Here is a 125,281-nt window from a genome sequence, read left to right on the forward strand (position 1 = left end):
GATAGTAACAGGCATGGAGCAGTCATTTCCCAAGATAATGATGCCTTCTTCTGGATACCTCCTGAAGGACCTGCCTGAGGCTGTTTTACAGTAACTTTTAAATACATAAGTAGGAGTACAATCTAAAGTAATGATAAAAAGCATGGTATAGTAAATACATAAACCAGAAACATAATTGCTTATTATCATTTTCAAGTATTATGTATTGTAAATGATTGTATATACTAGACTTTTATATGACTTGACATCACAGCAGGTTTGGTTACACCAGCATCACTACAAACACATGCATAATGTGTTGTGCTACAACGTCAGGATAGCTATGATATCTCTAGGCATAAGAATTTTTCAGCTCCATTATAATCTTATGGGACCACTGTGGTATATGCAGTTCACCAAAACATTGCTATGTGACTATATATAAGATACCTGGAATAGGTAAAGCCATAGAGACAGAAAATAGATTAATGGCTGCCAGGGACTTGCAAACCTAGGCTATATGGGAGCCTATGCTATACCATGTAGAGGTAGAGGGATGCAAGAGACACTGCTTAATCAGTATGGGGACTTTCTTTGGGGGATGGTAAAATATTTCAATAGAGGTCATGGTTGCACAGCACTGTGAATGTACTAAATACCACTGAGTTGTACACATTTAAATAATTAACTCTATGTTATGTGAATTTTATCTCAATAAAGAAAAAATAAGGAAGGAGGAACAGGTCCCAAGAATCTCCAAGCCCCCCAATCACATACATACCCCATGCACATGCACACCATACACATGTGCCAACCACAGTAATGCAGCTGCCTAGGGCTTCCTTACAGTCAGTCCTCTGCCTTCCCAGATTTGGCTGCTCAGTGACTGTTTTCTGCACCAGTAGCCTGTTGATCTTGCAGATCCTAGGCAGCACTGTAACTATCACACAATCTTCTCTTCCTCCCTGCCCAAATTCAATTTCACTGTCCCGGAAGTCTGCATTAAAGAGACTGTCAGGATCGACCTTGATGGGCCATGTGGGACACAGTTTTGAGAAGATCCCAAGAGGTCTCATTGCAGTATTCACCGCTCCATGAAAGAGAACAGGAATGCAAGCTGCATATCCCCCTCCACTTCCTGCCCTACGGCCATTTTTTCCCTTCAGTAGCTCAGATGGGCCACGTCTGGAGAACATGTTGAACACACAGGTAGCTTTTTCCAAAACATAGATGTTGTAAGCTAAGCCCTGTTGGTCTTGCACATATCAGCCACATTGTTGTGCCTAAAATTTGTATCTCAGGATGGGATGGTCTCAGCAGTCTCTGATTGAGTCTCCCAGATGTTCCACAAAGAGGAAGAGAAAGAACTCCAATGGGACTGCTGAGCACTGAAGAGGAGATTCTACTATCCTTATCACTGGAAGCCCTACACACAGCAGATCAGGCCCTGAGAGCCCACGTGAGACGTGGCAAGCCCAGGAGAGGGGGATCAAAGCTAACAGAAATCAAATGTCTATTTTGGCAATGTCCACAGCTGACATCAGTTTATTTTCCTCTCCAGTGTTAATGGAAAAAAAAAGTTATAACAAGACAGCTCTGGGGAACATGCAGAATACAAAATGTTCTGTTGGACTTTGATCCTTTGTAGTTCCTATGATAAGCAACATATGGCAGCAAACCTTAGCGCGTGACTGTAGTAAATTATCAATTTCAACAAAAGCGTATCTTCTAGGGAAGAAAATGTCAAAGGACTAAAACAAAAAAGAATTACTCAAAATTAGCCGGGTGTGGTGGTGGGTGCCTATAGTCCCAGCTACTCGGGAGGCTGAGGCAGGACAATGGCATGAACCTGGCAGGTGGATCTTGCAGTGAGCCGAGATCGTGCTACTGGACTCCAGCCTGGGCGATAGAGCGAGACTCCATCTCAAAAAAAAAAAAAAAAAGAATTACTCCAGCAAACCCACAAAGATGTGTTTCAATTTACATATTATAATGAATTTGACACTGTTTGTAACCTTGGTGTCTCCAAATGCCATAGGTTTCTGGCCTCACCCCTTAACATGCAAATGAAATGACTGGAACACCCATTCCAGGTTTTGTGGAAAGCCTCCCTGTCCTCCCCACCAGGGGTTACTAGGGAGCGGGTGGGGCTTCTCATTGTCTTGACCAACCTCTGCCTGCAACTTTCTTTGTGATGCCACAGTTAGCACTACAGATGTCACCCTCTCTCACTGGTCCACTTTATGCCATGCTGAACACTTCCCTACCCCTAACCCAGGGTTCTTGTGCTATATGTTTTGATTCAAAGTTGGAGAAATAGGGAAATTACAACACACCACAGTGAAAGGCAACAACTGAAACTACATTTGAGATGGTTACCAGAGACTGGAAAGGGGAGTGGGGGTGTGGGTAAGAAGGGGAGTTGGTTAATGAGTACAAAAAAATAGTTAGAGGCCTGGCATGGGGGCTCAGCCCTGTAATCTCAGCACTTCGGGAGGATGAGGTGGGTGGATCACTTGAGGTCAGGAGTTCAAAACCAGCCTGACCAACATGGAGAAATCCCATCTCTACTAAAAACACAAAAATTAGCTGGGTGTGGTGGCAGGCACCTGTAATCCCAGCTGCTTGGGAGCCTGAAGCACGAGAATCACCTGAACACGGGAGGCAGAGGTTTCAGGGAGCTGAGATTGTGCCACTGCACTCCAGTCAGGGTGACAGAGCAAGAGCCTGTCTCAAAAAAAACCAAAACCTATTATGGGGAGGGGGGAGGGGGGTAGGGATGGCATTGGGAGTTATACCTGATGTAAATGACGAGTTGGTGGGTGCTGACGAGTTGATGGGTGCAGCACACCAACATGGCACATGTATACATATGTAACAAACCTACACATTGTGCACATGTACACTACAACTTAAAGTATAATAATAATAAAAAAAACCAAACAAACAAAAAACAACAAAAGAATTAGAAAGATTTTGAATAAGATGTAGTATTTACTAGCACAACAGAGTGACTATATTCAATAATAATTTAAGTGGACATTTAAAAATAACTAAAAGTATAATTGGATTGTTTGCAACACAAAAGATAAATGCTTGAGGTGATGGACACCCCATTACCCTGATGTGATTATTACACATTGAATGCCTGTATCAAAGTATCTGATGTATCTGTTAAATCAAATTTAGCCCAAAGCTGCCTCCTTACATATTTTAAGTTCAGCCTAAAGATTTCTCTTTCCACATGAACTATAAACTAAATGGAGTTGTAAACAGACAGTAGTCTACTCTTGTGCCAATCTCTGAGTTTTGGTCAATCAAAAGTGGCCAAGCATTCAAATCACGTTTAAATAAGGCAAATGCCAAGCTGTAACCAATCTGGCTGTTTCTGTACCTCACTTCCATTTTCTGTGAGTCATTTTCCTTTTTCTGTCCATAAATCTTCTTCCACTACGTGGCTGTGCTGGAGTCTCTGAGCCTACTCTGGCTCGGGAGGCTGCCCGGTTCACGAATCATTCATTGCTCAGTTAATTAAACTCTTCAAAATTTAATCTGGCTGAAATTTTTCTTTTAACATACCCCCCATAACTATATACACCTACTATGTGCCCACAAAAATTAAAAAAAATTTAAAAAACTACATATTAGATATCCCTTAGTCATTCCTACTGAAGCCCACACACATACACACACACACACACACACACACAACTATTCTTTGTGTAAGTTGCATTTTGGATATTTGCATATCCAAATACCTCCATTTATTATGCTCTACTAAACAAAGGCACATCTACTCCCATGCTCCACCTTTTGATAACAGAAAACCTTCACAGAAATTCCCAAGTTTCAGGATTTCTAATATCACAGTTCTGTCCTTTTTGTTTTTTTGTTTGTTTTGTTTTGGTGGTTAAATATATACAACATAACTTTTATCATTTTAACCACTTTTAAGTCTACAATTCAGTGATATTAAATAAATTTGCATTGCTGTGCAACCATCACCACCATCCATGTCCAGAACATTCTCATTGTCCCACACTGAAACTCTATTCATTAAACAGTAACTCCTCATTTCCTCCTACCCCCAGATCGTAATAACCACAATTTGACTTTCTGTCTCTGTGTATGGGACCTTTTTGGTACTTCATGGAAGTGGAATTCGCACAGCATTTGTCCTTTTGCGTCTGGCTTACTTCACTTAGCAAAATGTCTTCAAGTTCATCCGTGTTGTAGCATGTATCATAATTGCATTCCCTTTTATTTTTTTCTTTATTTTTTTGAGATGGGATCTTCCTATGTTGCCCAGGCTATTCTCAAACTCCTGGGCTCAAGTAGTCTTCTCACCTCAGCCTCTTGAGTAGCTGGGAACACAGGCATGTGCCACTGTGCCTTGCTTTCTTTCTTTTTAAGGCTGAGTAATATTTCATTGAATGTGTATACAACATATTGCTTATCCACTCCTCTGTCAGTGGACATTCAGATTGTTTCTGCCTTTTATATGCTTCAATGCATATTGCTGTACAACAATCTGTACAAGTCCCTGCTTCCAACTGTTTGGAGCAAAATTCCTGAATCATATGGTAATTCTGTTTAATTTTTTGATAGCTGTCATGTTGTTTTCTATAGCAGCTGCACCACTTTACATTTCTCCACAAGGGTTCCACTTTCTCCACATCCTAACCAACTCATGTTATTTTTTGGGGTTTTGGTTGGTTTTCTCATTTTTTTTTAAATGGCCATTTTTTTAACTTTTATTTTAAACCCTGAGGTACATGTGCAGGTTTGTTATATAGGTAAACTTGCGTCATGGGAGTTTGTTGTACATAGTATTTCACCACCCAGGTATTAAGTTTAGTACGTGTTAGCCATATTTCTCAATCCCTTCTCACCTCCCATTCTCCACCCTCTGGTGGGCCCCAATGTGTGCCATTCCCTGGTAGGTGTCCATGTGTTCCATCATTTAGCTCCCATTTGTAAGTGGGAACATGTGGTATTTGGCTTTTCTGTTCCTACATTAGTTTGCCAAGGTTAATGGCCTCCAGCTGCATCCATAGTATTTCAAAGGACATGATTGCATTTGTTTAAATGGTTGTATAGTAGTCCATGGTGTATATGTACCACATTTTCTTTATTCAGTCCACCATTGATGGACATTTATGTTGATTACATGACTTTGCTATTGTGAACATATGCATGCATGTGTCTTTATAATAGAACAATTTATATTCTTTTGGTATATACCCATTAATGAGATTGCTGGGTTGAATGGTAGTTCTGCTTTAAGTCTTTGAGGAATTGCCACACTGTCTTCCACAATGGTTGAACTAATTTACTCTCCCAAAAACAGTGTAAAATCTTTTCTTTTTCTCCACAACCTCACCAGCATCTGTTAATTTTTACTTTGTAATATTGCCATTCTGACTGGTGTGAGATATCTCATTGTGATTTTGATCTGCGTTTCTCTAATGATCGGTGATGTTGAGCATTTTTTCATATGCTTTTTGACTGCATGTAAGTCTTCTTTTGAAAAGTGTCTGTTCATGTGCTTTGCCCACTTTTTAATGGGATTGCTTTTTTTTTTTTCTTGTAAATTTAAGTTACTTATGGATGCTGGATATTAGACCCTTGTCAGATGCATAGTTTACTAACATTTGTTCCCATCCTATAGGTTATCTGTTCAGTCTGTTGATAGTTTCCTTTCCTGTGCAAAAGCTCTTTAGTTTAGTTAGATTCCGTTTGTCAATGTTTGCTTTCATTGCAATTGCTTTTGGTGTCTTTGTCATAAAATCTTTGCCCATTCTTATGTCCAGAATGGTATTGCCTAGATTGTCTTGCAGCATTTTTAAGGTTTTGAGTTATATATTTAAGTCTTTACTCCATTTTGAGTTAATTTTTGTATTGGTGTAAGGATGGGGTCCAGTTTCAATCTTCTGCATATAGCTAGCCAGTTCCCCAGCACCATTTATTGAACAGTGAATCCTTTCCTCATTGCTTGTTTTAGTCAGGTTTGTTGAAGATAGTTGCAGGTGTGTGGCCTTTATTCTGTTCCATTGGTCTACATGTCGCTTTTGTACCAGTATCTTGCTGTTTTGATTACTGTAGGCTGTAGTATAGTTTGAAGTAGGCTAGCGTCATTACTCCAGCTTTGTTCATTTTGCTTAGGATTCCCTTGGCTTCTCAGACTCTTTTTTTGGTTCCATATAAATTTTAAAATAGTTTTTTCTAGTTTTGTGAAGAATCTCAATGGTAGTTTAATAGGAATGGCACTGAATCTATAAGTTGCTTTGGGCAGTGTGGCTGTTTTTACAATATTGATTCTTCCTATCTATGAACATAGAATATTTTTCCATTTATTTGTATCATCACTGATTTTTTTAAGCAGTGTTTTGTAGTTCTCCTTGAAAAGATCTTTTACCTCACTAGTTAGCTGTATTCCTAGATATTTTATTCTTTTTGTGGCAAATTGAGTATGAAATTTCATATAACCACCATCTTAATGGGTGCGAAGTGGCATCTCATTATGGTTTTGACTTGCATTTCCCCAACGATTATTGATGTTTAACATCTTTTCATGTGCTTATTGGCCATTTGTATATCTTATTTGAAAAAAAAATCTGTACACGTCCTTTTCTCTCTCTCTCTCTCTCTCTTTTTTTTTTTTTTTTTTTTTTTTTTTTTGGAGACAGAGTCTCGTTTTGTCACCCAAGCTGGAGCACAGTGGCATAATCTCGGCTCACTGAAGGCTCTGCCTCCCAGGTTCATGCCATTCTCCTGCCTCAGCCTCCTGAGTAGCTGGGACTACAGGAACCCACCACCATGCCCAGCTAATTTTTTGTATTTTTAGTAGAGATGGGGTTTCACCCTGTTAGCCAGCATGGTCTCAATCTCCTAACCTTGTGATCCACCTGCCTCAGCCTCCCAAAGTGCTGGGATTACAGGCGTGAGCCACTGCGCCTGGCACCTTTTCTCATTTTTGAATTGGATTGTTTTGTTGTTGTTGAATTGTAGGAGTTCTTTCTATATTCTGGCTGTTAACACCTTATCAGACATATGATTTGCAAACATTTTTTTCCCACACTGTAGATTGTCTTTTCCCTCTCTTGGTAGTGTCATTCGATATACAAAAGTTTTTAATTTTGATAAAGTATAATTTATGTACGTTTCCTTTTGTTGCCTATACTTTTGTTGTCATATCCAGGAAATCATTGCCAAATCCAGTGACATGAAGATTTTCTGTTTTCTTCTGAGAGCTGCGTCATTTTTAGTTTAACTCTTTTAGTTTAGGTCTTTGATTTATTTTGAGTTATTTTTTGTATATGGTATAAGATAAGGTTCCAACTTCATTCTTTTGCATGTGGATAGGTTATTTTCCCAGCACCATTTGTTAAAAGATTGTTCTTTCCCCATCAACTGGTCTTAGCACCCTTGTTGAAAATCATTTGGCCATATATGTGAGGTTTTACTTCTGGGCTATTTAGCTTATTCCATTGGTCTATATGTCTGTATTCTTGCCAATTCCACACTGTTTTTATTACCGAAGTTTTGTAGTAAGTTTTGAAATCAAGAATTGTGAGCCCTCCAACTTTTTTCTTGTTTTTCAAGATTGTTTTGAGATTCCATTTGAATTTTAGGATGAGTTTTTCTATTTCTACAAAAAAATTATTGGCATTTTTATAGGGATTTCATTGAATCTATAGATCTCTGGATGCTCACATCCTATAAGTTAGAATGAGTACACAAGCTCCATCTTCAAATTGAGAGGTAGGGAGGATCCAGATATAGGACAATCAGGCTTTCATTTGCTCTAAAATTATCTTCGCTCTTTCCCTGTATCCATTTGTTCCTATGTTCACTTCCCTCACAGTCTCAAGCCAGTGGCCAACAGCAATAGGACAACAGGCTTTCTGCTTTGTATTCAGCAAGTTGTAAAGAAGAAAAAATCTTCTTCAACCACAGAAGAAGTTTTTCCTTATTGTCTAATTGCATCACTTTTGATGCAAATCCAACTGCCAATAAAGATAAAGACAGACATTTATTTTTTTTTTTAACTTTTGTTTTAAGTTCAGGGCTAGTTTTGTTATATAACACAGCTCTGATATATAGATTATATATTATGTCATGGGGATTTGTTGTACAGATTATTTCATCACCCAGGTGTTAGGTTTCATACCCATTTTTTATTTTTCCTGATCCTCTCCCTCCTCCCAACCTTCACCCTCCAGTAGGCCCCAGTGCCTGTTGTTCCCCTCTATGTGTCCATGTGTTCTCGTCATTTAGCTCCCACTTATAAGTGAGAATGCATGGTATTTGGTTTTTCTGTTCCTGCATTAATTTGCTAAGGATAATGGGCTCCTCCTCCATCCATGTTCCTGCAAGGAACATGATCTCATTCATTTTTATGGCTGCATAGTATTCCATGGTGTATATGTGTCACATTTTCTCTATCCAGTCTACCATTGAGGGCATTTAGGTTGATTCCATGAATTTGCTATTGTGAATAGTGCTGCAGTGAACACAAGCACACATGTGTCTTTATGATATAATGATTTATATTTCTCTGGGTATTTACCAAGTAATGGGATTGCTGGGTCAAATGGTAATTCTGTTTTTAGGTCTTTGAGGAATCACCGCACTGTTTTCCGCAATGGTTGAAGTAATTTACACTGCCACCAACAGTGTATAAGCATTCCTTTTTCTCCACAACCTCACCAGCATCTGTTATTTTTTGACTTTTTAATAGTAGCCATTCTGATTGGTGTCAGATGGTATCTCACTGTGGTTTTCATTTGCATTTCTGCAATGGTCTGTGATATTGAGCTTTTTTTCATATGCTTGTTGGTTGCATGTATGTCTTCTTTTGAAAAGTGTCTGTTCATGTGCTTTGCCCACTTTTTAATGGGGCTGTCAGTTTTTCTCTTGTAAATTTGTTAGAGTATCGTATAGATGCTGGATATGAGAACTTTGTCACATGCACAGTTTGTGAATATTTTCTCCCATTTTGTAGGTTGTCTGTTTTCTGTGTTGATGGTTTCTTTTGCTGTGCAGAAACTCTTTTGTTTAATTAGATCCCATTTGCCAATTTTTGCTTTTGTTGCAATTGCTTTTGGAAAGACAGAAAAGTTTTGCCTTAGTTCCTGAACCAATCATAGTTGTAGAATTACTACAACTGGCTTAAAATAATCAGATTACATCATTGGAGATAAAGATGGGAGTCACTTTCCAAGCAGTGCAGAGAAAAAGGAGTTGTCTAATTGGAATTATGGTTCTATCAGAGGGGAAAGTGATGGCAATAAATGCTGGGTATTCCAGCAGTAGTGTCCCCTAGATTTCCACTTCCTAGATCTCTATAAGTGGGTCAGGGGTACTAAATAATAAGAGATGTATTCTCCTTGTCTAGAACAAGTTCTGAAATATTGTGGGGGTATACTACAGTGGAATTATGGTGATTTTGCTTAACAATAGCAATGAAATATGTAAAAACACTAAGAAATCTTTAAACAGATTAAACAAGCTCAAAAATCCTAAATTCAAGCCAATAAGTGGAATAACGTTTATGTCTCAAATTTAAGAAACAATATTTTGTTTAAGTCAATATGTGGGTGTGTACAATGATAGTAACAATAATGAAAGTGTGAAACTGTAAAATTTTCACAACTCCATTCTAATCAATTTTCTGATGTGATTATGCTTTAAGCATAATAAGAGTGCCACAACTAAGGGAATCATTCTGCCTATTTGATTTTTAAAATATTTCATTTTCATTGGTTATGCAACCACTATGTTATGGAGACATTTGGCTTCCTCAAGTGCATTCTGGTTTCAACAAGCTGGTTGAGACAGCCCTGAGAGGAATGGAGGGAAAAGCAGTGACTGCTCATTTTAAGTTGAAAAAAGAAGAAAGATCAACTATTTCTATAGTTCTTTCTACAAAAATCAACTGAATTACGAGTTAGGGGGTGGAGCAAGATGGCCGAAAAGGAACAGCTCCAGTCTCCAACTCCCAGCGCGAGCAACACAGAAGACCGGTGATTTCTGCATTTTCAACTGAGGTACTGGGCTCATCTCACTGGGGAGTGCCAGACTATCGGTGCTGGTCAGCTGCTGCAGCCCGACCAGTGAGAGCTGAAGCAGGGCGAGGCATTGCCTCACCTGGGAAGCGCAAGGGGGAAGGGAATCCCTTTTCCTAGCCAGGGGAACTGAGACACACAACACCTGGAAAATCGGGTAACTCCCACCCCAAAACGGTGCTTCAAGCAAACAGGCACACCAGGAGATCATATCCCACACCTGGCCGGGAGGGTCCCACACCCACGGAGCCTCCCTCATTGCTAGCACAGCAGTCTGTGATCTACCGGCAAGGCAGCAGCTAGGCTGGGGGAGGGGCGCCTGCCATTGCTGAGGCTTAAGTAGGTAAACAAAGCTGCTGGGAAGCTCGAACTGGGTGGAGCTCACAGCAGCTCAAGGAAACCTGCCTGTCTCTGTAGACTCCACCTCTGGGGACAGGGCACAGTAAACAATAACAAACGCAGCAGAAGGCTCTGCAGACGCAAACGACTCTGTCTGACAACTTTGAAGAGAGCAGTGGATCTCCCAACACGGAGGTTGAGATCTGAGAAGGGACAGACTCCCTGCTCAAGTGGGTCCCTGACCCCTGAGTAGCCCAACTGGGAGACATCCCCCACTAGGGGCAGTCTGACACCCCACACCTCACAGGGTGGAGTACACCCCTGAGAGGAAGCTTCCAAAGCAAGAATCAGACAGGTACACTCGCTGTTCAGAAATATTCTATCTTCTGCAGCCTCTGCTGCTGATACCCAGGCAAACAGGGTCTGGAGTGGACCTCAAGCAATCTCCAACAGACCTACAGCTGAGGGTCCTGACTGTTAGAAGGAAAACTATCAAACAGGAAGGACACCTACACCAAAACCCCATCAGTACATCACCATCGTCAAAGACCAGAGGCAGATAAAACCACAAAGATGGGGGAAAAGCAGGGCAGAAAAGCTGGAAATTCAAAAAATGAGAGCGCATCTCCCCCGGCAAAGGAGCGCAGCTCATCGCCAGCAACGGATCAAAGCTGGACGGAGAATGACTTTGACGAGATGAGAGAAGAAGGCTTCAGTCCATCAAATTTCTCAGAGCTAAAGGAGGAATTATGTACCCAGCGCAAAGAAACTAAAAATCTTGAAAAAAAAGTGGAAGAATTGATGGCTAGAGTAATTAATGCAGAGAAGGTCATAAACGAAATGAAAGAGACGAAAACCATGACACGAGAAATACGTGACAAATGCACAAGCTTCAGTAACTGACTCGATCAACTAGAAGAAAGAATGTCAGCGACTGAGGATCAAATGAATGAAATGAAGCGAGAAGAGAAACCAAAAGAAAAAAGAAGAAAAAGAAATGAACAAAGCCTGCAAGAAGTATGGGATTATGTAAAAAGACCAAATCTACGTCTGATTGGGGAGCCTGAAAGTGAGGGGGAAAATGGAACCAAGTTGGAAAACACTCTTCAGGATATCATCCAGGAGAACTTCCCCAACCTAGTAGGGCAGGCCAACATTCAAATCCAGGAAATACAGAGAACGCCACAAAGATACTCCTCGAGAAGAGCAACTCCAAGACACAGAATTGCCAGATTCACCAAAGTTGAAATGAAGGAAAAAATCTTAAGGGCAGCCAGAGAGAAAGGTCGGGTTACCCACAAAGGGAAGCCCATCAGACTAACAGCAGATCTCTCGGCAGAAACTCTTCAAGCCAGAAGAGAGTGGGGGCCAATATTCAACATTCTTAAAGAAAATAATTTTAAACCCAGAATTTTATATCCAGCCAAACTAAGTTTCATAAGTGAAGGAGAAATAAAATCCTTTACAGATAAGCAAATGCTTAGAGATTTTGTCACCACTAGGCCTGCCTTACAAGAGACCCTGAAGGAAGCACTAAACATGGAAAGGAACAACCGGTACCAGCCATTGCAAAAACATGCCAAAATGTAAAGACCATCAAGGCTAGGAAGAAACTGCATCAACTAACGAGCAAAATAACCAGTTAATATCATCATGGCAGGATCAAGTTCACACATAACAATCTTAACCTTAAATGTAAATGGACTAAATGCTCCAATTAAAAGACACAGACTGGCAAATTGGATAAAGATTCAAGACCCATCAGTCTGCTGTATTCAGGAGACCCATCTCACACGCAGAGACATACATAGGCTCAAAATAAAGGGATGGAGGAAGATTTACCAAGCAAATGGAGAACCAAAAAAACCGGAGGTTGCAATACTAATCTCTGATAAAACAGACTTTAAACCATCAAAGATCAAAAGAGACAAAGAAGGCCATTACATAATGGTAAAGGGATCAATTCAACAGGAAGAGCTAACTATCCTAAATATATATGCACCCAATACAGGAGCACCCAGATTCATAAAGCAAGTCCTTAGAGACTTACAAAGAGACTTAGACTCCCATACAATAATCATGGGAGACTTCAACACTCCACTGTCAACATTAGACAGATCAACGAGACAGAAAGTTAACAAGGATATCCAGGAATTGAACTCATCTCTGCAGCAAGCAGACCTAATAGACATCTATAGAACTCTCCACCCCAAATCAACAGAATATACATTCTTCTCAGCACCACATCGTACTTACTCCAAAATTGACCACGTAATTGGAAGTAAAGCACTCCTCAGCAAATGTACAAGAACAGAAATTATAACAAACTGTCTCTCAGACCACAGTGCAATCAAACTAGAACTCAGGACTAAGAAACTCAATCAAAACCGCTCAACTACATGGAAACTGAACAACCTGCTCCTGAATGACTACTGGGTACATAACGAAATGAAGGCAGAAATAAACATGTTCTGTGAAACCAACGAGAACAAAGATACAACATACCAGAATCTCTGGGACACATTTAAAGCAGTGTGTAGAGGGAAATTTATAGCACTAAATGCACACAAGAGAAAGCAGGAAAGATCTAAAATTGACACTCTAACATCGCAATTAAAAGAACTAGAGAAGCAAGAGCAAACACATTCGAAAGCTAGCAGAAGGCAAGAAATAACTAAGATCAGAGCAGAACTGAAGGAGATAGTGACAGAAAAAACTCTCCAAAAAATCAATGAATCCAGGAGTTGGTTTTTTGAAAAGATCAACAAAATTGACAGACCACTAGCAAGACTAATAAAGAAGAAAAGAGAGAAGAATCAAATTGATGCAATTAAAAATGATAAAGGGGATATCACCACTGACCCCACAGAAATACAAACTACCATCAGAGAATACTATAAACACCTCTACGCAAATAAACTGGAAAATCTAGAAGAAATGGATAATTTCCTGGACACTTACACTTTTCCAAGACTAAACCAGGAAGAAGTTGAATCCCTGAATAGACCAATAGCAGGCTCTGAAATTGAGGCAATAATTAATAGCCTACCAACCAAAAAAAGTCCAGGACCAGATGGATTCACAGCTGAATTCTACCAGAGGTACAAGGAGGAGTTGGTACCATTCCTTCTGAAACTATTCCAATCAATAGAAAAAGAGGGAATCCTCCCTAACTCATTTTATGAGGCCAACATCATCCTGATACCAAAGCCTGGCAGAGACACAACAAAAAAAGAGAATTTTAGACCAATATCCCTGATGAACATCGATGCAAAAATCCTCAATAAAATACTGGCAAACTGGATTCAGCAACACATCAAAAAGCTTATCCACCATGATCAAGTGGGCTTCATCCCTGGGATGCAAGGCTGGTTCAACATTCGCAAATCAATAAACATAATCCAGCATATAAACAGAACCAAAGACAAGAACCACATCATTATCTCAATAGATGCAGAAAAGGCTTTTGACAAAATTCAACAGCCCTTCATGCTAAAAACGCTCAATAAATTCGGTATTGATGGAACATACCTCAAAATAATAAGAGCTATTTATGACAAACCCACAGCCAATATCATACTGAATGGGCAAAAACTGGAAAAATTCCCTTTGAAAACTAGCACATGACATAGATGCCCTCTCTCACCACTCCTATTCAACATAGTGTTGGAAGTTCTGGCTAGGGCAATCAGGCAAGAGAAAGAAATCAAGGGGATTCAGTTAGGAAAAGAAGAAGTCAAATTGTCCCTGTTTGCAGACGACATGATTGTATATTTAGAAAACCCCATTGTCTCAGCCCAAAATCTCCTTAAGCTGATAAGCAACTTTAGCAAAGTCTCAGGATGCAAAATTAATGTGCAAAAATCACAAGCATTCTTATACACCAGTAACAGACAAACAGAGAGCCAAATCAGGAATGAACTTCCATTCACAATTGCTTCAAAGAGAATAAAATACCTAGGAATCCAACTTACAAGGGATGTAAAGGACCTCTTCAAGGAGAACTACAAACCACTGCTCAGTGAAATAAAACGGGACACAAACAAATGGAAGAACATACCATGCTCATGGATAGGAAGAATCAATATCGTGAAAATGGCCATACTGCCCAAGGTAATTTATAGATTCAATGCCATCCCCATCAAGCTACCAATGAGTTTCTTCACAGAATTGGAAAAAACTGCTTTAAAGTTCATATGGAACCAAAAAAGAGCCCGCATCTCCAAGACAATCCTAAGTCAAAAGAACAAAGCTGGAGGCATCACGCTACCTGACTTCAAACTATACTACAAGGCTACAGTAACCAAAACAGCATGGTACTGGTACCAAAACAGAGATATAGACCAATGGAACAGAACAGAGTCCTCAGAAATAATACCACACATCTACAGCCATCTGATCTTTGACAAACCTGACAAAAACAAGAAATGGGGAAAGGATTCCCTATTTAATAAATGGTGCTGGGAAAATTGGCTAGCCATAAGTAGAAAGCTGAAACTGGATCCTTTCCTTACTCCTTATACGAAAATTAATTCAAGATGGATTAGAGACTTAAATGTTAGACCTAATACCATAAAAATCCTAGAGGAAAACCTAGGTAGTACCATTCAGGACATAGGCATGGGCAAAGACTTCATGTCTAAAACACCAAAAGCAACAGCAGCAAAAGCCAAAATTGACAAATGGGATCTCATCAAACTAAAGAGCTTCTGCACAGCAAAAGAAACTACCATCAGAGTGAACAGGCAACCTACAGAATGGGAGAACATTTTTGCAATCTACTCATCTGACAAAGGGCTAATATGTAGAACCTACAAAGAACTCAAACAAATTTACAAGAAAAAAACAAACAACCCCATCAAAAAGTGGGCAAAGGATATGAACAGACATTTCTCAAAAGAAGACATTCATACAGCCAACAGACACATGAAAAAATGCTCATCATCACTGGCCATCAGAGAAATGCAAATCAAAACCACAATGAGATACCATCTCACACCAGTTAGAATGGCGATCATTCAAAAGTCAGGAAACAACAGGTGCTGGAGAGGATGTGGAGAAATAGGAACACTTTTACACTGTTGGTGGGATTGTAAACTAGTTCAACCATTATGGAAAACAGTATGGCGATTCCTCAAGGATCTAGAACTAGATGTACCATATGACCCAGCCATCCCATTACTGGGTATATACCCAAAGGATTATAAATTATGCTGCTATAAAGACACATGCACACGTATGTTTATTGCAGCACTATTCACAATAGCAAAGACTTGGAATCAACCCAAATGTCCATCAGTGACAGATTGGATTAAGAAAATGTGGCACATATACACCATGGAATACTATGCAGCCATAAAAAAGGATGAGTTTGTGTCCTTTGTAGGGACATGGATGCAGCTGGAAACCATCATTCTTAGCAAACTATCGCAAGAACAGAAAACCAAACACCGCATGTTCTCACTCATAGGTGGGAACTGAACAATGAGATCACTTGGACTCGGGAAGGGGAACATCACACACCAGGGCCTATCATGGGGAGGGGGGAGGGGGGAGGGATTGCACTGGGAGTTATACCTGATGTAAATGACGAGTTGATGGGTGCAGCACACCAACATGGCACAAGTATACATATGTAACAAACCTGCACGTTATGCACATGTACCCTACAACTTAAAGTATAATAATAATAAATAAATTTTTAAAAAAATCAACTGAAATTAAATAATTTTATGTAAGTATTGACAACATTTTTTCCTCTTTGTGAAATAGTTGCTGCTTCTAAATTTGGGATAAAGTCAATATATTTTATTAACTTTATTATTAAAATGTGATTTCATCATTGTAAAATATTTTTAAATTAGTCCAAATAGAGCCAAGCCAGTGTTTTATTACTATCAAGAAAACCAGATTAAAATACATCAGAAGCATTCAACTGGACAGAAATTGGTTATGGATATGCTGACTCTGATGATAGTAATCTCAGAGTTTTCCTGTGGGAAGAGTCATGGTTCAATAGCCATATATAACTAGCAATACATCATTCAGTTTGCCAGAATGAAATTCTCGGAATTTCTCATTTAGTTCCTATGACTATAGTAAATCCCTTTTGAATGTTTATTACACCTGTTGAAGGATACTTACATTAAAGAAAGTCAAAAATACAAATTCAAAAAGTCAAACAATACCACGGATTTGCAATAGCCTAAGACAAGTTAATCTTCATAGAGTTTATGGGATGTGCTCTTAAAATTAACTTAGACCTGTGTATACTGTGAACAAATCAATATTCACATAAAATCTGGTAATTTTTACATCTCCAATGTATGCATCCTCCTGTAAATAGGAGATCTGTTTCTCTAATAGTTCCAAAGAGAGAGCCCACCAAGGAAAGGGCTGTCATAATATCAGGCAGAACATTTTACAGCTTATGTTTCGTTTCAATGATCTCTTTGCTTCCTGTGGATGTCTGATTTATTACTGCTGTCAAAAAAAAACAGTTTCCAGTAAGAAGCTGAAGAAAGTCTCAGCCACCCACATCGCAGCTGGCCAAGGTTCCCACCACATGGCATCTGTAAAAATAGGAGTGATAAAGTTCTGGTTTCCAGTCTTAGCTGAGGAAAATCAAGCTTTCAATTTTTCCTATCCATCTAGTGGTTGTATCCCCTTTGAGCCACAAGCTTTAAAATAATAACTCCAAGAATATTATAAACTAATGAGCTAAAAAGACTTCATGTGAAGAAATAAATTTTCAAAAAATACATTATTCCACCCTAAATAATCTCCCAAATCTCTACAAAGCAGATTTAGGAAAACAAACAAAATTTCAAATAACCAAAATCCTGAAGAAATCAACATCTGTGGGGAAAGACAGGTACACTGGAAAGGAAATATGTATTTTAAAATGTTCAATCTGACACATTCTGGCTAAATAAAGCCTCATAAGTTTATTCAGAAGACTTTATGTCTATTAATTACATGCATCATTTGCAGAAAGCCTAAAATTTTGCATTTCATCAGAAAGTTTTCAGGTTTATAAATATGCTTGGGAATGTTGAGGCTCAATCTTAGTTTTGGAGTCATTTTGGGAGGCTGTAGTTGGCAGACTGATAAATACAAACCCTGGGAAGTTTTACAAGTGGCGCGTGAATCTCTATGTGCCAGTAGAGGACACTGTTCATTTCCTACACAGAACTCTTTCCCCTTTCTTCCTCCTCCCAACTTTGGTTGAGCTCCCTCAGTAGCAGACCCTCCAACAAGGACTTGGGTACAAGTTGTTTGGTTGAGAGGTGATACCAGGAAATACTGGTAAGTGTGTGAGGAAGTGATCCAGGAAAGAAAAGAAGCCAACACAAACTATACTATGTTAATGAGCAAATCATCTCTGTGGGCAACTGGAGCTCCATACCACTGGGAAACTGTGTGAAATGGAGTAGAGCATAACTTAGAGTTTTCCCACTAAGGGACAAGGAAACTGGGGTACTGTCCTTCAGTTCTCATCTATCACTAACTGAGGGCTCCTTCCAGGAACACTAATTCCTCAGCACTTTTTAGCCTACTCCAAGCAGACCACGCAAGCTCCCATAGCCAGAGAAATTCCTCAGAAAGAGAGTCACAGATGCTTGCAGTAGGAAGCTACCAGTGTGCACCAGAAACAGTGCACAACAAGACAATAAAGGAGGGTCACTGATTGCCTCTGATACACTCAACAAACTCAAGGTTCGTCCAGGTATCCACTTCTCTCAAAAAACACCATTGCTTTGGGGGAATGAGGCATCTCCAGTTCTGAAGATGGGCCAGATTGACATATTTCATTCACATTCACAGTGATTTCGGGAATGCACATGCAACTTAGGTCTGCCCACTAAGGTGTGGTTTGAGTTCTTCAGGACAGATGAGGGGTTTTGGACAAAGCGTCTTGCTCCTAAGGCAGAGTGTTAACACATTTTCTCTGTTTCTCCTGAACATTGCCCTGACTGGAGTTGAGTGCTGGATCTGCTGCAGCCATCTTGCTACCTACCTAAGAAGGAAACCAGCATTGAAGGGAGGTCAAAGAACCTGGATCCTGAATCAACCAAGCCTGAATCCTGTCTTACCTCTGTACACACTATTTATGACATATTTTATTCACTCATGTTTATGCCAATATCTTTTGAGGTTTCTGTTACTTGCAACAAAAAAGGATCCTTCTTTTCTAGGGCATAACGTGGGTGACTTTTGCTCCAGTTCACAATAAGCTCCTCATTTCCATCTGAGACTTTGTCAGCCTAGCACTCACGATCCATATTTCTTTCAGCATATTGGTCAAAATCATTTAACCAGTCTCTAAGAAGTTCCAAACTTTCCCTATCTTCCTGTTTTCTTATGAGCCCTCCAAAGTCTTCCAAACTCTGCCCATTACCCAGTTCTAAAGTCACTTCCACATCTTCAAGTATCTTTACAGCAATATCTCACACCTCACTCTTCGGTACCAGTTTTCTGTGTTAGTCCATTCTTGCATTACTGTGAAGAAACACCTGAGGCTGGGCAATTTATAAAGAGAAGAGGTTTAATTGGCTTATGGCTCTGCAGGCTGAACGGGAAGCTTGGTGCCAGTATCTGCTTGACTTCTAGTGAGGCCTCAGGGAGCTTTCACTCATAGTGGAAGGCAAAGCAGAAGCAGGCATGTCACATGATGAGAGAGAGAGCAAGAGAGAGGGGGAGGCACCATGCTCCTTCAAAAAACCAGGTCTTGTATGGGCTTATTACCAAAGTGAGGCCACCAAACCATTTATTAGGGATCTGCCACCATGACCCCCCACTAGTCCCTACCTCCAACATTGGGAATCATATTTCAACATGAGATTTGGAGGATACAAATAGCCAACTTGTATCCCTCACACTTAAACAGATTTTTAAAATGTATAAAGCATTTTCACACCCATTATCTTTAACAACATTTACAACATTGTAAAGAAAAATTTGAGCAAGTATTTTTATCATTCCCAAGTTATACATGTGGCAACTGGAGTTTCAAGATGGTAAGATGGTAAGTGACCTGTCCACGGTCTTATATCTATTAGGAACTTACTCCCAGTGTCAAATCTAGCTCTTCTGGTTACAAATACCAAGCTGTGCTCTCAGCTGTGAAGCCTGATATTTCATGAAAGCTTTTGCATTTCATCTACTGCCTAAATGCTCCCCAAATTTATACACCACTCTTAGATAACAAGGATAAGATTCTATTAAGAAATAAAGCACCCAGATAGAAACATGAAGTACAAATGATTTTCTAAGTGTTTCTGGTAAGCAATTATGCTTTAAAAGTCTGCTTTAATGAACATTGGAGTGTTCAACAGTCAACTTGCTTTCTGTAAATCATATATGGAAGGAGAAATGTCATAAAATTTTCAAATAGACAAAAAGGTTAAACTTAAAGAAGGATTATTTTCCTTTATTTAGGCTTACCTTGGGCTTACATTTATGCATTGCCCTGTAGTGCTTTATTTGGTTTCATATTCATTTTAGAATTTTATAGAGTAGTATATGTACAATATGGAAAACAAAGAAAACAACAAAGTTTTATGTTTTCTTTAATGCTCATAGTAATATTTTAAAAGACATGAGTAAATGAAAGCACAGAACAGGTTCTTGGCTGGAAAGAATTGTTAGGAAGTCTATTCTCCCTAAATTAACATATAAATGTAATATAATTCCCATTGGAACCACAAAGAATTTGCTTTTGTCAAAAACAATTCTAAAGTTTATATCAGTCAGGATTAAGTTGAGTTCAGAGTAATAAAAAAGCCAAAACAACAGTGGCCAAAGTAAAATCAAAGCCTGTTTCTCTCTTGAGTAAGCATAACTCAGAGGTCAGGGGTATGGCCCTAGAAGGCCCGGATGGTACTAGAAAACCCATCTCCTTCATCTTGTTCCTCTGTCCACCTTGGGGACAAAATGGCTGCTAAGTTCCAACTATGTCTACATGAGGAAAAGGGAAGAGGTGGGAAATAGGATACACTCCTTTCCATAAAGGGCTTTTCCCAGAAATTGAGCACATCACTTCCACTTATGGTTCATTGGGGAAGTCATGATCATATGGCCACACTTAACTTCAATGGAGGCTGGAAAAAGCAGTCTTGGTTGTTGGCACTTAGATGCCCACCTAAAAATTGAGGGTTCTATTAGTATAAAAAAAAGTGGCCGGGCGCGGTGGCTTACACCTGTAATCTCAGCACATTGGAAGGCAGAGATGGGTGGATCACTTGAGGTCAGGAGTTTGAGATCAGCCTGGTCAACATGGTGAAACCCTGTCTCTACTAAAAATATAAAAATTAGCTGGATGTGGTGGCGGGCACCTGTAGTCCCAGCTACTGGGGAGGCTGAGGCAGGATAATCACTTGAACCCGGGAGGCAGAGATCACTCCACTGCACTCCAGCCTGGCAACAGAGTGAGACTGCCTCTCAAAAAAAAAAAAAGAAAGAAAAAAAGAAGGTGATCATGGATTTTGAAAGACTACTAACAAAGTCTATCATATGATCGGCCTTCTCTATATTAAATGATATTAAGTAGCTACAATTATCCAAGTATACTCATACCCACTCCAGAAAAAAATAACTGATTGATAGAATGGGAGGTGGATGGAGATGGCATAAGCAGTTAAAGAAACAGCAAAAGACAGTACTCTCGGCTCACTAGGTTAAAACTTTTTGTCCAATATTCAATTCACCAAGACCAGTGGTGAGCATAGAATTTAGTGCAAGAGGTGAATGTGACCCAAAGAAGGGGAGTGCTAAGGAGAGCCAGATCTGCCCAATTCCCGCAGCAAGTCAGGCCCCTTTTACAGAGACCTGTGCTGGGCTCTCCATGCTCCATGCCACTGAAAAGTTGAAACACACACTGTAAACTAATCATCAGTATTCAAAGAAAGGATGCAAGGGAGCCTGAGGCAAAGGCTGGAACCACCCAGACGGGTCAGTGAGCACCACTGGGGCAGCACCCCGCAGGAGAGTCTGCTGGTGATTCTGCTGGTGCCCCAGAGGTGCTAGAACAGGAGAGCATAAATAATCTTAGTCAATCCCCAAAAGACCTTTCCATCAACTAAACACTCAGAACAGAGCATTTTGTGCAGTTCATTCTGAATAAACACTGATACATGCTCAGTGAACAGCAAGTCTCTGGTGTGGATGGATCTTGAGTTTATATTTCATCATAATGCTAGATCCAGGATCGTACTTACTGAAATGAATGTGTTGGTTGCTGTTTAGATCCACAGTATGATGTGTCTGCTCATCCCTTTGTCATAAGTTTGCTCAAAGCACAAATGAGTGTCCCTTCTTTCTCCCCTACTAAGGATAATTGAGTTTGGCAGTGTCTAACAGCAAGGAAGAGTTTTCTTTTCTTTTGATGATACCAAAATAAATAGACAGCTAATGCCCTCAAAGTCTCCAGCACTGCCATGAAAACTTCTATTGATGCCAAGGCAGCTGCTGAATTGACTTTGGCCTTGGCTTAGGTCCAGAATCCAGGAGAGGGGCCAGATCTTCTGGTCTGCAGCCAACCCCACAGGGCCTAGAAGAGGTAACCTAAGGGCCTCATTGCCTTTCTACTCCCCTGTCACTGCTCTATCTGTCCAAACCTCAGCCAAGGCAAAGAAAAAGAAGAATTCACAGAAGGGTCTCCCCAAGAGTGAGAGCCACACACACTCTAGTCCATATAAATTGGGAAGAATGCTTGGCTTTCTCTCCTGATTAACTCTGGTGTCCAATAACAGCCTCCAAACACATTTATGAATATTCTCCCTTGGCCTTCAGCTTCTGACAGGCTTCGTTAACTTCTGGTTGAGAACAGAGCCCCAAATCAAAGCACTAACTACTGCACCTTGATTTTTTATTCATTCGTTCAACAAATTAAGCACTTACTACATGTCAAGAACTCTATCGGGAATTCAACATGAGCAAAATCCGACATTCTCCCTCCCCTCATGGAGCTTAAAGTCCAGTGCAAGAGAAGCACATTAATTAATCTATTGCTTAATTAACACCATAAAATTGCTTAAAATTACTTAAAAACACCATTTGCGGCCGGGCACGGTGGCTCATGCCTGTAATCTCAGCACTTTGGGAGGCCAAGGCGGGCGAATCACAAGGTCAGGAGATCAAGACCATCCTGGCTAACACGGTGAAACCCCGTCTCCACTAAAAATACAAAAAATTAACCAGGTGTGGTGGCAGGCGCCTGTAGCCCCAGCTACTTGGGAGGCTGAGGCAGGAGAATGGCCTGATCCCAGGAGGCAGAGCTGGCAGTGAGCAGAGATCACGCCACTGCACTCAAGCCTGGGTGACAGAGCGAGACTACGTCTCAAAAACAAACAAACAAAAAAACCCAAAACCACCATTTACACCATAAAATGGTGTAAAATAGTAACGATGGTGGATGCAATGAAAATGTGCATTGGTGATGTGAGAGGCATTGACCAAGTCAGAGTGGGGAGTAGTGCTAATATTATGTCATGTACTCATTGCAATTCGAGAATTTTATAATACATGGTTATTATATCTATGTGGAAATTATGACACAAGTGGTTCATCCAAAACCTTGTAATTTTTATTAGTAAGTTAGCAGGATAGCATAATAAGATCTGTAGTCAAAAGACCTGAGTTTGTGTTATAGCTCTACTAGGTCTGTTAGATACATATTCACAGACAGACGAACTTTGAGCTGTTTTCCCTATGCATAAAATATGAATAATAGTACTGTCTGTTCCTCCTATCTTACTGATATGTTGAAGAGACAAATAAAGATGTAAAAGCACCTATAAACTCAGCATAGTTACACAAAGATTCATTTTTATCTGTGTCAATGATTCTCATGTCCTTTAGCTTTCTTATTTGGGTACATGAAGGACAACAAGTTGAATTGATAAATTAGGCTTTTCTCATTCAGATTTGAGAACACCACTGTCAGCCCAGTGTCCTTTAAAATGAATCTGCTTCTTCTGTATTTGGCTCCTAAAATCTGTGCCTTTGGGGAAGGCCTGACTTCTCCTGTGGAAGGAAACCAAAGGAGAGGGAGAATCAGCTTAAATTCAGTCAGGGGCTTAGAGACGTAGCGTCACTTTGTAGCTTCACTCCCTGGCAGGAGGGCTGGGGGTGGGGGGAGCCCAGAACGCAGGAGAGCAATCTGAGACTCCAGTAGAAGAGGTACAGGTGCAGAGGGGAGCATAAACCCCAGGCAGGTCCCAGCTGGGAAATAAATTGGGTCAAACTAAGAGTGCTGCTCACTCACAAGTCAAAGGAAAACCCTCAGTGGGGAAGTTTCGGGAGCAACCTGGGTACTGGCCAAAGGAAAAACAGCAAGGATTACAGACTTCCATTAAAACAAAGCAGCAGACATAAGCAGATCCATTTTCCCCAATAAGAAGATGTGGGTAGCAGTACTGCCTTTGTTCATTCGGGATTATCTCAGTTGTTCTAGCACATTCTACAGGGCAATGGTGTCTCATCACACATATGCCTCACAGCACCAAGTATAATAACTTGTATTTGTTGTGTGAATTGAATCAATCAAACATTGCAATGAATTGAATTGAATCAAACAACAAAAAGAAATCAATTAATAACTATTTTCTGAGCACATGTCATGCACAATGAACTCTGCTAAACATGTACAAGGTGCAACTAGAAAACAAAGAGGCAGACTTCCTTGGTTGGTGGGAGCAGATCAGTTGCTTTACGGTTTTATTTTATATGTAATCTACTCCAAGTCCATTTTTTTGTTGCAAGATAAAATTCCCAGGAGCATCAAAACCCCTCCTCACCACCTAGGACTTCATTTTCCTTCCCAGGCTGAAGATCATCCCCTTTTACAGAAGAGGAAATTGAGACATGCAGCTAAATAATAGAACTAGGATTCAAACTCAAGTGTGTTGCATCCCAGAGTTGTGCTGACCACAAGGAAGTCTCTTTCACTGGAGAACAAAGGACCTAGAAAAGTAGGCGACTGGGTAGTGTCCATTATCTGAGAACTCCACTCAAAAAGAACCAAGCACACAGAAGTAACAACATTCTTGCCATCAGCAGGAAGAATTACCGCACTTGGCTCTGGCTTAATGTTGAGACTGAGGGGGTCGGCCCAGGCAAGTCCTGGACTCTAAGAAAGAGCTTCTAATTATTTACCTCTCATGAACTCCATCCCAGAATTCCTCTTTCTTAAATATCTCCACCTTAAATATTTACAGGTTAGGAATGCCTTATGCTCTCGAAAGTATTCAAACATCCACAAACCAATTACTATGACCATAAGTGTGTGATCTTCCGAATGGGTGAGACTAATGGACTGAATGCCTACTTCTAGATCAGGGTTTAGTCAACCACACTCAAACCAACTGAAAGCTGTTTCCAGAAGAACAGAAGAGCAGAAAGAGACGGATGTTGGATGGGCAGAAGCAGCAAATGTCTACTACACTGACTTATGGCTAAGATGTAGAAAAATCTCACTCCTCCTAGCCTGTGAGAAGATGGCCCAGGCCTAAAGATAGAAATAAAATGAATAAGAACAACAAACTTCTTCATTTGCTTCCAGTAGAAGATAATTGATAATTCATGTTTCCTTTCTTTTTTGACCACTTTGAACAAAAATGATCCCATTTATATTTTTTCTCAAACAATTGTGTAGATTCTGGGCTAACAGCTTGGGAGTAAAACTTATTTAGAAATGCGTCATTTATTCCACGATTTGGAATGTGTTGTTAAAAAAACAAAAAACAAAATAGAAGTGGTGCCTTCAGTCTGGGGATAGTAGACATTTGCCATTTTTTTACCATATTCTGTTTTCCACAGCTCTCCACCTGCATCTCACCTACTATGGGCTAAAGCTGGGTGCAAAGTCTTGGTTCAGCCATTAACACACTCCAGCTGGGGTGCTGGAGCGGGCTCAGGGGAAAAGTCGTGCTGTGGTCGATGGGCAGCCACATCCAGTCCACAGAGCAGGACCAGCAGATCTGGCAATGGCAGTACTGTCCTTAGATTCAGGCAAGAGGGAGGCCCCAAGTTAGGGAGGGCTGCCTGGCCCTCTTATCTGAATTCCTCCCCATGGAGCCAGGAGTCTACAAGTCCAACAGGACGTGCCTACTCAGAGCCTGAACTCCATGACTGCTTCTTGACTACACTTTTGGTAGCCAAGTACTCTGAACTCCCTGCGCAAACGAGCCTTGGGATCATTTCCAGGACTTATGTAATCCTCTTCCCTGTGTTTATCCCCCTGGGAGCAGACCATTCACACCTCTAGACCCAAAGGGAGGTCAAGAGGTGACCTCTGCAGGAGATATGGATGATGCTTCTACATTCAAGTTGCAGTAGCAAGAAAGAGGGTGTGTTCGGGACTGGGGAGCAGGGGAAGGGGCTAGATTTATCCTTAGCATTCGCTAAGGAGTCAAAAATTCTCTGTTTGAACTTGATCTTTCAGCTGATTATGAAAGTATATTTAGCAAAGAGGATATGACATCTGATTTAACACATTATTCATCTGATGTACAATTTATTTGTAACTTTTAAATATTTAGACATATGATATTGTGCCTCCATTGTACTCTTGCCACAGGCCCTGTAATTGATGGGGAGGGAGGCTTGGCCTTTGGTGCAGGGACAGGACAAGGAGCTGGGTTCTCATTATATCATTTCTGGGGCATAGTTTTGCTAATATTCTCTACCTGCCTAGTAACACTGCTACCTGCTTTCTAAGCTTCATTCTTTCACCTTGCCAGAATTGCCTTTTGACAATGTTCTATTTTGCTTAAATCAATCAGAGTTTATTTCTTTTTGCATGCTGCTAAGTATATACCATATGGAAAAACAAAAACAGAAAACACTTCAGTGGTCTGTGAATTAGCTGGATGGCATTAAACTGTGTAATGTAAACCCTTCTCTTCTGCTAACCGCCTCTAGCTAGGCTCCTTTAAAAGACTATTCTCAATAAATGAAAAATCTAGCTTTTCTAGTACTCACGTGATTCATTGAGAGTGAACTATTCTCTATAATCACCGTGGTCAGAAGCCTCTAAGGATTGTAACCTGCACAGCTGTGGGTCTGGGAAATATTACTGTTTCCAGCCTAGACCTGAAGCCTGAGTCACCATTGGGACTGTTATGCAAAGGATCACTTGCTCCAATCACAGGTCCAGGCATCTCATCTCTGGGGATGTCTCAAATGTCAAAATTTGGGGAGATTTAGAGAGAGAAGAAAAGCCAGTTTATAAGAGTATATCATGCTTTGGCAGGGACCCCTGCAACCCAGATTTCAACTAAGGTACTAGGCCTTTCCCCACCTTGTGCCATGATCTCAAATACATTACAGATCTCAGCCTCATGGCATTATAAATTATTCTAGAATTATAAATTATACACACACCTCATATCATATAAACACAAAGACACATACTTTTATTTTATCTAGGGGGAAGGCAAAGACCATCAAGATAGTCACCCATGTGTTCATTTTGATTATTAATTAGTAGTAAAATTGTAGATGATATTTTTCTTTCTACTTATTAATATTTCCCACTTTTAAACAATAAACAGATTTTAATTGTGTGATTAGAACTGATATGAAAAAGAGAAAAAGGAGACTGGGAAACAAGTTTAAATCCTAAAACTGAGAGTTTAAGATTTATTTATAAGTACTAGATTAAAGCTCATGAGTCTCCACCACTGATAGAACACAGCCAAAATCTTACTCGTTTCATTTGTTAGGAACTTCAGAATTATAACACACTCAAAGTTGCCCAGGAATCACCCACCTACCCCGGCCAAATTATGTGTTAATATTCCCCTCAAGAGATATGTAATAAGCTTGTGTCTATTTTTGTGTCAGTTTTGTTGGCTTGAGTATCTTTCCAATTGTTGCATGAGTGTCTTTTCATTCTGTGGATTTTAATGAAGATTATTGGAACCACTGTAAACAGCTTCATCAGTAGATCTCTCAATAGAGAAACCTTCATGCCAGTTCTTACATAAAAGTTGCAAGCTAACTTAAAATTTGGGCTTCATTTTTTCCTTCCATTCAAACTTTAGGGACATCTTCATATAGCTCTCAAAGAAAGCTCTTATTTATCTTTTTCCCTGCTTATTTCAAAGAAGTTGTAATCATTTGACCAAAGCTAGTATATTTCGGATGCAAATTTATTATTTTATAAACACTTAACCTAAATTTGCCTAATTGTGTGCAGTGATAAAAAGTCAGGATCTTGGCCGGGCTCACACCTGTAATCCCAGCACTTTGGGAGGCTGAGGCAAGTGGATCACTTGAGGTGAGGAGTTCAAAACCAGCCTGGCCAAAATGGCAAAATCCTGTCTCTACTGAAAATTAAAAAAAAAAAAAAATTAGCCAGACATGGTGGCAGGCACCTGTTACCCCAGCTACTAGGGTGGCTGAGACACGAGAATTGCTTGAACCTGGTGAGGGGGTAAGGCAGGAGGAGGGGTGTGGAGGTTGCAGTGAACCGAGATGGCTCCTCCACTGTACTCCAGCCTGGGCAACAGAATGAGAATCCATCTCAAAAAAAGAAAAAAGAAAAAAAGTAAAAAGACAGGACCCTAAATAAACTGATATTCTATAAGAAAGGAAAATCTGAAATCAGTCGCTAATATCTTGAAACCTGTAGAGTTCACCATCTGGCACTCCTTGGAGGGAAGATGAAAAGTCAAGAATGAATTTTTTTTTTTTTTTTGTAGAGGGTAAATCCTACAATAATGGGCATAAAACAAAGTAAATGATTGTTCACAATTTCCTTTAAGCAGCAAGAAATAGATGTAGCAGATGTGGGAATATACTGGTTAAGAACATGCCTTTGGCAGCAAACACACCTGGATGCAAATCCCAATTCCACCATATATTAGCCTCATTAGACCTTGAAGAAACTTCTTAATCTCTCTATATCCTGATTTTCTCATTTATAAGATGGGAATTGTAATAGCACCTTTTCGTAGCTCTATTTTTTGTGGTTGTTTGCTCTTCCATTTTTGGTTGTCTGTTTTGTTTTAGATGATTAAGATATTGTATTGTACCTTTCACCATGTCTGGAACATAGTTCTCAATAAATGTTGGCCTTTAAATATCTATCTGGCAGACATCTACTTCCAGCCAATATAGAATATGTAACATGAACCAGATTTACCCTCTTTCCTGGAATAACTTAAAACCAGACAAAATATGTGAAGCAAAGATTTTCAAGACATCAGACATCAAGCAAGGAATGACAGTGATCCCTATTAGATGGGAAATAAATGAAGTGAGCCCTGTGATTACCTCAACTTACTACCTGGAAAGTTTCCAGACCACAGACCAGGGAGAAGGACCTCAAGTGCACCCTGGCTCTCTCTCTGAGTTGAGGAGGCAGATTTGAGCGTCTAGGGAGGGGACAGAGGCTAGAGTTTCAGGACAAAGTACTGGAGAAGCGAAACCCAGATAGTGAGATACCTGGAGGCCTGAAGAGGATTCTAAAGGAGTCTCAGGTGAGTTCCAAACAGTACATCCATGTGAGGAAGCTACCCAAAGCAGGAAAAGAACTACTGGGAAAGATTAGGGGGAACAATCCCGAAGATCACCCCAAGTCAGGGATAGCTCTTGTTCCCATGAGCCAGAATGGAAAATCTCATAATTCTTGGGCATTAGTAAAGTATTTAGAAGGGTTTTGCCTCAATAATGAGATAAAATTAACCCTAAACTAAATACTGCTTTGGTATCACATAAGAAAACTGAAAAGCAAGTCCCAGGAGGATCAAACTGTTTACCAAGTAACTTAATTAACATATTAGCTAATGATATGATAAATTTATAGGCAGATTTTGGAGGAATAAAAAAGAGAACTTGCAGATTACCAACAGGAGAAATGAGAAAGATGACATCATTAAAGATCTTACAGCAATTAAAAGAATAATAAGGAAATATGAACACCTTTATACTGTAAATTTAACTTTGATATAATGGACAAGTTCCTTCAAAGAAACAAACTACCAATGCTACCCAAGAAGAAATAGATAGCCTGATTATCCTCTATATCCATAATCAAAATTGAATTTGTAGTTCAAAAACTTTCTCATAAAGAAAATCCTAGGGATAGATGGCTTCACTGGAAAATTCTGCCAAACATTTAAGGAAGAAATAATATTCTGTTCAAACTCTTCCTGAAATTCTCAGAGGAAAGAATATTTCCTAACTTATTATATGAGGCTGACATTACTCTATCACCCAAACCAAACCTATGATAAGAAAAAAATAACTACAGATGAATATCCTTTATAAAGACATGCAAAAATCCTAAGCAAAACTTTAGAAAACGTAAACTAAAAATCATGACCAAGTGGGATTTATCCCAGGAATGAAGATTGGTTTGACATTCAAAATCAATCAATGTAATTCACCATTTTTACAAACAACAGCAACAAAAAATGTGTACAATTGGCCGGGTGCGGTGGCTCATCCCTGTAATCCCAGCACTTTGGGAGGCCGAGGCAGGCAGATCACTTGAGGTCAGGAGTTCAAGACCAGTCTGTACAACACATTGAAACTCCTGTCTCTACTAAAAATACAAATGTTAGCCCGGTGTGATGGCACATGCCTGGAGTCCCAGCTATTTGTGAGGCTAAGGCATGAGAATTACTTGATTCTCATGCCTTAGTCAGAGGTTGCAGTGAGCCGAGATTGTGCCACTGCATTCCAGCCTGGGCGACAGAGTGAAACTCTGTCACAAACACACACACAAAAGTATACAATTATCTCAATAGATCAAGAAAAAGCATTTGACAAAATTCCAACATCCAATATTAATTTCTAATAAAAACTCTCATTAACTAGAAATACAGGAGAACTTCTTCAACCCAATAAAAAATTATTTACAAAACCCTATAGCTAATGCCGTACTTAATGGTGAACAACTGAATGCTTTCCCTTCAAGATCAGGAACAAAAGATATCCACTTTCATTATTTTACTCAGTCATTATACTGGAGGGTCTAGCCAAGGCAATTAGCCAAGGACAGGAAAAAAAGGCATCGAAAGTCAACATGAGTAAATAAAACTGCCTTTATTCACAGATGGCATGATCATGATGGTGTATTAAAAAAAAATTATGAAATATACAAAAAAGGTACTACCTACTAGAATGGCTAGAATGAGAAAGACAGATCATAGCAAGTGTTGGCAAGAATATGGAGCAACTGGAATGCTCATACACTGCTCAAGGGGATGTAAAATGGTGTAAGACTTTGGGAAACAGTTTGGTAGTTTCTTAAGATTTTAATCATCCAGCTACCATATAATGCAGACACTTCACTTTTAAGTATTTATCCAAGAGAAATGAAAGTATATGTTCCTATGAAAGCTTATATATGAATGTTCATAACAGCTTTAATGTGTAACAGCTCCAGACTGAAAACAACCCAAATGTTTTTCATAAAGTGAATAAATTGTGTTATATCCATACAATGAAAGTCTACTCAGCAATCAGAAGGGTTGCAGTATTGGTAAACATAATGAATGAATCCCAAAATAATTATACTGAGTAAGTGAATCCAGGCCAAAAAATAAGAGCATGCACTATATTACATTTATATAAAATTCAAGAAAATGCAAATGAATTCATAATAACAGAAAGCAGATAAGGAATTGCCTAGGAGTGTGGGAAGTGTATGAAGGACAGATTATAAAGGAACAGAAGGAAACTTTGGGGGGTTTATGGATGTGTTTGTTACCTTGATTGTGATTATAGTTTCGTGGAAGCATACATGTATCAAAACTCATCAAATTGTTCACTTTAATTAAGTGCAGTTTACTGTTAATTGTATCTTAACAAAGCTGTTTTTAATAACTCAAGCCTAACTTTAAAAAATAGTGTGTATAGTAAATGATGCCCCAAATTTGAAAAAAACAACACTATTAATTAATAAGTATCTATGGCATTTACATGCAATAGAATATGTGCAGTTGCAGAAAGAGGAGGGGGAGGAGGAAAAGGAAGAGAAGAAGGAGGAGAAGGAGGAGGAGGAAGGATGTTTAAGTGTACTGAAGTGGTAAGATCTCCAAGATGCTCTCATAAGGGAAAAATATAATAAGGTGCAGAATACTCTCCTGGAGCCCTGCCCTTGAGGAGATATTCACCCTCACTTGCATGAGTACAAAATGAGAAGTCTGGAGGATCCAGAAAATTGTAGAACTGTATTCAAGTGTTTATTTAAAGATACCAGTTGTTTTGGATCCTGAGTTTTGTCCCCTGCAGTTCAAATTAAAATTTAATTTTTGCATTTGTGTGTTCAAATGTGAGGTGGTGAGATAAGAATCTATAATCACATTTGTTCATATGCACAAACATTCTGGAAGGACACAGAAAAAAGAAAAACAGAGGAAGAGAAATGGGCAGATGGGGGAAGAAGAGCAAGCTTTTTAGAATCAACTAAAAATATACATCAAAATCTATCTTCATCTTTAATAAAAGTTGAAAAATCTGCCTGAGGACTGAGAGAAAAGAGAATTTCTGCTGATAACTAAGAAAGTATATTTATTCAGAAATATGGATCTAAGAGTATATGTCAAACCTCATAGCTTTCTCAACCAAGAACAAAAAAGTAAGTAAAAAAACTAAACTTCTTTCTTGGTTCTCTTGCTGGATTTCACAATGTTTATTTCAGTTCTAGTTTTCCAATGCATCCTGCTGAGTTTTTTGTCTTCTAATACCTTAATGATCTATCTTAAACCTAACAATAATGTTATAATGTAAATCAAAATTCTTTTTATTGCTATATTCCCAACAGTTAATGATCAACTTTTAAGATATTCATGAAACATTTCTTTGTTCTTCTCTTTCTCTGCTTTTCTCCCTTTTCCCAGCCTCTGTTCTCTCTTTTTCTAAAAGAACCATTAAACAGTAAACGTCAAAAGTCACTAGCAGGCAAATAAAGAAAGAAAATCATTGTTAGTTTTTTCAAACAAGAATTATTTCACCCATGTGAAAATGAGAGGTTAACTCTGCTTCATCTTATTATGTGAAAGAAGAAAAGATATTGAAAGCATCACACACAAAGAAATAAAGGAAACATTAAATCTCACTTACAGTACAATGAAATCTATACAATCAAGCTGAAAAACATTTGCCCCTAGATGGCTGCCCCTCTGTCAGCAGATGTTGCCTTCAAAGAATTTTAGACAAAAGTGGATGAAAAACTTTCTAAATATAATTTTTCAAAATATTTTGCAAGTTTTTACATATATACACATCTTTATATACATTTGTATTCACATGTTACCCAATGCTCCAGTGGCATAGATCCATTTTTTATGGGGGATTCAATTTTCTTCTCAGATACTTTGATCTGTCTAACAAGTTTCAAATAATTGTGGCCTTTATTATATCCTAAAACTGAATGAATTTGGCAAGAAATAAATAGAACTTTGATTTCCTCTTTAGCTCTTCATTAAAGCTATTGTTTTTTTGTTTGTTTGTTTGTTTGTTTGTTTTTTAATTCCTTTGGCTCAAAAATCTATTTTATTGAAAAGCCATGCAATGATATAGAGAAAGTCAAGCCAGGATTATCTCCCAACAATCAGGAAGCAAAAGTAAAAACCAAATTCGTCCATTGTTTTTGCCTTAATGAGATTTTTGGGAAAAGAGCGTTACTTTATCTCAATTCGTTTGCAGTGGAAAAATCAAAACTTGAACCTGGAAGAATCATCTCTTTATTAATACTTACGTTGTTATTTTCTCTATAAGTTTAGTGGAGATTGCCACATTTCAGCTAGATGCCCAAAAACAATTCTGAGTTTATTTTCTTAGATGAGTTTATTTTTCATAAATGTTCCTAACCCCCAGTGTTTTTTTGTTTTTTTGTGTGTTTTTTTTTTTTTTTTTTTTTTTGACAGGCCGCAGTGCAGCTCAAGCAATCCTCCGCCTTAGCTCCCTAGTAGTTGGGACTACAGGCCCATACCACCACATCTCACTAATTTTTGTACTTTTTGAAAAGATGCCGTTTCACCACATTGCCAGGGTTGGTCTCAAACTCCTGGGCTCAGCAATCTGTCCACCTCAACCTCCAAAAATGCTAGGATTACAGGCATGAGCCACTGCGCTCGGCCTCCTCTCCCTTTTTAAGCAAACAAATTTCATTGGCTTCTTCCGATGTGAGAAATTGTAACAAATACTTTTGTATATGAATTCTTTCTAAAACCTTCTAGTTTCTATAACTCAGTTCCAGGGCCAGCTTCCTGGTGCATGACCTGTTAGTTGCACAGGGACCCCACTCCCACTCCAACATTAAGATACTCTGTTGTTGCCATATTAAATTTCTTAATGATTATTGAACACGGGACACTGCATTTTCATTTTGTACTGAGTCCCTCAAATTATGTAGCAGGTCCTGTGCAATTCATGTAGTCAATTATCAGAGCTTAAATGAAAGAGTATCATGAGCCTTATAATAATAGTAATAGGGAAGAACGTTATGGGTATTAACTCGTTTGAGCCACGAAAAACATCACTACATGATAAGTATTATCATTAACTCCATTTTATAGATGGAGAAATTAAAACACAAAGAGGATAACGAAATTGCCCCAAATCACTGGTAATTGTGGGACCAGAGTTAGATCCCAGACAGTTTGACTCCAGAGACCGTTATGCAAAAAACAGTTAATATAGTTTAAAGGGAACTTCAGAATCACCTGGCTTCCATAACACAGCTCCCCAGAACTTATAAAGCCAAACCTCTTTTGCATCTTTGTCTCCTGTTTGCTCCTAAGTTTTGGGCTTGATTGAATAACAGGTACACTATGGATGTTTTAGTTAGCAGAATTTATAGGACGACTCCATTTCTTTGATCCACAAAATATCTCACCTGCAGTATATCTGCAGACCAAAGGGTCACATTTTAATTCTTCTAGGAGCATCCACATTACCATCAGTGCATCTAGGAGGTTTAATGTTGATTTTCTAGTTCATGTATTTGCTAACCCAGGAGACACTGTTACTTTTTACTTCTTATTCAAGATGGGTTCAGTTCCTTGGCTAAACTAAAAAAGCTTTCTCCCCATAAAACTTACTCCACCAGACTTCTAATTAGTTTGCCTTCTGTCAGGAATGGAGAAACCAGCTTCCAGACACTAGTATTTTTCAGGCAGGAAAAGTAGTAAAATCTGGCAGTCAGAGTCTATGAATAAAAACAAAGAAAGCAGAAAGGAATTTCCATTTTGTAAGACATGGTAATAACTCAAGGACAAAATGTCTAGGTGTTAAGTGATTTACTTAATGTGTTTTTAAAGCAAAGAAGGTGTAGCATAAATACTCAGTGGAGAGAATATAACTGAAGGGGCTGGAAGGGATTGCCAATATGTCCCCAGTAAAGGCTGTGGAGTTTAGCCTGGTGGCTACGAACTCTGTATCCTGCAGACCTGGCTTTAAATCCTGGCTCTACTACTTACTAGAAAGTAAAATATTAGACAAAGTTTTCTCATATGTAAAACAAACACCTGCTACAGCCAAGTGCTGTGCTAGATTCTGGATACATAGAAGTGCCTGCTGAGGGGAGAAAAAACTATGGTGCCTACGTTTAAGGTGCTTACAGTCTAGTGGGATACTACTATTCCACTTATAGACAACAAGTGTAGAAGAGATACAGTGGATTCTAGCATCATTCTATAGTTCCACTTTTCTGCGGAATTGTTATATCCCTTAACCAAGGGCTAACAAAATGATCTGGTTCAATCTGGACTATCTCCTGTGGGTCCCAAGATGACTGTACTGAAACATCCCTTTCTGGCTTCCTAATCCTTTTTTCCAATGACAGACAGATCTGACTCTGTACTTAGGTGCTCATCAAGAAGAAAGTCTTTGCTTCCTTCCAAAATCCTCCAGAGAGAGGTTCAGACAAAAAAAAAAAAAAAAAAAAAAAAAAAAGAAAGAAAGAAAGAAAAAAAACTGTTAGGTACTATGCTTAGTACTGGGGTGACAAAAGAATCTGTACACCAAACTCCCAAGTCATAAGTTTACCTATATAACAAATCTGCACATGTACCCCTGAACCTATAATAGAAGTTAAAAAATTTACTAAATTTAATTTAATTAACTAAAAAAATGTATTTAAAGAGTATGTGAGCAGTGGTTTGTAGTTCTCCTGGAAGAGGTCCTTTACATCCCTTGTAAGTTGGATTCCTAGGTATTTTATTCTCTTTGAAGCAATTGTGAATGGAAGTTCATTCATAATTTGGCTCTCTGTTTGTCTGTTACTGGTGTATAAGAATGCTTGTGATTTTTGCACATTGATTTTGCATCCTGAGACTTTGCTGAAGTTGCTTATCAGCTAAAGGAGATTTTGGGCTGAGACAATGGGATTTTCTAAATATACAATTATGTTATCTGCAAACAGGGACAATTTGACTTCTTTTCCTAATTGAATACCTTTGATTTCTTTCTCTTGCCTGATTGCCCTAGCCAGAACTTCCAACACTATGTTGAATAGGAGTGGTGAGAGAGGGCATCCCTGTCTTGTGCCAGTTTTCAAAGGGAATTTTTCCAGTTTTTGCCCATTCAGTATGATATTGGCTGTGGGTCTGTCATAAATAGCTCTTATTATTTTGAGATATGTTGCATCAATACCAAATTTATTGAGCGTTTTTAGCATGAAGGGCTGTTGAATTTTGTCAAAGGCCTTTTCTTCATCTATTGAGATAATCACGTGGTTTTTGTCTTTGGTTCTGTTTATATGCTGTATTACGTTTATTGATTTGCGTATGTTGAACCAACTTTGCATCCCAGGGATGAAGCCCACTTGATCATGGTGGATAAGCTTTTTGATGTGCTGCTGGATTCGGTTTGCCAGTATTTTATTGAGGATTTTTGCATCGATGTTCATTAGGGATATTGGTCTAAATTTCTCTTTTTTTGTTGTGTCTCTGCCAGGCTTTGGTATCAGGATGATGTTGGCCTCATAAAATGAGTTAGGGAGGATTCTCTCTTTTTCTATTGATTGGAATAGTTTCAGAAGGAATGGTACCAGCTCCTCCTTGTACCTCTGGTAGAATTCAGCTGTGAATCCATCTGGTCCTGGACTTTTTTTGGTTGGTAGACTATTAATTATTGCCTCAATTTCAGAGTCTGCTATTGGTCTATTCAGGGATTCAACTTCTTCCTGGTTTAGTCTTGGAAGAGTGTAAGTGTCCAGGAAATTATCCATTTCTTCTAGATTTTCTAGTTTATTTGCATAGAGGCGTTTATAGTATTCTCTGATGGTAGTTTGTATTTCTGTGGGGTCAGTGGTGATATCCCCTTTATCATTTTTTATTATCTATTTGATTCCTCTCTCTTTTCCTCTATATAAGTCTTGCTAGAGGTCTATCAATTTTGTTGATCTTTTCAAAAAACCAACTCCTGGATTCATTGATTTTTTGGAGGGTTTTTTGTGTCACTATCTCCTTCAGTTCTGCTCTGATCTTAGTTATTTCTTGCCTTCTGCTAGCTTTTGAATGTGTTTGCTCTTGCTTCTCTAGTTCTTTTAATTGTGATGTTAGAGTGTCAATTTTAGAACTTTCCAGCTTTCTCTTACGGGCATTTAGTGCTATAAATTTCCCTCTACACACTGCTTTAAATGTGTCCCAGAGATTCTGGTACATTGTATCTTTGTTCTCATTGGTTTCAAAGAACATCTTTATTTCTGCCTTCATTTCGTTATGTACCTAGTAGTCATTCAGGAGCAGGTTATTCAGTTTCCATGTAGTTGAGCAGTTTTGATTGAGTTTCTTAGTGCTGAGTTCTAGTTTGATTGCACTGTGGTCTGAGAGACAGTTTATTGTAATTTCTGTTCTTGTACATTTGCTGAGGAGTGCTTTACTTCCAATTATGTGGTCAATTTTGGAATAAATGTGATGTGGTGCTGAGAAGAATGTATATTCTGTTGATTTGGGGTGGAGAGTTCTGTAGATGTCTATTAGGTCTGCTTGGTGCAGAGCTGAGTTCAATTCCTGGATATCCCTGTTAACTTTCTGTCTTGTTGATCTGTCTAATGTTGACAGTGGAGTGTTGAAGTCTCCCATTATTATTGTATGGGAGTCTAAGTTTCTTTGTAAGTCTCTAAGGGCTTGCTTTATGAATCTGGGTGCTCCTGTATTGAGTGCATATATATTTAGGATAGTTAGCTCTTCCTGTTGAATTGATCCGTTTACTATTAAACAAATGGAAGAACATACCATGCTCATGGATAGGAAGAATCAATATTGTGAAAATGGCCATACTGCCCAAGGTAATTTATAGATTCAATGCCATCCCCATCAAGCTACCAATGAGTTTCTTCACAGAATTGGAAAAAACTGCTTTAAAGTTCATATGGAACTAAAAAAGAGCCTGCATTGCCAAGACAATCCTAAGTCAAAAGAACAAAGCTGGAGGCATCATGCTACCTGACTTCAAACTATACTAGAAGGCTACGGTAACCAAAACAGCGTGGTACTGGTACCAAAACAGAGATATAGACCAATGGAACAGAACAGAGTCCTCAGAAATAATATCACACATCTACAGCCATCTGATCTTTGACAAACCTGACAAAAACAAGAAATGGGGAAAGGATTCCCTATTTAATAAATGGTGCTGGGAAAAAAAAGGCTAGCCATAAGTAGAAAGCTGAAACTGGATCCTTTCCTTACTCCCTATACAAAAATTAATTCAAGATGGATTAGAGACTAAAATGTTAGACCTAATACCATAAAAACCCTAGAAGAAAACCTAGGTAATACCATTCAGGACATAGGCATGGGCAAGGACTTCATGTCTAAAACACCAAAAGCAATGGCAACAAAAACCAAAATTGACAAATGGGATCTAATTAAACTAAAGAGCTTCTGCACAGCAAAAGAAACTACCATCAGAGTGAACAGGCAACCTACAGGATGGGAGAAAATTTTTGCAATCTACTCATCTGACAAAGGGCTAATATCCAGAACCTACAAAGAACTCAAACAAATTTACAAGAAAAAATCAAACAACCCCATCAAAAAGTGGGCAAAGGATATGAACAGATATTTCTCAAAAGAAGACATTCATACAGCCAACAGACACATGAAAAAATGCTCATCATCACTGGCCATCAGAGAAATGCAAATCAAAACCACAATGAGATACCATCTCACACCAGTTAGAATGGCAATCATTAAAAAGTCAGGAAACAACAGGTGCTGGAGAGGATGTGGAGAAATAGGAACACTTTTACACTGTTGGTGGGATTGTAAACTAGTTCAACCATTATAGAAAACAGTATGGCGATTCCTCAAGGATCTAGAACTAGAAGTACCATATGACCCAGCCATCCCATTACGGGGTATATACCCAAAGGATTATAAATCATGCTGCTATAAAGACACATGCACATATATGTTTATTGCGGCACTATTCACAATAGCAAAGACTTGGAATCAACCCAAATGTCCATCAGTGACAGACTGGATTATGAAAATGTGGCACATATACACCATGGAATACTATACAGCCATAAAAATGGATGAGTTTGTGTCCTTTGTAGGGACATGGATGCAGCTGGAAACCATCATTCTCAGCAAACTATTGCAAGAACAGAAAACCAAATACCGCATGTTCTCACTTATAGGTGGGAACTGAACAATGAGATCACTTGGACTCGGGAAGGGTAACATCACACACCAAGGCCTATCACTGGGAGGGGGAAGGAGGGAGGGATTGCATTGGAAGTTATACCTGATGTAAATGATGAGTTGATGGGTGCTGACGAGTTGATGGGTGCAGCACACCAACATGGTACAAATATACATATGTAACAAACCTGCACATTATGCACATGTACCCTAGAATTTAAAGTATAATAATAATAATAATAATAATAATAATAATAATAAAGGTATGTGGAGGCCAGGCGTGGTGGTTCATGCCTATAATCCCAGCACTTTGAGAGACCAAGGTGGGTGGATCATTTGAGTTCAGGATTTTGACACCAGACTGGGCAACACCGCGGAACCCCATCTCTACAAAAAAAAATAAAATAGCCAGGTATGGTGGCACATTCCTGTAGTCCCAGCTACTTGGGAGGCTGAAGTGGGAGGATGACTTGAGCCCAGGAGGCAGAGGCTGCAGTGAGCTAAGATCAAGGCACTGTACTCTAGCCTGGGTGACAGAGTGAGACCCTGTCTCAAAAAAAAAGTATGTGGTACTTGATAGAAAAATAATAAATATAATCCCAGTTCCTTGAGATTCCACATTTCAGATTTTATAACTCATGCTGTTTTCAATGTATGATTTTGCCTAAAGTTACTATCCTTTATATACGTGTATATTAATTGAAGCTCTATACTACACTCAAAGTAGATACTTAATCCTTGTAAAGCACACAAATACTTAGAATATATGCATGATAGAGTTTTTCTTTATTTTGACAAGTGTTACAAATCTTTTTAGAGAAACATTGTATTTTCCAAATATTTTTAATAAGATGCAATAATATACACCGTCTAAAATGCAATTCTTCAGTTTTATAAAATACCAGTGTTTTAATTCATTCTGTGCTATGTATACACTGAATATTTTTGACAGCCTCTTTTTGTAAATGTGTCAATCTGTCCATCAGACAATATATGAATATGGTAAAGTAGAATCTCTTTTATATTTAATAATAAAATTCAGCCCAGATTGGTTTAAATAAAAATGTCCTATTGACAGCAGTGTCATGATGCTGCAACTCGCTGTGCCTCTACCCTGAGCATTATTGTGTCTGGGTTCCCTCTGGCTGCTTTCCCTCTTGGGGACAGCATTTCCAGAGTCCTATACAAATGTGAAAGTACATTTAAATACCTTTATCGACAGGAGTCAGTCTCTACTAAGAATCCAAGCTAAAAATGATGCTGTCTGTAAAAACATGCAGCACTTCTGGTCAATGCCATGAAACACCCGCTTCCTATAACCACAATACTCCTTAGCAGTTGTGTGTTTCATATAGTATTGAATCACTTTATGCCTGATATCAGGTAGATGCATAGTCCCTAGGAATTGAAGGTATACTATGAGTACATGAAGCCTCAGGAAGACATCTCCTGAAAGCACTGATTCATTCAGAGATGTGGGAGGAAAACACAGATTGGGCATATTTATCTTCTCATGTATATGAATCTGGATTATCTAAACCTGACATCAAGACAGGAGAAAAACAAGAATGACTGGGCCCACTGCCTTGCACCTGTAATCCCAGCATGTTGGAAGGTGAAGGCAGGCAGATCTCCTGAGCCTAGGATTTCAAGACCAGTCTGGACAACATGGCAAAACTCCATCTCTACAAAATATACAAAAATTATCTGGGCATGATGGTGTGTACCTGTAGCTCCAGCTGTTTGAGAGGCTGAGGTGGGAGGATTGCTTGAACCCAGAGAGTGGAGGCTGCAATGAGTCAAGATGGCATCACTACACTGTAGCCTGGGTGCCAGAGGCAGACTCTGTCTCAAAAAAAAAAAAAAAAAAAAAAAGACAGAAGAAAGTAGAAAAACCACCTGATGCTGACTTGCTAGGCAGTGTCAGTTCTCTTCAATTTAATCCAGTTCCCAACATTTATACACTTAATATAACATCTCCTCCACTGACCAACAGGGCAAGTAGGAATTGTTTTTTGGTTTTTAAGATAAAGCAGGAGCTGTGAAAGTTTCATGCTTTAAAACTATGCTTTCAACTACCCTCCCAGACTATGAAATCATAATGTAGCAGGATTGCATGTTAATTCTTTCCTATGTTATTAGATATTTCCATGAAAATATGAGAAAAACACTGATCAAGTTATTCTTGCACACTTTAGATGTTATTTAGTCTCACAACACCCAAGGGATTAGAAACTAAAATGTTCACTCTACAAGAAACCCTAGAAATCATCTCATCTGGGATTCTTCAAACTGTACTTTGAGAAGCCTCCTCAGGGGTCACTGCAAAGGTCAGGTAAGGGCAAGAGGGAACTCGGCCTCCCCCATCTCAACCCCTCTGCCAACCCCATTGCCTCTTTCCTGTGTCAACCAAATAGGATCTGCTTTGATCTTATTTTTTATTTGTCTAGAATTTTCAAGTAAGATTTATCTAAGGAAAAGATTCTAAGGGAGGAAAAAAAGAGTTTGAAAATATCTGATCTAGTCCCTCTTATTTTTTATATGTTACCAAAGCCACATTATGCCCCAACTCAGTCCCACCCAAAGTCCCACCCACTTCAACCCAAAGCCAGTAACTTCCTAGCTACAGGGACCCAGACGAAGCCCCGCTTTAGAGTGGCTGGACAACAACGTCTACTTTCATTTGTGTAGCTGTCACCAGGATTCTTTGACAAAGTAGTATGGCTAATGGGCAAATTAGGTGGATTTAAGAAACCAATGGCATGTTGTTTGTTGTGTGGATGTGTTTGTATGTGTGTTTGGTTTTGTTGTTTTGTGTTTTAATCATAACATGTTACCATCATTCATAGCAAAGGGTCATTGGCATTAGAGACTCCTGCCTGAAGTGAGAAGGTGTTACGCCCTCTGGAAGCACCTTTTTGAGGAAAGGGGATGCCCACACCTTCATGAGACAGGAATATAAGTGGCCAAAATGCCTCTCACGAGCCCCATTTTGATGTATAACAGTATTTCTCAAACTGTTCAGAGTCATTTTTATTATTCTTAAAAAGATTTCCTGGGAAAACAAGTGGGAAACCCTGGATTATAAAAGAAACATTTAAATGTATCTTTACTGAAAAACTTCTCACAGCTTTTATTTACTAATACTCATTGCAGCTTTCCAAGAAAGAAATATGGCTTGCATTGTTTCTCAAAGCTATCCCATGGAACCTTTTTTTAAGAAGCATATCATGGAACTTGTGTCTCATGGAATACACTTTGGAAAACATTCTGGAAGCATCCTGCAATGTAATATCAGCCAAAATGGAAAGCCCCCAGAGGAGAGAGACAGCACCTTTGGTACGTCTTCCTTTGCCCTAGACCCTGGCTGGCAGAAAATCTGCCTACAATTGGCTACTGAGTATTGGAGAAATGAGACTTTGTGGAAAATTAGCAATTCTCTGGCAGAAGTTAAGAAGTAAGAGACGATAAGGAGAGAAATGATGGAGTATATAGCATTTACCCTATATGACTTACACTACACTCAGAGCCTTCCAGGAAGTAGAAAGAGCTTCAACTCACTCAGAGTCCTAGAGACTGGGGACGAGAACAGACAGACAGCATGTGGAATGTTGGCTGCACACTGGGGCAGAGGTGGGCTCGACACTTGCATTCGACAACTAATGATGTTTGGAGTTCTTCCCTTGGGACATTTCAAGTCTCACACTGAGCCAATGAAGATGGTTTGGAATGTTTTCTTAGGGCTAAGAACAAAAATTTTACTATAAAACTGGAAATTTTTCAACACTATTTCCCCATAATGTGGGTATTTGGGTTTTTCTTTTTAAATATTTTTTCCAGTAAAATTGCACACTGCTCATCCACAGACATAAACAGCAGCCTAAGGGCAGATGGTGAAAACTATGGCTCTCTGAGAGTGAGTTGTAAGAACATTTCTTCTTCAAATGTCACTGAATTTCTGAAACCAAGTTAAGCACAATGTGTGTGCCATATTGAATCCCAGGGAAGCTTTTATTCTTATTCCCACCAGCAAAGGTCATGAGTCATGTTTGGGTGTCTTGAGACTTTATAAACTGTGGTAAATGGAGTCAAATTTTCTTTTTGCACTGTTGTTGAGCAACAAACCCACTGCATTTAATACAACAAAATTAGAGTTGTTGACATATGCCTAAGGGGCCCGTGACACCCCATATTTTAAGGCCCAAGTTTTTCCAGGACAGATTTGTATGTCAACCCTTTAAATCATATTTTTTAATGCTCTTGGTCTTGCTGTATTAAAATCCTATGCTCTGGCCAAATTCAATTCTCTAATACAAACCTCTAACTAGATAAAAGAAAAGGTTCCAGTGATTATGCTCTGGAAAAAGAGCCCACAGGCCCATCACAGGGATGGGTAAGAAGAAAACTTTCATTACTATCAGTTTGGTAGATTGTCTGAGGGAAAATGGCAGCAATTATTCCCCTCCTTGCATCCAAGCCCTTTGTAGTGCAGTGTTACAGCTCCTATCATCAAGAGGCATGGTCTGTCTTCTCAGTCCTTGGACCTGCGCTGGGCTTGTAACTTGTTTGGCCAACAGAATATGGAAGACACAACAGTGTAGTAGGCCTTGCACACTTGCCCTTTCTTTGACCCTTGTGAACAACCCAGGCTAGCTGCTGGAGAATGACAGAACAAGGGTTCCAGGGTCAGTCAGCCCCATTGTACCACTAAGGCCTGAGCTGGTACATGCAGTCCATATGGTACATGGCACAAGAACCCCACGTGACAAAGTCTATCAAGATGGGCTTGTTGATCTGCACCTGACTGCCAACACATGTGCAGTCCAGCTGAGATCAGCCAAACCTAGCTAAAATTATCAGAATACCCAGTTGACTGGCCCCATTGACTTGTGAGTGATAATATTTATTGTCTTAAACCACTAAAGTTTAGGGTGCCTTGATATGCAGCAATAACTAACTAGTACAAACATAATAATCATAACCATCTTCATCATCAATAACTATCATTCATTTTCACATTTCCCCATATACTCCCTCTCTCTTAAGTTTCTCCTTTTATTTTTTATTTTTTATTTTTTTTTTGAGATGGAGTCTCCCTCTGTTGCCCAGGCAGAAGTGCAGTGGCGCGATCTCGGGTCACTGCAAACTCCACCTCTCGGGTTCACACCATTCTCCTGCCTCAGCCTCCTGAGTAGCTGGGACTACAGGTGCCCGCCACCACGCCCGGCTAATTTTTTTTGTATTTTTTAGTAGAGATGGGGTTTCACCGTGTTAGCCAGGATGGTCTCGATCTCCTGACCTCATGATCCGCCCGTCTCAGCCTCCCAAAGTGCTGGGATTACAGGCATGAGCCACTGCGCCCGGCCAGTTTCTCCTTTTATTAATATGTCACGTTAGTGTGGTACATTTATTACAAGTGATGAGCTAATATTGAAACATTATTATTAAATGAAGTCCATAGTTACAATAGGATTCACCATGTTGTATATTCTATTGGTTTTGACAAATGTTTAATGACGTGTATTCACTGTTATAGAATCATAAGAATAGTATCACTACCCTAAAAAAATCCCTGGTGCTCTATCTATTCATCCTTCTCTCCTCTCCCCATGACCCATGACAACCACTGACCTTTTCAGTACCTCCACAGCTTTGCCTTTTCCAGAACTTTATATAGTTGGAATCACGTGGTACATAGCTTTTGCAGATTGGCTCATTTTATCACGTTCTATGTGTCTAGCACTGTGCTACGTTTCCTAAATTATCTCCTTTAACCCAGTAGGATGCTGCTATTATGCTCATTATGTAGATGAGAGAACTGAGCTCAGAGACGATAAGTTAATTGGCCGAAGGACACACAGTTAGTAAATGCTGGGGTTTGCAAAACTCAGGCCTATCTTATTTTAGAGCCTAAACTCTTAACTACCATGGGAAAATTGCAAAGTGGTGATGCAGAGGCCACATTCAGCCTACAACTTTGTTACATTTGGCTCACCTAATGTAAATATCAGAACATTTCAGACTTCCTTTAAAGATTGTAGAGTGTGGCAATTGTAGGCCTGCATTCCCACAGGGCAATTGTCTTAGTCGGCTTGGGCTGATATCACGAAATATTAGAGATGCATTAAACAACAGACATTTATTTCTCACAGTTCTGGAGGCTGGGAAGTCCAAGATCCAGGTGCTGGCAGATTCAGTTTCTGGTAAGGACTCTCTTCCTGGCTGGCAACAGCTGTTGCCGTCTCTCTGTGTCCTCATGTGGCAGAGAGAGGGAGCTCTGGTCTCTCCTCCTCTTCTAATTATGATACCAGTCCCATCATGGGGTCCCACCCTCATGAACTCATCTAAACCTAATTAACTTCCAAAGGCCCTACTTCCAAATACCATCATATTGGGGGTATGGTTTTAACCTAGGAATTTTGCGGGGGACACAAACATTCAATCCATAACAGCAATGATTGGCTAAAGTGAGGTAGTAGTTGTTCCATTAGGGCATGAAATTTCACTTATCCAGAGTCCACACTACTCCTTGTTGTATAGAACCTGGTCCTGTTTCCTTATTTACATTATCTCCCTGGCCCCAGAAGTATTTGAGACTTTACTGTAGTCCCTCCCAGAGATGCCCCTAGCCCTGGCTAGCAGTCTTGCAGGGAAAATGTGGAGTTCAGCAGTAAATATGAAACAACTCAGTTAGGTCTTAAAATACAATGGTGACTAAAATATCTTGCTGCCTCAGAACTGTGCTGAGCATATATATGTGAAGTCCTGACCTGGAGTGTGGAGAACCTTAAACTAGGCAGTTCCCTGGGTTGATGCTTTTCAGCTTGAAAATTCCTCCCAAAGTGCTTTGGGTTCATAAAGGCCTCTCTACTTTGAGCATCATCAAGACAACCAGTACACCTTGACTCTGATCTAATGATGAGGCCAAGGGGCCAGCATTGCCAGTCCCTGTTCTCTGAGAAGTTCTCTTCAGAGTGACCCATCTATCTGTCCCTAACTCATTCCCTGCAGACAAAAGTCTATACTTTTTGGTCAGGCATGGTGGCTCATGCCTGTAATCCCAGCACTTTGGGAGGCCGAGGCAGGTGGATCACCTGAGGTCAGGAGTTCCAGACCAACCTGACCAATATGGTGAAACTCTGTCTCTACTAAAAATACAAAAATTAGCTGGACATGGTGGTGGACACCTGTAATCTTGGCTACTCGAGAGGCTGAGACAGGAGAATTGCTTGAACCCAGGAGGCGGAGGTTGCAGTGAGCTGAGATTGCACCCCTGCACTCCAGCCTGGGCAAAACAGCGAGACTCCATCTTGGGGGAAAAAAAAAAAGTTTGTTCATTTTAAAACCTTCTGGGGAGCAATTTTCTTAGCTTTGTTTGAGAACATACTACAACATTCAAGAACTCCATCACTTTATCACTTCTTCTGCCATTGCTGGTATTCAGTGATCAGGTCCCTTGTACCTTTGTTGGCTTCCTAAGAAAGTGACCCATCAGCTTCTAGTTGCTGTTGATTTTGAACCTGAAAACGCTAATTGACTTCATTCCCGTTGTTTTGAGGAATGGCTTTCAACTGTGACCTCTTAGGTACACCTGAAGGAAGAAATGCTTTGAAAAATACCTCCCCTACCGTGTCAGGACGATGGTCCAGTGAAAGGAATGACACTTTTATTCAACCAAACAAACACCATATGAAATCTGGACATGAAAAGGTGGCCCTGGATCTAAGTTGGGAATAAGGATTGGAGAGAACTGAGTTAGAGAAATATAGAACCCTGGAAGCAATCTGGGAGATAAGTGGAAATTAAGGAACAATGAAATGAAGAAGACAAATTAAAATTGGAAGAAGAACTAGCAAAGTGGCAGAAAGCATGGGCATTATGCAGAGCCCATGGTGGCAGAGCTGGTGAGACATCATGGTGGTGCTGGATGTCTTAAAACAACATTTAAGAATGAGACTACAGTTAACTCGAACAACAAGAGAATTAGGGATGTTCACCTCCTGCACAGTTGAAAATCCATGTATAACTTTTAACTCCCCAAAAACTTAACTGCTAAAAGCCTACCGTTGATTGGAAGCCTTACCAATGACATGAACAGACAATTAACACATAATTTGTATGTTGTATGTACTACATGCTTGTTTTTACAATAAAGTAAGCTAGAGAAAATAAAATATTATTAAGAAAATATTAAGGAAGAGAAAGTACATTTACTATTCATTAAGTGGAAGTGGATCATCTAAATATCTTCTTTATCCTCCTCATCTTCACGTTGAGTAGGCTAAGGAGGAGGAAGAGGAGGTTGGTCTTGCTGTCTAAGGAGTGGCAAAAGTGGAAGAATATCCATATATAAGTGAACTCATGCAGTTCAAATCCACAAGGGTCAGTTGTATTTAATATGTAATTTTATGCTGATTCCCATGCAGTATGGTGATATGAAGCCCCCTCCTAGTAACATGAACAACTTTGGTAAAAGTCCTGCTACAGTCTACAGCTGTGTACTTAACAATTGTTTGGAGGAGAAAAATCAAGAAGAAGACCTCAAGTTTGGGGTAATATGGGGAAGAAAAATTGAAACAACTTTAAGATGCAAAGTATAAAACAAAACTTCAGAGGACACAGGAACTCAGAGCCAGAGGTGACAGTGAATTTCAGAATTTTGACTGGGCATTGAAATTTCCTGGTCCTTATCTGGGGGCTTGGGCCATAAAGGTCCAGGGAACTCCAGATGAGATCTGAGTTCCACAACCATTGTGTTTAATCCAGAATTTCCTACAAAAACCTCCCAGCTGGTTCCATTCACCCTACCCCCAGATGAATGCAAACCACAGGTATTTGACGCTATTGGAGGGAACTTGTGTCCAGACAGAATGAATGTGCAGGCCACAGTGTATGTATTTTCCCAGCAGCCTCTGCAATTTAGAGAAGTTTGCAATTCAAGATTTGTAACGTAGTGGTATTAAAAAAAAATAGAATCCATCTGAGGTTTCTAGATGAGGTATGAATAACACAAATTCTTAACTTGCACTGAGCTATTTACTTTTAAAAGCATGTCTTCCAAATACGAGACATTTTGTCATCTTGACCTGGTGGAAATTTCAATCCCAAGCTCTTGACACTAAAGACTATTTCACTACATATTTTAATCAGAATAATATCTACATTGATGAGTCTCCATAAACCATTTTCCAGAGCAAACCTATTTACTGGAAAAGCATGCATAAACCCCATTGCAACCTATTGATTGCAAACCCAAACTTATGATCCTCCAAAACGTCTTCTGACTTCCTGAAATGGTTATGTAGCCAGGTTCCAGTTCACAAGAAGCCTGAAGATCTTATGCATCTTTTTAGGGTCTAAAAATTTGAGCTGTGTTCCCTTTAAGATGGCCTGGAAATCTAGAATTGAAATGTTTCTAAATCAGCTTCTCCTGGGCTGTATGCTCCAGCAGCTCCAGTTTCATTAGGATGACTTCTGGGGGCCTTCGGATCTTATTTCACATCAGGCTATTAAAGTCACTGTGAGGAAAGCATATGGCAAGCAGAGAGACGGAGGCTGGGTAACAAGCCCCTACAGGTTCATGCTGAAAAAAAGGCAGAGCCCATAAACTGTCTGCTGTTCCTTCAGTTTGGGCTCCAAATGAAATCTGAGCTTGCACACTGCCTGTGCTTATATATTTGAGTTAATTGAGATTTTAATTATTAAAAGTGAGTCCATTCAGGCAAGGGATTTGGCAAACTAAGTAATAAAATAGCACATGACTGAGACAATTTTTTTCTCAAGTCTCCCCAAACATAATTAGTATGGGACTCTTTGCTGTAATATGTTTTAATAGCAAAAGAAGGGTGAAGCTGTGACCATTCTAATTTTGTTAAGCTTTTGCATCTGCAGAGTGGGAAGGATAATGCCTTTAAGCTTTTGAATTCCGTTAGGACCAGACAAAACACTTCTCCTAGGAAACACTTTCATTTGCTGCAAGAACTAGCCATACAAAGAGGAAATGGAGCTTCTCTTCCTGTCATCAGAACTCCAGGCCAGACCAGACCAGAAATTATTCTGGTTACTTCTACAGATACAGGAAGGAGAGAGCCTTTGCAGAGAGGTCTCATTACAGAAGGAATTGGTGCATGGATTTTTGTCCTAAATGGTCACGAATTCTTTATGTTGTAGGAGAAAAAAAGCTTTAGAGGTACTTACTTCATATACTTTTGCTTGTCTCTTCTAATCATGTGAAATATTTCAAAGTAGAAAGAGTATTACAGCACTGTACTCTGTCTTTTAGAGCTATCTGCTCCCCTTCCTGTTAAAATAATTTTAGTTCTTTCTCTTATGCATAGCTCTTAACTAGCCCTTTTAAAAAATGTTAACACTTTCAAAAGAGACAGCAACGATGTGATTTCACCACAGCTGGTATGAGAACCAGGTCTGCCCTGGTAACCTGTACACTTTTCATGTTTTCCCTTGGCTAACATAGTGTCCTGCCTTAACTGGCAGCTTCTCCCAGGTGAAGTCTCAGGATTCTTGGAAATGCCCATGATGGCCCATGCCCAGGAACTGAAGGCTGGAGGCCCAGGGAACTCGAAGAAATGAGAGTGGCTGCAAGGGAGAAAGGGATTGGGTTTGTGAAGGGTAGGTACACAGAGCAGTGAAATGCTCAACAAAAAACAACTTGTCACTTTATAGCTGCTTCTTTGATGTTCTATAGAGAACTGGGTTCTCAGCCTGCTTATTTAACACGTCTTCTGCATTGTTTCAAATTCGGTTCCCACATATGTTCCATTTTGTCCATCAAGAAAGTGAGCCTCCGGGAAGTTAAGTGACTGGCATAAGTTCACAAAGGAAGCCATGGGCAGAGCAGAAGTTCTCACCCCAATGTCCTGAATCCAAGGCTTGGGCACTAGCTCCACAGAACAAACAGCCTGACCATGCAGCTCAGCAGGTCAGGAGTTGGTTCTCCCTGAGTAACAGAGCTATGCAGGGCTCAGCAATTCTGGAGAACAAGGATGGGATAACCCAGTTATCTGCCACCCTTCTAAACGACCTGTATTTACTCCAGTCTCTTTCTCTCTCCCCTCTCTCTCTCCACTTCAAATATGCCCCTCACACTGACTCATCTACAGCCTTCTTTCTTGCCCAGTCAAATCACTCTCTGCTTCCTTCCAGTTCCCAAAGAGAATGCCCACCTGTGGTAGGAAAGTCTGGTTGCAGTGAGAGATTTTTCCCTGTTAGGGAAAAATCCAATTAGAGAGGAAAGGAGAAGGGAGAGAAGGTAAGGAACACAGATCGACACCCTATATCTGCAAGATGACACCTTAACAGGGGTCAACCTCAGGGAGTCATTTCTAGTCTTCTTTCTATACCCTTTTATTCCTGACACAAGTCTCCCTACTGGCCCTACATCCCTCTACAGCAATAAGATCTCCAGGGTCCTCCTTCTGAAGTTTCTGACCTGAGGGTTATTTTAGAGTTGGCATCAACTCAACTCAGACACTACTCTAAGAAGGGGAAGATATTTTACTTCACAAGGCATAAGTGATTTTTTTCTTTTAAGACTCATGGTGTGAGTAGCTTCTCTCTTTGAACCCTCCCTCTCAAAAAAAAATCAGGCTTTCTAACTGGAATATTTTACATATTTAAAGTAAAACTGCCAACAGCCACATCTTGGGCCTTTATCAGCTTGTCAGTATCTATGGTAATGTGTGTGTGTGTCTGTGTGTGTGTGTGTGTGTGTGTGTGTGTGCACACGCACTTCTGTGTGTTTGTGTAGAATGGACTGAATCCCACACTCCTTAAGCCAGTCCTGGAAGGTCTGTTGGTCTAAGCCTGAAGGAAACCAGCCCAGTGAAAACGCAGTGCCTTTGACTCAGTCATACCTTGCAGACTTCATTAGCTGAAGCCCTGAACTTTGCATAGAGTATCCACAATCTGCTGCCCTCAAAGCATAGCTAGAGAAATAATAATGTAGATACCCAGCTCACTACTTTCTTTTTCTTTTTTTTTAATTTATTTATTATTATTAAACTTCAAGTTGTAGGGTACATGTGCACAACGTGCAGGTTTGCTACATATATATACTTGTGCCATGTTGGTGTGCTGCACCCATCAACTCGTCATTTACATCAGGTATAACTCCCAATGCAATCCCTCCCCCCTCCCCCCTCCCCATGATAGGCCCCGGTGTGTGATGTTCCCCTTCCCGAGTCCACGTGATCTCATTGTTCAGTTCCCACCTACGAGTGAGAACATGCGGTGTTTGGTTTTCTGTTCTTGTGATAGTTTGCTACGAATGATGGTTTCCAGCTGCATCCATGTCCCTACAAAGGACACAAACTCATCCTTTTTTATGGCTGCATAGTATTCCATGGTGTATATGTGCCACATTTTCTTAATCCAATCTGTCACTGATGGACATTTGGGTTGATTCCAAGTCTTTGCTATTGTGAATAGTGCTGCAATAAACATACGTGTGCATGTGTCCTTATAGCAGCATAATTTATAATCCTTTGGGTATATACCCAGTAATGGGATGGCTGGGTCATATGGTACATCTAGTTCTAGATCCTTGAGGAATCGCCATACTGTTTTCCATAATGGTTGAACTAGTTTACACTCCCACCAACAGTGTAAAAGTGTTCCTATTTCTCCACATCCTCTCCAGCACCTGTTGTTTCCTGACTTTTTAATGATCGCCATTCTAACTGGTGTGAGATGGTATCTCATTGTGGTTTTGATTTGCATTTCTCTGATGTCCAGTGATGATGAGCATTTTTTCATGTGTCTGTTGGCTGTATGAATGTCTTCTTTTGAGAAATGTCTGTTCATATCCTTTGCCCACTTTTGGATGGGGTTGTTTGTTTTTTTCTTGTAAATTTGTTTGAGTTCTTTGTAGGTTCTGGATATTAGCCCTTTGTCAGATGAGTAGATTGCAAAAATTTTCTCCCATTCTGTAGGTTGCCTGCTCACTCTGATGGTAGTTTCTTTTGCTGTGCAGAAGCTCTTTAGTTTGATGAGATCCCATTTGTCAATTTTGGCTTTTGCTGCTGTTGCTTTTGGTGTTTTAGACATGAAGTCTTTGCCCATGCCTATGTCCTGAATGGTACTACCTAGGTTTTCCTCTAGGATTTTTATGGTATTAGGTCTAACATTTAAGTCTCTAATCCATCTTGAATTAATTTTCGTATAAGGAGTAAGGAAAGGATCCAGTTTCAGCTTTCTACTTATGGCTAGCCAGTTTTCCCAGCACCATTTATTAAATAGGGAATCCTTTCCCCATTTCTTGTTTCTCTCAGGTTTGTCAAAGATCAGATGGCTGTAGATGTGTGGTATTATTTCTGAGGACTCTGTTCTGTTCCATTGGTCTATATCTCTGTTTTGGTACCAGTACCATGCTGTTTTGGTTACTGTAGCCTTGTAGTATAGTTTGAAGTCAGGTAGCGTGATGCCTCCAGCTTTGTTCTTTTGACTTAGGATTGTCTTGGAGATGCGGGCTCTTTTTTGGTTCCATATGAACTTGAAAGCAGTTTTTTCCAATTCTGTGAAGAAGCTCATTGGTAGCTTGATGGGGATGGCATTGAATCTATAAATTACCTTGGGCAGTATGGCCATTTTCACGATATTGATTCTTCCTATCCATGAGCATGGTATGTTCTTCCATTTGTTTGTGTCCTCTTTGATTTCACTGAGCAGTGGTTTGTAGTTCTCCTTGAAGAGGTCCTTTACATCCCTTGTAAGTTGGATTCCTAGGTATTTTATTCTCTTTGAAGCAATTGTGAATGGAAGTTCATTCCTGATTTGGCTCTCTGTTTGACTGTCACTGGTATATAAGAATGCTTGTGATTTTTGCACATTAATTTTGTATCCTGAGACTTTGCTGAAGTTGCTGATCAGCTTAAGGAGATTTTGGGCTGAGACAATGGGGTTTTCTAAATATACAATCATGTCGTCTGCAAACAGGGACAATTTGACTTCTTCTTTTCCTAACTGAATCCCCTTGATTTCTTTCTCTTGCCTGATTGCCCTAGCCAGAACTTCCAACACTATGTTGAATAGGCCAGCTCACTACTTTCAATAAAACCCACATAGAGTTGAAATATTTCTTTCTGCAGAGATTTTTAAAAAATCATTATTGTTAACGCTATAATTTTTTTGCCTTCATACAGAATTGTGCCTCTTTCAAGTACCCTAGGAATTTCACTCTGGGGGGTTCCTACAATTTCTTTGAGAGTTGCTTAGCAATATTGTTTAATCTTTTAGGGGCAAACTAAAATACTTACTTGAAATAACCCTAAGAGTTTCTGAAACTGAGTTTGGGCCAGGCAAAATATTAATCATTTGAAAATCTTGGAAATCATAGAGGCTAATGAAAGAAACCATTATTTTCTCCTTTTTTCCATGTTTTAGAGCAAAGACCTACATCCAAAACATTCGTTAACAAACTGCAATAAGAACTCTAAGTTGACAAGATGATGGCATTGGGTTGCATAAGGGGATTTTTTTTAAGTAGCAAAAAAAAAATTGTTCTAGCAGAAAAGTTGCTTCCTGAGCCTTAATGGGATCAAATGCATAAATCCTTTATTACATATATAGTTATTTAACACTCCACATTTTCTATCACACTTTTTATTTTATCCCGGGCCACCTTCCATCAATTTATTATCCAAATTCATGGAGAGCAGTAAGACCAGTAATTAAGTTATAAATTTTATCTGAGGACTTGCTGTTTATTTCCCAATTTGAATCTTATTACTAACTGCTGGTATCCTCTCATTTCCTAAGCAACATTGCCATCTCGTGGCTAACTCCATACATTTCCCAGGGAAATGCCAGGCCTAGGTGAACTAGAGAGACCCTAATAGGATCAATGATGGGAACTGATTTATGTCCCTAGATTTTCCTCCAATTGTGGATCAAGTTTGGTTACAGAGGGAGAGCTCATCCCAAGAAATCGTACAACTTTTGTTTCCAGTAATCAGTGTCATTTTTGTCTTACATTATCACTTTTGGCTATTTGATGAGGAAAAGTTTAATTCAGACAAGGAAAACACAAAGAGGAAAATCTGTCATTGCCACCAAGGCATCTCTTAGATCTATTAGCCCATGTATTTGAAATGCTGGCACACTCCAAGTGGAGTTACATTTGGCCCTTTCCTGGAGATTTTCAGAACCTACTTGTCAACACTAAGATACTGTAATGATAAGAAATTATACCCAGACTTGAAAAGAAGAAAAATACTTCAATTTTCATGAATGGAAATTACAACAAGTTCAATTCCAGTATTATCTTTGGAACATTTGGTACTTTGCCAAGTAAACAGAAAGAGCCAAATTTTTCTATTCAGTGTTTGGGAAAATTTTAGTTGAACCACCTTGTGAGATCTAATATTTGAATGCCAGTGTCACTCCATTTTAGATTTTTCTCTAGAGACTCACATGAATAATTATAAAGATGTTCCCAAATCTGAATCATCCAGGTGACATCTAGCTCTATTTGGCAGATGACCATGACTAATCAAACAATGACCAATATGGACTCATTATTCTAAGTCTGTGACTACAAATCTCAATTACACACAGTGAACACAGACCTGTAAGATGGAAGGAAATGACTTATAAGTTTAATAAGAAAACATATTTTGTCAGTTCAACAAACAAGCTGTCCAAATATAAACCACAAGATAAGCAAATTTTAACCTCTAGGGAAGAAAGAACTACTATACTTTCTCATCCTTCTCCTTTTATTGAAAATTTAATTGCAAAGCCCATAATTAGCCATTTTTAATTTGCATATATGCAGATAAAAATACACATGAATTTTCAGTAAATTATCTATTTCTGGATTGTAACAAATAACTTAATATTCTCAGAGTCTTTTAAATGGAGACATCGTTTTCCATTTGGAAATTTCCATCTATTGCATATATGATGCTGCCCCATCATATATGCAATAATTTATTTTTGCAATATTCTCCTTGTTGGGTATTAAGGATGGTCCAGACCAGTGTTTTTCAAACTTGATTACTGATATTGAAAATACAGATGTCCCTGGAGATTTTGATCCAGGAAGCTTGAGGTGGGATCCAAGAGTTTACCTCTAATAAGCAAGTCAAGTGATTTTCGTCATCAAACAAACTTTGAAAATACTAGTCAACATTTTCATTGAAGTTGCTCAAGATCTAAGTATAGTCAAAGCTCAGACTTATTGGAACTGTAATTCATCTTAAAACTTGTCACTTTTTAATAATCCATATATTTTTAAATGTGAAAGATAATTTGAAATGTTCATAAAATACTTTCATGAATTGTAATATAAATGAATATTCATATGAAATGCTATTTAGTGTGTCCTAATTTTGAATAATATGTATTTGTTACCTTCATTGGTTCATAATTCCATTTAAGATTAGGTGCCTGTATTTTTTCGTAAATTTTTTGATGCCTAATATTTCTGCATATTTATGGGGTACATATCATATTTTGTTACATGCATAGAATGTGTAATAATCAAGTCACAGTATTTAGGATATCCATCACCTTCAGCATTTATCATTTTGTTGGGTTGGGAACATCGCAAGCCCTCTCTTCTAGATATTTTGAAATATATGTTGTTATTAACTATAGTCACCCTAATGTGCTATTGAACATTAGAACTTATTCTTTCTATCTGCATGTATGTTTGTACCCATTAACACACCTCTCTTTATCTCCCCACAATCCCCACAAAAGACATGCACCCATCCCAGCCACTAGTAACTATCATTCTACTTTCTACCTCCATGAGATCAACTTTTTCTAACTCCCCCATGAGTGAGAACATGTGATATTTTTGTCTTTCTGTGCCTGGCTTATGGGTACCTGTATTTAAGAAGTATAAATGGATTTGCATCAAGGAGGTTAACTAGGAAAACTGAAACCATGAGAAGGAAAGAATTGATAAGAGAGGCAGGGAGGAAAACTAGAAGTGAAGATGAAAAGGTGTAACACGGTAAGAGACTTAAGGAAAAATAGAAACACAGGAAAAACAACACTGACATAAATATTAGGGCTCAAGTGAATTTTATTTTATGATACAGTTGATAGAAGAGTGTAGAAAATAGATGAAAGGGAAAGATAGAATAGACGAAAGGAAAACATAGATATAAAGAGATTTCTGTAAAAGGTTTTGACCTTTTACTTAGTAGATAATTTTTTGGGTGAAAACTCTGTTTATCTGGTGATAAAAGCATAACTCCAAATGGTCAACAACATCTTTAATTTGAAGGAAACAGGTCCCAAGGAAGCGTTTTCTAAAACAGATATTCTGGCACAGTACAGTGACAAGAGCTTCATGAAGAAAGGGGTTCCTTGGTGAAATCAGTTTGGAGAATGCTGCATATTACATTCTTCTTCTTAAAAGATTCCCATGCACAGTAGAGGATTAGGAGAAGACCTGTTAAACTCACTCTTACCTCAGTGTTTTCCAGGCCTGTCTGACCATAGGACTCATTTTCACTCTAAATCATACTGACATCCTATAGAGTTATTGACAAGAGGGTAGGTTCAATATCAGAAAACCTGGGTTTGAACCTTCACTCCAACATTTACTAGCTATGTGACCTGGGGCAGATTACTTAATAATAACCTTAAGCCTCAACTTCTCCCTGTGTGAAATGAGTTTAATAATGTAAAGTTTTGGCACAATGTCAGGTACATGGTAAATGCTGGATTAAGTACCAGTTATTAGTACCTTTCAGAAGATATTTTGGGAAACCTATGAACATCCTAAGCTTTCTGCCAAATTATCAATAAAAAGTATTAAGTTATGCCATCATTCTTAGAACATCTAGAAGAAATATATTTTTCCAATCAAAGAAAATTAGGGAGTTTTTCTTTTATTTTTCTTTCCCTGCCTCCTCCCCAAACTTTTTTTTTCCAGTTAGGAAATTTCAAATCAAACTAAGAAAAAACAGAAGTTAGTCACATCAGAGCAAGTCAATGATTTGCAACAAAGAGGTGTCATAAGCAACAGTCTATAGTATAGACAAATAGATCTTGGATCAAAGATAACCATTTCTAAGGTGAAGCTACCTTAGAAAACCACAACTCTCTCACAGGCCAGTAAGACTGCATTCATGCCAAACACAACAGTGGAATAGACAAAACGTGGTTTCGTGCCCTTGACTATTCAACTCAGAGAAAAAAAGTTTTCCTTACACAACCTGCCAACCCTGATCATGTACTAAGGGCCCTGTGAGTCTGCATTGCTCCCTCTACCCATATGACTTTCAGGAAGAATCTAAAACCTCATTCATGCTATGGGGTTACTGCTCTGAATTATGTGCATTTGCATTCTAACATCCTTCAACTTCTTGAGTCTGAGTAAAATTCTAAAAGTGAAATGTCAGGAATTTGCTAATAAAGTGTGGAGTGGGGAGGCCTTCCTAGGCAGGGCTCCTGAAAGTAATTCTGTGGAAAGTAGATTCTCCAACCTCAGTGTCTTCTCTGGTTCTAAAGCCTTATTCCTAAGGGTGCGTGCAAGGTCCTTTGGGCCCTGCTTGGCATTTTCAACACCTTACTTAGGCAGCATCTGGATTTTCTCAGATCCATTCTCACTGTATGTTACACTGAGCAGGGAAACCTCCTGTTTGAAGCCTGAATGAGTTATCACACATTGTTAAGTCTGGCCTTCCAGATGACAGTGCCAGGAAAGATTGATTCAACCCTCTATCAACATCATGGACTTACTATTATCTCCCAAACAAGATGTCATTAACAACCACTGCCCCATCTTTCATAAAGATCACAGATCTATCCCATAGGTACACACTGTCAAGGAGTGCTGAGAGCACTCTCTCCATAACTGAAAGTCTTTCTCACCATCCTATCCTCAGAGTCTAATGCCGTACTTGGAACACTACTTAATAAAGCACCAGCAAGTGCTTCTTAAATGAATGAATGATGAATGAACAAATAACGTTTTTCCATTCCAACTTCAAACTTGTGACCCACGGAGCTGGGCCAATCCTAAGTCTATTATTCTAAAGACATGGTTCTGAAACCTGTTCCCTGGCCTAAGAAAACAGAAATAAGTAGGAGGAAAATGTCCCACTCAATCCTCAGCATCCCAACCCCAGAAATCAATTGCTGAAGTGTCCAATTCACAGAAATCAATTGTTGAAGTGTCTGACTCATCAAATGACAATTACTAAATAGTTTTGTAAGACATATTTTATCCCACATTTTAATACACTTATTTCCACTGTATCTCCAAAATTATGGCTTAAACTACATTGAAATAAACCTGTAACATAACCATTTATTACATTCATTTATTGCTTACCCAGCAAAGAATAGAGATAGCTGCTTGGTGTTGATAGGCAGTTGTCAATAATACTATGGAAAGTACGATGTTCATGCTGACACCCAGTAGGCAGTTTTTTAAGAGTAAAATTGACCCATTGCATTTCATTTTGAAATAAGAAAATTAGCTCCTGCTTTATTTTTAAGGACTCTGCCCATGCTGTATTAAGTAAGGCCAATGCACTTCACTGCTTTGGTATTTAAGTGGCATATACTGAATGTCACTTACCTATAGGGGCTCCTGGGCTCATGTTTCAATGACTTCATGCGGTGTGTAACATTAGTTACTTAAAAAGCTCCATAGCACCTTGCCTTTAATTATAGGCATGAAATTATTCAAAGCAATACTACTAAGAAATCTTCCACTCAACCCAAACGTTATAGAATGCTATTGGCAGCAATTCACCTCATGAAGGATTTGTGGAGTACTTAAAAGGAAATTAGAATGACCTGCAAATTGCATTTACTTAGGAATACAGCAGGTGGAGCACCCAGCTATGGTCATGGGAGGTGCAAGAATTGATCTTATGAGCCTGTCCTTCTCCCTACACTCATTTTATTATTAATGATCCTAGGATTATAGGCTTAATAAATCTTTGTTAAAGGACGGAGTAATTCACCTGTGGCTGACATAATTGAATTACCCTCTATTTTGTACTTCATCATACTATTTTTCTACTACTATTACCTTTCAAAGTTTTTTATGTACAGGTATTTGCTCCATAAATTCATGTATTTAAATCCTTCAACTGATGTATAACATTTTCTCTTTTAATTTTGCTATACTTTTATTTTATTTATTTCTTCCATCATATCTGCTCTCTATGACACAAAAATCATCAAGGAATGCAACTGGACATGACATAAAACTCCATAAAAACCAGAGCCTTGTCCACCACTATATCCCTGGAAGTGTATATTATGGGTAGCACAGAGGAGGTATTCAATAAGACTATGAATGAATAAATGAACAATCAATAAATAGAAAAACCGATACTGTATGTCATGAAGAAACAAAAAGAACAGGATAGAATATCATTCTGAAATAAAAGTCAGACTTGGAACAAGACTGAATAGTGTATTGGATGAACAGGTTCTTTACATATAAAGTTGACACACCTAGATTGCTGTGGTAAGTGAAATAATGTAAGTGAAAACTCCACAAAAATGGTAAAACACTACTCAGAGAAAGTGTCTTGAACATGATAATGAGCTGTGAATAAAATATAGCTAGCAATTAAGGCTACAATATAGAATTGCAGCAATCCCATGGTCTTCCTCAGAGCAGAGTGCAGTAAGTATTTCTGAATGAATTTATGGTCCTGGTTTGGGCCACAGACATTGATATGGTTTGGTTCTGTATCCCCATCCAAATCTCATCTCAAATTGTAATCTCCATGTGTCGAGGGAGGGACCTGGTTGGAGGTGACTGGACCATGGGGGCAGTTTCCCCCATGCTGTTCTCGTGATAGTGAGTTCTCACAAGATATGATGGTTTAAAAGTGCTTGGCAGTTCCCTCATTGCCTCTCTCTCCCGCCACCTTGTGAAGAAGGCACTTGCTTCTCCTTTACCTTATGCCATGACTGTAAGTTTCCTGAGGCTTTCCAGCCGTGTGGAATTATGAGTCAATTAAAAAACCTCTTTCTTTATAAATTACTCAGTCTAAGTAGTTCTTTATAGCAGTGTGAAAATGGATGAATACAGAGATTATAGATGGGTAAAGGACATCACTGAACTTGGGACTGTGGAAGGAAAGCATTTTATTGCAAATAACTAATAGTTACAAAAGCACTTTTTAAATGTTATTATTAGATGTTAAGCCAAAAATAGAAACTAACATTTACCCAGGTTACAAAATAAGAGCTTTTCATTTTTTGAAGTTTCTAAGGGTAAGGTACATCGCCAGATAAAATGAGTATAGGTCAGTCAGTCTCCTTTGGCTCTGTGGATTCTTTCCAAAAATTTTCCAGACTATTTAGCTTTCCTTGTGTAGTTACAGCTCAAATTAGAAACTTAAGAAACAGCAAGTGGCCAGGCAGGGTAGAAAGAAAATAAAGTGAGCTACCTGTGCCTTTTTCCGAGTCGGAATATGTGCTTGGCTCCTGAAAAAAAAATCTGGTATGTAGGCATTCTCATTACTTAGTGAGATATTAGTGAGGACCTTTTAACATATAACACACAGTAACTGTTTCATGGTTTTAATATATACTTGAAATTTCCAGAAATGCGACCGCTGTGTAAATCAGGGCAAGACTGTAAGTTTTTCTTGTTTAAAACGTCAGCTAGAGTTTCCCACCACTTCAGAAAGTCACATCCAATGACAACACCATGATTTTCTGTTGCCAATACACAAATTTTTCTTCATTTGTAGCTGGTGGCTCTACACTCAGGTTCAGCCATCTAATGACTTAATTTTTTCTTCCAGAGTGGTTATACACAAGCTTTTTTATTGAAATAAATTTTATTTTATTAAAAATTGCCTTCTTTTTTCTGCTTTATATTATAGTTAGGGTACTATGTTCATTGCTTAAAATTATATGTGCACAAAAATGATTATATTAACTTTGATTTTCATTTCATATTCAGAATAAAACACTTGTTATAAAAGGGAACATTGAGTCTGTAGGGTTAAGAGAGGCACTAATAGTATCCAACCTCCTCACCCTATGATAAAACCAAGACTCAGAGAAGTGAAGTAACTTGCTCAATGCCACAAAGCAAGCTGATGACCAAGTCATGACTAGTAGTTACCTAGGCAGATAGTGCTCCTTCCAACACACTGCATTGCTTCAAAGTGATGACTATGTAAATATGCAAAGAGGGCAAAAAATTCAACTCATACTTCAGAATGAGGTGGTGACCATTAGACTCAAGGGGCAGGCACTGAAGAGGCCCCACAAACCTCCAGCACTGGGGTAAGGTGCTTTAGATAAGCTGTTTGTTTTGTTTTCACCTGAAAAGCATCAGGTACTGGTTCTGGCACTGAGCTTATGCAAAACTGAGCTGAGGCCAATTCAATGTCCCTCTCAAAGGTATATGGAGAAAGTAGATGTTTGTGAGGCTTGTGTTTAAGGTTGGCTTAAAAGTGAAAAAAGGCAGAAAGAACATTACTTATTGCAAGAAAGCAACATTCTATTCTCATTTTGAACGTGAAGTTTCAAAAGTATTTGACAGTGAAGAAGTCAAGGGATATATACTCAATTTAATATCAGTAAATGCTGCCCCTAGTTTGGGCCTTGAGTTTAAATAGTTTTCATCAGATAGAGTTCAACAGGTCTGAATTTGCAAATAACTAGGTAGAACAGATGAAGAGCATGTCCCAAGAAACTTTTATATATAACGCACGCATTAAAACAGTTTGAAATATTCCCAGGAGATATGCATGAGGTAATCAACATTTATCTCAATGCTGGCTTCTAATCAAATCACTGTTCTACATTTATGGAACGAGGAAATTTTCTCAACTAAGCTTTGACATTCATTGCTCAACTAAACCAAATTGGGCACTCTCAAAATCAGAACAGAAAAACAAGCCAACTAATAAATATAATTAGTGGGCTAATATATAAAGAAAATATATCTTAAATTATCTTCTACACTTAGCCTTAAGTCACTGCTACTAACATGAGCTCCCCAACCTGAGATTAGGGCTCTCTTCCAAACCTTAAAAGGAAACTGAAACATTTAATACTTGTTTTGAGCTAAAGCTGATACCAACAATTATACTTAATGATCCATCTACAAACTAAAATGATTCATCTTTTCTTTTAGCCTCAGCATGGTAAACGCTTTCCACTTCAGTTTACATAGTTCCCATAAAAGAGCCTAGCGTTTTGGGATGGAAATCCTGACCCTTTGTAATGGACTTTGCTTCGAATGAATATGATCCTAAATGCCTATACAATCATTTTTATGAAATTAATGGAATTAGTATCTATAAAATAAAATAGAATGCAATATATCTAAAGTTACACATGTGTCAAGCCAAAACATTTAACTCTCTGTGTGGAGCGATACACAGAATTGTCTTTTGACATTATCTTAAGTGAGGTCTGAGGCAGACACAGAAGGCAGATGGAGGCACCGGAGAAGGCAGCTGTTTCCACACACTGGGGCAAAGGAGCAGGTCTGGTGGTTTTAAAATCCTAGGGAGAAAAATAAACAGTTCATTATTATGGTCACTTTCTTCAATTTTCTTTTGGAAGCACCTAAATGAAAGAGGCAGTTAATCTAGGTTTATGGCAATGAAGCCTCTTGGTTGGAAGCTCCTTCTACATGACCCATGGGTCCTGCCAAGGTACTATCAGCCAGAGGCCCAGACATGAAAGGTGTGAGGAGCAAGAAAAAGATGCTCCCTAGGAAGCAAAACATTCATTTTACTGCTCAGTGCTAAGTACTAGAAGGAGTATTAAAAAGCAGAAAATTGATCCATTTGAACTAATCCCACTTACTTGGCAATCCACATCTTATTGGAGAAGGACTCCGACTTCGAGACATCTGGAAAATGTAAAAGAATAATGTGAATTACACAGTAGATAGAGCTCAAAAGATTAATTCTTTTGGCATATTTTTTCCCCTAAAACCAACCAAATAGCTTGCTCTGAGGCACTTTAGCACTATGATTTTTCACCCTAAGGTTGACTATTGTAATTCTTTTTAGAATTCTGAAGTATGTGAACACTCAATTTGGTTTAAATTATATTATTAGTTAAAAACCGGGTTCATTGGCCTAAGAGCAGCCATACTGAAGTCAAATCTCACAAATTAAAGCTAAAATGATGATATAATCTCTGGAAGATCCTTTATAAAAATTATAAATCATAAACTCTGCTCTATTAAGAAGGGTCACCAGGCAACCAGAAAATCATCATCTTTCAAATCTCATCTTTACTTTCACTAAGTAGAAGGTACTGCACTGGAACCACAAGTCTCTGACATAGCCGATCAGGAGTAAGTGGCTACAAGCATCATCCTTCCTCTGAGCTTTCAAACACTCTAGATAAATAGATGCTGATAAAGATGGAATCCATTCTGAATGAATCAAGACCCCACATAAGCAAAAATAAACCTGACTAACCAAAAATATTTGTATTTTATTTTTCAGGTATACCCAGTTTTGTTGTGGCAAGGGGATGATGGAAACAGATAGAAAGTTGGCTGCAGTCACACCTTTGAAATTAGATTTTATTCTCATCTAAAGTTTAAATTAATGTGTTCTTTCTGAGCACAACATAAGAAAGAGAAGGTATAAGGGATTCTCACAGAGGACATTGCCTATGAATAAGCCTTTCAATGGGATTTCGGAGTTAGAATTTGCCATGGCTATTGCACAATAAGTATCTAATGGTATTTTCTTCTGATATGCCATTTCCCCTTAGAATGGGGAATTGTGGTTCTCTCAGTATCACGCTCCCAAGGTTTCCTTTTTATTTACCAGTCCACTAACTGCATTATTGTTTTGCTTTTACTTACCATAAATACTTACTCATGAAAAAGGATAATGAAGCTATATGAAATCTCCAAGAGCAAAAGGATTGTGTTAGATGCATGACTTTTCCATTTGCCTATCATTTTTTAGGTCATTTTCTTCACCTGAATATTCCTTCCCAATTTCCTAGCCCATTGAAAGCCACCCATTCTAAAACACCAAATTAAATACTACCTCCCCCATGAATGCCTTCTTCATGATCAAATCTGGGAGGAATCTCTATCTCATCTAATGACTCTAGCCCTTTCTGCTTCTTTTATTGACTATCATATTGTATCATAGTATGGATGTATTGATTTGTTGACTGTATCACATTCAGCCAATCTGTTTAAATCATAATAATCTTTCTCTTTCCTATACTTTATTTTTCTTTTTAAGCTTAGGGGTACATCTGCAGGTTTGTTATATTGGTAAAACTTTGTCATGGGGGATTTTTGGAAAGATTTTCATCACCCAAATATTAAGCCTAGTACTGATTAGTTATTTTTCCTGATCCTCTCCCTCCTCCCACCATCCACTCTCTGGTGGGCCCCAGTGTCTGCTGTTCCCTCTTTGTGTACATGTGTTCTCATCATTTAGTTCCAACTTATAAGTGAGAAAGGTATTTTGTTTTCTGTTCCTGTGTTAGTTTGCTAAAGATAATGACCTCCAGCTCCATCCATGTTCCTGCAAAAGACACAATCTCGTGATCTTCCTATATTAAGGTCTATTCAGAGAAGATAACATGTTTTTGCCATTTTTGTGTCCCTCCCAAATCTAGCATCCATCAGATCCAGAAAGGATGTATGATAAGGAGCATGGGGGAGTCACTACAGATGCTCATTAAAGTCAGTAAGGGGGAGGAGATTCAAGATGGCCAAATAGGAATAACACTGGTCTGCAGCACCCAGCGAGATCAACACAGAAGGCAAGTGATTTCTGCATTTCCAACTGAGGTACCCAGTTCATTTCATTGGGACTGGTTGGACTGAGTGTGTAGCCCGCGGAGGGCGAGCCAAAGCATGGTGGGGCGTCGCCTCACCTGGGAAGTGCAAAAGGCCAGGGAATATTCCCCCTACCCAAGGGAAGCCTGAGGGTCTGAGCCTGAGGAACTCGGGCACAGATACTGCGCTTGTCCCACGGTCTTCACAACCTGCAAACCAGGCGATTTTCTCCAGTGACTACCTCACCAGGGCCCTGGGTTTCAAGCACAAAACCGGGCAGCCAATTGGGCAGACACCAAACTAGCTGCAGGGGCTTTTTTTTGTTTGTTTGTTTGTTTTTCATACTCCAGTGGCGTCTGGCACACCAGGGAGACAGAACCATTTACTCCCCTGGAAAGGGGGCGATGAAGCCAGGGAGCCAAGGGGTCTGGGTCAGCGGGTCCCACCACCACCGAGCCCAGGAAACTAAGATCCACCGGCTTAAAATTCTGGCTGCCAGCACAGCAGCAATCTGAGATCCACCTGGGACAGTCAAGCTTGGTGGGGGGAGGGGTGTCCGCCATTGCTGAGACTAGAGTAGACGGTTTTATGGCCACAGTGTAAACAAAGCTGCTGGGATGTTCAAACTGGGTGGAGCACACTGCAGTTCAGCAAGGCTGCTGTGGCCAGACTGGCAGATTGCTCCTCTTTGGACAGGACATCTCTGTAAAAAAGGCAGCAGCCCTAGTCAGGGGCTTATAGTAGACTTAAACATCCCTGCCTGATGACTCTGAAGAGAGCAAGGAACCTCCCAGCACAGCATTTGAGCTCTGCTAAGGGTCAGTCTGCCTTCTCAAGTGGAGCCCTGACTCCTGTGTATACTGACTGGGAGACACCTCCCAACTGGGGCCAACGGACACCTCATACAGGAGAGCTCTGGGTGGCATCTGGCAGATGCCACTCTAGGTCGAAGCTTCTAGAGGAAAGAACAGGCAGCAATCTTTGCCGCTCTGAAACCTCTGCTGGTGATACCCAGGCAAACAGGGTCAGAAGTGGACCTCCAGCAAACTCCAGCAGGCTGACAGCAGAGGGACCTGAGTGTTAAAAGGCAAAGAAACAAACAGAAAGGATTAGCACGTCCACTCAAAGACTCCATCCAAAAGTCACCAATATCAAAGACCAAAGGTAGATAAATCCACAAAGATGGGGAAAAACCAGTGCAAAAAGGCTGAAAATTCCAAAAACCAGAATGCCTTTCTTCCTCCAAAGGATCACAACTCCTCGCCAGCAAGGGAATAAAACTGGATGGAGAATGAATTTGATGAACTGACAGAAGCAGGCTTCAGAATGTGGGTAATAACAAACAACTCCAAGCTAAAGGAGCACGTTCTAACCCAATGCAAGGAAGCTAAGAATCTTGAAAAAAGGTTAGACGAATTGCTAACTAGAATAATCAATGTAGAAAAGAACATAAATGACCTGATGGAGCTGAACACAGCACAAGAACTTCATGAAGACATGAAACAAGTAAGATCAGAGTAGAACTGAAGGACACAGAGACATGAAAAACTCTTCAAAAAATCAATGAATCCAGGAGCTGTTTTTTTAAAATCAACAAAATAGATGTACTGCTAGCCAGACTAATAAAGAAGAAAAGAGAGAAGAATCAAATAGATGCAATAAAAAATGATAAAGGGGATATCATCACTGATCCCACAGAAATACAAACTACCATTAGAGAATACTATAAACACCTCTTCACAAATAAACTAGAAAATCTAGAAGAAATGGATAAATTCCTGGACACATACACCCTCCCAAGTCTAAGCCAGAAAGAAGTCGAATCCCTAAATAGACCAATAACAAGTTCTGAAAGTGAGGCACTAATTAATAGCCTACCAACCAAAAAAAGTCCAGGACCAGATGGATTCACAGCAGAGGTACAAAGAGGAGCTGGTAGCACTCCTTCTGAAACTATTCCAAACAATAGAAAAAGAGGGAATCCTCCCTAACTCGTTTTATGAGGCCAGCATCATCCTGATACCAAAACCTGAAAGAGACACAACAAAAAAAGAAAATTTCAGGCCAATATGATGAATGTTAATGCGAAAATCCACAATAAAATACTGGCAAACCGAATCCAGCAGCGCATCAAAAAGCTTATCCACCATGATCAAGTTGGCTTAATTCCTGGGATGCAAGGCTGGTTCAACATATGCAAATCAATAAACATAATCCATCACATAAACAGAACCAATGACAAAACCCACATGATTATCTCAATAGATGCAGAAAAGACCTTCGATAAAATTCAACACCCCTTCATGCTAAAAACTCTCAATAAACTAGGTATCGATGGAACATATCTCAAAATAATAAGAGCTATTTATGACAAACCCACAACCAATATCATGCTGAATGGTAAAAACTGGAAGCACTCCCTTTGAAAACCGGCACAAGACAAGGATGCCTTCTCTCACCACTACTATTCAACATAGTATTGGAAGTTTTGGCCAGGGCAATCAGGCAAGAGAAAGAAATAAAGGGTATTCAATTAGGAAAAGAGGAAGTCAAATTGTCTCTGTTTGCAGATGACATGATTGTATATTTAGAAAACCCCATTGTCTCAGCCCAAAACCTCCTTAACCTGATAAGCAACTTCAGCAAAGTCTCAGGATACAAAATCAATGAGCAAAAATCACAAGCATTCCTATACACCAATAACAGATAAACAGAGAGCCAAATCCTGAGTGAACTCACTTTCACAGTTGCTACTAAGAGAATAAAATACCTAGAAATACAACTTACAAGGGATGTGAAGGACCTCTTCAAGGAGAACTACCAACCACTGCTTAAGGAAATCAGAGAGGACACAAACAAATGGAAAAACATTCCATGCTCATGGATAGGAAGAGTCAATATCATGAAAATGGCCATACTGTCCAAAGTAATTTATAGATTCAATACTATCCTCATCAAGCTACCACTGACTTTCTTCACATAATTGGAAAAAACTACTTTAAATTTCATATGGAACCAAAAAAAGAGCCCTCCTAGCCAAGAAAATCCTGGGCAAGAAAAACAAAGCTGGAGGCATCATGCTACTCAACTTCAAACTGTACTACAAGGCTACAGTAACCAAGCATGGTACTTGTACCAAAACAGATATATAGACCAATGGAACAGAACAAAGGCCTCAGAAATAAAACCTCACAGCTACAACCATCTGATCTTTGACAAACCTGACAAAAAAAAAAAAGCAATGGGGAAAAGATTCCCTATTTAATAAATGGTGTCGTGAAAACTGGTTAGCCATATGCAGAAAACCGAAACTGGACCCCTTCCTTATACATTTTACCAAAATCAACTAAAGATGGACCAAACACTTAAATGTAAGACCTAGGACCACAAAAATCCTAGAAGAAAACCTGGACAATACCATTTGGGACATAGGCATGGGCAAAGTCAAAATTAACAAATGGGATCTAATAAACTAAAGAGCCTTTGCACAGCAAAAGAAACTATCATTAGAGTGAACAGGCAACCTACAGAATGGGAGAAAATGTTTGCAGTCTCTCCATCTGACAAAGAGCTAATATCCAGGATCTACAAAGAACTTAAACAAATTTACAAGAAAAAAAACCACCCCATCAAAAAGTGGGTGAAGGATATGAACAGACACTTCTCAAAAGAAGACATTTATGCAGCCAACAGACATACGAAAAACAAGCTCATCATCACTGATCATTAGAGAAATGCACATCAAAACCACAATGAGATACCATCTCACGCCAGTTAGAATGGCAATCATTAAAAAGTCAGGAAACAACACATCCTGGAGAGGTTGTGGAAAAATAGGAACGCTTTTACACTGTTGGTGGGAGTATAAATTAGTTCAACCATTGTGGAAGAGATTGTGGCAATTCCTCAAGGATCTGGAACTAGAAATACCATTTGACCCAGCAATCTCATTACTGGGCATACACCCAAATGATCATAAATCATTCTACTGTAAAGACACATGAACCCATACATTTATTGCGGCACTACTCACAAAAACAAAGACTTGAAACCAACCCAAAATGTCCATCAATGATAGAATGGATTAAGAAAATGTGGGACATATACACCACAGAATACTATGCAGCCATAAAAAGTATGAGTTTATGTCCTTTGCAGGGACGTGGATGAAGCTGGAAACCATCATTCTCAGCAAACTACCACAAGATCAGAAAACCAAACACTGCATGTTCTCACTCATAAGTGGGAGTTGAACAATGAGAACACATGGACACAGGGAGGGGAACATCACATACTGGGGCGTGTCGGGGAGTAGGGGCCTAGGGGAGGGATAACATTAGGAGAAATACCTAATGTAGGCGACGGGTTGATGGGTACAGCAAGCCACCAGGGCACGTGTATACCTATGTAACAAAACTGCATGTTCTTCACATATAACCCAGAACTTAGAAGTATAAAAAAAAGAAAAAAGTCAGTAAGGAAGCTGAGTCTCATCAACTGTGGAGTTCTTGGTTTTGTTTTTGTTTTGCTGAGGAAGTTTTGCAACTTTGGGGCTACAGCTGCATGCTAGAAGCAGTTTCAGAAAAGTATGTAGGGTTGCCGAATGTGATTCTCCTTCTCTACTACTCTCTCTAAAACAAGGTTGAGCAAATATTTAAATAATTATTATTTGGGGAACAGCACATTATTAGCCTTCCTGTTGCCCACATGTCTTGTTCTAACCCTGTATTCAAAAGGCACTGACTAAATATGTGTTGAATAAATTAATAGTGGTGCAACATAATTTTTAAATTGTTTTGGGGGGGTTTGTTTTGTTTTGTTTAAGACAGGGTCTCACTCTCTCACCCAGGCTAGAGTGCAATATGGTACAATCACAGCTCACTGCAGCCTCGACCTCCCTGGGATCAGGTGACCCTCCCAGCTCAGCCTCCGAAGTAGCTGGGACTACAGGTACATGCCACCATACCTGGCTAATTTGGCGGGGGGGGAGTTTTTTGTTATGCCCAGCTAATTTGGGGGAGGATTTTTGTTTTGTTTCGTAGAGACGATGTTTCCCCATGTTGCCATAGCTGGTCTCAAACTCCTGGGCTCAAACAATCAACCCACCTCAGCCTGTGAAAGTGCTAGAGTTACAGGTGTGGGCGACCCTACTCAGCCCATAATCATGTTTTTAGGGATGTTGTCTTCATAGTTTTCATGATGTTTTTGCTGTTCTTTTTTTCTTTAACAGAAGTATTAGCAATCTTTCCAAAAACTAATACACACAAAAAACCTTATTTTTTTCTAATTTGAAGTTGAAGATACATTAATACCTGCAATGCCGTTTATAAGGTATTGAAATCCAGACCATTTGAGCAATTTCTCCAAACTTATACACAAATTTCTAGAGGAACCAGGGACTTGTTCCAAGATCAGTTGACCAAGGTATCCCATTCACTCTTTAGTCCACTATCTGATATCTAATAGTCCATTTCATCCAAAGATAAAAATAAAACTATGAAATACATAAAATCTACTATTCCTTGAACTAAGAAAGAAAGATAAAACTACCTCTACTTCTTTCTAGAATAATAAATTCTTTAGCCTACAGTAATATAAAAATCAGTTTGGAGGTAACATTATTGCAACAGGTTCTCTTTCCACCTGTAGACTTATAATCATCTCTTTTGTACTGCTGAAGCAAAAACAACAACAACAAAATGCCAACCATAGACGAATTTTGTGTAAAAATGATTAGATATGTACCGTGCTTAAACCAATTTGGCTACGGGGGCAAATGGGACTTAAACTCCTGCTTCGACATCGACTTAGAGATCGCACCGAATTCCACTTAAAAAAGAGAGAGAAAGAGAGAGACATAGTCAGGAGTTTGTGAAAACTGTCATGGCTTAAAACAACATGCATATCCCACAGAGTAAGAATCTTACTGATACGATTACACTTGCCCATTACTGATCATCTGCACAAGCTACACTCCTTTCACTCCTTATTGCTGCCCAATATGTGGCAATAACTTCAGGGTACTTTTTAAATAGAATCCCATTACAATAAACCTTGGGATATTCTGGTATTTGATGCCAGTAGAATGTTTTTGTGAGTAAGCTATTGGAAATTACATAGGAGTTTGTTAGTGCTGGAGAATGTAAGCTCCATGTGGGTAGAGATTTATATCTGTTTTATTTATTGCTAAATTTCTAGCATATAAATACAGTGTTTGGGTCATAAATAACTATTGAATAAATAAATATCATTGGATGAATGAATGAAACACCACTACTGCCTATCTGCTTTCTAACTAAATGAATAAGGAGAAAGCTATATTCACAAAAATGAGATTTTACTGGTGTAATCCTTAAAATTTCCCTTAATTCAACCCCTTTCTTTTCCAAATTCTTTGTTTTAGGAAGAACTTCCTATTATTTTGTTTTAGGGTTTAAGCTTGGACAAATGTTCATGATAAGCTTGATGGGAAAGAAGGAAGTTAAAAGGCAATTGCTATTTGATGTAAAACATAAGAATAGTGGGTATTTCTTCTCCCTCCTTTCCAAACTGCACTGCAGATAAGATCTTCTTAACAGAGAGTGACTGCTGTAGGAGCAAGAAGTATGTTTTATTGTAGAACATGTGTAGCTGTCAGGTCAATAAAACCCAATATATATTTCTATGGGCTCGACCTTTTTTTTTTTTGACGGGATCTCAGGCCGGGTGTTGTGGCTCATGCCTTTGATCCCAGCACTTCACAAGGCTGAGGTGGGTAGATCACGAGGTCAGGAGTTTGAGACCAGCCTGACCAACATGGTGAAACCTCGTCTTTACTAAAAATATGAAAATTAGCTGGGTGTGGTGGTATGCGCCTGTAATCCCAGCTACTTAGGAGGCTGAGGCAGAAGAATCGCTTGAACCCAGCAGGCGGAGGTTGCAGTGAGCTGAGATCATGTCACTGCACTCCAGCCTGGGCAACAGAACGAGATTCCATCTCAAAAAAAAAAGACAGGATCTTACTCTGTCACCTAAGCTGGAGTGCAGTGGCACAATCATGGCTCACACAGCCTCAACCTCTCCAGCTCAAGAAATCCTCCCTCCTCAGCCTCCCAAGTAGCTGGTACTACAGGTATGCACCACCATGCCCAGCTAATTTGTTTATTTTTTGTAGAGATGAGGTCTTGCTATGTTGCCCAGGCTTGTCTCAAACTCCTCAAACAATCCTCCTGCCTTGGCTTCCTAAAGTGCTAGGATTACAGGTGTGGGACACTGTGCCCAGCTAAGGGCTCAACATTTATGGAACAAAACATTTTAAGATAGTATTCACTGTAATGGGATTTTTAAGCTACAAAAACCCTTTTCTTAAGTTCTTTTAAAATAAAATATTCCCCTTCTCCACTGTATGTATGAAAGCTGCTGTAAAGCACTTCCCCTATTCTTCAGTTCAAGGAGAACAGGAACAGAGATCAGCCAGCTGTGCGATGGTACATCATTCTGGACTAAAGGGCTTCACTTAACTCTTTCTAGGAAAGGCAGGGGTAAAACTACATAACATAAACTATGCAGAATATCCAAGCACCACCAGTTCCATCACCCAATCCCCACTACAACACGTACACACCCACAGGCTCACATACGGAACCTAAGACTCCATTTTAAAGGCTGTTCAAGTATTTAATATTCTGTAGGTTCAAAACGTTCTATAGCCAGTGGATATAGGAAGCAACCTTCTCAAACTCATTCATTCCTCTCTCCCACCTCCTCTGCCCTCTTTGTCTCCATCCCCCCACTCCATACACATCATACCAAGGAGAGAAAAATAGGGCACATTAACAGTTTCTCAAAATAGAGAATTGTCAGTAAAAATTTGGCAAATCACTTCCTGAAAGTTAATTGATTTTAAATGCTTAGGATTATGGAAATCCTCCTACAAGATAACTTCAAAGGGCTTTGTTTTTAAAATATCATAGTAATTCTAAGATGGAGGAGGTAAACATGACTGATTCCATCTTCTAAATAAAACAAGAAGTAAAGAAATCACTTCTAGGAAATTATGCAGAATTATGGAAAAATCAAAGAAAAGAATCAGTTCTTTTCAAGATCATCTCCATCCTCTCCTTAGTATGAAATCTTATCAACTTTTTATAAACTTCTTTTATAGAATCTCTGGGTTTATAAATGTTCTCGAACTTGTGAATCAAACACTTGGGATGAACTGTCACTATGCAAGGCCACCGTACAAAAGCCCCTCTCCTGGTGACAGCTTCTCCCTTCATGATGACACAGTCATTCTCCATGAGAGCAGGCCACACGTGATAGAGGACTAAGGGAGCCGTGAAATCCGAGTCGTAGCTGCGGCGGTATCTGTTTTCAATACACAAAACAAGAAAGAGAAGTTAAGCAATTATGGAGCATATCTAGGGGAAAACATCAGTGTGAATTTTCATTTTGTATTATGCTCAGATCTGAGTAAATATAGAACAAATTCTATTATTAAAGAATGTTTGTGGCCTCTTAGAACAGGAAGTAATGATAACTGGGACCCAGCATGGATGCACTAAGACCAAATCATGTCAAACTAATTGTTTTCCTTCTCTTCTCAGGATTACAAGAGTTGCAATTCAGGGGAATTCTAAACACATAGACTAGCTATCTGAAGTCCCATCAGGCTTCCCATAGAATTTTTCATGTTGTCTTTCTGGACAAAATAAAAGAAATATAGGAGGATGATTAACTTAAGTAGGTGGATTGGAAACAAATTCAATGATCATATCCAAAGAGGGATAACTAATGGATTAACAGAAACCCGAAGGAAGATGCTGAGGGCTCTCTCAATACTGTGATAAGTTATCATGTTTATGAATAAGTTGTATGAAATATAGAAAACATGCTCAAAGATGCAGGTGGTTACCTAAAACAAAACAAAACAAAACAAAAACAGATACATTAAAACCAGCTCAGCAAGCTGGAACAATAAGCTGAATTTAATAAGATAAAATAAAATGTGAATACATATGAGGTCCTATAATTGAGTTTAAAAAGTATTTGCACAAATAGAGGAGACATATGCTTTAGTCACAGTACAAGTAAAAATACAGCAGATTTCAGTAGTACTCAAAATGAATAAACACTGTCAGAAAGCTAAAAAAGAAAAAAAGAGAAAACTACTGCAGGTTAGCTGAATTAATGGAGAATAAGAATAAAAAGGGTGTTAGTCCCTCTAGGCTGGTCAGTTCACTTTCTTTAAAAGGTGCACAGACCAAGACAATGAATCTATTTGTCAAGAAGTCCTAAACCTACTTAATATGAAGAAAATCTGAAGTCCTGAGGCCAGAAGGAGGAGGATTTGAGTAATTGCTTTCAAATGCACAAAAGGCTGCCAGGGTGAAAAAGGGTTAGCCTTGTTCTGTGAAGTTCTAGAAGTAGAACCAAATCCAATCATTGTTAGAAAATCCAATTCCAGCTGCAAAGATGTCCAGGCACACAGGACAGAGAATGCCCTAGAAGCTGCACATTCCCTCTGGTTAAAGGCATGTCAGCAAGAGACCCTACAGAAGTCTTTGACATGTGCAGAATCCTTAAACTAAAAAGGTGAATGGTTCTGAGTGGAACTATCAATCCTCTAAAGGAGAAAGGAATAAAGGAGACAAATGAAGATAATGTGCCCTGTAAGGGAACCAAAAAGACCCAACTGCAGTGTAATGTCCTAATATCAACTCTTCCATGAGTTGATCCATGTTGGAGAAACTAGAAGCAGGGCAATGGCAAGAAAATATGACATGCTATAAGGCAATTGGAAAGTTCATTATTGTTGTGATTTGCATAAGTGAAAGAAAGTGAATGATTCTGAGTGGTACTAGCCATCCTCCCTCATCAGCAAACTTGCAGGAATGCTGGGCATAACTTTACAACCTGAACAAAAACCCAGAGCGAATATTTCCTGGGCACTCACTTCATGCTTCATGCACAGCATCCTAAGTGCTTTGTCCGAATTATCTCAACTAACCTACGACCCTAGGAAGTAGGTATTATTATTTCCCCCATTGGATAGAGAAGAAAGTAAGAAATAGAAAAATTGAGTGGCATGCCTAACATTATACAGCTAATAGGTGGTGGAGCTGAAATTTGAACCTAAGCAGCTTGAGGCCAGAGCCTGTGTTCTTAACCACTAGCTTGATTTCTTCCCAGATAATCTCCAGCTATATCCCGTGATCTCAAGAAATCACAATACAATGTTTTAAATTAGTTTAATGTCTTTTAATTTATAAGGGAATTTTTCTCTTGTAAAAGCTGGTAGCAATCTATTAGTCCTAGACAATGGAGTCAAGAGCATTAATTTTCAAACATTAGTGTGCATACGGAACACCTGGGTGGTTGTTAAATTGCAGATTCCTGAGCCCCATCTTAGACCAACTGCATAAAACATCAGGATATGTAATCCAGGAATGTGTATTTTTAACAAGTACCTTGAGTAATTCTGATGCAGGTGATCCACACATCATACTTTGAGAATCCTGGCCTGAGTAATGCAATAAAAACCAATAGAAAGTAATGCATATTTGTATTTATAGAGCATCTTTTAAAAAATGTTCTAGATAGGCTCCAAGTCCTCACTAGTTCTCCCCCAAAGACCAATACGTTATGTTCAATGGAAAATAACTCCAGGAGTGGGTCCTGCCCTGGAATACAGAGAAGTATATGGTAGGGCCTGGAAATCAGGTAGTGTCTGTTAATTTCTCCACCCAGAGTTCTTTTCCCTAAATTGTTCTCAGGAAACAGACAAGACAATGTACTCATGATGAATCCCTTAGCTTCTGCTCCTCTGTCTCTTACTTGCAATCATTAAAAACTTCTCCATCTGCCCCATATGCAATATCTAGGGGTGGTTCTAAGGCCTGCATTGCAAAGGCAATGCAACATATCTCCTGGATGAAGTCACTGAGAAGGCAAAAGTCGACGACAGGAGGGAATGAAATCTTGGGATTGACATTCATGGCTCGGATCACATCCTGAAAAACAAAAGATGGCATCACTTTGTTACCAGCTCGTGACAAAAACACTCTAACATCCTAAGAATATTAGGACTGATGGGAGGTGGGAAAAAAGAATGTGAGCCAAAACAAGTTAAAGCAGAGAAACAGTGCATGTGCTAAAAGGAGAAAGATGTTGCCACCCATTCACAGGGAAGGAGGAAAGAGGACACAGAGTAGAAACGACACAGTAAAAGCCAAGAGAGTCCTAAAAAGGCAAGGAAAAAAACCTTCTGTGGCTTTTATTTATCATTGCCTTATTTTTCTATTCTGGGCAAGGGTATGATGTGCCAACACAGAGCTCTGAATTGTTCATAATCCGTAACAATCATTATAATAGTTTGCTTTTACTGAGTGTTAACTATGTGCCAAGTCTTGTGCTAAGCAAATTGCCTACTTTCTTTCATTTAATGTTCTCAGTGACTCTAGGGGTAATGAATATTTTTACTCCCACTGAGAGATTAGAAAACTAAAGCACACAGAGATTAAGTAAATGTGTAAGATCACACAGCTAGTAAGTGTCACAGTCAGGAAGCAAATCCATACTTACTTTTCCCAAAATCCTTGCTCTTAAGTACTATGATATCCCATCTCCTGACCATAACAGCCTATCTAAAGAAACTCAGACAATTTTTCCCCGTAATATTTTTAAGGAAGAAACAGTCAATAATGGCAGGTGCTACCAAGTAAATTGCATGTTGTTCCTTTCTTCTTTGTCATTACATAGAATAAATACTAAATATTGGATGGATTTCTGAGTTATTAGTACTCAATATAAATAGCAGCAGCAGAAGTAACCCAGTCCTAATAAGAGATCCAACACTTACATTGACACTGCTTTGAGAATCATATAGATCAAGATGACAAATGACATAATCCGAGACAGCATTCTCAAAGTCATTCGACCCCACGTAAGATGGTGTCAATGATTTTCTCACACGGATCTTGAAATGTCTGAATGCCATTTTTGCTACATGGAATGCCTCCTGCACATAAAAATGCAGCAAATTTTTTGGTGAAAAGAGGTAAATGAAGAGATCCAAAGCAAGGAATTAGAAAGAATCCAAGCTTCAACATCATATTGATCTTCTGATAACTAAACACAGTTGATCAAAAACATTTTTAATCTGGAAAAAAATACATCTCTAATTTTGAAAAGTACATAAACATATAATAATCCATGCTCACTAACATCAAGACAGTTGACCATTGTTCTAGAAATTCTGAGTGCAGGAAACAGGACAGCGTGGAAATTGAAGGAAATAAATCCCCTGCTATGAGCCCATGCCAATATCACATTACTGGTCAAGAAATAAGAGAAAATTATCAGTCTAGTGTTCATGTTATAAACACATACCCAGACTCAGACATGTTTCCTGCCATATTTTAATTCAACAAATATTTATTAAATGCCTATGGTGTGGTAAGCATTGGGAAAACTCAGTTATGCACAGAAGACGTGGCCTGTACATTGATAGAGCTTTAACTAACTCAGTAAGTGGTTCTTAATTATATAAACCAGGGGATGGCAAACATTTTTCTATAAGGAGCCAGATAGCAAATATTGTATGCACGTTGAACTACATACAGTTTCTGTCTTTTTTTTACAACCATTTAAAAATCTAAAAACATTCTTACATTCTTACAGTAGCATTTCTCTTAGAAATATGAGCCAGGTCCAGATATGGTCCATAGATCATGGTTTGCTAACCCCTGATTTAAATGAATAAATACAGGATAAAATTCAGTATTTCTGATAATTCTCTTCTCATACTAATGTTTTGTTTTGTTTCTTAATATTTAACAATTCTCCTCATGAACTCTCAGTATCTTTGTATGGCATTAACCCATAGAACAAACATATTTGTTTTGGAAATTAAGGATATATATATGCACTTTTAAAATTTGCCATACTCAAATAGCTGATATGTTAGCAGTTTTAATAGCTACTCTTAATTAAATAAACAGAAGTGTTAACACAATCACAACCTTCTAATTTTTTTTAAGAACTAAAGGAAACCAAATGACAGCCATTAGCAATAATATATCCACAGTAATTATTATTACTATATAATAATATAATATATTATATTAGCAATATAATAATATATATATTGCTAATATATATATTAGTAATAATATATAATAATATATCCATATTAGACAAAAGGTACAGTGCAAATCAACTTTTTATAAACCCATTTGAGATAGTCCGGCATTTATGGATACTTCTTAAACAAATGCCCGGTCAATATAACTAACTAAATAAATATTATATAACTATTCATATATATATGTATAGTTATCGATTGTGAAAATGATTCACCCCCCAACTATTTGTAATGAAAGGGAAGGAAGGAAGGAAGGAAGGAAGGAAGGAAGGAAGGAAGGAGAGAGAGGAAGGAAACAATGGAGGAAGAAGGGAGAAAGGAAGGAAAGAAGGAGGAAGAGATGGAGAGAGGGAGGGAAAGAAGGGAGGGAAGGAAGGAGAGAGGGAGAGAGATGGGAAGAGAGAAAGAGGAAGGAAAGAAAGGAGGGAGGGAGGGAGGAAGGAAGGAAAGAGGAAGGAAGGAAGGAAGGAAGGAAGGAAGGAAGGAAGGAAGGAAGGAAGGAAGGAAGGAAGGAAGGAAAGAAAGAAAGAGGAAAGGAGGAAGAAAGGGAAGGAGGATGAAAAAGAAGGAAGGAGACAGATGGGGAGACTGGAATCTCCCCCGCTTCTGTGACCTCAGGATCCACTAGTCTTTGTATGTTGTTCCATTCACGTTACCAAACTTGTCTCCGCGCTGCCCCAAGGAGCCGGGGGTCCCGCAGGCGTCACTTACCACTGTGGCGATGTAGATGATCCGCTGAACGGTCTCAGCCTTGTCGATGCAGCGTCGCAGCAGGCACTGAGCGTCCAGGCGGACCTGGGAATAAGAATCGCTGAAGCGGGACAAGAGGGCAGCCTTGCGCGCCACATTGGACAGCTTGGAGCGGTTTGGGGACGGGCTCCTGACCTTGACAGCCGTGGAGGGGCTGGCAGATCGGCTGCGGCTGCAGCTACGGCTGCGAGGGGCAGGGCTGGGAGACCGGCTCCTGGAGGACCTGTTGGTGAGCCAGAATCAGCCAGGGAAACCCTTTGATTTGCTTCTTGAGTAAAGCAAAGATCACCTGGTGGCCAATCAATCCGACCATCGGGAGGCAAAACTCCTTATCTGAGTAATTCAGAAGTGATTAGACTTCCCTATCATCTGACTCCAGCATCTGGTACCAGACTTCTTTCCCAAAAATTTATAAGTAACTAGAATTTCTATACATCTCCAGAATGCATGCGTTCTTAAAAATCAGTCCCATTTTGACCTATAAACTCTCAAAAAGAAGCATATAATTTTCTTTTGTAGTCCCTAATAAATCAAATTGACCTATTAATGGAACTTTGCATCACAATATTATTTTACATCTAGACTCATTTTACCAGAACCTCAAAAGGGATTCAGAGGTCCCATATGTTCAGGTCTTTCTGGCTTTATTCAAAAACTCAAAATTACATAAAAATTTTCATGCATCCTTTCAAGGAACTTCCTCCCTCCTCGATTCTGGTGTCTGACCCTTTTGCCTATCACGCTGTCCTCAGCCTGCTCATGCTTCACCTATATTCTCCCCGTCTGCTCCATCCCCTAATCAATCACCCCCATGTCCAGATACTTTATCCCTCTCAGATACTCACACAGGAGTTACATATAACACTGGTACAGAGTCCTCAGAAAATCCCAAAATGTTTTGCCTGTCTGTGAGGTGCCTAATGGAGATTTAGGAGCAATCCAAGTTCATGTCCCTTTTCCAATGTCTGATCTTTCACAAATTTAATCCAAGTTTGGGTTCATTTAGCCAGAATCCCTCTAAGTTCATTCAAGAATTTCGGGTTTTGACTATTGCCTTTGATTGAACCTAGCAAGACATATTTGTGGTATTAACTACTTGCTGTTCCCATGAAGAAAGGTCACGTATATGGTCAGGCTTGGGCAGATGAAGCTCATGTTCATAATCCTAACAATGCTAAAGCTGGGGCAGAAGCTGTCCCCAACACAGAACCCAATTGGCAATACCAGGCCACTGATGCCGGCCCAAACAGAGGCAAGGGCAGATGAGATTATATGATCTCTTTTTTGTTGGAAGAAATGAAAAAGGCAGTAGCAAAACCTGTTAATTTTTCTAAATTACAAGAAATCACTCAGGAGCCATCTGAGAGTCCCAGCCTTTTCCAGGCTACACTGGTGGAGGACGTGCGTAAATACACAAGTTTTGACCCCCCAATCCCTAAGGGCCTATCTATTCTAGCCATATATTTTTTAAGTCAGACTTCCCCAGACATCAGACAAAAACTCTAAAACTTAGAACAAGGCCCACAAACTCCCTTTCTTACTTTATTAAACATAGCCTTTAAGATTTTCAATAATCAGGAGGAAATATCTAAAATAAAAACAGTTCCATTGGAGGAGGAAAAGTGCCAGCACCACACTCATTACATGGTGACAGCATTGGCACATTCTTTTTCATTAGCCAATAATCCCAAGGCTCGTCCCCATAACACTAACAGAAAAGGGGCCTGTCATCGCTGCAGAAATCCAGGACACTAGAGTAGAAAATGTCCAAAACCTCCAGGTTACAAGCCACCTCCAGGTTACAATGAGGACCCTATTCTCCTTGCAAACAAGAGCATCATTAGAAAAGAGAGTGTCCCTCCCTTCCTCGTGACAGAGGGGCACTTCTTTCTCCTAAGCCATAATAGCCACAACCTCACCAACATACCTGACAAGGGGATTCTGCAGAACAAGGACAAGGGGAAGGACATGCACCTCTAACTCTATTCCTGGATTATAATCAAGCCTCTGAAAGTCATCCTCTAGATGACTGGTGGGGCCTTGAGTCCTTCCAGGCCCCTATCTTTTCCATTTCTGTGGATGAGCTTTGGGTAAATCTAATTGTGGCTGAGTAAGACTTTTTATCACACCTTCCTACCCTAACCATTTCTCTCTATGCTGGTAAAATGGGAAACATCTCCACCTTTGTGTAATCTTATTACTTCCCCCACCATCCATACTTACAATATCATTGGAACGTCTTTAATTGTAATGCTACTTTGGGATGTACACCCTGGGATACTCCTGTGGGTAACATTAACCCATTTGAGGCCTTAGGCTCTTACAACAAAACTCTGAATCTATCTCATCACTGCCCATTTTTAAGCCTTTCAAACAAACCAATATAGTAAGGCCTCCAGTATACACCATCCCTTGCACTCCTAATACCACTCATGTATGTTACTAGAATGATAAAACCAATGTGGGAAATAACCATCATGTCACTTATATCCTATCCATTGCACATACACTTCCCTGGTTTTGAACACCACCACTGCGCCCCCCACCCACCCAACCAGTTGGGACATTAACATGACTTTTCCTCTCCTGTGGAGCCTCTCAAAAACTGTCAAGAGGCCCCTTTCCTTTGTTTCCAACATTTTAATGAAACCAACCACACCATATTACCTGGATGCCCCTCCTGGGCTCTTATGGCTTTGCGGTACTGCTAAAAATTATTTAAACTCTTTTTAATCTTTGGCTTTATTCCATCTTCATGATTCTTTTCATTATGGTGTTTGTACTCTGGGTACAATAGCTCCCACCCAAATCATTGTCTTGAACATAATTTCCAATCTAGAGTCCCATTCTAGAAGAAAAAGGGCCCTAGGATTTACTGTGGCCAGAGTTGTGGGAACTATCACAACTCTTGCCCCTTGGGGAAGTTTTACTTACCATGAAATTACATCACGGGAAATTACCACCTCCCTTGAAATACTGGCAAATACTGGCCTTAGCAAATACTAGTGCAAGTCTATCGCTGCTAGAAAGGTCTTTAGGCTCACTAGCAGGAATGGTTTTTGAAATAGACGAGCTCTAGATTATCTCCTAGCTGAACAAGGTGCTGTCATCAGTAAAACCTGTTGATCTACATTAATGTGTCTAGAAAAGTGGAAACTCATGTCCAAGAAATTTTCGAACAAGCCAAATGGTTAAACACACTCTCCTAAAGTAACCAAAACTGGACCAAAACCTTTACTGATTGGTTTCCAAAAATCCCTGAGCTCAATCACAGCTCACTGCAGCTTTGAACTCCTGGGCTAAAGAGTTCCTCCTGCCTCAGCCTTCAGAGGATCTAGGACCACAGGCATACCCAGCTAATTTATTTATTTTTTAACTCTTTTTAGAGATGAGTTCTTGCCACATTGCCCAGGCTTGTCTAGAATTCCTGGGCTCAAGCAATCTTTCCCATGACAACCTCCTAAGTAGCTGGAATTCCCAGTTTTCAGATACATAACTCTTGCCCTATTTTAGGGTGGAGGTGGGGATTAGAAGGTCAGATGAGCAAATACATGTGGAAGTACTGGGTGTATTATAAACCACTGTATCAATAAAAAGTTATATTGCCCTCAAGTATGAAGTAAATTATCAGACTAGCTAACCCGAAGTAAATGGGTCTCCAAAAAGGGAGGCTTTACAGAAGAAACTATGTGGCAAAAGGTAATGCAAAACTGAGTACAACAGCCAGGGAAGTTGGGTTGGGTAGGGTGAGACTCACTTATGGTGTTTGCCAATTCCCGTGGTGTAAATACTACCACCATGTCAAACAGGCACATAATTCATTCCTGGGAGTCAATACATGTTGGCACAAACACAACACTGACAGAATGATTCCTCAAAATTAAAGACTGTGGTGACATTTAGAGAATGGGAATAGGGACTTTCACAGCCTGGAGCAGAACACATTAGGGGCTTGAGGGGGGTTGTTAAAAAGAATGAGGAAAATGCAGAGACTCCAGAGGAACATCTCCTTTGTCCTTACTTAACACTATCTTGATGGCCTGTCTTAACATCTGTCCATAAGTAGAAAGGGATTTCACAAGAACACTTCACCTACACATCCCATCAAAGTCAGATACAAAAGGGAAATATCCTGCAGTAAAATGGACAGTATCCCTGGAGAGAGGACTCCCAGGCCTCAGAGAAAATGACCCTCATATTACAGAACAGTTTTTCCATGAGGGTACCACCTCTTGCACCATAGGCCCGCACAATTCTGGTTTCAAGTCAAAGAACTTTCCTTACAACCGGGCACGGTGGCTCACGCCTGTAATCCCAGCACTTTGGGAGGTGGAGGCAGGCAGATCACCTGAGACCAAGAGTTCGAGACCAGCCTGGCCAACATGGTGAACCCCCATCTCTACTAAAAGTAAAAACAAAATTAACCGAGCATGGTGGTGTGTACCTGTAATCTCAGCTACTCAGGAGGTTGAGGCAGGAGAATCACTTGAACCCAGGAGGCAAAGGTTGCAGTGAGCCGAGATCATGCCACTGCACTCCAGCCTGGTCGACAGAGCAGGACTCTGTCTCAAAAAAAAAAAAAAAAAAAAAAAAAGAATTTTCCTTCTCCATATCTCTCAGCCCAAAGTTAATTAGTGTCCAAATGCTGGCAACTCAGGAGGTATTTTCTCTCTCTGGAAGGGGGGCAGTTAAGAAAACAATCCCTTTACAATTGAAAGCTTGCCAGATTGCTGAGGTTTTGATTCAGGGTATCATTTTATCATTTTACTTATTTTCCCCTCCCCGATCCCTTAACTTAGCAAAAAGAGCCTAAATTAAATATTTGAGAGTTTGTCTGACCTTCCTTGGAGTGCACTTTTCTCAGCAGACAGAACAGCTATTTCCTCCTTCAGGTTTCGGAGCTGTTTCTTATAATCGGATGTGACTTCTGTGTCCCGCTGGTCTGCATTCCGCTTGAGTGAACTCCACTGCTCACACCTCCGCTCCTCAGAGCTCCGAAGCTCTGACCGCCTATTCTCTGAGCTCCTCTGATCTGTGTTTCTGTGGCGGGCCTCCTCCTGAGCTTGAAGAGATTTAAGCCTGAACAGCAAAGAGAGAGGGCAGAGGAAGGGAAGAGACAAGAGGGGAGGGAGTGAAGGAAGGAAGGAAAGGTAATAAGCAGCAATTGGCATGCTTACCAACAGAGGCTATTCTACTCAGCCTGCCATTATTGCATTGGGAAACTGGTGGAAATACATGTGAATAAACAAATTAGCAAGGAGCAGAACTCCCAGGGTCAGGATGCCACTCTATGTCTGCAGCTTGCATGGGGAAAAATTCCTAAAGAAAGGACGCTCATACACATCCTGTAGCAAAAACACTGGACTTATAGTCATACTGTCCCATGTTGGACAGTATGGGACAGATCTTAACTGCACGCTGAAAACATTTGACCTCCAAAAGCTACACAGGAAGCTGTTCTACAATATAATCTCCTACACTCACTAGTTCTTTGATTCTCTGAATAGTCTCAACTATATTTTTAACACATTAATTGGAATATTTAATATTAATTAGAATCTTTGATTCTCTGAACAGTTGGAATATGAGAGAAAACTATAATGGGCACTGAATAACATCCACAAAACTAGCTAGAAGTATGAACCTATGAAAATAATGTAGCAAACAAAAAAAATCTTCAGAAATAAAATTGGCATCCTCATCAAGCTACAAAGAGGTGTGGCCACCATAAAACAAAAGCAAAAGCCGGAAGAAGAGAACATGCTGTGATGAAAATGACAAGGGTGTATGATGAAAAGGTAAGATTAAGAAGATAAGAAAGTAGGATTAAGAAGGATGCAAAGAAGCTAAAGATGTAATGGAATGAAAAGCTGCAATACAAACAGTAAAGAACAGAATTGGTGCTATAGGTAATTGATGAGTAATATGATCGATGGATTTGAGAAGGTTTAACAAATAGGAAATTAGAGATTAAAATGATGAGGAAGGGGAAGACAGAAGTAGAAATTAGAACAGTGTTCCTCGCTAAGATTTATGGGTGTCCCTGATGAAATCAGAACCATTGGAACACGTGTGAAGATAATCAAAAGGGGTGTGTGTGTGTGTGTGTAAAATACACCTCCCACTTACTCTTTTGGGAGGGGGGATCAAAATTAAGATCCAGGAAGACATAATCTTAAAAGATCAATGTTTATTTTCCCCTTCTAGAATTTTATCTATAAGGAATAATCAGATGGCTCAACTGAGATTTTTCCACAAAAATTATCCCAATATTATTTTCAATGTTGAAAATTAGTATACAAGTAAACATTCAATATGAGGGAAATCCCCGAATGATGGAACATAATGAACCTATTTAAAACTAACTTCTGCAGTATTTTTTCTTAGTGACACAGGAAAACAACGTCAGGTGAAAAGTTAGGAACCAAAATTGTATACTTATATACTTTATTCTGTAGTCTTAACTCTATTATTAATATATTAATTGGAAGGAATGCAAAATGTTAACAGTGTCTGGCTCTGGAGTTATGAAAGGGTTTCTGTATTCCTTTATACTATGTTGTACTTTGGAAGTTTTCTATAGTAGATAAGTAATATTTTTGTAGTAAATATATATGTATAATTAATAAAAATATTTCTTTTCTCTCTGGTGGTGAACAGATTCTTTCATGTTGTAATGGAGCACCAAAAAAGCTAAATTAAATGATTTAGGCTGCAATAATCCTGTCATTTTTTTCTTACTGCTTTTTTAGCTGATTTATTTCCTCCTCTGCAGCCAACAGGGATATGGCCGATCTGTTCTTGGTTTCTTCAAGATTCTTTTCAGTTTCAGCCAGACTGTAAGAGAAATCAGTAACTAAAGATAGATTTTTCAAAATTGGCAGACTTTCTAAATTAAGGCAGAGGCTCACTTAGGAACTTCTGGTATATGACATAGTTCAACATAAACAAGATCAAGTTAAAAGACATCTGCATTCAATCAGGTAATATTGCAAAAATTGTGGTGGACTTGTATGCTAAAACATGGTAGCATCCTTTGTTGAATGTCAAACACTGGGAAATTACAGAGCTAGTACCCCCAAAAGACTATTAGTATTAGAATATAAAGGACAAAGAAACCTGTTCAATTTCTCCTTCTCACCCTCCTAATTCATCTGTTCTAATTACATCAAAGCCCCAGGTTGGCTTTCTCTACAAAATCTCCATTTTTCTACAATATACCAACATCAATTTTTATTGCTTTGCACTGTGGAGCTGCAAACTTCCTCAATATTTTAAAAAATTATGTGCCCACCTATAAAGTCCTCACAATCACCCTTGACAATCAGGTACTTCATGTCTTCCTGCCTCTGACTTCTACTACTTATTGAACACAAATTCTCTGAGTTTTCACTGTATCTCTGTCATTATCAGTTTCAAATCCTCTTCATGGTAGACAAATCATAATAAATCGTATTATTTAGGTCTATCTAATTTAAAAAATAAGTGGGTCTGGGTGCAGTAGCTCATGTCTGTAATTCCAACACTTTGGGAAGCCAAGGCAGGAGAATCTCTTGAACTCAGGAGTTCAAGACCAGCCTGTGCAACACAGTGAGACCCTGTCTCCATAAATAAATAAATAAATAAATAAAGCCAGGTGTGGTGGTGTGTGCTTGTAGTCCCAGCTACTCAGGAGGGTGAGGTGGGAGAATCTCTTCAGACTAGGAGTTTGAAGCTGCAGTGAGCTTTGATTGTGCTACTGCACTCCAGCCTGGGTGGCAAAGTAAGAGCATGTCTCCAAAAAAAACATGGAAGTGAGATAGATGATGTTGAATAAAGACCAATGGTCCTCAATGAAGTTACCCCAGAACAGTGAGACTTGAGTTGACAAAGTCTTCTTGACTTCTCTGACTCTGCCAGAGAGATCATAGCACTTGTCCTGAGGCTAAGATAGTGCAGTTGCCTTCCAAACTCACATCAGCCTTTATCCTTCCCTCTAGATGGAAGAACAATGGAGGGCAAAACACTGGGATTTTCACTTTGAGAGTGGAGCAGCCTGAGAAATAATGTGCTAACAGCATCCCTGTCAATCCCACAGATCTTAACCAGACATCCAAAATTCCTTCCCCTACCTTCTTCCTCCTCTAATAAATGCACATTCAGCAAGAGCCTTCCACATACTATCCCCAACTCTCCCAAGCAAAGTTTGTTTCCCCTTCTCGGTGCTCCACTCACATTTACCTCATTGCATTCACACTATAAACTATTTGAGAGCAATAATTTTATTTTATTCATCTCTACCCCCAGCACCTAAACAGTGCCTGTCACAAGGTATGTTTTTTTAATGAGAAAGGAATGAATGAATGAATGAAATATCTAAAGATGAAAAGAAAGCAAAAAATAGCATTAACCTCATAATATGGCTATTGGAGATTGAAAGGAAACTAGTATGATTTAATTCAAATATGAAGAGATAACAAGTTTTTAAAAGTAAATATGTGAAAATGAACATTTTTATCAAGAGAAAAGGAACTGTAGAAAATGGATCAAGAAAAGGAGGAAAACACAAGCAGGAATTAAGAACTTGGGTATTTTTCTCCTAACACACACAAGCGGATGCACATACAAGCAAACATATATGCTAATTTCATGTGTTTGGATATCATACAGAGAGAAGAAAGAAAAGTACATTCATATGCTAAGAATTGTTTTAATCAGGCTGACATTCTATTTAAATGTTTTGTTGTGTATCCATTCATTGAGCAGATGATGCTCAGTACTGGAGATACAACAGTGTCAAGAAAGCAATGCAAGACAGTAACCCTTTGGATCTTCCAGGTTAGTTGGGGAGATAGATCATATAAATACAAGCAAGTTTATTTTTTTAAGTTCCCAGTTGTGACTTCACTCTCTAACTTTTCTCATAAGTGCTATTATGAGAAAAGCAGACCACCGTGAAAAAGAATTAGAGAGGAGAAAGACCTTTCAATGTATGGTGGTCACAGAAGGACCCTGAGAAAGGTACATTTAAGCTGAGACTTGTAAGATAATAAATACCAGGCATGCAAAGAGCCAGTGGAAGACTGGAAAGTTCTTTCAGGCAATGGAAGAGCACAGGCAAAGGCCTCAAGGTGAGGAAGTAGATAGTAGACTGGGTCAGGAGAAAGTGACAGATGACACTGGGGCAGAAATACAGCCAGATCAGTAGGGCTGCTATGAGAGCCCTGGTGAGAAATTTACAATTTTTTCTAAGTATAAAGAGTAGAGACCACTTAAACAAACTTATAAGAGAAAAACAAACAACCCCATCAAAAAGTGGGCAAAGAACATGAACAGACACTTCTCAAGAGAAGACATTTATGCGACCAACAAACATATAAAAACAAGCTCAACATCACTGATTATTAGAGAAATGCAAATCAAACCACAATGAGATACCATCTCATGCCAGTCAGAATGGCAATTATTAAAAAGTCAAGAAACAACAGATGCTGGCGAGGCTGCAGAGAAATAGGAAATTTTTCACACTGTTAGTGGAAATGTAAATTAGTTCAACCATTGTGGAAGACAGTGTGGTGATTCCTCAAGGATCTAGAACCAAAATACCATTTGACCCAGCAATCCCATTACTGGGTATATACCCAAAGGAATATAAATAATTATATTATAGATACATGCTCGTGTATGTTTATTGCAGCACTGTTCACAATAGCAAAGACATGGAATCAGCCCAAATGCCCATCAATGATAGACCAAATAAAGAAAATGTGGTACGTATGCACCATGGAATACTATGCAGCCAAAAAAGGAATAAGATTATGTCCTTTGCATGGAAATAGATGAAACTAGAAGCCATTATCTTCGGTAAACTAACGCAGAAACAGAAAACCAAACACTACATGTTCTCACTCATAAGTGGGAGCTGAACAATGAGAACACAAGGACACAGGGAGGGGAACCATATATACTGGGGCCTGTTGGGGGCTGGGAGAAGGGAGAACATCAGGATAAATAGCTAATGCATGTGGGGCTTAATACCTAGGTGATGAGTTAATCTGTGCAGCAAACCACCATGGTACATGTTTACCTATATAAGAAACCTGCACATCCTGCACGTGTATCCGGGAACTTAAAATAAAATATAATATTTGAAAAAGGAGCAGACTAACAGCTTTTACCAGAACGATGATTTGATATGGCTGGGCGCCGTGGCTCATGCCTGTAATCCCAGCACTTTGGGAGGCCAAGGCGGGCAGATCATGAGGCCAGGAGTTCGAGACCATCCTGGCTAACACGGTGAAATGCCATCTCTACTAAAAATACAAAAAACTAGCCAGGCGTGGTGGCGGGCACCTGTAGTCCCAGCTATTCAGAAGGCGAAGGCAGGAGAATGGCGTGAACCTGGAAGGCAGAGCTTGCAGTGAGCCGAGATCGCACCACTGCACCCCAGCCTGGGTGACAGAGCAAGACTCTGTCTCAAAAAAAAAACAGAAAAAAGAAAAAAAAGAATGATGACTTGATACAATTATATATATATATACGTGTATATATCTATTTGCTAAGTGGAAAATGGATGGTGGTTGACCAAGAATGGAAGTGGGGAAGCCAGTTAGAAGGAAGCAATTGGTTCAGGAAAAAGATATCAGAGGATTGAACCATGGCAGCGGTGGTGGAATAGAAAAGGGCAGGTGTGAAAGTATAGGAGATAGATTCAGTTGGACATTCTGATACTTTAGATATAGGAGAGAAGGAAAAGCAAGATTCCTAACCAGAATCCAGGCATAAAATCTAGAAGTCTTCCCTTGCCTGGGAGTTCATCAAACCTGTGCAGACGTGTGGCCATTTGTCCATAATTATTGGAATTTGCATTTTGGGACTTAATCAGAACCAATCCAGTCTCCACAAAGTTAGACATAGGGAACCACTTTGGGTGGCCCATTCATTCCATAGAGGGGCAGCACCCTAGCTTAAGAGATAAGTAGGCACAGTAAGGGAGGGAAGAGAGAATTGGCTACCACAGAATGTGGAGAACAAATTCTTTTAGTGATACTTGAAATTTAAAAACAGAATAAGAATCACAGGTGGGTTAAAACTAAACAAAGTGGAGAAAAGACAACCTATTCAACAAACAGTGTTTGGAAAACTGGCAAACCACATGTAGAAGAATGAAACTGGATCCTCACCTCTCACCTTATGTAAAAATCAACTAAAGATGGATCAAAGACATATCTAAGAGCTGAAACCACAAACGTTCTAGAAGATAACATCAGAAACTCTTTTAGATATTGGTTTAGGCAAAGAATTCATGCCTAAAAACCCAAAAGCAAATGCAACAAAAAACAAAATAAATAAAATGAGACCTAATTAAACTAAGAAACTTCTGCACAGCAGAAGAAACAAAGAAACAAAAACAAATTTCTGCTTAGCAGAGTAAACAGACAACCCACATAATGGGAGAAAATATTCAAAAACTATGCATTCGACAAAGGGCTAATATCCAGTATCTACAATGAAGTCAAAAAAAGTCAGCAAGAAAAAAAAAACAATTAATCCCATTAAAAAGTGGGCAAAGGACATGAATAGACAATTCTCAAAAGAAGATATACAAACAGCCAATATACATATGAAAAAAATGCTCAACATCACTAATTACCAGGGAAACGCAAGTTTAAATCATAATGCGATATCATCTTATCGTGCAAGAATTGTCATAATTACAAAATCAAAACACAATAGCTGTTGGAGTAAATGTGGAGAAAAGGGAAAACTTTTATGCTGCTGGTGGGAATGTAAACTAGTACAACCACTATTGAAAGCAGTGTGGAGATTTCTTAAAGAACTAAAAGTAGAACTACAATTTGATACAGCCATCCCACTACTGCATACCTACCCAAAGAAAAAGAAGCCATCTTATGAAAAAGACACATGCACATGTATATTTATAGCAGTACAATTCACAGTTGCAGAGATATGGAACCAACGTAAGTGCCCATCAACCAATGGGGGGAAAAAGAAAATGTGGTATATATATACCATGAAGTACTAGTCAGCCATACAATGAAATGAAATAATGGCCTTTGCAGCAACTTGGATGGAGCTGGAGGCCATTATTCTAAGTGAAGTAACTCAGGAATGGAAAACCAAATGTCATATATTCTCACTTATAAGTGGGAGTTAAGCTATGAGGATGCAAAGGCATAAGAATGATATAATGGACTTTGGGGACTTGGAGGGAAAGAAAGGAGGAGGGTGAAGGATAAAAAACTACACAATGGCTCTACTGTATACCGCTCAGGTGACAGGTGCACCAAAATCTCAGAAATCACCACCAAAGAATTTGTCCATGTAACCAAATACCACTTGTTCTCCAAAATCTATTGAAATAACATAAAAATAAAAATAAAGGGTTCCAAGATGGCTGAATAGGAACAGCTCCAGCCTCCAGCTCCCAGCGTGAGCAACACAGAAGATGGGTGATTTCTGCATTTCCAACTGAGGTTTGAAGAGAGTAGTAGTTCTCCCAGCACTGAGTTTGAGATCTGAGAACAGACAGACTGCCTGCTCAAGTGGGTCCCTGACCCCCGAGTAGCCTAACTGGGAGACCCCACAGAAGTACAAACTACCGTCAGAGAATACTATAAACACTTCTATGCAAATAAACTAGAAAACCTAGAAGAAATGCATAAATTCCTGGACACATACACTCTCTCAAGACTAAACCAGGAAGAAGTTGAATCCCTGAATAGACCAATAGCAGACTCTGAAAGTGAGGCAATAATTAATAGCCTACCAACCAAAAAAAAGTCCAGGACCAGACGGATTCACAGCCGAATTCTACCAGAGGTACAAGGAGGAGCTAGTACCATTCCTTCTGAAACCATTCCAATCAATAGAAAAAGAGGGAATCCTCCCTAACTCATTTTATGAGGCCAACATTATCCTGATACCAAAGCCTGGCAGAGACACAACAAAAAAAGAGAAATTTAGACCAATATCCCTGATGAACATCGATGCAAATATCCTCAATAAAGTACTGGCAAACTGAATCCAGCAGCACCCCAAAAAGCTTATTTACCTTGATCAAGTGGGCTTCATCCCTGGGATGCAAAGCTGGGTGAATATATGCAAATCAATAAACGTAATCCAGCATATAAGCAGAACCAAAGACAAAAACCACATGATTATCTCAATAGATGCAGAAAAGGCCTTTGACAAAATTCAACAGCGCTTCATGCTAAAAACTCTCAATAAATTTGGTATTGATGGAATGTATCTCAAAATAATAAGAACTATTTATGACAAACCCACAACCAATATCATACTGAATGGGCAAAAACTGGAAGCATTGCCCTTGAAAACTGGCACAAGACAGGGATGCCCTTCCTCACCACTCCTATTTAACATAATTTGGAAGTTCTGGCCAGGACAATCAGGCAAGAGAAAGAAATAAAGGGTATTCAATTAGGAAAAGAGGAAGTCAAATTGTCCCTGTTTGCAGATTACATGATTGTATATTTAGAAAACCCCATCATCTCAGACCCAAATCTCCTTAAGCTGATAAGCAACTTCAACAAGGTCTCAGGATACAAAATCAATGTACAAAAATCACAAGCATTCTTATACACCAATAACAGACAAACAGAGAGCCAAATAATGAATGAATTCCCATTCACAATTGCTTCCAAGAGAATAAAACACCTAGGAATCCAACTTACAAGAAAAAAAAAAAACATCAAAAAGTGGGCAAAAGATATGAACAGACACTTCTCAAAAGAAGACATTTATGCAGCCAACAGACACATGAAAAAATGCTCATCATCACTAGCCATCAGAGAAATGCAAATCAAAACCACATTGAGATACCATCTCACACCAGTTAGAATGGCAATCAATAAAAAGTCAAGAAACAACAGGTGCTGGAGAGGATGTGGAGAAATGGGAACACTTTTATACTGTTGGTGGGACTGTAAACTAGTTCATCCATTGTGGAAGACAGTGTGGCGATTCCTCAAGGATCTAGAACTAGAAATACCATTTGACTCAGCCATCCCATTACTGCGTATATATCCAAAGAACTATAAATCATGCTGTTTTAAAGACACATGCACACGTATGTTTATTGCGGCATTATTCACAATGGCAAAGACTTGGAACTAACCCAAATGTCCATCAACGACAGACTGGATTAAGAAAATGTGGCACATATACACCATGGAATACTATGCAGCCATAAAAAAGAATGAGTTCATGTCCTTTGTAGGGACATGGATGCAGCTGGAAACCATTAGTCTCAGCAAACTATTGCAAGAACAGAAAACCAAACACTGCAGTGGGAATTGAACAATGAGAACACTTGGACACAGAATGGGGAACATCACACACCGGGGCCTGTCATGGGGTACGGGGAGTGGGGAGGGATGGCATTAGGAGATATACCTAATGTAAATGATGAGTTAGTGGGTGCAGCACACCAACATGGTACATGTATACATATGTAACAAATCTGCACGTTGAAAAAGCATAATAAAAAATTAAAAACAAAAATAAAACCTAAGAAATCCAGGGAAAAGCAGCAAGCATCTTCATGTATGTAACTTTCTATTGGTTGGTAGAGAAAATATATATATAGAGAGAGAAGGAACACACACGTGATAAAGCAAATAGGGCAAAAGGCATATGAAAGGGCATATGGAAATTTTTAGTGCTATTCTAGCGGATTTGCTGTGTTTGAAATTATTTTCAAATGAAAAGTTTTTTTAAAACATGCATTAAATTTCTTAATCCATGGTGCCCCTTGTAGGTAACAACAGTGTCACTGAAACAAGAAAGAAAAGTGGGAAACCCTGGCCCCTACTAGTGCTGACAGCCATCAAGAACCAGTAAAGTTTTTATGCCCTGCCTCACAACTAGAGGAAAACGTAGGGTCATCTGCAGCAATTGCTAGCTAATGTCCCAGGAGACCTTCCCAGACAAGACATGCACAACTCAGGACCCATCAGCACGAGACACTAGTGCCTACATGAAATTAAGGCCAGCAAGAACCCAGAGGGCAGTACAAGACCAAAAACTCTTCTTGTCTGTCACCAGGAGAGTATACAAGCATCCCTTCCCTAGAAAGGATGAGGGGAAGGGAGACCCCATGAGAGGGTAAACACAGCTCTTAATGCATGTTTGCATTTGGAATGAGCTGAATGTTTACAGAAAATGGACTACGATAAACCAAAAATGACTGTGTGACCTTTAAGTGGCTTATTGAAGGATCCTTCAAAATAAGCTCACATTAGTTGAAATAAATTACAGATTGTATGCTTTTTGCATATTACAATTATAAATGTTGACTGCTTCAGGTATATAACTGCTCATTGATTATGATTCCAGTTGGAAATATGAATGGGTGTGTGTGGAGGTGCAGGCACAAAGAAAAAGTGTATGGAGTAAAATATACCAAAATGTTAATGGGGACAAGAAAACAGGTGATTTTCATCCATTTTTATTTGTTGTATGCATTTTGAAAAAGAAAATTGTATTATTTTTATAATCAGGCAAAACTAAATCAATACAGATATTTTTACTTAGAAAAATATAAATGTCATCAGAGAACAAGGCAGAGTACCACACATTATTCCATCCCAAGCCTTAACTACTTATTAATTAAAGAAAAAAAAAGACTTCCTTTCTGTCCCATTTATGTCAACAGTGAAGCAATGCTGTGGTAGGAGAAATTCCCATTGATGGATTTTTGTTAGGTATGTCAAACACAGTTTCATACGTATTTGTCTACCTGCCTCAAGTACAAACTCAAAGTCTACAATTTTTTTCGTGGTGATTCCCTAAGTTTGCTACCCTGGCTCTGCCCACAGCATGCATCTGATATCTATTGTTGCCTAGAATTGCTTAACTTTTTAAAAATACATTCTTATACCTAATAATTATTGCAAAATCTTGAATTCTTCCTTTCTTAAAAGACTCTGACTCTTTGGGATTCAGAGAGGCACACATACACCCTTAAATGAGTATAATGGACAGATAGATGCAGCCTGCTTCATTTGACTTTTGCTGTCTTTCTCTTAATTTTCCTCTTTGCCTGATTGTTCACTCTATTTCATTCTTTCCCTTTTGCATCTCTTTTAAAATTTTTCTCCCAAAAGGTAGATTTGGGAGAAATTGTTAGATTTTGTCTAACAATCTTTACCTGTTTGTCAATATGGGCTGATGATGTGCTTATGAAGAAGGAACTCCAAAGAAGGAACCAGGGGACCAGGTATCATAATATATCCTGTCCCCAAATCCACAGACACTGACTCTAAACTCTCTCTCTCACTGTCATACACACATGCACACAGACACGCACACAATCATATTACTTATTTACAAATGCCCACATTTTACATGAGCTATTATTCTCCTTTCGAATTTAAAACTTAATTGAAAACAATTCTTTTTGGAAAAAGATAACTTGCATTCCTCTTACTCGTCTTGAACCTGGTTGAGTTGACTCCGGGTTGAGTTCAAATTAGAGTCTAACTGTTGCATGTCCTGATCCCGAGGACTGGGATCTTTACGTCTCTCCCTGTCAAACGTGTTCTGGAAAGGCACACCAAAAAAACAAAAAACAGAAAACAGTCTGAATATATAAAATGACATTGATGAATTAAAAAAAAAAACAATCCATCTCAAAAGAGTGCACATGAAGTTCTAGTGCAGGCAAAATTAATCTAGAGTGATAAAAATCAGAAGATGGTTGCCCTGGGGAAGGTGCAAGAAATGCTCTGGAGTGATGGAGATGTCTGATATTCCAATAGAGATGTGAATTTACACAGGTATACGTATTTGTCAAAACAGCAATCTATGGATTTCACTGAATATAAATTATACCTCAATTTCCAAAAAGACTTTGAAACATCATTCTACATCTTTATACCTAGAATAATGCCCACACAGAGGATAAACATCTGAGAAGTATCCAAACATTTCAGGAAAAAAAAATTACTTAATGATAACTGAAGTCTATATAAAGTACTTAACACGTGTCAGACCCTATGCAGCTTGTTTACTGTGCTTATCACATTTAATTTTCACAAATGACCCTATTAGATCAGCAAAACCATTGTCTCCATTCAGCAAATAAGAAAATTGAGGCATAAATGTTTAGATACCTACTCCAGGGCCATAAAAGAGGAACTGGTTTTCTGCTCAGTGATCTCCAAGCAGGGATCCTTCAGCCACTGTCTTATAAGGTTCTTGCTCAGAACAGACTAAATGCTTTCTTTTTGTTATTATTACTATTTTTTATTTTTTTACTTTAGGTTCTGGGACACACATGCAGAATGTGCAGGATTTTTACATAGACATATGTGTGCCATGGTGGTTTGCTGCACCTATCAACCTGTCACCTAGGTTTTAAGTCCCACATGCATTAGACGTTTGTCCTAATGCTTTCTCTCCCCTCACCCCTGCAATTCCCCGACAAGCCCTGTTGTGTTGTTCTCCTCCCCGTGTCCATGTATTCTCATTGTTCAGCTCTCACTTATGAGTGAGAACATGTGATGTTTGGTTTTCTCAGAACAGACTAAATGTTTTCTAAATGCTTCTGTTTTAGAAAGCGTTATAGGTAAATCCATATAAATGTTTAAAAGTAAAGTAACTAATGTTTTCGGTTGCCCAGATGTAATGATATGGATGCCTTAAGCAAGGTATGTGCTCTCTTTCTAGTCTGATCTCCACCTGTTCAAAAACTAACACCGTCCCCATGAAAACCATCAATAACCCTCACAAATTGTGACACTCTGTCAGTCTACCAGAATTAAGTCCTCTTCTTCTCTTGGAGGTTTCTGATTTGTTTTATCTCACTGTTCAGAAAGTCAAGGGTTATCCTTCAGCATCCCTACCTGCAGAGAGGGGACCTTGCTGTCAACAGGTTTTCCCATGGAAGCAGCAGTAAAGGAAGCCTCCAGCCAAGGCAAAAGGCGTGACTTGATTGTTTCCACACCATCGTTATGTCCTCCTAAAAGAATACACACATCAGGTCAGGGAAAGAAACACAACTGCATCAACAGTCAAAGAATACAAAAAAGCACCAAGAAAGGAGAGAAAGGCAGGCAGAACTGGATGGGAAATTACCAGGCCATTCTCACCTTCCTGGGCTGCTGTTGTGAGGATCCCGAAGAGTTGTCCCTGCACCTTGGCAACTTGCTCAATGAGTTCAAGGCAGTGGTTTAGATTTTGATCACACGTGTTTGTCTGCAAGGGCAAAACAGTAGATAACCAGGGTAATTTCTTCACTCTGGGACCTACTGCAGGCAGACCAGGGTCTCACTTGACCCAAGAGCTGTCTGGCTCTGGTATGCTCTCGTAGCAGGACTGCTGTGTGGTCACCGAAACTTATCTCCCGTAGACCACATTTCCCAGTTTCCCTAGCAGTTCGTGTGGCCATGTAACTGAATTCTGGTTAACTGGATGGGAAGTGATATACGCCCGGGGCCTGACCCAGAAGGGAACCTCTTGAATGATTTTTTTTTTTCTTTTCCCCTTTGTCAGCCGAATGCAGAAGAGCCAAGAGAGGATGCTGAGGGCATAAGGGATGGTGGAGCCACCAGATTTGCAAGGTGGCTGACTGAATGCTTGCATTGAATTATCACATAGTTGAGAAAGTTGGTTTGTGTGTGTTAAGCCACTGAGATTTGGAGGTTGTTTTTTATAGCAATAATCCTACTCAGTAAAACCCTACAAAAATACATTTAAAAGCTAAATGGACCTGTTGTCAGACAATACAAATCACTGCCTAATTTACCTGCTTTATTGGTTCCTGTCCTCTACATAAATTCAATTCATATATACTGTATGTGCATAGAGAACATGACTTCTTAACAGCAAGAAGGTATTGCTGGGTTTAGGATATAAGGGACTTGGCACTTGCAGACTTGTGAGGCAGACAGATGAATAGCTAGTTACTTTGCAGCCGAATAATAAGTCTAACTACACAGATGAGTGCAAGCTCTACCCAATAGTCCATTGTCTTGGAAAGTCTGGGAAGGCTTCCAAGAGGAAGTGAAACCTAGTCCAAGATGAAATTAGCCAGACTTGGAAAAGGAGGTGGTTCCAGTGGTTGTGGAACATTCTAAGCAATGAGAACAGAACACAAGGAGGCAAAGAAGTGAACCTTTTGGCTATTATTCTGCTTTCCTCACTTCTTTGAAAGATTCTACCATTTCCATTTCAACATAAGCCAAACCTCTAACTGACTCCAGCACTAGAAGAAGGAATACAACTACAAGCAACAAACATCATGTGGTTGTAAAAATGCATCGATTTATGTGTCACCTCAGGGCGCAATAAGGCATTGGTCCTTGGTGCCTCCTGGACACAACAAATCCCAGAACAGAAAGCAAGGTACAAGGAGGATAGAAATTAGGAGTAAGAGAAAAGTTGACATAATCTCTAGGCAAAAGTTTACAAGTCAAATGCACGTCTGCATCAACCAAGGAAATGGTTCAGACAGGCAGGAAGCTCCTTGTGGTTGTTGTATTCTCAACCCTGGATTCTACAGTGTCCCTGTATTCAGACTCATTATACATTGGATGGATGCATGTAAATGAGATGATTCACTCACTTTGTATTTATCATATCTCTCCTATATGCCAGGCTCTATTAGTGCTTTACATAAACTCAGCTAATTTTTGCACTAGTACACTAGGAGTTAGAAGAACTATTATCATTCCCATTTCAGATGAGAAAGCTGAGGCACAGAGAGGTTAAGTAACTGGTTCATGGCTACCCAGCTAGTAAATTATCAGAGCTGAGATTGGACCCCAGCAGCCCAGCTTCCACAGCCCATGCTCTTAACTAGTAAACTATCTATACTGACTTTTAGATCATGCTTCATGCTAGGAGTAGAAGGAGGATTGGATGATGCGACCAAGAGTGAATGGGGAGGGCATCCAGGGAAGGCTTCTCTGTGGAGGGGACCCTTGAGTATTCCTGGGTTATAAGATTCAGGGAAGCACAGCACTAGGGAAGGAGCATGCCAGGCAGTGGGAACAGCAAGGACAAAGGTTCTGTGGCAGGAACAAGTTTAGCAACCTTGACTATGTCAATGTGGCAGAGGCACAGAAAGTCAGAGAGTTTGGCAGGGTAGGTTGACCTGGAGAGCCTTTCACCCCTGGCATGGAGTTTGGATGGGATGGACTTGTAACTGAGAGGGCAGCTAGTTTACTTTCCATGCTTGGTAAATGGTACCTGGTAACTAATTCTGTTGTAGCACTGATTTCTCCTGTAGTCATTTTTTCTCCATCTCGTCCATCTAATCTGTCCTCCCAAAAAGATCACGAGTTCTTTTTTTCTTTTTCTTTTTCTTTTTTCTTTTTTCTTTTTTTTTTTTTTTTTTTTTTTTTGAGACGGAGTCTCACTCTGTCGCCCAGGCTGGAGTGCAGTGGCCGGATCTCAGCTCACTGCAAGCTCCGCCTCCCGGGTTTACGCCATTCTCCTGCCTCAGCCTCCCGAGTAGCTGGGACTACAGGCGCCCACCACCTTGCCCGGCTAGTTTTTTGTATTTTTTAGTAGAGATGGGTTTCACCGTGTTATCCAGGATGGTCTCGATCTCCTGACCTCGTGATCCACCCGTCTCGGCCTCCCAAAGTGCTGGGATTACAGGCTTGAGCCACCGCGCCCAGCCTGAGTTCTTTTTAAAAACGATCTTGCTTTGCTCATGTTTGTATCTGTTGCCACTAGTATCCTAGCAAATTGAAGGGTCCAAACAGCAGTTGATGAATGAATGATTTAACAGCGTAATGTTGACATGATAGAGCATTTAAAACCCATAGCCTGAACAGCTATCTCCATTTCTTCCTCATTAATTCAGCACTCCTTGCCGTGGCCATTTTATACCTGCACTTATTACACTGAACTTCAATTACCTACTTACAAGCCTTTTGCCCTCTGGCAAGATCATTCCATGTGTTAAGTGGATGGAAAATGAGCTTGGGAGTCAAGCAAACCTCAGTATCTCAGCTCTGCTGCTTGCTACAGTTCTGTGTGACCCTGCACAAGTTACTTAACCTCTCTGAGCCCATTCTTCTCCCATGCAATGGGGATAATAATGCCTTGCGGAGCATTAGAATTAAATCAAAATAATACATGTCCAGCATCTCAGACACAGAAGGTGTTTATCAATTGGCACTTATGAGGTGGCATGCAGTACTGAAAGGAGTCAGTGGCTTAGGAATAAGGTAGACCTTTGTTCAAACCTGGTTCTCAACTTATCAGCTGCATTCCCTTAGAAAAGACATTTAAATATGAGGCTCTGTTTCCTCCCGTTTAGGAGGTAGTTGATCACATGAGCAGAGTCCAGTGTAAAAGAGGTACACAATAATTAGAAGTATTATTGTGGTATCATTACTATCTGTTCCTATGCCTTGCCTAGAGCCTGGTACATACTGGGTACGCAGAGGAATGCTGGTCAAATGAGTTTTTAAACACAACTTAAATAACAGGAGAGAATATCCTGTGTCACACAGTTCCGCTTCCGAAGACATGTTACAACATGCTGCAACTTCTAAACACAAAGCATTGCACAAGATAATCAAGTTGCAATAGGGTCACATTATTCAAGTAAACACATACCCACATACTCACACAAGACAAATAGAGCAAAGATATGGACTAATTATACTGTCTCCAAAGCACAGACTCTCCAGATTTATCCATTCATAAATCATTGAGTTCCTATTATATGTAAGGCCCTGGAAACAAAGCTCAGGAAACAAAGCTATATTAAAAAAAAAAAAAAAAGTTGTCTGCAGTCAGTGAACTAATTAGACAGGGAAGTGAGATGGAGAACAAGAGGCATATAGGGGATAAATAATTACCTTAGAGTTTATGTTAAGTGCTCTGTGTGGATAACAAGCTATAGGAGTAGCAAAATAACCTCTAGTGAGGGGTGAAGGGTAAGAGGGAAGGGCAATTGAAGAGGAGAAACAGAAGGTACCAAGGCATATCAGGGGAAAGTGAGTACAGGGTCCAGAGGTGAAAGACTCGACTGGCCACATTAAGGGTCTTGGGCTTCATTCCATCATCAAAATGTTTAAGGATGCAACAGAGGAAGGCGGGTATGACATGCTCATATTTCCTTTGCATGTTACAAAAATCTCTCTGGCAAAAGCAGACCAGATAGAGTTTGGGTTAGAGAGTGAGTCTGGTGGGGAGGTAGATGGATATAACCATCTAGCTGAGAGATGCTGGAGGCTGTGGACATACCAAGGGTCTCCCAACAGTCTTTCCTAGCCCCAAATTACACCTGTGCTAGTAAAGTTCCTGCTGATTTCAGCATTACCTAAGAAAGTCAGGGAGTTTTGAAATGAGTAAGAGGTATGAGAGGGATGATCTTGAGTTTGGGTTTGAACAAGTGAGGGGACCTGCACGACCTTCAGATGGAATGTCCAGTAGTAGTACCTAATAATTACTGATCTAATTACCTACTCTATGCCAGCCAGACCCTGTGCTAAGAGCTTTATATACGTGGCTCCATTTAATCCTCAGAACAATCCTACAAATGAGATGCCATCATCATCCAAAATTCATCACTAAGGAAAAACAAATTAAGTAATTTGAAGAGACAATACTGCGGACCCATTCCTGCAGCCTCCAGCACTGCAGCTGAGCTCTCAACAACAATGCTTTCCCCAAAGCAAATGGAAAGTAAGTCTGGAGCTTAGAAGAGAGACAGGACTGGGAGGAGTGGCTTTGGAAGGCTTCAGCAAGTGGGAGGGTGCAGAAGCCACATGCACAGATGAGATTACCAGGGAGAGAAAAGAGTGAGGAGAGGGCTGAGGGCAGAGCGATGGGCAATTTTGCTGTGTCAGAAGTACTCTGAGTAAGAAGAGCCACTGGCACATTCGAAAGCTAGCAGAAGGCAAGAAATAACTAAGATCAGAGCAGAACTGAAGGAGATAGAGACACAAAAAACCCTCCAAAAAAATCAATGAATCCAGGAGTTGGTTTTTTGAAAAGATCAACAAAATTGACAGACCACTAGCAAGACTAATAAAGAAGAAAAGAGAGAAGAATCAAATCGACGCAATTAAAAATGATAAAGGGGATATCACCACCGACCCCACAGAAATACAAACTACCATCAGAGAATACTATAAACACCTCTACGCAAATAAACTGGAAAATCTAGAAGAAATGGATAATTTCCTGGACACTTACACTCTTCCAAGACTAAACCAGGAAGAAGTTGAATCCCTGAATAGACCAATAGCAGGCTCTGAAATTGAGGCAATAATTAATAGCCTACCAACCAAAAAAAGTCCAGGACCAGAGGGATTCACAGCTGAATTCTACCAGAGGTACAAAGAGGAGCTGGTACCATTCCTTCTGAAACTATTCCAATCAATAGAAAAAGAGGGAATCCTCCCTAACTAATTTTATGAGGCCAACATCATCCTGATACCAAAGCCTGGCAGAGACACAACTAAAAAAGAGAATTTTAGACCAATATCCCTGATGAACATCGATGCAAAAATCCTCAATAAAATACTGGCAAACCGGATTCAGCAGCACATCAAAAAGCTTATCCACCATGATCAAGTGGGCTTCATCCCTGGGATGCAAGGCTGGTTCAACATTCGCAAATCAATAAACATAATCCAGCATATAAACAGAACCAAAGACAAGAACCACATCATTATCTCAATAGATGCAGAAAAGGCGTTTGACAAAATTCAACAGCCCTTCATGCTAAAAACGCTCAATAAATTCGGTATTGATGGAACGTACCTCAAAATAATAAGAGCTATTTATGACAAACCCACAGCCAATATCATACTGAATGGGCAAAAACTGGAAAAATTCCCTTTGAAAACTGGCACAAGACAGGGATGCCCTCTCTCACCACTCCTATTCAACATAGTGTTGGAAGTTCTGGCTAGGGCAATCAGGCAAGAGAAAGAAATCAAGGGGATTCAGTTAGGAAAAGAAGAAGTCAAATTGTCCCTGTTTGCAGACGACATGATTGTATATTTAGAAAACCCCATTGTCTCAGCCCCAAATCTCCTTAAGCTGATCAGCAACTTCAGCAAATTCTCAGGATACAAAATTAATGTGCAAAAATCACAAGCATTCTTATACACCAGTGACAGTCAAACAGAGAGCCAAATCAGGAATGAACTTCCATTCACAATTGCTTCAAAGAGAATAAAATACCTAGGAATCCAACTTACAAGGGATGTAAAGGACCTCTTCAAGGAGAACTACAAACCACTGCTCAGTGAAATAAAAGAGGACACAAACAAATGGAAGAACATACCATGCTCATGGATAGGAAGAATCAATATCGTGAAAATGGCCATATTGCCCAAGGTAATTTATAGATTCAATGCCATCCCCATCAAGCTACCAATGAGCTTCTTCACAGAATTGGAAAAAACTGCTTTAAAGTTCATATGGAACCAAAAAAGAGCCCGCATCTCCAAGACAATCCTAAGTCAAAAGAACAAAGCTGGAGGCATCACGCTACCTGACTTCAAACTATACTATAAGGCTACAGAAACCAAAACAGCATGGTACTGGTACCAAAACAGAGATATAGACCAATGGAACAGAACAGAGTCCTCAGAAATAATACCACACATCTACAGCCATCTGATCTTTGACAAACCTGAGAGAAACAAGAAATGGGGAAAAGATTCCCTATTTAATAAATGGTGCTGGGAAAATTGGCTAGCCATAAGTAGAAAGCTGAAACTGGATCCTTTCCTTACTCCTTATACGAAAATTAATTCAAGATGGATTAGAGACTTAAATGTTAGACCTAATACCATAAAAATCCTAGAGGAAAACCTAGGTAGTACCATTCAGGACATAGGCATGGGCAAAGACTTCATGTCTAAAACACCAAAAGCAACGGCAGCAAAAGCCAAAATTGACAAATGGGATCTCATTAAACTAAAGAGCTTCTGCACAGCAAAAAGAAACTACCATCAGAGTGAACAGGCAACCTACAGAATGGGAGAAAATTTTTGCAATCTACTCATCTGACAAAGGGCTAATATCCAGAACCTACAAAGAACTCAAACAAATTTACAAGAAAAAAACAAACAACCCCATCAAAAAGTGGGCAAAGGATATGAACAGACATTTCTCAAAAGAAGACATTCATACAGCCAACAGACACATGAAAAAATGCTCATCATCACTGGCCATCAGAGAAATGCAAATCAAAACCACAATGAGATACCATCTCACACCAGTTAGAATGGCAATCATTCAAAAGTCAGGAAACAACAGGTGCTGGAGAGGATGTGGAGAAATAGGAACACTTTTACACTGTTGGTGGGAGTGTAAACTAGTTCAACCATTATGGAAAACAGTATGGTGATTCCTCAAGGATCTAGAACTAGATGTACCATATGACCCAGCCATCCCATTACTGGGTATATACCCAAAGGATTATAAATTATGCTGCTATAAAGACACATGCACACGTATGTTTATTGTGGCACTATTCACAATAGCAAAGACTTGGAATCAACCCAAATGTCCATCAGTGACAGATTGGATTAAGAAAATGTGGCACATATACACCATGGAATACTATGCAGCCATAAAAAAGGATGAGTTTGTGTCCTTTGTAGGAACATGGATGCAGCTGGAAACCATCATTCTCAGCAAACTATCACAAGAACAGAAAACCAAACACCGCATGTTCTCACTCATAGGCGGGAACTGAACAATGAGATCACTTGGACTCGGGAAGGGGAACATCACACACAGGGGCCTATCATGGGGAGGGGGGAGGGGGGAGGGATTGCATTGGGAGTTATACCTGATGTAAATGACGAGTTGATGGGTGCAGCACACCAACATGGCACAAGTATACATATGTAGCAAACCTGCACGTTGTGCACATGTACCCTACAACTTGAAGTTTAATAATAATAAATAAATTTAAAAAAAAAAAAAAAAAAAAAGGAAGAGCCACTGGATAAAAAACAAAATAAGAGCAGTCAGAAATAAGAGGACACCCAGGAAGCAAGGTGAAGAAGAATAAGGAGGCCCTAGAAGGAGATGGTTTCAAGAAGCAGAAGGGCATGGCTTATTCATGCATTTATACTCTGAAGAAATTTTATGGAGAGGCCACTATGCACTGGATGCTAGGGACACTATGTCTCCTGCCCTGGAGGAATTTATAGTCTAAGATAAACATGAAAATAAATGCAAAAACACATGCTATTTACTATAAGAAGATTTGTCCAGATTTCGGAGGTAAAACTCAAAAGAGAAGCTGGTAAGGGCCATGAAGTTTCAGGAAAGCCTTTGCTTGAGGAGCTTTGTGGGCTCCCACTCCTAGAAATGGATTTAATTGCTCTCGTGTGGGACCTGGTCTTTGGAAATATAAAAGCTTTCTGGATAATTCCTATGTGCAATGAAGATTGATAACCACAGCATTAGTAGGTAACAAAATCAATTTAGTGAGTCTCAAACAGCAAATAATACTAAAAAGAAAATAGAAAAACACACCATAATGAGTAAAGGTAATTATTAGTGGAACTTGAGTTTATATGTATAAGAGTTTATGTGTGCTATATTGTGAAGTAAAATGCATTGAGTCCTATAGGTAAGTTTTAAAAACAATGTTCTAGGGGACAATGCCTTGCCTGTGTTGAGAATCACTAGTATTGGCAATGAGAGCCATAAAAATGATGCCTCAAACAGCTGTATCAAAGTTGGATTGGAAGTGGGCATGAATGAAGGCAGGGGAATGAATAAGAACTTTCCATGTTATAAGTGTAAAACTGAAATAAGTAAACTTCAAACACATTCTAATAGCTTTGTGCAGATAAGAAAGCAAGAGTTAACAGAAAAGAATAAAATATTCAGGAATATAACCACCAACATTATTAACATAAAGACATGTTCTTTTAAAGCTACTAACCCCTGTGACACAGATATGGGCTAAGAGCCTCCTTTTGTTACCATGATTGCTGTAAAAATACTGCTAGTTCTGTTAGAGGCAACATTTTCTGGACTACATGAAGCTACTGTTAAAATAGAGATCTTAAGACTAATGTAACAGACTCTTTGCAGCAATAAGATAAAGACCTAAGGCCATGCCAGGCAAGGATTAAGTCACATACCCCTACACATAAAGAATCAACTATGTTCTGTCAAAAGGTTTTTTCTTTTTATCTAGCAGCTAAGCAAGCACTGGCCTTGAGATAAACAATGTTAAAACAATTGCAACTCACTGACTACCAGACTCTGACTAACTGATCCCCTCCCGTGTTCCACGGTCCATAACTGCAACTTCGACTGGATAAGTTACTGATTTCAGTAACTTTCTGCTGATAAGAGACCATGGACAATAGGCTGGTTCTGGTCGGTCCACAGAGGCTGCACACTAAGTTCCTTCATGTCCCTGCATCCACCTTTGATGTATAGGGCCTAATTGTAATACATTTAAATGTTAAGCCTTTACCCCAAAATGAATATAGGATGAATGTAACATGTGTGTTTGCTTACTGTGAGAGTTCCCCCTTCATGAATATTCGTAGCTCCTCCTATAACCTGTTGAATATGTATACATGTGGCCAACCCATTCAGCATTAATTCCTGTCTACGTCCCAGCCTGCAGGTTGTTACCCTTTCTAAGAAATAAAGCTCTCCAGCCCTTCTAAAGATGAAGAATTGGAGGGGCGGAGCAAGATGGCCGAATAGGAACAGCTCCAGTCTCCAACTCCCAGCGCGAGCGACACAGAAGACTGGTGATTTCTGCATTTTCAACTGAGTTACTGGTTTCATCTCACTAGGGAGTGCCAGACAATCGGTGCTGGTCAGCTGCTGCAGCCCAACCAGCAAGAGCTGAAGCAGGGCGAGGCATCGCCTCACCTGGGAAGTGCAAGGGGGAAGGGAATCCCTTTTCCTAGCCAGGGGAACTGAGACACACAACACCTGGAAAATCGGATAACTCCCACCCCAATACTGCGCTTTAAGGAAACGGGCACACCAGGAGATTATATCCCACACCTGGCCGGGAGGGTCCCACACCCACGGAGCGTCCCTCATTGCTAGCACAGCAGTCTGTGATCTACTGGCAAGGCAGCAGTGAGGCTGGGGGAGGGGCGCCCGCCATTGCTGAGGCTTAAGTAGGTAAACAAAGCCACTGGGAAGCTCGAACTCGGTGGAGCTCACAGCAGCTCAAGGAAACCTGCCTGTCTCTGTAGACTCCACCTCTGGGGACAGGGCACAGTAAACAATAACAAACGCAGCAGAAACCTCTGCAGACGCAAACGACTCTGTCTGACAGCTTTGAAGAGAGCAGTGGATCTCCCAACACAGAGGTTGAGATCTGAGAAGGGACAGACTGCCTGCTCAAGTGGGTCCCTGACCCCTGAGTAGCCTAACTGGGAGATATCTCCCACTAGGGGCAGTCTGACACCCCACACCTCACAGGGTGGAGTACACCCCTGAGAGGAAGCTTCCAAAGCAAGACTCAGACAGGTACACTCTCTGTTCAGCAATATTCTATCTTCTGCAGCCTCTGCTGCTGATACCCAGGCAAACAGGGTCTGGAGTGGACCTCAAGCAATCTCCAACAGACCTACAGCTGAGGGTCCTGACTGTTAGAAGGAAAACTATCAAACAGCAGACACCTACACCAAAACCCCACCAGTACGTCACCATCATCAAAGACCAGAGGCAGATAAAACCACAAAGATGGGGAAAAAGCAGGGCAGAAAAGCTGGAAATTCAAAAAATAAGAGCACATCTCCCCCGGCAAAGGAGCGCAGCTCATCGCCAGCAACGGATCAAAGCTGGATGGAGAATGACTTTGACGAGATGAGAGAAGAAGGCTTCAGTCCATCAAATTTCTCAGAGCTAAAGGAGGAATTATGTACCCAGCGCAAAGAAACTAAAAATCTTGAAAAAAAAGTGGAAGAATTGATGGCTAGAGTAATTAATGCAGAGAAGGTCATAAACGAAATGAAAGAGATGAAAACCATGACACGAGAAATACGTGACAAATGCACAAGCTTCAGTAACCGACTCGATCAACTGGAAGAAAGAGTATCAGCAATTGAGGATCAAATGAATGAAACGAAGCTAGAAGAGAAACCAAAAGAAAAAAGAAGAAAAAGAAATGAACAAAGCCTCTAAGAAGTATGGGATTATGTAAAAAGACCAAATCTACGTCTGATTGGTATACCTGAAAGTGAACGGGAAAATGGAACCAAGTTGGAAAACACTCTTCAGGATATCATCCAGGAGAACTTCCCCAACCTAGTAGGGCAGGCCAACATTCAAATCCAGGAAATACAGAGAACGCCACAAAGATACTCCTCGAGAAGAGCAACTCCAAGACACAGAATTGCCAGATTCACCAAAGTTGAAATGAAGGAAAAAATCTTAAGGGCAGCCAGAGAGAAAGGTCGGGTTACCCACAAAGGGAAGCCCATCAGACTAACAGCAGATCTCTCGGCAGAAACTCTTCAAGCCAGAAGAGAGTGGGGGCCAATATTCAACATTCTTAAAGAAAAGAATTTTAAACCCAGAATTTTATATCCAGCCAAACTAAGTTTCCTAAGTGAAGGAGAAATAAAATCCTTTACAGATAAGCAAATGCTTAGAGATTTTGTCACCACTAGGCCTGCCTTACAAGAGACCCTGAAGGAAGCACTAAACATGGAAAGGAACAACCGGTACCAGCCATTGCAAAAACATGCCAAAATGTAAAGACCATCAAGGCTAGGAAGAAACTGCATCAACTAACGAGCAAAATAACCAGTTAATATCATAATGGCAGGATCAAGTTCACACATAACAATCTTAACCTTAAATGTAAACGGACTAAATGCTCCAATTAAAAGACACAGACTGGCAAACTGGATAAAGAGTCAAGACCCATCAGTCTGCTGTATTCAGGAGACCCATCTCACATGCAGAGACATACATAGGCTCAAAATAAAGGGATGGAGGAAGATTTACCAAGCAAATGGAGAACAAAAAAAAGCAGGGGTTGCAATACTAGTCTCTGATAAAACAGACTTTAAACCATCAAAGATCAAAAGAGACAAAGAAGGCCATTACATAATGGTAAAGGGATCATTTCAACAGGAAGAGCTAACTATCCTAAATATATATGCACCCAATACAGGAGCACCCAGATTCATAAAGCAAGTCCTTAGAGACTTACAAAGAGACTTAGACTCCCATACAAAAATAATGGGAGACTTCAACACTCCACTGTCAACATTAGACAGATCAACGAGACAGAAAGTTAACAAGGATATCCAGGAATTGAACTCATCTCTGCACCAAGCAGACCTAATAGACATCTACAGAACTCTCCACCCCAAATCAACAGAATATACATTCTTCTCAGCACCACATCACACTTACTCCAAAATTGACCACGTAATTGGAAGTAAAGCACTCCTCAGCAAATGTACAAGAACAGAAATTATAACAAACTGTCTCTCAGACCACAGTGCAATCAAACTAGAACACAGGACTAAGAAACTCAATCAAAACTGCTCAACTACATGGAAACTGAACAACCTGCTCCTGAATGACTACTGGGTACATAACGAAATGAAGGCAGAAATCAAGATGTTCTTTGAAACCAATGAGAACAAAGATACAACGTATCAGAATCTCTGGGACACATTTAAAGCAGTGTGTAGAGGGAAATTTATAGCACTAAATGCCCACAAGAGAAAGCAGGACAGATCTAAAATTGACACTCTAACATCGCAGTTAAAAGGACTAGAGAAGCAAGAGCAAACACATTCGAAAGCTAGCAGAAGACAAGAAATAACTAAGATCAGAGCAGAACTGAAAGAGATAGAAACACAAAAAACCCTCCAAAGAATCAATGAATCCAGGAGTTGGTTTTTTGAAAAGATCAGCAAAATTGACAGACCGCTAGCAAGACTAATAAAGAAGAAAAGAGAGAAGAATCAAATTGACGCAATAAAAAATGATAAAGGGGATATCACCACCGACCCCACAGAAATAAACTACCATCAGAGAATACTATAAACACCTCTATGCAAATAAACTGGAAAATCTAGAAGAAATGGATAATTTCCTGGACACTTACACTCTTCCAAGACTAAACCAGGAAGAAGTTGAATCCCTGAATAGACCAATAGCAGGCTCTGAAATTGAGGCAATAATTAATAGCCTACCAACCAAAAAAAGTCCAGGACCAGACGGATTCACAGCCGAATTCTACCAGAAGTACAAGGAGGAGCTGGTACCATTCCTTCTGAAATTATTCCAAACAATAGAAAAAGAGGGAATCCTCCCTAACTCATTTTATGAGGCCAACATCATCCTGATACCAAAGCCTGGCAGAGACACAACAAAAAAAAAGAAATTTAGACCAATATCCCTGATGAACATCGATGCAAAAATCCTCAATAAAATACTGGCAAACCGGATTCAGCAACAAATCAAAAAACTTATCCACCATGATCAAGTGGGCTTCATCCCTGGGATGCAAGGCTGGTTCAACATTCACAAATCAATAAACAAAATCCAGCATATAATCAGAACCAAAGACAAGAACCACATGATTATCTCAATAGATGCAGAAAAGGCGTTTGACAAAATTCAACAGCCCTTCATGCTAAAAACGCTCAATAAATTCGGTATTGATGGAACGTACCTCAAAATAATAAGAGCTATTTATGACAAACCCACAGCCAATATCATACTGAATGGGCAAAAACTGGAAAAATTCCCTTTGAAAACTGACACAAGACAGGGATGCCCTCTCTCACCACTCCTATTCAACATAGTGTTGGAAGTTCTGGCTAGGGCAATCAGGCAAGAGAAAGAAATCAAGGGTATGCAGTTAGGAAAAGAAGAAGTCAAATTGTCCCTGTTTGCAGGTGACATGATTGTATATTTAGAAAACCCCATTGTCTCAGCCCCAAATCTCCTTAAGCTGATAAGCAACTTCAGCAAAGTCTCAGGATACAAAATTAATGTGCAAAAATCACAAGCATTCTTATACACCAGTAACAGACAGACAGAGAGCCAAATCAGGAATGAACTTCCATTCACAATTGCTTCAAAGAGAATAAATACCTAGGAATCCAACTTACAAGGGATGTAAAGGACCTCTTCAAGGAGAACTACAAACCACTGCTCAGTGAAATAAAAGAGGACACAAACAAATGGAAGAACATACCATGCTCATGGATAGGAAGAATCAATATTGTGAAAATGGCCATACTGCCCAAGGTTATTTATAGATTCAATGCCATCCCCATCAAGCTACCAATGAGTTTCTTCACAGAATTGGAAAAACTGCTTTAAAGTTCATATGGAACCAAAAAAGAGCCCGCATCTCCAAGACAATCCTAAGTCAAAAGAACAAAGCTGGAGGCATCACGCTACCTGACTTCAAACTATACTACAAGTCTACAGAAACCAAAACAGCATGGTACTGGTACCAAAACAGAGATATAGACCAATGGAACAGAACAGAGTCCTCAGAAATAATACCACACATCTACAGCCATCTGATCTTTGACAAACCTGAGAGAAAAAAGAGATGGGGAAAGGATTCCCTATTTAATAAATGGTGCTGGGAAAATTGGCTAACCATAAGCAGAAAGCTGAAACTGGATCCTTTCCTTACTCCTTATACGAAAATTAATTCAAGATGGATTAGAGACTTAAATGTTAGACCTAATACCATAAAAATCCTAGAGGAAAACCTAGGTAGTACCATTCAGGACATAGGCATGGGCAAAGACTTCATGTCTAAAACACCAAAAGGAATGGCAGCAAAAGCCAAAATTGACAAATGGGATCTCATTAAACTAAAGAGCTTCTGCACAGCAAAAGAAACTACCATCAGAGTGAACAGGCAACCTACAGAATGGGAGAAAATTTTTGCAATCTACTCATCTGACAAAGGGCTAATATCCAGAACCTACAAAGAACTCAAACAAATTTACAAGAAAAAAACAAACAACCCCATCAAAAAGTGGGCAAACGATATGAACAGACATTTCTCAAAAGAAGACATTCATACAGCCAACAGACACATGAAAAAACGCTCATCATCACTGGCCATCAGAGAAATGCAAATCAAAACCACAATGAGATACCATCTCACACCAGTTAGAATGGCAATCATTAAAAAGTCAGGAAACAACAGGTGCTGGAGAGGATGTGGAGAAATAGGAACACTTTTACACTGTTGGTGGGATTGTAAACTAGTTCAACCATTATGGAAAACAGTATGGCGATTCCTCAAGGATCTAGAACTAGATGTACCATATGACCCAACCATCCCATTACTGGGTATATACCCAAAGGATTATAAATCATGCTGCTATAAAGACACATGCACACGTATGTTTATTGTGGCACTATTCACAATAGCAAAGACTTGGAATCAACCCAAATGTCCATCGGTGACAGACTGGATTAAGAAAATGTGGCACATATACACCATGGAATACTATGCAGCCATAAAAAAGGATAAGTTTGTGTCCTTTGTAGGGACATGGATGCAGCTGGAAACCATCATTCTGAGCAAACTATCACAGGAACAGAAAACCAAACACCGCATGTTCTCACTCATAGGTGGGAACTGAACAATGAGATCACTTGGACTCGGGAAGGGGAACATCACACACCGGGGCCTATCATGGGGAGGGGGGAGGGGGGAGGGATTGCACTGGGAGTTATACCTGATGTAAATGACGAGTTGATGGGTGCAGCACAGCAACATGGCACAAGTATACATATGTAACAAACCTGCACGTTATGCACGTGTACCCTAGAACTCAAAGTATAATAATAAAAATAAAAATAAATAAATAAATAAATAAAATTAAAAAAAAAAAAAAAGAAATAAAGCTCTCCAAAGAAAATGAGGATGTTCCTATCTCACTCAAATATCAACAGGGGAAAAGTTTTCCAGGCAGAGAAAACAATGAGTGCAAAATGCCCTGAAGCAGAAGCATGTCTGGCATCTCTAGAACTGTGCTGTCTGAGACAGTAGCCATGAGCTACATGTGGCTATCTGAATTTAAATTGGACTTAAGTCAAATTAAAAATTATGTTCTTCAGTGTGCACTTGCCACATTTCAAGTGCCCAATAGTTACCATATTGGACAATGCAGATATAGAACCTGTGCATCATCGTAGAAAGTTCTATTGGACAGCACTGCTCTAGGATGAGCAAGAAGGCTGGTACTGCTGGAGTGGGCTGAGCAAGGGAGAAAGTAACAGATAAGGTTAAAGAGCTTAAAGGGGCACGATTGTGTAGGACTTTGAAGGTCATTGTAAGAGCTTTGGCTTCTTCTGACTGAAATAGGAAATTTGGAGTGTCTTGCAAAAAGAGTAACTTGATCTGACTTGACATTTAGAAGAGTCTCTTTGGGTTGTTACTTTTGTAATAACCCAGGTGAAAGATGATCAAGGATGGAGAAGGGTGGTAGCAGTGGGGTTGGTGAAAAGTGTTTAGATTCTGTATGAACTTTGAAGTTAGAACCAACAGACTATGATGGTGAAAAGGGAGTGGAGTACATAATGATGAAGACTACTTAGAAAGGAGGCCTGTAGTTGGGGCATGGGAAAGGCTAAATTCCATTTTGAACAGATTTGACTTTGAGCATTTTGAGCATTTCAATAGCATTCACTATTGAAAGATGACCAATGGGCAGCTGGAGAAGTGAGAGCTCAGATGGGAACATATCCTATAGAAATAAGATTCATCAGTATACTTGTAAGAGATGAAGCAGGAGTGGAGGGGGAAGAATACAGGTGTCAACATTCCAATGTGATAAAGATGCCTGCAAACTCAAGAGAAATGATGGAACCTGGGGAGTGGCCACAAGGTATAAAAAAAACTTGTGGTTGTGAGTACAGTCTCTGCTGTAGAGAGATGAAGGGAACAGCTGGATGGAAATGGTTTTAATGACAGCAGAGAATGGGATGTTATCAAGACAGGAAAATGTAATAAACGAAGGCACTTCTCATTACTTACAGGGAGTTTCTAAAGTAATTGTTTATTAGTTCCAGACAAATACTAGTGCTATTTGTAATAAACATTGTGACAAACAACATGTTTTTTAAAATTCAGAGTTCAGTTAGGCCACTGGGCAAAAAAAAAAGGGGGTAAATACTGTATACATGTTAGGATTTCTTATTCTCAACCTCCTGAGACTAGGTAGTAGGTACTTTTAAAATTAGTTGGGGGGAACCCAAGTCTTTTATGATAAAGAGGTCATTTTAACTTTCCAGAATTCTTAATGGAGAAGGAATGGTCATTGCTGGTTCTTTAAAAGGGAGCAAAGAGATTGAACAGGAAACACTAGAAAGGAAGGCTAAGGAGAAAGCTGTAGCTGCTCTTTGAGCTTCCCTCCACTTCAGGAGCACTGGTTAAAGGGTGAATGGGGAAGCCTAAGGACCTCATAACAGGCAGGATCTCAGAAACAAGCTAATCTAGGCCCAAAAAATTAAAATCTGAACAGGAAATTTACATACCATCTAGACCAATCTCTGCTATTCCACAGATGAGGTACTAAGACCCAGAGAAGTAAAATAATTTGACACCGTCATTCAGCTAGTTCTATGCAGAGCCAAATGTAGAAACAAGGCGGGGAGGGGGCTAATTTCCGGTCCACAGTTCTTTTTGCCGACCGCTCCATTTACTATGTAAGAGGGGAAATCCCTATTTATATTAAGACGGACCGACCGAATGTAAAGCAAATTCAACACTCTAGAGTTCTGTTTGGGGGAAGGGGGGAATTATGGGGAGCCAGGGTGCGGGTAGGGATTAATGAGATTTGAAAAGTACTCATGGGTTTGGTGACAGAATACTGGCTTCTCACAAATGCCTGGAAAAAGGCCTGAATCCGCTCTGGTGTTGGAACTGTGCCTCAATTGCCGGGCCCACCAGCATGCAAGTGAAACCCGCAACATTAACAAGTGTCCGTTTCGCGTATTTCTGGGTAAATAACTCCTGGGTGTGTGTTTACACAAATCCATTCTGATACAAACCCTGGGCAGGAGAGGGTTGTAGTAAAAAATAATTCGGGGTTGGGGAAGGAGGCGGTGTGGATTGCGCTGGCGAGGGGGATTGGAAAGAGTGGCCGGCGTGACCAGACCAGTCGCAGACCTCAAGGCTTCCCTGTTGCTAGGTCGCCGGCGTCCTTAGTTACCACAGATTGGACGCACTCTCCAATCTCTCCGCAGCCTAGTGCTGCGCTCCGCAGGCCGCGCCACCCGCGCGCCGCCTCGCTAAGCTGGGAGACAAGGGCACGTACACACATGTCCTTCCTTCCCCAGCGATCCCGGTTGAAGGCTGAGGTCCTGGTTAGGAATCACAACCGCGGAGGCTTTGCAAAGTGGCCACCAACTCTAGCCCTAAGAAATCCCCGACGAGGGCTGTGCTGGAACCTACCGGAGGGCGAGCCCCGGGGGTTTTTCACCCAGACTCACGTTGTACTCCTTCAGCCAGGAGTCTAGCTTTTCCTGCAACGTTCGTAAAGCTTCGTTTGAGACCAGTCTTTTCAGATTTTCCGCCATCGCTCACTATACCGCACGGCCCCACGCTGCGTGATGGAGACGTGGGGGGACCAGGCGGTGGCCTCCGCAGGACCGTGGGGTGATATGACGGGAAGGGTGTTCTCTTGTGGGTGGCTCAGAGCGCGGCAGGTGTTTCCATCCTCCCCCTCGGGTCGTACCGGGCCGGGTTCGGGAAGCCGGGGGGGAGGTGCCCTGGGCCGCAGCCACAGCCCCTCATCCGCCGCCCTGCGCAGTCTCCTGGCTCCCCAGCAGCCGCCTGAGCCCGGCCATAAATACCCTGGCGATTATTAAACAAACCTTGACGTGGACGCGTTGGCTGCCAGGGACGCGCGCGGCCCGCGTCATGGCAACGCCCGCGCCGCCCCGCCCTTCCCTGGGTGACAGCCGCGCGCCCCACCCCGGGTTGGACTGAGAGGCGCCGTCGCGCGGGCTGGAGGGCCGCAGGGCGCCTAGAGCATTCCTCCCCATTCGGGGGTTCTGGGTGCCCACGCGTGTCCAGAAAAGCAGCAGTTAAGTCGTCATAGAAGTTTGGGGCAAGGCTGTCTCAGGAGATCATCTCTTTGGCCCCTTTATTCTTTCTCCTTTCATTCCTTTAATTATTCATTTGTAGCGCCTTGGGTTTACCTGTATGAAACTTGTAACTAAAATTTCAGTACTTCCTACTTCTAGCTTTTGCTTTGTTCCTTGACCCACTGGGTACCCAAGTCAATAGAGTTTAGGTCCAGCATGTTCACAAATTAAAGTTAATCCCTCAGGTTTGGATAAGATTTGCCAGTGTATATTTTAGTATTATTATTATTTTTTTAAGAGTCATTGAGCACTCCAAAGGTTCATTTCATGCCGAATTCTCTAACTGGGACTTTCTTGACCTAGTTTGGCAGTATTTCAAAAGTGTGTATTCTGCTACAGAAATGGATTCAACTACTTAGGAAACCATTTCGACCATCTTTAAGTGCTTTCGAAGCAAGCTCTTTTATATACCATCAAAAAATGTGCTGATTGTAAACCATTCCTATCCATTCTTTAAAACACAGGTGGGGAGCAGAGCCTCAGCTGGTTAGCTAGCTAGTTTAACTTAGTTTCATCTCTGTAGGTACTTGAAAATCTGTGAACACTGCATATATTCAAGTATTGTAAAATCAAGAATTTCACCACCTCTTGTTTTTTATTTCTCTTGATTACAGTGGCTTTACTATCTGCTAATGAAAATGAAAGGCTCAGTTTTGGAGCCTGTGTTCCTACTCTTTTCTGTAGACCACAAAATAAGGACTATAAGGGTATAGTAAGGGTATATGTTGTAAGGGTAACATGTTATTTGATCGGAGTAGAATAATAATTTCTAATGTTAAAAATACCCCCTCAACAAAACAACTAAATATTCATTAAACAACTTCAAATATGTATATAACATACATATACACATATATGTATATAATGAATTGAGAAAAGCCTCAAATTTCTCAATTTGGACCTAATAATTACATATTTCAATAGGCATTTGGAATCTTTGAACAGTCCCATTTACTTATTCATAAAAAAATCATATTGGAACATTTATGTCAGATAAATTAGACGTAAAGTATTTTTTCTCACTGTGAGCACCTTAATTCGCCTGTAATCCTTGGTTTCATCATCTGTAAAAGGAAAATAATTCTTTCATAGGATTATTATGAAACTTAGTAAGATAATTCATGTAAAGTATTTAGTACAATGCTGGGCCTATGCTGTAGAAATTGCTGTAGTAATTGCTGTTTATTAAATATAAACTAATACTGACCTATGTTCGCTATTATTAGGAATGTAGATTAGTATTAGTTTATATTTAATAAAGAAAACTAGTTGTAAACAATCTAAACCTCCAACAATAGGGCAATGGTTGAGCACATCATTCAATGAAATGTTGCACAATAAAAATCTTGTTATTGTAGAATATATACTATCTAGAAATTTTCACTATAACGAAAAAGGCAGAACACTAAATTGTATATACTGTGTTAAACTGCACAATGTGAACTCAAGGTACAATTGTGGGTTATTTTAATTGCTCTTTTATATTTTTCTGATTTTTTTCAAGTTTCTACCACGAACATGAATTGTTTCTATGATAGCCTATTCAGAAAAAAGTTACACAAAACAGTTACTAATATGGTTTGGTTGAGTCCTTGTCAAAATCTCATCTTGGATTCCTACGTGTTGTAGGAGGGGTCCAGCGAGAGATTATTGAATCATGGAGTCAGGTCTTTCCTGTACTGTTCTTGTGATAGTGAGTAAGTCTCACAAGATCTGGTGGTTTCGAAAAAGGGAATGTTCCCTGCACAAGCTAGCTGCCACCCATATAAGATGTGACTTGCTTCTCCTTGCCTCCCACCGTGATTGTGAGGCCTCCCTAGCTGGGTGGAACTGTAACCATCCATTAAACCTCTTTCTTTTGTGAATTGCCCAGTCTCGTGCATGTCTTTATCAGCAGCACGTAAACCAACAAATACAGTAAATTCTTACGGGGAGTTGGACTCCACTGAAAAGATACCCCAAAATGTGGAAGTACTTTTGGAACTGAGTAACATTTTGGAACTGAGTAACAGGCAGAGGTTGGAACAGTTTGGAGGACTCCGAAGAAGACAGGAAAATGTGGGAAAGTTTGGAACTCCCTAGAGTCTTGTCAAATGGCTTTGACCAAAATGCTGATAATGATATGGACAATGAAATCCAGGCTGAGGTAGGTGGAGGTGAGGAGCTTGTTGGGAACTGGAGCAAAGGTTACTCCTTTTATGTTTTAGCAAAGAGACTGGCAGCATTTTGCCCCTGATCTAGAGATTTGTGGAACTTTGAACTTGAGAGAGATAATTTAGGGTATCTGGCAGAAGAAATTTGTAAGTCAGCAAAGTATTCAAGAGGTAACTTGGGTGCTGTTAAAAGCATTCCATTTTGTCAGGGAAGCAGAGCATAAAAGTTCAGAAAATTTGCAGCCTGACAACGCAATAGAAAATAAAATCCCATTTTCAGAGGAGAAATTCAAGCGGGCCACAGAAATTTGCATAAGTCACTCCAGCCATGGCTGAAAGGGGCCAATGTAGAGCTCTGGCCATGGCTTCAGAGAGTATAAGCCTCAAGCCTTCAGAGCTTTCATGTGGTATTGGGCCTGTGAGTGCACAGAAGTCAAGGGTTGAGGTTTGGGAACCTCTGCCTAGATTTCAGAAGATGTATGGAAACACCTGGATGCCCAGGCAATAGTTTGCTGCAGGGGTGGGGCCCTCATGGAGAACCTCTGCTAGGGCAGTGCAGAAGGTTAATGTGGGGGCGAACCCCCACAAAGAGTCCCTACTGTGGCACTGCCTAGTGGAGCTGTGAGAAGCCTCCGTCATCCAGACCCTAGAATGGTATATCCACTGAAAGCTTGTACTGTGTGCCTGGAAAAGCCACAGACACTCAACACTGGCCTGTAAAGGCAGCCCGGAGGGAGGCTGTACCCTACAAAGCCACAGGGGCAGAGCTGCCCAAGACCATGGGAACCCACCTCTTACATCAGCATGACCTGGATGTGAGACATGGGGTCAAAGGAGATCATTTTGGAGCTTTAAGATTTGACTGGCAGGATGCAGTGGCTCACACCTGTAATCCAGCACTTTGGGAGGCCGAGGCAGGCAGGTCACCTGAGGTCAGGAGTTTGAAACCACCCTGGCCAACACGGCAAAACCCCGTCTTTACTAAAAATACAAAAATTAGCTGAGTGTGGTGGTGGGTGCCTGTAATCCCAGCTACTTCGGAGGCTGAGGTAGGAGAATCACTTGAACCAGGGAGATGGAGGTTGCAGTGAGCCGAGATCACATCACCGCATTCCAGCCTGGGCAACAGAGCAAGACTCTGTCTCAAAAAGAAAAAAAATTTAAAAAATTAAAAAAATAAAAAAAAATTGACTATCCCACTGGATTTCAGACTTGTATGGGGCCTGTAGTCCCTTTGTTTTGGCCAATTTCTTCCATTTGGAATGCCTGGATTTACCCAATGCCTGTACCCCCTTTGTACCTAGGAAGTAAATAACTTGCTTTTGATTTTATTTTTTAATTTTATTTTTTATTATACTTTAAGTTCTAGGGTACATGTGCACAATATGTAACTTGCTTTTGATTTTAAAGGCTCATAGGTGGAAGTGACTTGCCTTCTCTAGTCCTTGTTTGGACTGTGGACTTTTGAGTTAATGCTGAAATGAGTTAAGACTTTGGGGGACTGTTGGGAAGACATGATTGCTTTTGAAATGTGAGAACATGAAATTTAGGAGGGGTCAGGGGCGCAATGAAATGGTTTGGCTGTGTCCCTGTCCAAATCTCATCTTGAATTTCCATGTGCTATGGGAGGGACCCGGTGGGAGGTAATTGAACCATGGATACAGGTCTTTCCCATGCTGTTCTCATGATAGTGAATAAGTCTCCCAAGATCTGGTGGTTTTTTAAAAAGGGGAATTTTCCTGCACAAGCTCTCTCTGCCTGCTGCCATCCATGTAAGATGTGACTTGCTCCTCCTTGCCTTCTGCCAGGATTGCGAGGCCTCCCCAGCCATGTGGAACTGTAAGTCCATTAAACCTCTTTCTTTTTAAAATTGCCTAGTCTCGGATATATCTTTATCAGCAGCATGAAAATGGACTAATACAGTTACCCCAAAATTTTACCACCCTCAGAAAGAAAAATGTCGGCTAAAATATCAATATTTAAGCAGCTCCCTCAAAACAGAACATGCTTTGACTAAATGTCTGTATTGCTCATGTAATAATTAGACTTACAGTGTCTTAAGATAGAATGGATCTTTGAAATCACCTTAGCATATGCTCCCTGATATTTATCTCTACATATGCACCAGCTTCACAATTAGATTCAAAACCTTTAAGGCTTGCAGTCATTTCACGTACATCCTGGCTTCACTAGAATTCAAGAGATGTGTTGTGTATAGCAGGAACTTGTGTTTATGATAAGAAGCATTGGTCTTTCTCCTGATGATCAAAATACAGGAAACGTTTCACATGTTTATTCATTATTTACCCTCCCTACCCCAGTACTTCCAAAAAAGTGTCTGAGATGGCTGATAGCAAGACACTTGAAAATACTGTCAGATTAGTAATATTTTTTAGAGGAAAAAGCAAATATGCCCAAAATGTATGCCCATGTACTAAAAGCCACATTTCATATTTCTTTCTGGGCTTAGTGGAAGGCAAAGCAGAAAGGAAAATGAGTTTTATGATAATGATTGATGTTTAAAGTATACATACGAGCTCTTTCAATGCAAACACATTTTCTTGGTACCAGTGTAAAATGTATTTGCTCATTTCCAAAGAGTATTGGACAACCTAGATGAAATATAACTTAATAAACCTTTTTTAAAAATATATAGAAAAAATCTTGATATTATTGTTTTGTGAAACCATCTTTGATCAATGCTGAAGGAGTAATGCTAGAGAGCATTACTAGAGTAATGCTAGAAAGAGCATCAAAGAGCAGGCCAAGTAATTGACACCCCATTTTTAGTTCTCAGGTGATGTCATCTGATACAAGCTTAGAATTTGCATACCTGTTGGAATAAGTGGATGTCTTCATAAGTGCCCTTAATGATGGTCCCCTCTGCAGAGCTTTTGATGGGTGGGTGCTAAATAGCAATCAATTTAAGACGGAGCAAAAGCCTGGAGTGCAAATAGTTTATGTTTCTGATTAAAGAGTCCATGTGCTTTAAATTATAAGCATGTAGTCAATATGACTGCGATTCTATTTTAAAAGTTGATAAGCCTTGGCCGGGAGTGGTGGCTCATGCCTGTAATCTCAGCACTTTGGGAGGGCAAGGCAGGCAGATTACTTGAGGCCAGGAGTTTGAAACCAGCCTGGCCAACGTGGCAAAACCCTGTCTCTACTAAAAATGTAAAAATTAGGTGGTGCACATCTGTAGTCCCAGCTACTCGGGAGACTGAGGCATGAGAATCACTTGAACCCAGGAGGCAGAGGTTATAGTAAGCCAAGATAGCGCCATTGCACTCTGGCCTGGGTGACAGAGCGAGACTTTGTCTCAAATAAATAAATAAATAAATAAATAAATAAATAAATAAATGTTGATAAGTCTCCTTTTTTTCACATACGACAGAAAATACCAGATAAGTAATGATTCTCTTTGGGGAATATTTTGATGCTCAAATTTTGTCCCAATTTGATTATTTTAGGACATTACTAATTAAGCAATTTTAGGAGAAGTTGAAAGAACAGCAAACTCAAAACATGAACACTGTTGCTTTATCTCACACTCTGCCAATTAGTGAATTCTTATGACTTTATATAAATCTTTAATCACTTGGAGACATTTTTTTCATCTATAAAATGAGTAATATGGACTAGATGAGCTGCAAGATCCCCTGCAGTTCTAACAGTCTTTAATACTGTTTTGCCATACTGATTAGGTTCATGATTGAGCAAATCTTGCTCTTTGTTTCAATTTTTGGTTGACAGTTCACTTTAGGTCAAGCCTTGATTTTGAGCGCATTAGACAATCACCAAAAGCTGGGCACCCGTTTTTAGTAAAATTTATTCTGCAAGCTTGCTAGAATAACTACTATTTCTAACCTCCAGTCAATAAACAAGGAATTTCTCTATAGTTGCATTTTTAATAAATTTAAACCCAGCTTAAACTGATAAACTTTTCCTAATTACCTCAAACCCTCAGAGCTCATCACTTTCTCCTTTATGCTTTCTCTCTTTAACTTTTGGACATGTTAATATTCTTGTAATTATCATGCTATATTATATTTATTTACTTCCTATCTAAGCTTTTGAGTTTCATGAAGAAAAGGAGAGAGGCTTATTTAGCTTTATATCCTCAGCACAGCAACTGGCACATAAGAAAGAAGAAACAAGTTGGGGGCCAGGAGGAGGAAAGGAGGAAGGAAAAGGAAACGGAATGGAAAGGAAAGGATGCGAATGGCTGCTTTGTATCTGATGTCATAATCCACTGAGATAGAAGGCAATTTTAACAGCCAATTGGTGTTTCTTACGGTGTCATAATTCTACTATCTAGCCAGGAGTGATTTGTTCTAGAAAGGGTAATGTGTTGAGTATCTAGATGGAACAGGGTTTTTGTTTGTTTGTTTGTTTGTTTTTGAGACAGAGTTTCACTCTTGTTGCCCAGGCTGGGGTGCAATGGCATCATCTTGGCTCACTTCAACCTCCACCTCCTGGGTTCATGCGATTCTCTTGCCTCAGCCTCCCGAGTAGCTGGGATTACAGGTATGCACCACCACGCCCGGCTAACTACATTTTTAGTAGAAATGGGGTTTCTCCATGTTGGTCAGGCTGGTCTCAAACTCATGACCTCAGGTGATCGGCCCGCCTCAGCCTCCCAAAGTGCTGGGATTACAGGCGTAAGCCACCATGCCCAGCCTTGAAATAGATTTTAATTTTGTCTACCCTGGATTTTTACCTACATCAGTCAGCTTAAAAGATTTTTAACTGGGTATTTTAAGAAGCCAACAAAAGATGAGCTGAATCCACTGCCTGAACTGAGCTGAAGTGAGAGCTATGTATATTTAGTTCACACTACACCAAACATAAATATATGCAATAAATTACAGGGGATTATATTATGCAGTAGGATTTTCATCTTAATTTCTAGTCTTCCTAAGGACAGTTGCTAACCCTTAGCCAAGGGACTGATAAGAACAACCTATGTTTGGCTTGGATGCTCTTGTAAGCACTCCTCATTCTTTTCTGGCTGAGCCATGGTATTCTTGTCCTTTTGCTGTCTGTGTTTGGATCTTGTGTCTTTGGATCAGGGCCTGTATTACTATTTGAAGAAAATCTTTTAGTCTTTGCTGACCCACTTGCATAAAGTTCCCTTTAAATGCAATGTTTATCCAAGGTAATGCTTAGGCCCTTCGTGCTCAGAGGCACTTCGTTCTTGTAGGTAGCAAAACACTTCTTTGTCCACTAAGTGTTTTCTAACCTGAGTGCTCTGTGTTCTCCTTTCAGGAGTTCTGTTTTGTCCTTTTCTCTGACACATTAAGGGAAAGGAAAATATTTTCTAAAAAACACCCCTTGGAGAACAAATGAATTTATTGGAAACCGAATGGGAGGTAGGTTACCCCACTGACAGAAGCAAGAATGCTGTTTCCTGTGTCATACCAAGCACTACCCACTCAGAGCAGCAGTTCAGAATTTTTTTGTACAATTATTTCATGAGCACTATTGATTAAACTATAAAAACAAGAGGAAATTTTAAATATATCACAAGTGTATCACCTTAGCACCTAAATAAACTATAGAACATTTGCAACAAATACAAATTAGAAGGAGAAAAAACTCAAGGTAGATGTAGTGTGATTTTAGAGAGCTGAAAACTATTTTTCCTATCGCAACCCAGGTTTACATCACAGGTTTTTCAGAAAAGAAGGCGTCCTCACCCTCCATCTTTTCAGCTCTGCTAGCTAAATGCAATGGCAAGGTCATGGTTCTGTGAAAATCCCCAGAGGAGGAGCTCAGGACACATTAAGCTATTGCAGAGACATGGTGGGTATGGTCTACCTTGCAAGATGTCCTTAAGCACATCGGGAGAGGGATATGGGATAGCATGAGACAATCCCTAGGATGAGTAATGTTAAAATAGATCCCTTTCAGCACTTTTAATAAACATTTACTGGATTTCTAGTGTGACACAACCATCTGCCTTAAGCATGGGTAGAATTAAGCTCAGTCTCTGCTCCCTAGGATCTCATAATCTATTCAAGAGAGAGAAAAACAACCATAGTTCAATGTGATCAGTTAGAGTAGATAAACGTTCTGCGGAAACAATGACTCCTCCTTTGCCTCCTTTCCCATCTTCTGAAAAAGGATCAGGGAAAGTCATAGAAAGGTGATCCTGTTTTGGAAAGATGGAGAGACGTTCACCAAGAAGAGAAGAGCAAATTGAAACAGGAGGAATCATAGCAAAGGGGCATGAAATTGAATGGAGGGGCAGAAAATGACAAATAGTAGTCCAATGTAACTACAGAGTAGTCAGGGAATCAGAGATAAGACTGCAAAGATAGTCCTGGTTTCAACTATGATGAGTCTTATATATCAGGCTAAAGGAATTGATCTTTATTTCATAGGCAGTGGGGAGGCAGCAAAGGGCTGTAAACAGAAAAACTGTATGATTGGGTCTCTTTTATATCACATTGGAGGTCACAGAGGTTAAGTATGGAAGGGGCAGAACTGGACCCAGAAAGAGCACATAGAAGACAAAGAGATGAGAGTTAGTCTAGTGGCCTTCTCTGGGGTACGGTATGGTGAGTATTAGATACCGATGTCAGAAATACTTAGATGCTAGTAATATTTTTTACCCAGTAGAAAAAATTAATTTAATATTCATCAGAGTTATTAAGTACGTATTATGTACTTGGTTCTTAATGTGTTCAGGACTTAGAGCAACATGGAAAATAAGGAACTCAGTCTAATCAGAAGCAAACTGTATATCATGAAAAGTAAAGTAATGAGATACTGCATTAAGTATTAAATGGGGTGTTACAGCAAATTAGTGAAAAGTTAAAAGGAAAGAGCAATAAGGACAGGCTGTGATTGTCAGGAGGAGATAGGACTGAGGTTCGTCCTGAAAAATGGGAAGAATCTGGAGAGGCATGAATTCACAGATAAATAAAACAGATGGACAAATATATAAATTTCAGTATAGTGTGATGTGACAATAGCAGCATGCTTGGAGATCACAGAGAGGGGCACACAAATCAGAAATGTATGACTGGGAGAAGGTTTAAGAAAGGCGTTTCAGAAGAGATATCCCTTGATCTGAGTTTTAGTGGACAAGTAGAGAACAGCTAGATTAAAAGGAGAAAGAGCCACATAAGCAAAGAAACAGAGCCATTAAGAACTTGATGAGCTCAGGCAACTAGATGGGGGCTGCAAATATTGCACATGGATAAAGGGATAGATTACTTTGTCTCTGATTCTCTGACTCCTCTGTAGTTGGATGTATTTGTGGGACGTGCAGGAAACAAGGCTAACAAGGGGCAGAAGGACCAAAAGGTTCTAAATTTTTGGTGAAGGGCTTTATGCACTAATACAAGGAGCTTAAATTTTATTTGGAGTATGATAAGCTTGAGGGTGAG

At 39.7% G+C, this 125,281-nt stretch overlaps 1 protein-coding gene across 2 annotated transcripts; it reads right to left on the reverse strand.

Moving 5' to 3' along the window:
• Positions 1-61,650: 61,650 nt before the first annotated feature.
• On the reverse strand, positions 61,651-115,571 carry SPATA18 (spermatogenesis associated 18). Of its 2 annotated transcripts, XM_007998727.3 has the most exons (13): positions 115,075-115,571; positions 96,738-96,843; positions 96,492-96,607; positions 95,075-95,187; positions 85,366-85,461; positions 83,464-83,703; positions 78,586-78,847; positions 76,591-76,749; positions 75,567-75,742; positions 72,974-73,097; positions 70,497-70,580; positions 62,792-62,837; positions 61,651-62,485 (listed from the first exon to the last, which is right to left on the reverse strand). In XM_007998727.3, the coding sequence occupies exons 1-13, from the start codon at positions 115,159-115,161 to the stop codon at positions 62,478-62,480; spliced, it is 1,617 nt and encodes a 538-aa protein (XP_007996918.3). In that variant the 5' UTR covers positions 115,162-115,571; the 3' UTR covers positions 61,651-62,477. The 2 variants fall into 2 exon arrangements, 1 of the variants encoding a protein (XP_007996918.3); XR_012093349.1 differs by lacking the exon at positions 61,651-62,485 and having other exon boundaries at positions 62,821-62,837; positions 70,497-73,097; positions 115,075-115,546.
• Between the last annotated feature and the right edge of the window lie 9,710 nt (positions 115,572-125,281).

This window comes from Chlorocebus sabaeus, chromosome 7, assembly GCF_047675955.1.
Source record: "Chlorocebus sabaeus isolate Y175 chromosome 7, mChlSab1.0.hap1, whole genome shotgun sequence".
Taxonomy (NCBI): Eukaryota; Metazoa; Chordata; class Mammalia; order Primates; family Cercopithecidae; genus Chlorocebus; species Chlorocebus sabaeus.

Coding starts and splice junctions, on each gene's coding strand:
- SPATA18 (XM_007998727.3), bottom strand. CDS start 115,161: ATGGCGGAAAATCTGAAAAGACTGGTCTCAAACGAAGCTTTACGAACG. Junction 95,188..96,491: donor GCAAGGTCCCCTCTCTGCAG/GTAGGGATGCTG, acceptor GTGCCTTTCCAG/AACACGTTTGACAGGGAGAG. Junction 75,743..76,590: donor ATTCTCAAAGCAGTGTCAAT/GTAAGTGTTGGA, acceptor TTTGTTTTTCAG/GATGTGATCCGAGCCATGAA.